At 34.4% G+C, this 115,868-nt stretch overlaps 10 protein-coding genes and 1 pseudogene across 13 annotated transcripts; 9 read left to right on the top strand and 2 right to left on the bottom strand.

Annotated features, from left to right (window-relative positions):
- Positions 1 to 32,789: 32,789 nt before the first annotated feature.
- LOC120191003 (phospho-2-dehydro-3-deoxyheptonate aldolase 1, chloroplastic-like) lies at positions 32,790 to 36,359 on the top strand. Its single transcript, XM_039194009.1, has 5 exons — positions 32,790 to 33,379; positions 33,478 to 33,755; positions 34,232 to 34,508; positions 34,750 to 34,995; positions 35,888 to 36,359. The coding sequence occupies exons 1-5, from the start codon at positions 32,831 to 32,833 to the stop codon at positions 36,149 to 36,151; spliced, it is 1,614 nt and encodes a 537-aa protein (XP_039049940.1). The 5' UTR covers positions 32,790 to 32,830; the 3' UTR covers positions 36,152 to 36,359.
- Positions 36,360 to 37,464: 1,105 nt separating this feature from the next.
- LOC120191002 (F-box protein At1g78280-like) lies at positions 37,465 to 43,901 on the top strand. 4 transcript variants are annotated; one of them, XM_039194004.1, is made up of 16 exons: positions 37,465 to 37,674; positions 37,831 to 37,941; positions 38,063 to 38,118; positions 38,214 to 38,356; positions 38,575 to 38,760; positions 38,879 to 39,078; positions 39,802 to 39,901; positions 39,984 to 40,550; positions 40,720 to 40,842; positions 41,229 to 41,309; positions 41,391 to 41,725; positions 41,840 to 42,100; positions 42,607 to 42,691; positions 42,798 to 43,002; positions 43,413 to 43,584; positions 43,741 to 43,900. In XM_039194004.1, exons 1-16 carry the CDS (start codon positions 37,523 to 37,525, stop codon positions 43,877 to 43,879), a joined length of 2,916 nt encoding a protein of 971 aa, XP_039049935.1. In that variant the 5' UTR covers positions 37,465 to 37,522; the 3' UTR covers positions 43,880 to 43,900. The 4 variants fall into 4 exon arrangements, with proteins under 4 accessions (XP_039049935.1, XP_039049937.1, XP_039049938.1 ...); XM_039194006.1 differs by lacking the exon at positions 40,720 to 40,842 and having other exon boundaries at positions 43,741 to 43,901; XM_039194007.1 differs by lacking the exons at positions 43,413 to 43,584; positions 43,741 to 43,900 and adding an exon at positions 43,263 to 43,364.
- A 997-nt stretch (positions 43,902 to 44,898) lies between these two features.
- LOC120190848 (synaptonemal complex protein 2-like) lies at positions 44,899 to 48,707 on the top strand. Its single transcript, XM_039193887.1, has 11 exons — positions 44,899 to 45,143; positions 45,235 to 45,284; positions 45,502 to 45,709; positions 45,802 to 45,927; positions 46,081 to 46,179; positions 46,826 to 47,502; positions 47,579 to 47,827; positions 47,913 to 48,041; positions 48,121 to 48,189; positions 48,254 to 48,364; positions 48,492 to 48,707. Exons 1-11 carry the CDS (start codon positions 44,987 to 44,989, stop codon positions 48,678 to 48,680), a joined length of 2,064 nt encoding a protein of 687 aa, XP_039049818.1. The 5' UTR covers positions 44,899 to 44,986; the 3' UTR covers positions 48,681 to 48,707.
- Positions 48,655 to 52,794, top strand: LOC120190954 (synaptonemal complex protein 1-like). Its single transcript, XM_039193962.1, has 9 exons — positions 48,655 to 48,803; positions 48,870 to 48,956; positions 49,575 to 49,664; positions 49,806 to 49,913; positions 50,044 to 50,127; positions 50,220 to 50,279; positions 51,243 to 51,249; positions 52,139 to 52,191; positions 52,711 to 52,794. Exons 1-9 carry the CDS (start codon positions 48,729 to 48,731, stop codon positions 52,792 to 52,794), a joined length of 648 nt encoding a protein of 215 aa, XP_039049893.1. The 5' UTR covers positions 48,655 to 48,728.
- Positions 52,795 to 59,666: 6,872 nt separating this feature from the next.
- Positions 59,667 to 61,876, bottom strand: LOC120191075 (annotated as a pseudogene).
- Positions 61,782 to 63,638, bottom strand: LOC120191074 (plant cysteine oxidase 1-like). Its single transcript, XM_039194078.1, has 5 exons — positions 63,492 to 63,638; positions 63,223 to 63,374; positions 62,996 to 63,140; positions 62,664 to 62,867; positions 61,782 to 62,575 (listed from the first exon to the last, which is right to left on the bottom strand). Exons 1-5 carry the CDS (start codon positions 63,631 to 63,633, stop codon positions 62,469 to 62,471), a joined length of 750 nt encoding a protein of 249 aa, XP_039050009.1. The 5' UTR covers positions 63,634 to 63,638; the 3' UTR covers positions 61,782 to 62,468.
- A 14,986-nt stretch (positions 63,639 to 78,624) lies between these two features.
- On the top strand, positions 78,625 to 79,961 carry LOC120191072 (14-3-3-like protein). The gene is made up of 4 exons (XM_039194077.1): positions 78,625 to 79,143; positions 79,230 to 79,352; positions 79,441 to 79,557; positions 79,640 to 79,961. Exons 1-4 carry the CDS (start codon positions 78,652 to 78,654, stop codon positions 79,709 to 79,711), a joined length of 804 nt encoding a protein of 267 aa, XP_039050008.1. The 5' UTR covers positions 78,625 to 78,651; the 3' UTR covers positions 79,712 to 79,961.
- Positions 79,962 to 82,141: 2,180 nt separating this feature from the next.
- On the top strand, positions 82,142 to 83,890 carry LOC120190953 (acetylajmalan esterase-like). Its single transcript, XM_039193960.1, has 5 exons — positions 82,142 to 82,427; positions 82,795 to 83,013; positions 83,104 to 83,252; positions 83,330 to 83,603; positions 83,685 to 83,890. Exons 1-5 carry the CDS (start codon positions 82,160 to 82,162, stop codon positions 83,888 to 83,890), a joined length of 1,116 nt encoding a protein of 371 aa, XP_039049891.1. The 5' UTR covers positions 82,142 to 82,159.
- A 3,063-nt stretch (positions 83,891 to 86,953) lies between these two features.
- LOC120190952 lies at positions 86,954 to 88,616 on the top strand. Its single transcript, XM_039193959.1, has 4 exons — positions 86,954 to 86,958; positions 87,117 to 87,478; positions 87,631 to 87,779; positions 87,867 to 88,616. Exons 1-4 carry the CDS (start codon positions 86,954 to 86,956, stop codon positions 88,614 to 88,616), a joined length of 1,266 nt encoding a protein of 421 aa, XP_039049890.1.
- A 15,338-nt stretch (positions 88,617 to 103,954) lies between these two features.
- Positions 103,955 to 105,344, top strand: LOC120191079 (VQ motif-containing protein 9-like). Its single transcript, XM_039194081.1, has one exon. The coding sequence runs from the start codon at positions 104,095 to 104,097 to the stop codon at positions 105,100 to 105,102; it is 1,008 nt and encodes a 335-aa protein (XP_039050012.1). The 5' UTR covers positions 103,955 to 104,094; the 3' UTR covers positions 105,103 to 105,344.
- Positions 105,345 to 108,305: 2,961 nt separating this feature from the next.
- Positions 108,306 to 111,767, top strand: LOC120190874 (cytochrome c oxidase subunit 6b-1-like). Its single transcript, XM_039193915.1, has 5 exons — positions 108,306 to 108,456; positions 109,464 to 109,772; positions 109,897 to 109,979; positions 110,088 to 110,169; positions 111,484 to 111,767. The coding sequence occupies exons 1-5, from the start codon at positions 108,415 to 108,417 to the stop codon at positions 111,535 to 111,537; spliced, it is 570 nt and encodes a 189-aa protein (XP_039049846.1). The 5' UTR covers positions 108,306 to 108,414; the 3' UTR covers positions 111,538 to 111,767.
- The last annotated feature ends 4,101 nt before the right edge of the window (positions 111,768 to 115,868 follow it).

Raw genomic sequence — 115,868 nt, 5'->3', positions numbered from 1 at the left:
TCATCCATGTTGAAGTTAAATAATCCAATATTTCTCTTTATTTTAGCAGTCACATTTTATTGAGCAATTATAGTTGGGTAAAGCATCATAAGATAGACCGATTAGGTCAAAGAACTGGAGAAAATTAACGTGCTAAACCCAACCTACCGTTTTAATATGTTATTTATAACAATAAAAAATACATCAATTACCCTATTAATAACAATCTATTAGATAAAAATATTACTATTATAATCTTAAAACTGTTTCAATAACTAAATCACCCTTAAAAATCCATACACTTTGAAAACCCTAGAGCTACTCGGTTGATATAAATATTATTGTTTGAAAAAATTATTATCATAGTATTCAACTATATATTAGAATTTGAATAGAATAAATATTTTGGATTCAATAATTTTGTACTATTAAACAATTGCATCAAAAACTTGTAATACACATGCGTGCATATACTTAAGGATAAAGTCAAAGAGAACTCCTACAATATTATTTTTGAAAATTATGAAAACAATTATATGTATGAACAAACAATACTTTATTGAATTGAAAGTAATTTTTGATAGAAAAAAAAAAGATCAACTATTCAAATAAACTTGACGGTAATATTTACTTGGTAAGGAACAAGTATTGCCACGGTTAAGATAATATATAAAAAAGCAAAATTATATTACATTTATGATAAGTGAAAAAATATATTATGTATATAACTATATTTTTAAAATTTATTCAACAATGATTATAGATGAAATAAAAAATTATATATACATCTTATTAAACATGTATTTGGTCGTTAATTACATATTTTTTTAATTATTTTACTTTAATTTAAAGATTATATAACATATGTAAAGATAAAATACTATTATAATAATATTAATTAGTATATAAAAGAAAAAGAATTGGTCACTTCTTAACCGAGTTGATAATGAATTAATCATAATTTAAAGTTTATATTTTAGAAAAGTTATTTAACAGTGAACTGACACGTGTGTTTGGGGGGGGGGATTAGGATCTTAGGATGGGTTGAAATTGCATGACGTGGAGGGTAGGTGAGGCTTACTTTGCTTTCCCCACTCTCAACACCACAAAGTCTTGATAAATTTTCCAACCCACCAACATACTAAAGTAAAAGGCAACGCACACTTTTTGTGAGATTGGTGAGGGGTCTTTTTATAATTATACCATTTTTGACTTCTCAACACTTACCAAAAAATATTATATAGGAGTATTAATTGTACGATAATAACAAACTATTATATTGTTTTATAAAATGTCATCTTTAAGTATTGAACTCAATCAGATATAGAATTTAAGTTATAAAGTTTATTTAATATTTACTCAAAATTAAAGTGTTGATTTTAAATGTATAGTTTCATAAATGAAAGTTTAAAAATTTTAAAAACGAAATATTTAAAAAATGTGAAAATACACCATGAGATATATCTAAATTACTAATAAAATTAAAATTATCAGGTTCATGGAAACATAAATTCTTGTGATTTAGTTTTATTTAAAAAATAATATAATGCTAAGAAAAAATCTAAATTAATAAATTATAAATAGGCTTAATGATAAAAGTATTGCTTACGTTTCTACATATAATCCCTTTATTTTCTATTTTTTAAGAACATTTTATTTTAACGTTTTATATTTTGTCAAAACAAATGATGAAAACTATAAGTTGAGTAACAATCAATCCATATTTTTTAAGAACATTTTATTTTAACGTTCATTTATCGGTTTCGGTTTTTTTTTATAATCGTCTTTTGGATTGGTTTTCAGTTATTTTATTGGATCGAATTGGATCTGATCACATTTATTTGATTTGTAGAAGACTCTGCTTCTTTGGGTAATAAAAATTTAATTTATCAAAAAAAATGATAATAATAATCTTAATCTATTCATTTTTCAATATTTTTAATTGAATATATTTTTATATTTGTTATTAAATGTCGTAAAAATTAATTACTATAAAATTTTAATTTTATTTTCAATGAATTGTAAGTAGATGTTCCAGTTTTTTGTTTGTGAGAAATTAATAAAAAGTATCTCAAATAAAAACGCATAGGTGAGAGGCAAAGGATAATTTTAAGAAAATATTATTCCAATTCAGTGACCCTTCCAAGTTTGAACTTTTAAAAGCTTCGGCTTTGCTTGACAGGTGGTTTGTAAATTGTAACGTATTCATTTATTTTGTAACTATTAAATATTAATTGGTCGGTCCTAGCCTTAGCCGAGTGTGTAATTAGGTTTCTATTAAATTTTATATAGAAATTTAACTGATACGTTATTGGCACGGTTAAAATCTATATAGCATGGGTATGACAACTCATCATATCACGTACTCAATACGTCTCTAAAATAGATACGAGATAGGTACTAAATATATATATATATATATATATAGGCAAAACGTTATGAAGAAATGATGCATTAAGTTAATTAAAAAAAATACGAATATATTTGTTGATGTCAGGGATGGAGTCATAATTAAATATTGGTAAAAGCTAAAATATTAGATTATTTAAGAAAAATATAAAGACTTATTAGGTATTTAAACTCGAAATTCAGTATGAACCAAGCGACCTTATTGATTAAGAGATTGTTGTTATCCTTGAGGTGTCGAGTTCAAGCAAGTATTAGGGGTATGAGCGTTATTTTAGTCTAATTATTATTTAAGTCATTGTAAATTTAAATATGAGACAAATTAGAAGTTTTCTTTTGAGTTTTGAGTTTTTTCTTTTTAATTTAGGATGAATACAAGGTACTATTTGTATAAAGACTTTCAACTATTTCATAATTTTGATTGTCGGATGTCTTTCACGGAAGCTGCTCTCAACCTGGCGTTGGGGGCAGCCTACTACCTTACCTCCTCCTCACCCATTACATATGGGAATAATGTCAGCTAATTTATTTATTTTTACATTAACTAAAATACTATTAAACCAAAATTATATTAAATATATAAATTTTAACAGGGGAAACTCGGTCCCTAGTTGATGCATACCAAGTGAGATAGTGAATTATGATAGTAAATATAATTAAAAATAGGATAAACTACACGGGAGACCACCAAACTATGATCATTAATCGATCTTGTCACCGAACTATTTTTTATCTCAATTCGACCACCAAACTTTTTAATTAATTCAATCAGACTACTCTCCATTAAAAAACAGACTTGCTGACGTGTCCGTTAATAAAACTAGCATAATTATACCTTTGGTCCTTAATATTTACATATTCTATCGATTTAGTCACTATTTTAATTTAATTAAATAAATTTAACTATTGAATTAGAACATGAGACATGTCAATACATGATTGGAAGGTTTTATTTGTGAATTTTAAATTATTTAATTAAATGATTTTTAAACCAATCAGGTGGTGACATGTGTCACCACCAGATTGAAATGGAAAATTGAAGAACAAAGATGTAGTTGGGGAGGATCGAACCTATTAGAAGATTAACCAACGCCCAAACCGTTGGGTCAAAGCTCCCCAATGGTTCTGACTTGCAACAATTTATATTTAACTTCTAAAGGTTTGTTAATGATAAAAAAAATTAAACAAATTATTTGCTTAAATAAATTTCAGTTCGATTAATGGTTAAAGAAAAAATTTTGGTTAATAATTTTCAAATAAATTTCGGATCAATTAACGTTTAAGGAAAAAATAATTTATTTTATTCAGGTAATAATTTTCAAATAAATTTTGATTCGATTAACGGTCAAATAATTTCGGTTCGATTAATGGTTAAAGAAAAAAATCGGTTGATTTGGTTCGTTTAATAATTTTCAAATAAATTTTGGTTCGAATAACGGTTAAAGAAAAATAATTTATTTTAGTCGGTTAATTCGGTTAATAATTTTCAAATAAATTTGGGTTCGATTAACGGTCAAATAATTTCGATTTGATTAATGGTTAAAGAAAAAAATTGGTTAATTTGGTTCGGTTAATAATTTTCAAATAAATTTCGGTTCGATTAACGGTTAAAGAAAAATAATTTATTTTATTCGGTTAATTTGTTTAATAATTTTCAAATAAATTTTGGTTCGATTAACAGTCAAATAATTTTGGTTCGATTAATGGTTAAAGAAAAAAATTTGGTTAATAATTTTTAAATAAATTTCGGTTCGATTAACGGTCAAATAATTTTGGTTCGATTAATGTTAAAGAAAAAAATTCGGTTAATTTGGTTCGGTTAATAATTTTCAAATAAATTTCGGTTTGATTAACAGTCAAATAATTTTGGTTCGATTAGTGTTAAAGAAAAAATTGGTTGATTTGGATCGGTTAATAATTTTCAAACAAATTCCAGTTTGATTAACGGTTAAAGAAAAATAATTTATTTTATTCAGTTAATAATTTTCAAATAAATTTGGGTTCGATTAACGGTCAAATATTTTTGGTTCAATTAATGGTTAAAGAAAAAATTTCGGTTAATAATTTTTAAATAAATTTCGGTTCGATTAACGGTTAAATAATTTCGTTTCGATTAATGTTAAAGAAAAAAAATCAGTTAATTTGGTTCGGTTAATAATTTTCAAATAAATTTCGGTTCAATTAACTATCATATAATTTCGTTTCGATTAATGTTAAAGAAAAAAATCGGTTGATTTGGTTCGGTTAATAATTTTTAAATAAATTTCGGTTCGATTAATGTTTAATTGTTTTTATCATTAACGAACTTTTAGAAGTCAAATACAAATTGTTGCAAGTTAGAACCATTGTGGAGCTTTGGCCCAACGATTTGGGCACTGGTTAATCTTCCCCCCAAAGGTGCAGGTTCGATCCTTCCCAACTGCATCTTTGTTCTTCAATTTTCCATTTCAATCTTTATGTCACCACCTGATTGGATAAAAAAACATTTAATTAAATAATTTAAAGTTCATAAATAAAACCTTCCAATCATGTATTGACACGTGTCATATTCCAATTGGATAGTTAAATTTATTTAATTGGATTAAAATGGTGACTAAACTGATAGAATATGTAAATATTAAGGACCAAATGTATAATTACTCCAATATTAAGGACCAAATGTATAATTATGCTAGTTTTATTAACGGACACATCATCAACTCCGTTTTTTTTAAAACAGAGAGTGTTCTGATTGAATCAATTAAAAATTTTGGTGGTCGAATTGAGATAAAAAATAATTCGATGACAAGATCGATTAATGACCATAGTTTGGTGGTCTCCCGTGTAGTTTACCCTTATTTGATAAAAATTCGAATATTTATAATTTATTCATTTTAATATAGACAAAGAATCATAAGTTGACTAACACCTAATTGAGAATTATTGTGAATTCTAAGAGAATATCTCTATGGAGAAATAGAGAGAGTCCATCTTGATCAAAGATAGGTTATATATTATATCAACAATGGTTAACAGCACAAATGGTCACTGAATTTTTTGAGTTTTTCACTTCGACCAAAATATTATTTATAATTCATGTTATAAAACTAAAATATTAATGAATAAAAATAATGTTTTATAATTTATATTATTTAGTTTGTAACATGAATCATAATAATGTTTAAAATTAATAGAATTTAATTAACATTTAAAATATGTTTTATATTATAATTAATATAAATTTAATAAAAAAATAACATTAATTTCAATGACAGCGTAACATAAGTATTTTTTTTGACTAATCACATTAATTTCTTGTTTTGTGTAGTGGTTAGGTATTGTCCTCTCCTCCTTAAGACCTCAATGTTTGTTCATATTGAGACCATGCATATTTTATTGATTTTTCTTTATTAAGATGATAACGTACATTATAATCTTATTTTTTTTGTATAACAATTAGAAACGGGTTAGCTGGAGGTTTGAAGATCTCGTAGCAACGTGGCAGATAATTCCGAAGGTGGCTCTAAGTAAATAGTAACAGCAACGAGGCTCCTCGGCTCAAAGCAGCCAACCTATCCGCAGCCATATTCTGCTCACGACATATATGTGATACCTTTGTGATCCATTCAAGTTCGAGCAGTTCATGAATTTTAGTGACTAAAGCACTCTCCACAAGCGCATCCGATGAAAAATTGCAAATCTTCATAACTTCGAGATTATCGGTTTCCAGTTCAATATGTCGGATTCCTAGTCTCCAAGCTTGCAACAAGAGATCATGAACACCCCACAGCTCAGCAGTAAGAATGGAACACCTTCCTATACTTCGTGTGAACCCAAAAACCCATTCTCCTTTAGAGTTACGCAGAATACCTCCCGCAGCCGCCATATTATTACACGTTCTGACAGCCCCATTCGAGTTCCCCTTAATCCAACCGGTGGGAGGTCGAGTCCAAGACAGGATGCTTCTAGACATCGATGGACTAGGATTTGCGTTGCTAACATTAGCATTCATAACTTCGTCAACAAAGCTATCACAACGATAAATAAACTCCTCTTTTTCAACGTAATTAGGATCAAAGAGGATACTACATCTCCATTTCCAAATGTTCCAATAGTAAACGGCGAAGTGAATATCCCAATTTACATTCATTTGCGCATACACTTCAGCAGCCCTTAAGTTGCGTTCAATCCAAATTTTGTAAGGGAGAGTCATGAACTCATTAAGCTTATCAGTTTTTATAACCCTTACCCACATATTCCTAGTCATACTACAATGCTGCAAGATATGATCAGCATCCTCCATAACAGCCCCACACAGCTTACAATCCACTAGGCTAGTAAGGTGTCGACGAGATCGTTCAACATTAGTAAGAAGTCTATCATGGAATAATAACCAAAGAAAAACACGGATTCTTTGTGGGACTCCTAGCTTCCAAATCAAATTCCATAGAGAATGTTCACTACTATTGTCGAGGCATGTAATATCATTATAAGCTGACCTTGTAGTAAACTTCCTATTATGTTCCCATCTTCACCCGGGTGTATCAGGACCCAAGTAATCTTGAGGTGGTTGGACAACAGCAATTCTTTGGAGAACATGTTCAGGGAGTAATGAAGAAAGCTTACCCTAATTCCACGTACCTGAAGGGAGAACCATGTCACAAACCGAGGTCGGTCTTGGTGTACCTGCTCCTTTATAAGAAAATACAAGACAATTTTCAGTATCAAGCCAATGATCATACCAAAAATCTGTATCTCTCCCACCCCGTATGTTCCAAGCTATATTGTTATACAGGTCACTCCAAATGTATCTTAGTCCTTTTCCACAATCGGGAGCCATTAGCATGACTTAATGAGATAGGAACAAGTCCCATTTATACTTCTCACGAATAGTACGAACCCATAGTTTCTCCGGATTAGATATTAATTGAAAACCCACCTTTATCAAAAATATATTAATTTATTTAAAAATGATACTAACTTAATTATCATTGACATATAGGCATGTTATGTTAACTGTCGTTAATAATATAACAGTCCAATAATCAAAATGAAAATTTTACTTAATCACTTAATTTTAATGATTTTTTATTTTAATAACATAAGTACAAATACCTTAAAAGTTAAGTGACCATGAATATAGTTTACCCTTGACAGAAAAGGTTAGGTTTACCGGTTGGTTCGGCTCTACTATATGCCACATACAATTGTCATTGCAGTTTAGAAGTAAGTTTTTTTTAATATGGTAAAAAAGAAAGGTTGTTCTCCTCAAATATTTTAGTAATTATATTTAAGGTAAATTATGTGTTTAATACTTAAATTATAATTTTTTATTCATTTTAACATTTTAACTTTCAAAAATTTTAAAAACATACCTAATGTTTAGTTTTTATTTCATTTTAGTTTATTGTCGTTAAAATCTTTAATTGCACTATATTTTTTATGGGTAAATTACATCATTCATCACAAATATATTCTCACACCTATTTTGGTACTAAAATTTAAAAAATTAAAATTAACTACTCAACTTTCAAATTACTCCTATTTTATTCACTCTAATTTATTTTATTAATAATTTTTGTGACATTATTATTATTATTTTATTAATATATAATTAATTTTTTTTGAAAGTTAGAGTGATTAAATTAGGAGTAATTTGGAAGATAATAAATTAAATTAGAAAAATACTTTAGTGACCAAAATAGGAGTGAGAAGATAGTTGAGTGATGAATGAAACAATTTACCCATAAAAATGTGCCACGTGCAAATTACCCATTATGTTTTTAATAGCGATGTACTAAAATGAAATAAAACTAAATGATAGGCATGATTTTGAAAAAAAATTAAAAGTTCAGGTACTAAAACTGATCATAACAGATAATTTAGGTATTAAATGTGTAACTTACCCTTATGTTTATAGGGAATGCATTGTTAATATATTAAGAAAATTCTAAATAAATATTATCTTGTAATTATTTCAAACTATTAATAAAAGGATATTGTAACACCCCAACCTGTATCCGACCCGGATACGAATTTGAGATGTCACATTGCCATTTCAAAACCTTAATTCTTGCAAAATAACAGAATATTTGAACTTATATTAAGAAAATACATTCATATATTGTTGAATTGTATTTGTTATAAAATTTTGAGGCAAAACGTATTTATGAACAGTAAAATACGGTATGAACAGTACCATTAATAGTAATGAACAATGTCATGAACAATGCTACAGTGCATCGATGCATTGCTACAATGCATCGATGCACTAAAATTTCGAAGCAAAATTGTTCTACAGTGCATCGATGCACATAACATGGGTATTGTTTTTCATATTTATCACATATTCATATCGACACATAGTTCACTTACACGTATAACATTTTCATATGATTCATATTCATATGTCACATAGCTTATACCTTGTTCTTATGTCTCCTCGTAGACATATATTCTTTCTCACGTAGTCACATAGATCTGTATCATATAACATATATCACATGTGTTCATATATATATCATGTATCACATATTGTATATTCATGTAAGCATGTAGATCATGTAACCTATAATAGCATACACCCATTTCCATATACTAATGCACACATAAGAATCACATATCAAATAACATTTTAAGAGTCACTTCTTACCATAGTAACTCCATCACTGGCTCATCGCAAGCCAATGTTCGTTCAATACCATAAGTACAATTTAAATTGCACTCACCTTAGCCTTGCTTTGATTCGATCTTAATTCTTTGATTGTTTCGGAACTTGTTTAGGCTCAATATCTACATAAACATAATTTCCGAAACAATTATCAAAAGCCTAAACCTTATAACTTGGTATTAATAACTTAGGCTAATTTAATGAACCAAAATTCCATTTTTCTTTTAGGGGTGTATCGATGCACTATGGGTGCATCGGTACACAAAATAGCTTCGAAACTCCCATGCATCGATGCACCCCTTAATGCATCGATGCACCTTCAAAATTTGTCTTAGTGCATCGGTACACACTCATAGTGCATCAATGCACCTGCCCAGAATAGGCTATTTCATACGAAAATCATCAACACTTCACCCAAATTTTTATATATAAAATCTTTATCATGCTACTAAACTCATTTATAACAACTTTAATTAATTTCTATCATTCCAAAACTTTATAATCTCCCATATTTCATCCAAATTCTAAAGGTTAAAAATCATACCAAATTTTCCATGTTATCCAAACTTAATTCTAACACTTCTAACTTCTTATTCTCATAGATGATAAGTCAAATTCATCCCCCAAATTCATTTAAACCTTCTTATTCAAAATTTCACTTAAAACCCCATTTTATTTAATATGTCATAACTCATTTATCTTTTGATTTTAAGATAACTTAAGCTTAGTTATCATCTAATGATCAAAACTCAACTTAAATTTCAGCTTATAATCAACTTTCCACTTTAATCACTAAATTCTGAAATTTTATAATTTAATCACTAACTCATAGTTTGGGATGTTACAAATCTCCCATTCTTTTAAGAAAATTCGTCCTCGAATTTTCACTGTACCTCTTGATAAGAACATATCTTATAATCTTCTCATGTTACTTCCCTTAATTAATCTTTCTTGTCGTTATTAAAAAAAACTTGCTTTTCAATCTTTTAGCTTTCCAATTTCCTTTTCCCTTTATACATTCATTTACTGTCACTTATCATATAAACAGTAACAAATAATCTCAATTCATTTCTATCTTTTCTCTCTTCTATTCTGCATTTTCCTTTGCCCTTTCTAAAATTCCATATAATATCACTCATCACGTAAACAGTAACATCCAATCCTTACTACTCAATATTATGAATCAATTGATTTCCTTCATCATTCTTTAATTGCTTTACACCATAAACCAAATATTTACTCATTACTTAATTCTTGTCTATATTACAATACACAAAATCTTTTCATATAATCTTATGTACTTGTTCAAGGAATAATCACCCTTTTATAACAAAAAATTATTAACTTAAATCTTCTTCAAACGTGATTAAACGTATACTTTATAGAATCAAACAATCTTTTCACATCACATTGCACACTTTTCATATTTATATATCAGACTTATCATCTACACTTCCATATAACTTTTATCATACATAACCCTTTAATTTTCTTTTCATTTTAATTTCCTTATCCCTTTTCTCTTCCACAAATCAAAATCTTCTTGTAACATATATCATATCTTTTAATTCATGTTCACATACTCTTTTTCTATCACTTATATTCATCTCTAATTACCGATCTTTACCACATCTTTATAACTTTGATAATCATCTTTACTTATAAAGAACCTTATTCTTCACCATCTCTTATACTTGTATTTTTTTCCCTCAAACTCCCTTTAAAACCTGTAAATATTCATCTCTTTGCCTTCATCATATCTATATGATTAAAATACATAACCATATCCAGATCCATATTATACTTGATTAACTCACTTTATCTTTTCTTTCAATCTTATCACTCTATCACCTTTACTCTTACAGCTAGTCAATAGCAACTGTTCAATCTAAGACACAAACCCTAATCAATTAATCATATATATATATATATATTCCAATCAAAATTATCTCCACCATAGTTTACTTAACTTATCAAATCCACATTCATTCTCATACACCATGAATATTTCTTTGTTCACTCTCAACATTTCAACGTCTTCTATCGTATAAAATAATCACCGATGTACCTATTTCTTAAAAAAAAATTTAAAAGAAATATTCACATCAATGAATCTTCCATTATTCCCATTATAACATTTGCTTACCATATTTTAGTTCAACTGCATAGCTACTAATTTATTTCATCAAACTTCTCCACTTTAGAATAGTGGAGATCCTCTAACATTTTTCAATTGCACATTCAATTTCCTGAACACAATCCTTAACCTTTTAATCTAGGTGCAACCCTTATCAGTGTGATCATATACATTTTTTTCAATCGAAATTGTCCTCAACGATATCTTACTCAACTTTTCAAACTCGGACTTTTACTCACACACAGTGTTATTCCTCTGTTTTAAAATCAAACGTTATAACTTCCTTTATCTTATAAAATTTTCACCGACATACTCATTCTCAAACTTTTCTATTACTCTTTATATTCTCTGGAACATTCAAATCCTTATCTCTTTCACTACATCACATTATATAATCAAAATATACATTGTATTCAAATTCACTTTATATTTGGTTATCATAACCTGACAATATCTTATAATTCCAATACATTTCCATCACATAATTTTGTTAGCCATTGCTAACTCTTTCCATCTATAATGCAAATCCCATATCATATCCACACTAGTGCTTATACACAATATTATTTACAATTCTAATATTCCTTTTCACATATCACCTCTTCAATAAATCTTTCGTGCTATCATAATCTTCACTTCATTACTTTAATTCTTTCATTATCTTTTTCCCTTATGCTTTTACATTCCTTTCATATCCTTATAATTTTCATTCTTCATCCTTTTTAACCTTTCTATCAATCCTTAGTTTCCGTCAAACATACAAATCATTTAACTTTAATACATTCACTATCACACTACCTTATTATTCGACTTATTTCTTTCAATCAAAACATAAAACTTTATCAAACTATATATATATATATATATATATATATATATTATATATATTATATATATATATATATATATATATCTATATATATATATATATATATATATATTCCTTCCAGTCAAAATAATTCATTCGCTATTTCCTTCACTTATCAAACCTTCATTCTCACTCGTCAGTAATATAATTCCTTTGGCTCAAATTCAACCATTCAATTTACCTTTGTCTTATAACTGATCACTGATATACATATTCTTAAACCCTTCATTGGTCTTTTAATATTCTCTAATTAACATCAATCTCTTCCACTTTACCTTGCCCATTCTGTAAAGAAACTATTCTTTTTCAGGACGATAAAGTTCTTTTAATACTATAATTTCCAATCCATCTAAAATGATTGGCTTTATTATCTAGCGGAAAATACAACTAATTCATATATGATTTAAGGTTGAAACCCAGAATCTCTATCTTTCTTTGATGGTGCTTAACTTTATGAAGCACTAGTTCTCTTAATCATTTGAGATTTTTGTTCTCCAATCCTTTCATTCTTAGCTCTCTCTAGAGATTTAACACGATTAACCATTTCTTGAAATGAGACAATTTCAAAACCAGTAATACTCTTTTTAATTTAAGGCGCAAGCCTTAAACAACCAATCACATGTATTCTTCTTGTCGTAACCGGTTTTTGTCCGGACACGAAATTATTTATTTGGCGGAAAAATTGATGTGAATAAATGGTTTTGAAAATAATTTGGGAGTCGCCATCAGCCTTTTGGATCAGGTAGGTCGAATACCTAAAAATTATTTTTTTTAAAGAGTTTTAATAAAACATCAAATAAAAAATGAACTGATCTGCGTTTATAACCAAAAATTCGTTCTTTTTAATAATAAAAAGGGATTCGTGGTCGGTTACGTTTAGGGAAGGATTAGCACCCCTACAACGCCCAAAATTGGTACTTTTTAATTAAAATTGTCTCTATTATTAAAATTTTAAAAATTCAAAATATATTTAATTTATAATCCTATTATTTCAAAATTATATAAAAAATATTTATTTATTTAAAAATATCGGAAAAAGACTTCTAGGTACCTTAAGACAGCTCTTTTCTTTGATATTAATAAATATTTTTTTTCATAAAATTAAATAATAATTTTTTATAATATTTAATTTTAAAATACCAGAATAGGGCATCCAGTTGTATTAAGACTGTCATTTTCTTCGATATTGAAAAATAAATATTAAAATAATTTATTTGAAATAAATATTTATTTATTATATATATATTTATGACTACATAATAAAAATATTTAAATATATAAACAAGTAAAATAAAAATAAAAATACAATTAAAGCTATATATTTAAAAGCAATAAAATAAAAAATAAATGACTAAATTATAGTAAAATTAAAATTAAAAACCTAATTCATAATTAATCAAAATTACAGGGATTAAACATGCTATTTCCTTATTTTATTAATTTAGTGACTAAAATAAAACTATATAAAATTCGGATATAAGATTAAAATAAATTAAAAATATAAGTTCGGGATTAAAATATTAATTATTAAAATTAAGGGATTAAATCTGTTATTTATCCTATATATATTATTTTAATATAAAGGACTAAAACAAATAAAATTAAAGTTAAAGAACCGAATTAAAAAGATTATAAATTGATTTAGTGACTAAAATATAAAGTTATAAAACTGATGGACTGCGGATGGGGTTTACCCATAGGTAAAATTACACAGATACCCTCACCAAAACGGCGTCGTTTGATGAGGGTATTTATACCCTTTAAGCCGGCCCTAAGGGCCATTTTTCTCACTTCTCTGGTTTTGCTTCTCTCTCTTTAGAGAGAGAAGCTCTCGTTTTCTCTCGTCGGAAGAGAAGACCGGCCTCCGTTTCCGGCCGATCGCACCGTCGGCCACCGCTCACGGTGGCCGGAACTCCTAAATTACTCTAGAGCATAGATCTCGACCTTCTAAGGCCGAATATGGCCTCCGTTTGTCCTAAAAAGCTCTAGATCGTTATAGATCTAAAATAAATCGAAGGTTTTACCTTCGGTTTTACAATAATTCCGGTGGTTCCAGACGGTTTAAAGGCTTCTACAATGGTAAGATGCTCATTTTCCTCTTCTTTCTGGTTATTGGTTGTTGATTTATTCTCGTATTCTGCTCTCTGTTTGGTTGCTCCGTGGCTGTTGGTCTCTGTTTTGGCTTGCTGTGGTTATCCCTTCCTTTCGTTTTTTTTTTTTTCTGTTTTCCGTCCCCTTGTTTTTTTTGCAGGTTCAGTGGTGGCTTTTATAGCCACCACAGTGTACTCCTCAGACCAGTCCCATGGGTAGCATCTTTGGTGAGTCACCAAGCTATGGCGGTGACTCACCATAGAGCTCTGATTTGGTGAGGCAGCTGGCTTCTGGAAAGCTCGACGAGGCCGGCGTCGTGGAAGTAGCAACGTCGGCAACAACTGGTTGGACCATCTGGAACTGAAGCGTCGGCAAGGCAGCTGGAGGCAGTGGTGGCGCCGCATGGATGTTCTTGAAGCTTGGAGGTGGCGGCCGGGATATAAACCTAGGGTGTGAAACCTAGGGCTTCTGGGATCTGGGCCATTGTGTTTACAGCTGCCCCTCTTTGCTCATTTTTGTGTTAACAAGAATAGAGCAAAGACGAAAAAGACAATAATTTTTTTTCATTTAGCTTATTTTGAGTAATATGGAAATGTTGAAAACATTTTGCCCAGAGGTCTTATGAATGACCCTGAGGGTTTGAAAACATCAAAAAGCTCCCGAAGGCTTTTTGGAAACATCATGCACTGAAGGGCTTACAGATGACCCGAAGGCTTTGAAAACATCAAAAAGTTCCCGAAGGCTTTTTGGAAACATCATGCACTGAAGGGCTTACAGATGACCCGAAGGTTTTGAAAACATCAAAAAGTTCCCGAAGGCTTTTTGGAAACATCATGCACTGAAGGGCTTACAGATGACCCGAAGGCTTTGAAAACATCAAAAAGTTCCCGAAGGCTTTTTGGAAACATCATGCACTGAAGGACTTACAGATGACCCGAAGGTTTTGAAAACATCAAAAAGTTCCCGAAGGCTTTGGAAACATCATGCACTGAAGGGCTTACAGATGACCCGAAGGCTTTGAAAACATCAAAAAGTTCCCGAAGGCTTTTTGGAAACATCATGCAATGAAGGACTTACAGATGACCCGAAGGTTTTGAAAACATCAAAAAGTTCCCGAAGGCTTTTTGGAAACATCATGCACTGAAGGGCTTACAGATGACCCGAAGGTTTTGAAAACATCAAAAAGTTCCCGAAGGCTTTTTGGAAACATCATGCACTGAAGGACTTACAGATGACTCGAAGGTTTTGAAAACATCAAAAAGTTCCCGAAGGCTTTTTGGAAACATCATGCACTGAAGGGCTTACAGATAAGGGAAATAGTTTACTAAATAAGAAACTATGAAAATTATTTTCTTACTTGTCAACAATTTCATTTTTAGAAAAGATTGATTGAGAAACTATGGAAATCGTTTTCTCATTATTTTTCAAAATAACATGTTGATTGGGTAACATGACCTAATCTAAAGATAAGGCTGTTAGAAATAGTTTACTAAGTAAAAAACTAAGAAAATCGTTTTCTTACTTTTCAACAATTTCATTTTAGAAAAGATAAAATGAGAAATTATGAAAATCGTTTTCTCATTCTGTGTTTTGAAATAGCATGTTGATTGGGTAACATGACCTAATCTAAAGATAATGCTCATTTTTGTGGATTGCGTCCATATCTTCTTCAGATGTTTACATGATTCCTGTATTTGTGGTTTTGAATACCTTCTTTATGTAAGGTATTTTTTACCCTGAATCTTCTTGCTCTTCTGAAGATCTGTGAAACTTTTTATTTGAATGTACTCAGATGTATTAATGTAATGCATTGTCTATTGTGTAGATGATATTCTTATGAATGCATGAATGTAGATGCAATCTTCTTTTGACTTCAAAGTGGTGAACTTGGTCTTCCTTCAGTTCATCATTTATTGCCAGGGTTACCTCTGGATATCAGTATCGCAACTTATGCTATCAAGCTTGCATTCATGCAGAATCATCTGATCAACTTATATCTTTGCTGTCTTCTTTGCTTCATGAAAGTCTTAGAAGAATTGTTTCACTTGTGGAACTCTTGTCGTAGTCAAAACTATGACCTTGATGCCCCATTTTGTCTTGGATAAAACCAACTTTCTTTGCTTGGAGTTGTGCAGAAATCCGATAAAGCTTTCATCTTTGAAAAGAGAATCTGTCATCTTTAAAAAGAGAATCTATCATCTTTGAAGAGTGTAGATGTAGATATGTCTGACTCAGCAAGGATTAATTAGGAGAGTAGAGTCTGTTCTGATTTGAATCTTGAAACACATCACAAGGAAGATTTATTCCAAATTTTTTTCATGTCTCCACATATAATCAGATCTCGAATAAGGCAACTTGGACCATATCATGTCGAGATGCTTAACAACAACTTGTCGTTTAACTAGTTTCTTGTGGTTAAAATTTCAGCTCTCCATCTGCGGAAAGAAATCTTCATCATATCTCATCTTATAATCTTGAAGTTGAAAAAGACAAACTTCATCTTGGATCAAAAATGGAAACCATATGATCACAACATTGGTTCAACATCATAATCACTGGGTCGTAAAACATTTGATAACACATTATCATCTCATGTGGCTTCTGCTTGGATGTAAAACATTTGACAACACATTCATTCTTTCTTGTGGTTTCTGCTAAGATTTCTCAATCATTGAAGCTCTTTTCATGGTGTTCAAAGTTTTTGTATGATGTCATAAGACCACTTGAGAACAAAACTCAATGGGGATTCAAGTGTAATGTTGGTATGACCAAAAAGTTGGTCAAATTCACAAGATATGCTAGTGTTGAATTGAATAGGAGACACTAACTGATCTTGATATCATCTCGGGCAAAGACAAATGTGATACTGATCACGCTTTCTTTCATAATGAGAATTGTAGGAAGTAGAAACACATCCGCTATAGGATTCATGTACAGAAAGAGGTTCATGAAATTCTTGCTGCTGGGGATAAAACGCACATGATAAAACCAAAATAGATGAAAACTCAGTTCATCTTGGCTAGCAATGATGATCCCAAATAACAACGGGAATAACAGTAATATAAGTGAGAGTTGAGTCTCCATTTTCAATGTCATCAAGGAAGCAAAAACTGATGTGAAAAACAGCTTCATAATCTCAATAGTATGGTTGAAACTATTTGCTAGGAATCTCAAAGAAATATTTTTAATTATCACCGACACACAGAAGGCCAAATTCAATGCTGAGATCTTAAGGAACTGAACCCTGGATCAAGTAGTCTACCTGGGGATCATCTTTATTCATGCAACCGTAATGTAGTTTATCAAAGAACACACTGTCATGTGACATACGGTTAAGAAGATTAGGTATTTGAAAACATACTTGCTGAGTAAACATTTATTCAACATCATGATCATAATGTAATTGCCTGAGTAGTCTACCTGGGGATCATCTTTATTCATGCAACCGTAATGTAGTTTATCAAAGACACACTGTCATGTGACATACGGTTTAGAAGATTAGGTATTTGAAAAACATACTTGCTGAGTAAACATTTATTCAACATCATGATCATAATGTAATTGCCTGATGAACGAAGCAATTATGTATAGTCAGCTCGACTGTCACTGTTTCACCATTTTCATTCTTCATATCTTTCTGTCTCATTGGAAATATTTGTTCAAGTCAATGATCTTTACACAGGATATTGTGGGCCTTCAGCATGCCTCAACATTGGCTAATACAGGTTCAAAATGCATCAACAGTTCTGATTCTGATTGAAATGGGTTTTCAGCATGCCCCAGCATTTTGCTGATAAATATTCAGAATATTTCAACATTTCTGATTCTGTTTGAAAAGGTTTTTCAGCATGCCCCAATATTTGCTTCTTGTTAATCTGAGTCTTCAAAATATCCCATGTGGATCTGTCTGAAGTGAGCTTTAAAATGCCCCAATATTTGCTGATACAGATGTTAAAAGTGTGCTCAACATTACTTCTTGTTGAGATGAGCCTCCAAGAATGCCCAAATATTCATATTGCTGTGAGCCTTCAAAATGCCCCAATATTCTATTTCTGGTTGAAATGGGCCCTCAAGATGTCCCTCTAGATTTATCTGATTCACTCTCAATCTCTGTTTGACTGGAATGTCATGATCCCCACGAGGTCCAATTTTGACAATGAATTGTTGTAGGTACTTGTAGCTTTATTCGTGCCCCAAATCTATTTATCTTGAATACTCTCATTCTGGTGTCACTAAACAGTAGTGTTTATCAAGTAACTAAAATTCTCTTCATGTTATCACAACTTAAGAAGTATTCAATCTTCTAACAGAAAACGTCTGAGATATATGTCTTCTGAATGAGGTGACCATTTTTGTATCTGGAGGGATTTAGTCAGACAGTGAAGTAAAAATAGCTTGTAATCCGTTCCAGCTGACACAGTGGCTTATCATCTTTCAGTGAAAGCCATCTCTGAAATACTTTTATGTGGGAGAGAAACCAATTTATGCAAACAGTAATCTGATGCAATAACAAGACTACATATACAGTGGTACAAGCTCATCAAAAATCCGCACCCATGCAACATGTTGATTCTGATAACAACTCATCTGATTATGAAGCGATCATTCAGGATGATTTCACAGATATTGATAGTTCTTTCTGATACCGAGGAAATCATGAATTCTGATTCTGATGAGGAGAGTAAACTGTTATACTTGACAAAAATGGGATTTTCATAGGCTGAGGCTTTAAATAACCATGGAGAGATGTGGTTCAGATTCATCAATTGCAGAATTGACAGATTTTATATGTGCTGATCAAATGGCTAAGGTTATTGACGCACTTCTTATGGTAGAAGATAGGAAGCCATTATGCAATGATCCCAATTACAAGCAAAGGCGAAACTTGGGCTATGATTTGTGGAAAAGGAAGAAGCAGAGGAAGCTTGAAAAGAAGCTTCTTAATGAAGATTATCATGCAGTTCATCTTTCAATTCCAATGATCGGTTCTGGGGTTCCTACCGAATCAGATCAGACAACTCAAAGAAAACTTCCAGAAGATGCTATTGGGTCTCCTTATTTCTACCATGAGCAAAATTCATCTTTCAAATCCAATGATTGATTTTGGAGTTCATACCAAATCAGATCAGATAATTCAAAGAACACTTTCAGGAGATGCTATGAGCACATTCATCTTCCAAATTCAATGATTGGTTCTGTGGTTTCATACCAAACCAGATCAGATAACTCAAAGAACACTTCCAGGAGATACTATTGGGTCTTCTTATTTCTATGAGCACATGGCACTTGTTCCAGTTAATGTTTGGACTGGAATATCACAGTACTTATTCGATGTAGAGCCAGAATTTGTAGATTCGAAGCATTTTCATGCTATTACATTAAAAAGGGCTATATTCATAATTCTGCCAATTGAGAACAGATTTTCTCTTATTCTGCTTCCTCCATGTACTGATGCTTTTCCATTGACAAAGAAATGATGGTCTTCCTTCGAGTGTCCAGAAGTATGTTCTTGATGAGTGCATAAAAATGGAATCTGGTATGGATTAGAAGGAATAAAATGGTTCCACTTGAACCTGATGAGGTGGAAATGCTTCTAGGTTTCCCTAAAAACCATACACGAGGAGGAGGATCTGCTAGAGACATGTTCCCCGGTGGTATCCATGTCCTGTCTTTTTTTTCTTCTGAGATCAGTGATGCAGAGGTTGTCTTCTAATGTCTTGGCATATCTTTGAAAACAGATGTGCAAGAACTGAATGATGATCGGTTGGAGCAATTGATGAGTAGATTTGTCGAATTCGACCTTGTTGTCGGTGGCATCCAGCGTAACAACCTTACTTATAAAAGGCCTATAAGGGTAGATTCTGTTCCAATGTCTGTTCTGTGCCCTAAGTCCTCAAATTCAAATTCAGCAATCTTCTGAAGGACATAATGGATGTCATCTTGACAAAGAAAATGATCGTCATAGAAAAAGTAGCAATGATGTATCAAGACTTGAGCCAACACCAGAGTGCAGGTAGTGACTTGTTCATGGCTTTATGATGTAATCTTCTAGAGAACATGAATTGATGGTTGGGGAAAATAATTTGTCTGGTGATTCTTATTGCCCTCAGCATGATAAACGATAATCTTTCTTGATGAGCTGCTAATAATGTCATAGGGGAGTGTCACAAGTTCAATTCTCCAGTCTTTCTGACTTCTCATACCACTTGCTTTCAAAAATGTGAAGTGCTTCATTATTCTGGCCTCGTTCATTCTTTTTCTACAACAGAGGTAGAATAAGCAACAATTGCTTCAAGGACATTCCTCATTTGAGACTGTCCTGTTTGAAAATGTTTTTTTCCTCCTTTGTTTATTGAAGAATGAAAGACTTTTACAAAGTATTGCCCTTTTAGGTTCACAATAGAATCAGATCATAAAACAATGAGTTTATAAATATCAAATAAATCAACTACACTTTTAAATCATTCAAAAATCATAGTCCTATGGCAAGTGTCAAAATTATTGACTGATTTGAGGTGTGGGTGGATTTTGGTAAAGTAGGTTCTTTCAAGTTGGTTCAGTATATCGTTTTGGCTTACACTAACTTGAAGAAATGGTTGTTATGCCCATCTTGTAGAGATGCTTCTTGTTTCCCTATTCTCAGGAACGTCTTTGGGATGTGCGGTGCTTTATTAAGAGCTTAAGATCGTCTCTTATGTCATTGTTGCACCATTTATTATTCGAGCCGCCTTTTTTAGGTTTTCAACTCGAATCCTCCTTTGGTTTCAAAATGTTATTTAAAAATTTACATATTGAACCCCCCTTTTATCATTTTTCATATCATGCATTAAAGATTAAAAAAAACAATTTTTGCAAATAAAAATCAATCTTGGAAGGCGGAATGAATTCTAAAGATATCATCTTTTACTTAGAAATCCATGTATGATTAGAATGGACTTTTCAGGTACGTAACGTAGGCCATGGCTTATGGTTATGAAAGAAATGGATAAAAAGGCCCAAATAAGTGTTTAAGGGTAATCAAACCAAGGATCAATTCATTCTGATGACATCAATCTTGCCTTGCTTAACTTGGATCTGCTTTGTTGGGGATTTTTCCATCATTTGGATCCCTCTATACTGCCAAATTTTGGATTCATTTCCAATTTCTTATATCTTCAGCATTTCTTGCTCTTCTTGTTCGTACTTAATCAACATTGTAACTTGAGGCTCAATAAGTCACCCATCTTGATTCAATTTTCCTTTTTCTTCTTCTCTTTTTTCTCTTCTTTCTTTGTTGGATAAGTATAATACTTAAATTGCTTTGAGCACCTCCTTTTCCATTTGCATTTTGGAGGTTTTCCATTATTCTTGATTGGATTGATCTTCAAGCATTCTTGCCCCCCAATGTAGAGGGTGATCCTTGGTTATGGTTGAATTAGAAGAAACATTATTCAGGCTCAATGGATATATATATATATATATATATTAAAGGATAAATGAAACAATGCCGTTCATCATCTCATACACAAAACCTTTGTAAAAAGAGGTATCCACAGGGGGATGAATATTCAAGATTAACTTTATTTACATGAAAAAAATGTAATTAATGCATGATATATTTCAATCAATCACGTTCCCCTTCTTCTTTGAGTATGCCCTAATCACTCGAAATTATCATCAATGAGTTGGTCCCTGATGCCTCATCTCGTCTCTTCTTGCAATAAAATTCACTAATAGTTGAAAGTTTGGTTCTTTTGAGGTCTTTTGGTTTATGATGGTTTTGTGTTCGAAAAGACAAATGTGTGACTTTTGAAGTCATGTATATGGTGGAATGTAATATCATCAATCAACTATACCCGAAAAGGTAAACATCTGGAGTAGGTGTAAAAACAGGTGGAGACATTTCTTCAGAATCTTTGTAGTGTCAGGATTTGGTTTGAGTAATTGGTATTGGATGGGATATTAAAGATATAATTTTACCACTTGCCAATAGATCTATAACTCTTGAAAAAAATTAAAAGAATATCTAATCTACTTGATACTCAATAATTTCAAGATTAAAATTTGATTCCTTGCTCATAACCATAAAAGCAATACATATTTATTTATTGCACAAAAGGTGGAGGAAGGAAAAAAAACAAGTTCAAACAAGATGCTGAAAGTAGAAAAGTACTACAGTGGTAGATAACACTTCCACTTATTTATTTTATTATGTCTCATTACTCCTATAATGGTATGTAATAGGATCATGGTTCTTTTCTTCATTTGCCCCCCATTTCTTGATCATTTCTTGTGTCAAAACCCCTTTGTCAACAAGTATCTCAATTTCTTTTAACAGTGGCCTACAATTGCCTGTAGAATGCCCCTTTACCCCCAAGTGGAAATTACAAACACTATCTTGATCATAGCTATGAGCAGAAGGATTTGATGTCACTTTAGTTGGTCTTGGTGTGATGTATTGACCTTTAACCAAATGAGGATACAAGTCTGAAATAGAAGTTTGGAATATTTCCAAAGTTTTTCTTGATCGCATGACTTTCTTTGGTCGATCCGAATAGTTACTTGCTCTTTTTCTTTTGTAATTACTAGGACTCTGGATGCAACATTCATTCACATGATCAACTTTTGCTTTTTGATCCATCGGGCTCTTGGATGTGACTTTTGAGTTTTCTTCACTGATTACATTCTCAATTAAATCTCCACTTGTCACAAGATTCTCGAATTTGTTTGTCGAATTTGCATGCATTAACTCGAAGAAAGGCGCTGGAAGGGAATCAGGAAACATACATGATATTTCTTCTTCTAACATGGGAGGTTGAACTTGTGCTGCCACTCCTCTCCATCTTAAGGCATATTCTTGAAATCTTTCATTGGTTTTCTTCTTTACTCTTCGAAGATCCATACGTGTTGGAACTAAGCCTTTAACATACCGATATTGTCCCAAAAATGCATCAGCTAGATCTACCCATCTCTTGATCTGTTCTTGGGTCAACTGATTGTACCAGACTACTGTTGGGCCAACAAGACTGTCATGGAAAGAGTGAATTAATAGATCATCAAAACTCAAATATCCTTCCATTTTTCTACAAAACATTCTCAAATGGATTAAGGGACAACTGGTGCCATCATATTTCTCAAAATCAGGCATTTTGAATTCATGGGGAATAATCAAATATGGAACCAAGCTGAGCTTTCTTGCTTCTAATTCTTTGTGGTGGGCACTAACATCTTTCATCTTTTCCTGTGGCTTCTCTGTCCTCTTGACTCTCTCCTTATATTGTGAATAATTAATGAGGCTATTCTTTGGGTTTGAGTGGGATGCTCCAGGGTATGTTATCTTTCTCGATTCTTCAATCTGATAGCACGATTTCTTTTTAGCAGTTATCTTTTCTTTATCAGATTCCATTCCCTGAATAATTTGATCTGATTCATCTAGTACTGAATCTGACGTTTCTTTCCTTATATCCGAAGGTAACCCTGTCAATTGTTCTGGCCACTGGTCTTGTAGTCCCTTATAAGATTGCTCCATTGTTTTCATGATGATAGTAAAGTAATATGAATGAATGGTCTTGGTTTTTACTGTTACAGAACCTTTCAAGAATTATTTACATGTTTTTATAATTAAAGTACATGACAGTATAAAAATGTGAAAAATGCATAAATGGAAAAATAAAAATGCAAAATGTGCAATTCAAAGATAAAAAATAAAAATACAAAATGAAAATGCACAGATATAAAATGTACATGCATGTATGAAAAGGTGTTACTTAAGAGTGATCATCTTAGAACAGATTTCATCGAACACAAAAGTTTCAGTACATCAAACAAAACTTTTACATGTAGGGGACAACTTTCAGTCCTAACTTCAACAAAACTTTACATATAGGGAATAACTTTCCCATTTTCTTCTCTAAAACCAAGTTAGTTTATCAGCTTATGGGTCATATTGCTTGTCTGGACTGCAGCTTCTTCCATGACGTTCTGGTGTTCTTTCCTCTCCTATGTCAATTCTCGGAGTTGATCATTTTCCCTTGTGAGAGAACATTTGTGTTCAAGAAGTTTTTGGACAGGATCTTCATGTATGTTGCATCTTTTTTTTCAGTTTGGTGACCCCTGCTATCCACTCTTCTGGGGTGTCCCTATGCCAGTATTTGAAAGGCTTGACTGACCTTCTGGAAATCTTTCATGTATGGTTTTCATTTTGGTACTTAATTTATCGTTTTCAATCTTTAAATTATGTATTTGAGCTTCAAACCTCAGCAAATCTTCTTCTCTCTGGGCGCCCCTACTGATACTCTTACCTTTGAATACTTTTGGTATTAATCTAGCAGGACCTTTGGTTATCAAACTAGGTCGATCATCTACCATAAATTGTAAGGTTCCATGATCCAAAAGACTTTGGACTCGACGTTTGAAGGCAAGACAATTCTCGATGGTATGTCCTTGAGCTCCGGCATGATATTCACAATGGACGTTGATGTCATACCAATTTGGATACGGAGTTGGAACGGTTTTATAATATGGATCACTTCTCGTGCTTCAAGTAGCTTTCATACAACTCTTTATATGATATGGGGGATAGTATCAAGATGAACCACCTTTGTCTTGGATTGAACCTGAGTTTTAGACATCGGGAGCAGACCAAACTTTGATAGTTCTGATTACATGATTTCTCTCTTCTCTGGGAGCTTGTACGGTCGTCACCATTTCTTTGGTATCTCCAGACGATTTGTGAATCGAATGATGACTGTCTGTAATTTCTCAAATTGGTTAAGAATCGAAGTCCCTTGCGTATCTGAAACTGCAGAGTTAGGTTTATTGAGCTCTATCTCTTTCTGTGCGGAATCTTTTCCTTTGGCCACACAGATATTCTATCCATCATCTTGGTCATCTGCTCTCTTATTTCTCGATCTCCTTTGTTCTTCAATGGTCATACGATCTTTGGGTGCATAGCTTGCTTCTATCCTCAGAGTTTTCTCAGGATGTTTTCTTTGGCCGCATCATATTTTGTTTGATCATAAAACTTTTGTCCATTATATTTTCTTTCCAATATGATGAACAGTCTTTCAAGTAAACACCTTTTGGTTATGCTATGATCATGCAATGCAAACAAAAGACATGAGAAAAAATAAATAGTTAGTACCAACTAATGAAAAAAACTATCTATCAGGTATAAATCTTAACCTCATGCTTTCTAGTTCCATGCTTGTTCGGAAAATTTAACCTAACTGCATGATTTCTAGTTCGCATGCATTTATTCAGGGAGAAAAAATAATAATAAATTAAATAAATTAAAGCTAGAGCTTATTCTCCTTTGTGTACACCTATGAACAGAGGTTCAGTACTGTCTTAGATTAGATGAATTTCTAGGGTTTATATATGCAGAGTTTCAGTTCTAGGAGTAAAGGTACTCGAATTGTCCTTGTGATGCCCCCTTGGGCGTCAACCATCAATCCTAATCCATTACAGATTTAAACGGATCGAGTTCAATTCGAGGGGACATTTCTCTATACCTGACACGAAGAATAAATTCTCACGAAGACATAGAGCATATGAACCCCGAAAGTTACTTGCTAGTCTGACACGGAGAATAAATTCTCACGAAGACGCGCTTTCACTCCACTTAAAAGGGACAAACTCAATATAGAGCTTTATGTATGCAATGCAAGTGTTGTGTGAGGAGAAATATTCAAACCTCTAACAGATAAATAAAATAATTAATACCTGAATAAAAAAACAATATTAATATAAAAAATAAATAATAAAAATTTGAAAGAAAATAATTAAAAATTAAATAAATGAATTTTTAATTTCTAATTAATAGAGACAATTTTTATATTGATTTTAAAGTTTGACGGTCCCCAGAGAGTCGCCAAGCTGTCGTAACGGTTTTTGTCCGGGCACGAAATTATTTATTGGCGGAAAATTGATGTGAATAATGGTTTTGAAAATAATTGGGAGCCATCGGCCTTTTGGATAGGTAGGTCGAATACCTAAAAATTATTTTTTTTAAAGAGTTTTAATAAAACATCAAAAAAAAATGAACTGATCTGCGTTATAACCAAAAATTCGTTCTTTTAATAATAAAAAGGGATTCGTGGTCGGTTACGTTTAGGGAAGGATTAGCACCCCTACAACGCCCAAAATTGGTACTTTTTAATTATAAATTGTCTCTATTAAAATTTTAAAAATTCAAAATATATTTAATTTATAATCCTATTATTTCAAATTATATAAAAAATATTTATTTATTTAAAAATATCGGAAAAGGACTTCTAGGTACCTTAAGACAGCTCTTTCTTTGATAATAATAATATTTTTTTCATAAAATTAAATAATAATTTTTTATAATATTTAATTTTAAAATACCAGAATAGGACATCCAGTTGTATTAAGACTGTCCTTTTCTTCGATATTGAAAAATAAATATTAAAATAATTTATTTGAAATAAATATTTATTTATTATATATATATTTATGACTACATAATAAAAATATTTAAATATATAAACAAGTAAAATAAAAATAAAAATACAATTAAAGCTATATATTTAAAAGCAATAAAATAAAAAATAAATGACTAAATTATAGTAAAATTAAAATTAAAAACCTAATTCATAATTAATCAAAATTACAGGGATTAAACATGCTATTTCCTTATTTTATTAATTTAGTGACTAAAATAAAACTATATAAAATTCGGATATAAGATTAAAATAAATTAAAAATATAAGTTCGGGATTAAAATATTAATTATTAAAATTAAGGGATTAAATCTGTTATCTATCCTATATATATTATTTTAATATAAAGGACTAAAACAAATAAAATTAAAGTTAAAGAACCGAATTAAAAAGATTATAAATTGATTTAGTGACTAAAATATAAAGTTATAAAACTGATGGACTACGGATGGGGTTTACCCATAGGTGAAATTACACAGATACCCTCACCAAAACGGCGTCGTTTTGATGAGGGTATTTATACCCATTTAAGCCGGCCCTAAGGGCCATTTTTCTCACTTCTCTGGTTTTGCTTCTCTCTCTTTAGAGAGAGAAGCTCTCGTTTTCTCTCGCCGGAAGAGAAGACCGGCCTCCGTTTCCGGCGCCGATCGCCACCGCCGGCCACCGCTCACGGTGGCCGGAACTCCTAAATTACTCTAGAGCATAGATCTCGACCTTCTAAGGCCGAATATGGCCTCCGTTTGTCCTAAAAAGCTCTAGATCGTTATAGATCTAAAATAAATCGAAGGTTTTACCTTCGGTTTTACAATAATTCTGGTGGTTCCAGACGGTTTAAAGGCTTCTACAATGGTAAGATGCTCCTTTTCCTCTTCTTTCTGGTTATTGGTTGTTGATTTATTCTCGTATTCTGCTCTCTGTTTGGTTGCTCCGTGGCTGTTGGTCTCTGTTTTGGCTTGCTGTGGTTATCCCTTCCTTTCGTTTTTTTTTCTTTCTGTTTTCCGTCCCTTGTTTTTTTTTGCAGGTTCAGTGGTGGCTTTTATAGCCACCACAGTGTACTCCTCAGACCGGTCCCATGGGTAGCATCTTTGGTGAGTCACCAAGCTATGGCGGTGACTCACCATAGAGCTCTGATTTGGTGAGGCAGCTGGCTTCTGGAAAGCTCGACGAGGCCGGCGTCGTGGAAGCAGCAGCGTCGGCAACAACTGGTTGGACCATCTGGAACTGAAGCGTCGGCAAGGCAGCTGGAGGCAGTGGTGGCGCCGCATGGATGTTCTTGAAGCTTGGAGGTGGCGGCCGGGATATAAACCTAGGGTTGTGAAACCCTAGGGCTTCTGGGATCTGGGCCATTGTGTTTGGTTACTGTTGGGCCAGAGTTGTAATCAGGCCCCGATCTTGGGCCTTTGTATATATATATATATATATATTTATTTAATAATAATAATATATAATAATAATAATAATAAAAATAGTAAGAAAGAAAAAAAATTAGTGTTTACACTTCTTAATCGAAATCAACTCAACAACAAATCTGCTTAACTTATTAAACTTATGCTCATACACATGCATGTGTAATTCCCTTGCTTTAAGCTCATATATTCTAACTTCATTCGTCTTATAAACTGGTCATCGATTTACTTATTCTTGAACTGTTCTATAAACCATAACCACGTCACTTGATCTTTTAACGTTCTTATGGTGACATTTATCCACCATACTCTAACTTGCCCACGTAGTAACGAAACTACTCAATTTAACTTCTTCAATTTGAGAAATGAAAATCTTCTAACATTATCTTCCTATCATTTAATCAAATGTCTATAACAGTAGAATATTTCTCAAATTCACCCTTAAACTTGGGTGTTCTTAACTCTTTCCTATATATTCATTCTATGAATTATAGAAGTATAAAATTGAAAACACATCATAATATCATTCATCATGAAACATTCTCTAATCTTATACAGGCACTCCCTGAGGTTTTCGCTATTCTCCCTGCCTGGCCAGGGCAGATGAATGCTATTACCTTCAGGTTATCGCCTTGTGCTTCACTTTGGAAACTCTTATGATCATACATCTAATATAACATAACACTTTAACTCTATTATCAAAACAATATACTTCTTACACTATCAGATCAGAAAATTTTACACTTTGTATTGGCAGTATACTTTTTAAAACACTTTTGACTTCGTTTTAGCCTAGATTCGACTAAATCGTAGCTCTGATACCATTAAATGTAACACCCCAACCCGTATCCGACCCGGATACGAGTCTGAGATGTCATATTGTCGTTTAAAAACCTTTATCTTGCAAAATAACATAACATTTGAACTTATATTAAGAAAATACATTCATATATTGTTGAATTGTATTTGTTATAAAATTTTGAGGCAAAAATGTATTTATGAACAGTAAAATACGGTATGAACAGTAATGAACAGTGCTACAATGCATCGATGCTACAGTATTGCTACAGTGATTTTCGTAAAATATATATAAAACTCGTAAAAATTTAACTGTTCATTACTATGCATTTACATTTATACATTTAAAACATTCCAAAATTCAATCAGAGCGTATCCAATAAAAATCCTTTTTATTACATTCCAACTAAAATTCTATTTAACAAAATACATGTAATTCGATATATATTTCTGATCTGATCTGATCTTTGGTAAGGAGAACTGACTTGTCTTATTCCTCTTTACTTCTCTTTTCGCTTTCCAAACCTACGTGTGAAACAATCACACGCTAAGTCATAGACTTAGTGAGGTATATAAAACATATAATAAAACCATAAAATATTTCATATAATTAAATTTATTCATATACCTAACTGATCATTTCCATCCTTAACTCATTCCATTATCATTTATATCTCTTAGTCATTCTTAATTAAACCATACACATATTATTTCACAAAGAATCACACATAGCATCCTATAATCGTTGCAATCCATTTTCATAACATATCACTATCACATATGTCCTGAAGGACCACTCCTTAAGAACCATATACATAATACAATGAACTAAATAAGTATACCGAAGTATCACATACATGTTCCACATAATTATATATATGTCCCGAAGGACCACGTAGAATTGTCCCGAAGGACCGCGTAGACCCTCGACTCTTGGCATGCCAACTATACCTCTAGATCTCATGACACATAACATGGGCATTATTTTTCATATTTATCACATATTCATATCGGCACATAGTTCACTTACACGTAGAACATTTTCATATGATTCATATTCATATGTCACATAGCTTATACATTGTTCTTATGTCTTCTCATAGACATATATTCTTTCTCACGTAGTCACATAAATTCGTATCATATAACATATATCACATGTGTTCATATATACATCATAAATCACATATTGCATATTCATGTAAGCATGTAGATCATGTAACCTATAATAACATACACCCATTTCCATATACTAATGCACACATAAGAATCACATATCAAACAACATTTTAAAAGTCACTTCTTACCATAGTAACTCCATCACTGGCTCATCGCACGCCAATGTTCGTTCAATACCATAAGTACAATTTAAATTGCACTCACCTTAGCCTTGCTTTGATTCAATCCTAATTCTTTGATTATTTCGGAACTTGTTTAGGCTCAATATCTACATAAACATAATTTCTGAAACAATTATCAAAAGCCTAAACCTTATAACTTGGTATTACTAACTTAGGCTAATTTAATGAACCAAAATTCCATTTTTCCTTTAGGGGTGTATTGATGCACTATGGGTGCATCGGTACACAAAATAGCTTCGAAACTTCCATGCATCGATGCACCCCTTAATGCATCGATGCACCTTCAAATTTTGTCTTAGTGCATCGGTAAACACTCATAGTGCATCTATGCACCTGCCCAGAATAGGCTATTTCATACAAAAATCATCAACACTTCACCCAAATTTTTATCTATAAAATCCTTATCATGCTACTAAACTCATCTATAACAACTTTAATTAATTTCTATCATTTCAACACTTTATAATCTCTCATATTTCATCCAAATTCTAAAGGTTAAGAATCATACCAAATTTTTCATGTTATCCAAACTTAATTCTAACGCTTCTAACTTCTTATTCTCATAGATGACAAGTCAAATTCATCCTCCAAATTCATTTAAGCATTCTTATTCAAAATTTCACTTAAAAACCTATTTTTTTTAATCTGTCATAACTCCTTTATCTTTTGATTTTAAGATAACTTAAGCTTTCATTAAGCTTAGTTATCATCTAATGATCAAAACCCAACTTAAATTTCAGCTATTAATCAACAAAATAGAAAACTCACCTTTGCCTTGGAGCCTTCATGGGAGGAAGAAGATGAAGAAGGAAGAAGAGTTTGTAGATAACTCTTCCCCACCCCACGTGAATCATTCATATAAATAGAAAAAAATATCTTTCTTACCAAATGACCTTTTTACCCTTTAATTCCTTTGATAATTACTAATAACTTTTAGAAAATATCTCCGCATAAATCATTGAACTTTTCAACTTTTCCACTTTAATCACCAAATTCTGAAATTTTATAATTTAATCACTAACTCATAGTTTGGGATGTTACAAATATGATCCTATTACATAATGTAAAACTCTTTTAGTTTTACACATATTTAGGACTGTTGGATGAGTGAAAATAGATGAATAAGATTAATAATAGGAAATGAGAAAATATTTATTGGAAAAAAAAATTAATTTCAGCTATCTATTTTATCTCATCCAACTATCTTAAATCTGTGTAAACTAAAAGAATTATACATTAATAGGATTTTATTTTTTAATAATTTAAAATAATTATAAGAAAAATATATATAATTTTAAGGTTAAGTATAAAAAATATCCTTATATTTTCTTAACGATTTTAGATTAAGGATAAGGTTAAATTTCAAAAAACTTGACATCACATGCTCAAAATCTATTATTAATAAAAAATACCATATATATATATATATAATTTTAAATCCACCTTGATGCTAGTTTATATTTTATCATATATATATATATATATATAATTTTAAATCCACCTTGATGCTAGTTTATATTTTATCATATATGGTTTGTTTATAAAGTTGAATTATAAATTCGTCCATATGGTATTTTTGATGTTTGAACTCGATACCTTAAAAAATAATTTGAAATTCACAACTCGAACATGGGAATTTTCGTAACGTGAATTTCATTCTCGTAATGTTAATTTCGTAAATCGAATTCACCAATTTCGCAACTCAATTACCGATATAGATAAACACGGTAGAAAAAATCCGGTCAAAAATATGAATTCGTCGATTTGAAAACTGAGTTGCGAATTTGGAAAATTCGTGTTGCGAAATATAAAATCTCTCATCTTAAAGAAAAAAATCATTTCGACAGTTCGTTTGTTTGGTTAAAATTAAACGAACGAACGGACATGAACATACCCTCGTTCGTGTTTGTTCAATTCATTTACAGGCGTATGTTTAGCTGAGTGATTCATACGTGGACTTAGCAACTGGATGTCCCAGGTTGAAAACCAATCCAGTGCATTTTATGTCCTTTAATTTTTTCTTTAAGATGCGAAATTTTTCGCAACACGAATTTGCCAAATTCGTAACTCAGTTTTTAAATTGTCGAATTCGAATTTTTTACTGGATTTTTTCTACCGTTTTTACCTATATCGGTAATTGAGTTACGAAATTGGCGAATTCGATTTGCGAAATTCGCGTTGCGAATAGTTGTGTTTACCTATATCGGTAATTAGCGTTGCGAAAATTTTCATATTCGAGTTGCGAATTTGGAAATTCTGTTACGAAATAGGAGTTCACGTTGCGAATTTATTGGTTATTTTTACAAATCCAAAAAAATTAATTAAAATCGTATATTATAAGACATTTTCATTCATTGAAATTATTTTATCTTTTAAATAGGTTCGTTACGGTTGCAATAGGTAAGTTTGGGTTAGGCCACCTAATGAGAACATTCCCAAATTGCCCTGGAGTAAAATTCCGAAAGCACCCCCATTTGCCAACTACCAGCAAAGCCACGTCTCTACCAGACACAGCCTTACGCCAGCATTTGTTTATTACATTGTTGTCCGAAACACGAAACAGAATGCACAAACCTCGAAAGCAATTGCTTTTTGGTCGCCCGCCCCCGCCCCCCTCACTTATAAAAACCCTCCTTTTAACTTCATCGCTGTATATTCAGCTACCTACCTCTATCACCAGCAAACAAAAGAAATGGCTCTCACCAACTCCTCCATTCTTCCCACCAACTCCATCCTTCAATCTCAGCCGTCAAAGCCTTTCTCCAAGACTAAGCCATTGTCTCTCATTCGGATCTCCGCCGTCCATTCTTCCGACTCCCCTAAAAACCCCATCGTCTCCGACAAATCTGTCAAGCAGCCTGCTACCGCTCCACTCGCCGCCGCCAAATCTGCTTCCGCGCCTGCCCCTGCTCCACCGCAGAATGCGGTTCCCGGGAAATGGACCGTGGACAGCTGGAAGTCCAGGAAGGCTTTGCAGCTTCCGGAATATCCGGATCAGGCGGAGTTTGAGTCGGTTCTGAAGACTATCGATGCTTTCCCTCCGATTGTATTTGCTGGAGAGGCTCGGAGTCTCGAGGAAAAGCTCGGGGAAGCCGCCATGGGAAATGCTTTTCTGTTACAAGGCGGAGATTGCGCTGAGAGTTTCAAAGAGTTCAACGCCAATAACATTCGTGATACTTTCCGGATCCTTCTTCAGATGGGTGCCGTTTTGATGTTCGGTGGTCAAATGCCCGTTATCAAGGTCAAAACTAAAAAAAAAAAAAATTACCTCACAATTCAACATTTATCCCCATTGTTTTTGCTTCAGAGTCGGCTTATATTTCTGTTTTTGTTAGATAGGTAGGGAGAATGGCAGGGCAATTTGCAAAGCCGAGATCGGAGTCATTCGAGGAAAGGGATGGAGTGAAGCTGCCGAGTTACAGAGGAGATAATGTAAACGGGGATGCTTTTGATGAAAAGTCAAGGATTCCTGATCCCCAGAGAATGATTCGAGCTTATTGTCAATCAGCAGCTACTTTGAATCTTTTGAGAGCTTTTGCCACGGGAGGTTATGCTGCCATGCAAAGGGTTACTCAATGGAATTTGGACTTCACGGAACACAGTGAGCAAGGAGATAGGTAAAATATTTCGATCCCGGTTCAATTGACTTTACCTTTTTTCTATTTTGGGTGTGATATTTTCTTTGATCCAGTATTCAATTTCCACTTGTTTTTGTCATGATCTGTAACTTGAACCACAGTTTGAATATGAACATCCGTTTTGTTGAGTAAATTTATTTTTTAATTTATATGGATGTGGCGTCGAGTATTACTCGTTAGATTTCCAAGGTATCCTTATGTTGTTTTTTTATTGTTCAATTCAGAATCCACTAGATTTTTACCGTTTGCTTTCTGCCCCTGTTTTGGCATGTGCATAAATGATAGATTCTAAACTTTGTAACTCTGACACGGAAATCACGTGGATTTTCTTCTTAAATTTAGTTTTTTTGCTCGTTATTCTGTTTTGGGCTGTTTTCTTTTATATTATTGTTGCTCTTCTTTTTTTAGAAGGTTAAAGTTTTCAAATCTATTTACCCTTTTCTGATTCGAGGTAGGTACCGAGAACTTGCAAGTCGTGTGGATGAGGCCCTTGGATTTATGGCTGCAGCTGGACTTACAGTTGACCATCCTCTCATGACAACAACTGATTTCTGGACTTCCCATGAGTGCTTGCTCTTGCCATATGAACAGTCGCTTACTCGTCTTGATTCTACATCTGGCCGTTACTATGACTGTTCTGCTCATTTCCTATGGGTTGGGGAACGTACAAGACAGTTGGATGGTGCTCATGTTGAGTTTTTGAGAGGAGTTGCTAATCCCCTTGGAATTAAGGTAATTATGTCTAAGTCTAATGTTTTCAAATACTCGAGTTGCATAACTTGTCTAAGAACGAAACATGCGTTGAATTATGTATCTTATAAGACTCAATTGGTAATTAATTGAAATACTTGTAATGCAAGCCCTATTTTGACAAGTGTGCAGTTTTTATGCTCATTCCTTTTTTCGGATAAATATTTTTTTATTTTAAATCGGTGAGAGTGAGATGACTAACAGGTAGGGTATTTTGCTGCAGGTGAGCGATAAGATGGATCCAAATGAGCTAGTGAAGCTGATTGAGATTTTGAACCCTCAAAACAAACCTGGAAGGATTACAGTGATCACAAGAATGGGTGCTGAAAACATGAGAGTGAAGCTTCCTCATCTAATCAGGGCAGTGCGCCTTGCTGGGCAAATCGTCAATTGGGTCAGTGATCCTATGCACGGAAACACCATCAAGGCTCCTTGTGGTCTCAAAACTCGCCCCTTCGATTCCATAAGGGTATGTTAATCATTACTTAACCTCTTGAACTAATATTACTGATAATTCATTGGTGGCATTGTGTGATTCACTTACACATTTGAATTAGGGTCCCCATAAATTAGCTAGTCCAACTAATCCTTTCTCATTATAATATGAAATTACTTACAAGATGGTGCAGTTATATCCTTATTCACAAAATTGGAAGGTTCATGTTAATTGGGGACCATAACTTGTATAGACATTGTTTGCCACTATGACAGACTAACTTCTGATGCTAGAAAAAGATGGACCGTAATTTGTTTGCATCTTGTCATAGAGTAAATGCGGAATGGTTATTAGTAAGTGCTTTATTTTAAATACAATTAACGAAAGTATGGAGATAAACTTGATTTTAGCATTGAAGTCAAACATATTGGCATTGATGGGTTAATGGAATTTGCTCAACTCAGGCAATAAACTTGATTTTAAAATTGATGGCTCACTCATTATGGCGTTCATGATGTAAAGAAATCAAATCAATCATTTTGGGTGGTTGCATTGTGTATCTTCAAATAAAAAATCATTGCATTTTTCCTGGAGGAGAGTTTTGAAGTCAAATATATTATGGTGGGGACGTGGGGTAGGTGAGAAAGAGACTAATTCTTAAAGTTGCTTGGACCAAAATATAAAACGAGATTAGTTAAGCATGATTAAAATAATTTTAGGTAAGACTTTGTTTTCAGATTGGTTGGTGGTCATATTTCCCTATCTCATGATTTGATTCAAAACACATTTTGCAATATAAAATCTCTTTATACCTCTCTTGATGATCCTCAATTTAGGTTGACAGCACTTTGAATGATGTTTCGTTCCTACTTCTATATGGCTGCCAATTATTAGCTGGCTCTTAATTGACATCCATTCTTAACAGGCTGAAGTGAGAGCTTTCTTCGATGTGCACGAGCAAGAGGGAAGCCATCCCGGAGGTGTTCATCTTGAGATGACAGGCCAAAATGTGACAGAATGCATTGGGGGATCCCGGACCGTTACATTTGATGACTTGAGTTCATGCTACCAAACCCACTGTGACCCTCGGTTGAATGCCTCTCAATCACTTGAACTTGCCTTCATTATTGCAGAGCGCCTTAGAAAGAGGAGGATCAACTCACAGCAACCACTGATCGCAGGGATGTAAAGTTGCGGTCAAGGATATAGCCACCAGGCTTACCTAGATGTTTTTCAGTTTGAGATTCTTTAGTTATGTCCTGTATTGTATGCGTATAGTGGACAAAGAAGGTTGAGATTTGAGAGGGAATGAAAAAAGGTTAAGCTATGACTGAATTCTAAATATTAAGAATGTTGTCTTATACAGATACAGGGAAGGCGAGAGCTGATGTTTTCAAGTGAAAGAATAAAGGGGAAAATGTTTGCGTTTCATTTATTAATGTTTTTACCATCAATATTTATGGGTTTTTTTTGTTGATGAAATAATAAAAAGTCGCGCTCTACGTCGGGCTTCATTTTAATGAGTTTAAGTAATATAAAACACGTCACGCTAAACGAAGCCTTTTTTTCATTAATATTTTGTTTTAGCCAAACTTATTAAATTAAAGTAAAGAAAAATGTTAGAAAACTTTGTTTTAGGGGTTGCTCTTTTTTTTCATATTTTTTTGTTATTTTTTTTCATTTTTGTGAACGACAACGAAATCAATCTTGATATTAATTATCGACCTTTGATATTCATTAATTTTTTTCTTTGCTTTATCACAATATATCTTTATTTTTTATTATTTTTTATTCTTAATAATTATGTTATTTTGACATGTCTTATTTTACCTTAATGACATATTTTTCTATATCTTTATAATATATTTTCAGTTGTTTAGTTGTGGTTTTAGTTTTATTTTTTTAGGGTTAGATTTAATATTGTCACGATTAAAAATATGTCACTTATTTGTTATCATGATGATATTTCCTATTTTGGACTATCAGATTGAATTTGGATATGAAATTTGCGTTTGTGGATAGTATTTTCACATCACTCGATTCTGATTTGCGATTTGGTGATTGTCTCTCAATAGCTTTATTCCCTTTCGTGATTCGTTAGCTGAAACTGTAGATCTTTCGTATTTATCTCTTGTTAGATCTTATTTGGTTAAGTTTTTTAACATTTTCCTGATCTCAATTTGCTAGTTTTCTTGTAATAGAAAAATATTTTTTTTTAGTTTACTGTTGTGATTATAAATTTTTATTTTAATTTAGATAATTTCTATTTTTAATAAAATCAACAGTTCCTATAAAAAAATGTTAGAAAATTAATGAAAAGAAATAAGAGAAAAGAGGAAAAGGTAAATGCACGTGGGCATACGCTGAGGAGCAACGGCAAAAGCGCGCGAAAGAAATAAGTTGGCTACGTGGCAGCAGTTCCTGCGTTCTTTAAAGCAAAAATGTCTCAAGGACGACACTACTAAACCAGTTCTTCGCTTGAACCTTCCTTATTTCCTACTACTATTTCCTGTTTGCTGCTACTTTGCCTCGATCGATCCCCCATTCTCTCCGTTGTTCAATGGAAATGCCTCATCAATCGAATATTTCCCCGACCAAAGACCGGCGATCCGACTCCCTCGGCGATTTCAAATATCTCCCCGACGAAGTCATTTGCTCCATCTTAGATCATCTCACTCCTCCAGACCTCGCTCGTCTCGCTTGTGTTAGCAGGTCCTTTCTTTTTTTTTTCTTTTTTCTTTTAGTTTTGTTTTTTCTCTCTCTCTCTCTGTTCGTCTTTACTTTTCCAATTATTATTTTCTCAATTTGAATATCATCTCTTTTGATTGAAATTTCTTATTTATTTCTTTTGGTGTTTGGATCTGTTAGTTTTATGTATATATTCTGCAATGAAGAGCCGCTTTGGATGAGTGCTTGTCTCAAGAAAGTCAGTGTTCAAATTCAATACAAAGGCTCCTGGAAAAAGACAACACTGCATTTGTATTGCTTCTTGCAACTGAGATATAAATTTCTGATTTCCCTTTGACTCAATTTTTAGCATCTTATCTAATTTTGTGGGGATTTCATTAATTTTTATTTTATTTTTTATTTTGCAATTCAGAGAGAATTTGCCCAATGACTATATAGAAGTTTGTAGAAAACCATTGCAGTTTGATGGTATATAGCTTCATGCTTTTGTTTTACCGGAAACGAATGCTTCTCTATTTTGGAAATTATAGTATTGATTAGACTAATCTTTTTCTTTTGGGTAGGTTTTAGCTCTTCATTCTTATACAGAAGATTATATAGGTGCCATACTACATTAGACGAGTTTTCTTTTGACGATAGAAATGTTGAAAGAATAGAAAACATATCTGCGGAACAATTTCATCACGAATATGATGGAATTAAACCGGTATGATATATATTTTTATAATTTTATGTTTGTTCTTAATTACATCAAGTTGTACTCACTACTTCAAATGACTGTAACGGTTTTAGACTTTCACTGCATATTTAAATTTCATGAATTAGAAAAATTCAGTTGCACCATATCTGCATATATTTCGCTCTTCATCAACTACTGTAATAGCATGCTTTTTTGCATGGGGTTCTTGCTGAATGACATTTCAGGTCTTGCTTAATGGATTGGCTGATACTTGGCCTGCAAGGAGTGCTTGGACAATCGACCAGCTTGTGCCCAAATATGGAGATATAACATTCAAGATTTCTTCCTCTTTAAAAATGAAATTCAAGGATTACGTATCTTACATGAAACAACAACATGATGAGGATCCTCTTTATATTTTTGATGACAAGGTGAGCCTATGGTAGTCATAAACTTCATACATTTTCCCCCTCAAGTGCTGGATTATAGTTAATCAGATAATGACCTTTTTGGATAGCTTTGGAAGTGCTTTGATCCTTTGCCTTGCAGTTTGGAGAATCTGCACCTGGCTTGTTGAAAGATTACACTGTGCCCCAAATATTTCAAGAAGACTTCTTTGATGTTTTAGAGAAAGATAGAAGACCACCATTCCGATGGCTTGTTATTGGGCCAGCGAGGTCTGGTGCTTCTTGGCATGTTGATCCAGCGCTTACCAGTGCCTGGAATACTCTTCTTTGTGGTCGTAAAAGGTATTTTGATAAATTACCTCCGTATTTATAAAATGCTTTCATGTTGATGATTTTCGATTTTACACGATGCAACTCAATCAAGCTCAACGTAGTACACATCTGTTCATTGAACTCATATGTGAATATCCTTTGGCAGATTTATTGAATGTCGTATTTTATCAGTTTGACCTTATACCGTTGCACAAAATAGGGGTGAGCAAAGAAATCAAATAAACCGAAAACCAAATTGAACCATAGTATTTAGACCCTTAATGATTCACAAGTTTAAAAACTGTGATTACCCGAACTGAATTCTATTTTTATTTAATTTTTATTTTTATCATATAAAAAGTATTTTATATCTCAAATACTAAAAACAACTTAAAATATCATATAATAATTATTAAGTATTTTTATTTACTTTAAAAATTATTTCTTTTTGAAATATTTATGAAACAAAAATTTGAAACTATTATAAAAAATCATAAAATAAAGCCATTTGATCGAGATAGAGTAAAATAAACAAAAACTAAATTAATATGAAAAAACTGAGCCGAATTGAACTAAAACAAACAGTTCAAAATATCCAAAAAACTTGACCAAACCAAATCACCCTCTCACCCGTGGCACAAACTGGTTGACAATTTATTTTTGGTTGCATAGGATAGTCTGTTTTGTTCCTACACTGTAGTTGAAGAGCTGACATCCAGGATCAGGATGTCATGTGTTAATATTTTTGGACAGATGGGCACTGTATCCCCCAGGAACAGTTCCATTGGGTGTTACAGTGAACGTAGATGACGATGATGGTGATATTAGCATCGATACTCCATCGTCATTGCAGGTATATAGTTCTAATATCCCAGTTCTTGTGTTTTATCTCCTAGTTCTTCACATTTTATAGATCCTTATTTGCTTGTGTACAGTGGTGGCTTGACTTCTATCCACTTCTGGCAAATGAAAACAAGCCAATTGAGTGTACCCAACTGCCTGGGGAAACTATTTTTGTTCCCAGCGGATGGTGGCACTGTGTCCTGAATCTGGAAACAACCATTGCAGTGACACAAAATTTTGTGAATTCTAGAAACTTCGAATTTGTATGTCTAGATATGGCTCCAGGTTACTGTCATAGAGGAGTTTGCCGTGCTGGTTTGCTTGCTCTTGATGAAGGCAGTTTAGAGATCATCGAGAAGAACACGGCCAATGAAAACGACAATTTTAAGTACTCAGACCTGACAAAGAATGAGAAAGATGTCAGAATTTTAAGATCTCAAGAGAGTGAAAATGGAAAAGAAACTTCCAATGGAAGCTATAATTTATGGGAACACGATTTTTCTTATGATATAAACTACTTGGCCATGTTCCGGAATAGTGAGCTGGACCACTTTAGTTCTCCATGGAACTTGGACAATTCCATAGGGCCGCGAGAGTTGAGGGAATGGCTGTCCAAGCTTTGGCTTGGAAATCCAGGCATGAGAGAGATGATTTGGAAGGTACGTCACATTTCTTACAGAAGGAGTATCTTCTTCCAATCAGGCCAGTCTATTTTCATCTTCTCTTTCCCTTTCCATGGATGAGTTGACTAAGCGAAAGTACAAAAATTGTTGAAAAGTTCTTTTGTTTCTAACTTAATATTATTGACTTTTTTGCTAATTGTCTTAGGGAGCGTGTCTTGCACTAAATGCAGATAAATGGTTGGATTGTGCGAGGAAAATCTGCTTCTTTCACAATTTGCCTTTTCCCAATGAGAATGCAAAGCTTCCTGTTGGAACGGGCAGCAATCCTGTAAGTTTATTTCTTTCACGAGTGGAAAGCTAGGGGAACTGCATGTGAGAAATCACTTCAAGGATATTCCAGAATTTGTCATTTCCTTGTAGAGAGGCTTGTTTCTCACTAGTGTCACAATAACCATACTCTACTGGGCACATTAACTTTTGACATAAATGCTTAGAGCTTGATAAGGAGTAGTAGGGAATGGTGGCATTCAAACAACGGTCTTCTGTAACATGTGATCTGACTGTTGTTTACTTAGCATGTTGATATGAGTTTTGTTGCTAAAGGATCTAAGCTTTATGTCATCTGTTGATGACCAAACAGATTTATAAACTCAATCGTGTTATCAACAGAGAATCATTGTATTCCAACTGACTGTTCAAGTTATTCTGCAACAGGTCTATGTAATGGATGAATATGTGATAAAAATCTTTGCTGAAGGAGGGCTGTCATCTTCAATATTTGATTTAGGCACTGAGGTAGCCATATATGTTTATTTATTTTCTACACCTCATGGCCATGAGTGTTTTACATTAAGTTTTACGTTTCTTTCTTTGCAGCTTGAATTCTACAGCGCTCTTTCTGAAGTTAACTCTCCTCTGAAAAATCACATTCCTAATGTATTGGCTAGTGGGATTCTGCACTTGGAAAATGGATCTTACAAAATTGATTCTTGGGATGGTAAAACAGTTCCGAGTGTGATTAGAAACTGTGATTTGATTCCAGAGAAGCTTACAGGTGATGCTTTTCCTTTTGGTGTTCGGAGCAAGAAACTGTTTGAATACAAAAAAGATGTGTCGCCAGAATATGAACCAGACAATTCAGAAGAATCCACTATTATTTTTCTGCCTTACCTTATAACAAAGCGTTGCAAAGGAAAGATATTTGCTAAACTGTAAGACCTTACTTTTCAATTTCTTATTTTTTTAATGAACCTTTACTTCAAGAACCGAAGATGTCAAAACTAGATTGGTGCAATTGTTAATCTTCCATTAAATTTCTATTGCAGAAGAGATGTACTGCCATGGGAAGATGTGCTTAACTTAGCTTCCTTTTTAGGAGAGCAGCTACGAAACCTTCATATGTTGCCCTATCCTTCCTTCAGTAATTCAGCTCTTTCAGAGTTTGAACAAAATAGGAGGTTTTCCTTTGCTAATGGCATGGACATGGAGTTTATTTCCAACGAATCTTATATTCCAGTTGAATGGAAAATCTTTGTGAGAACTCTAATTTACAAGAAGAAGAATGCTTCCAGCCAATTGAGTGATCGGTATACTATCTAATTCGTTAATGGTGATCCTTGATTAACCTTTACAATCACCAGTTTGACAGAAATGTTCTTATTTTTGCAACCAATCATCTTGTGTTTGTTACTTTTTGTCCGTCCAAACTTGGTGTCTGTGTTTTTTCCTCAAAACATTGCTTGCTCCAGGATTCTTGAGAATGACACCAACCACACAGAAATTGACCTGTGCTTCTATCATTACTGTGGGAATCATTTATGCCACCTAGAAATTAGCCTTTGGTCTTTATTTTCCTTTTTGGAGTGGTTGAGCTACTCTTGTTCTTGTATCCGTGCATCCGTATCAATACATCTCAAACTGCTAGATTGTAATGCTGTTATTTCTATCGTCATTCACCGGGGGTGTTAGTGTATTACTTGATCAGCATATAACATTTTCTTAGATAAAGTATTTTCTTAGCCCTTTTACTGTATTTACTTTATCATAACGTTTGGTTATACAATGCCTCTGAAACTCTACACTAAATTTATAGAGGAGGTCCGATTCCTAAAACACTTATAGAGAAAGTTGACGCATACCTTCCAGATGATTTTATGAAGCTGCTTTCCATTTATGAGGTTTGTTGTAGCTTTCTATCCTTTATCTTATTACCTCGTTTTCCTCTTAATCATATGGGGCTGAATTTCTTGTACAATTATACCTAATGCCATTGATTATTGATAGGAAAATGGCAAGAAAAAAGTCGGTAAGCCTTGGTCCTGGATACACAAAGATATTATGGATGACAATATTTATATGGAATGTAAATCTTGCTCAAATGGAATTCCTACACCGAAAAATAATGGTTCAGCGAATGGGCATAGTAATGGTGGGGAAGTAAAATCCTGGCGCCCTAGTTACATCCTTGATTTCAGCAATCTTTGTGTAGGTGAGTGCACTTCTTTAGTTCGACTTTCGGCTTTGCTATGATTAGAGCTATATTTTCATTAATAAATCATTCACCCCTTCTTCCTGCTTTGCTTTAGACATGAGGGTTTACTGATGCTAACAGAAACTAAACTGCACCTTCCAAAAAAATTGGATTGTGTAAATATAATGAACATGTAGTGAGAATGTGAGATAAATGCAAATGAAATCTTCAAGAACTATATGATATTTGCTTATACCTATTAAATATTTAAACTACAGAACTTATCAACATTCTGGTTCTAAGCAAAGCAACTTTTTCCCATGATTTAGAACAAAATGAAGTCGATATCCCCCCCCTTAATTTGTGTCATTTCTCATGAAAGAAATAAAGTACACAAACAGTGAACGGTGAGTAATTGGATATTTCAGGTGATTCTATTTATGACTTGATACCCTTGCATTTAGATGTCTTTAGAGGGAATTCCACTCTGCTTAAGCAGTTTCTGAAAAGCTATAAACTTCCTTTGATGATAAAAAAACCAAAGCAAGGATCAATGGACGGTGGCGATGATAAGTTTGGACGACTTTCGTACCATGCCATGTAAGCAATTATCGTTACTTTATTTCCCTTGATATATGTTGTGTTTTTCAAATGCCATATCCACGTTTTGCCAGTTTTTTTTTTTGGGGGGGGGGACAAGTTCAGCATAAGGCCATTAAGAGCTGCAAAACTTATATGGGATATTTGGATGTACAGGTGCTTCTGTATATTGCATGATGAGAATGTATTGGCTACTCTATTTAAAGTATGGAAGGAACTTAGAACAGCAGAGTCGTGGGAAGAAGTTGAGCTAAAAGTTTGGGGAGAATTGAATGATTATGAAGGCTTTCCCTGATGCATATAATTGAGTTCACATAAGAGCACACTAATGATTGCTTACTGCGTTTGATCCATTACTTAGATTATTTGATCCTCTTTGGTTTCCCTTTTTAATATTGATATTTGTCGATACCTTCTGCAGAAGTTGGAGTTATAAGAAGCAGGAAAATAATCCATGTTTTTGTTTTCACATTTTCTTACATTATAATTTATACTCCAGTTTTTGAATAGTTTGTTTTACATTCACAGAATGAGAATTATTCTCCTTTTGGGAAAAAAATAATTGTTTAATTACAATACTGATTTCAGAATTTGTATATTTTGTGGTAACTAATGGACTTTCTACTGTAATTAAGCAATCGTTTTTTATGAACTTTCGGATACCTCAATAATACTGTAACTACAGTATTAAATTATACAAGTTCGTATGAGATAATTGTATGTATAATTTAAAATTTTATATAAATCTAAATTTATAATAATTAAATATAATAACATTCGAAAATAATAGTTGAAATCATATATGTAACTAGCGGGATAATGAAGTTTATTTTTATATTATTTAATACGAGTTTTATGGGATAATAAAGTTTATTTTTATATTATTTAATACGAGTCTCTTTTTATGCAAATAATAGGTGAAACAATATATGTAAATAATTGTTTTTGTTTATAATTTTTTTAACTATGCAGATGTAGTTGTTCGAATTTAAAATTTCATGAGAGAACAATATTCATTTTAATTACTGAGGTCATTCAATGGGTTCGAAATTACAATTATAGAATTATTAGATTAAGCTAATCGTTTTTATAATAAAAATATCTAATATCTAATATAGTTCTTAGTGAGTTTATATAGTAACATTGATACACTATTGAAGAGTAATACAGGTTGCTAGCAGACGCTGCATAGCGTTGCAATAGGATCGGGCACATGCAATTAAACTGCCGCGTTAACCGACTTACCCCGTCCTTTAAAATACCAGCTCTCCTTCGCGCCTAATCCATTTTTCAAATATTCTCTCTCAGAACACATTCGGATTTTCAGAGGGAGAGCTGTCGAAAGAGATTGAAGCGAAATTTCCTGAGTTTTGTTGGCATATTTGACCTTCGATCTTTGATCATGCAGAGACTAGGGTTTCCAAGCGTAAAAAACTTTGATCAATTCAAATCCTTATCACGATCCGGCTCTGGAGCCGCGAAAACCTTCCAATTCTCTTCGCGCCCGTCTTCTGATTCAAGTTCTCTGGGAAGTTTCGCAAATTTGAAACTTACTGCAGGTTTTAATAAAAAAATTGCTCTAGTTATGTAAGTTATCGAACGATCCGAACATTTTTTTTATAATTCTTGGCGTGTTTTGTTTGCTTCTAGAGAAACTTGTTAAAGAGCAAGCTTCTGTGAAGACCGATCTCGAACTGGCGGTATTCTCTCTCTCTACTTCGGACTTCTTCTTCCTCCTCCTCTTTGATGTTCATTCAGCTTCGTGCAAAACATGCAGATTCAAGAGTTCTTTTACTCTTTACTGTTCTTGATTTTGTTTGTTCTTCAATCATATAATATGGTTTAGTCTCACGAGATAATGAAGATCTATTATTTTCATTTTTAGTGCTATTTTACCAATCATTTCAACAACTGCAGAATTGCAAGCTGAAGAAATCAATGGACCATATCCGGATATTGGAGGAAAAGTTACAGAATGCTTTCAACGAGAATGCTAAGCTCAAAGTAAAGCAAAAGGAAGATGAGAAGCTCTGGAAAGGTCTGGAGTCCAAATTCTCTTCAACTAAGACTCTTTGTGATCAACTCACAGAAACATTACATCATTTAGCCAATCAAGTTCAGAATGGTAGGTGTTTTATACATATGCAATTCAATGTCCCTTTTATTTATGAAATACCATGTATTGTTTTAAGTATTTTTATTTATGTTCTTAAATAGCTGAGAAAGATGAGGAATTTTTCGAAGTCAAAGTGGCTGAAGGTTCAAAAGCGATAGACTCACTGAATGAGCAATTGGATGACCTTTCATTGAAGTTAAGTTCTGCTGAGGAAACTATCAGAAACAGTGAGTTACTTTTATTTTCTTCGCGCAAAATCACCATTCTTCATTCGTGATGATTGTTGATATATTTTTTTTAATAAGAACAAGAGCAGAGCATATTGCATTATGTGATTTATCATTCTTCAATGTGTTGGACATTTGATATTTCCAATGCAGGTGGAAAGAAAATAGAAGAACTCAAATTTGAGAAAGAGGAAAATGATAGGTTTTACAGGGATGAACAGCGCAAAACTGAGAACCTCATTGAGGAAAAAGGTGAGCACATTAGTTGGCTGAGTTGGTATAGAGGCTTTCTCTGAAAGAGTACTAAGTGATTGCATTAGTTATTAGATAATTTCACATGAATATATAGCTTCGATTCTAGATTAATGTCTTGGAAGATGTTTGAAGTTTCTTCATGAATACATAACTTACATGCCTCATATTTCAATCTTTCCTGCGTTACACAAATAAGTTACTTGAATCAATCTAGGGGCAGATTCTACCTAAAACATTAAGATAGAAAAGGTTAATAATTGGTAATTTTATTTTAATAATGATAATCATGCTCTAATTATCATTAAGGCTCTTGTGAAATTGAGCCTAGTACTTATCATATCAGTCTTGCTAATGATCCTGATTGGCAAGATAACAAAACCATTGAATAAGTTTCTTACCAATTTGACCTTAGGATGCTTGGTACTCCCATATTTTAAGGCTAGTACTCCCATGTTTAGAGGAAAAAACAAAGACATTTCAATTTTAAATAGGTCAATTTCTAACATATCCCTTAGGATAGGGGACCTTTTGATTGAAGAAAACATTACTGGAGCATGTTGATTGTTTTTTAGGTGCAACTTTTAGCCATGAAACATAGTGTTTGATTCATTAAAAGCATCCTCGTGTAATCTTTTGCATGCAGATGCTCTAATAAAGAAATTTGAAGCAACCGTAATTTCAAATAAGCAGGCTGCTGAGATTTTGAACTCTAAAATGGGAGAAGTTCAGCTTGAGCTGAGATTAAAAGAGGATAAGATAAAATGTTTGCTAACCACCCAGGAGAATTTGGAGAAAGAGAACAGTGATCTTCTGTTGAGCAATAATGAATATGCTAAAAAGCTATCAGTATTGCTCCTGGAGATAAAACATCTTGAAAGTTTTGTTGCTTTGTTGTCTGCACAGTTGGTTGAGCTGGATGTACAAAATATGACTTTTAATAACAAGTTTGATACACTAAACTCTCTCTACGACACTTGCTTTAAGTTAGTCCAACAGGAGAGAGATCTTGCAGCTGAGAATGCCCAAAAGAAGTATGAGCAACTCCATGATAAATTCTTGTGCATAACATCGGAAAGGGATGCATTAGAATTGGTTAACCAGCAGTTAAACAGTAAGATCATTGAACTTCAGAAAGCCCAAGAGTCTGCTATGGCACAGCTTTCAGAAGAATGCCATTTAGCTGAAAAGAGAATCCAGAAGTTGGAGTCTGAAGCAGAAAATCTAGTATCAAAGAAGATTGAAACAGAAAAGTTGATTTCAGAACTGGAGGAGAAGATTGACAGACTATCCGAAAGTTCAAGATCATCCGAGAATAAAATGGTTTAAATATGTATTCAAATTTTATCTATTTGAGCTATCCTTATTGCTAACATAAGCCAATTTTCTTGTCCTGCAGCAAGATCTAATGCTGAAAATTTCAGCTTTGGAAATGGAGAATAAAGATAATACAGAGAAAATGCAAGCAGAGATACATGGAAAAATAGAAGAAATTGATAACTTGGGAAAGGAACTGGAGAAACATGAGGCACAGGAAGTTTATTTGGAGACACAAGTTAGTCAGCTGCGGATCATGGTAGAGGAAAAAGAACAGCTTATCCTGCAATATAAAGAAAGGGAAAAGAAGCTGGAAGATCAAATTTCTGAGGTTTAGAAAACAGTAATAGAATATGTACATTTGAAACTCTTATGCAGACTTTGAAATAAACTTAAGATTCTGAATGTTTTTGCAGAATCAGGCAATTCTGGAAACAGCTGAAAGTAAACTTGTGGAAGCTAGGAAGCAGTATGATGTGATGCTAGAAAGTAAGCAGCTAGAGTTATCTAGACACTTGAAAGAGATATCTCAGAGAAATGATCAGGTATCATTTTTTTCCCTTCAATGTGAGGTGAATCCTTTAAGATTGCAATCACATTAATAATTTTGAGGACATTGCTCAGGCTATTAATGACATGAGGAGGAAATATGACATGGAGAAGCAGGAGATTGTCAAACTAGAAAAAGAGAAGGTTAGCTTATGATTTTTATGTGTTGCTAGATGCAGAAAATAGTGGTTCTCACTTAATCTTTCAGGTTGACAAAGTTGTTGGAGAAATGGAACAGAAATGCGACCAGAAGGTTGTAGAGTGCAAAGAAGAATTAAGGCTGCAGTTGTTGACCATTCAAGAGGAAAATGCTACCGTAGTATGGCTCTAGAAACTGATGCAAACTTAAGATCAAGTTGTTTGTTATCTCTTTATGCATGTAGGATGCATTAGTCACTTCTATGATACTGCAGGCTGTAAATCCTAATGTCTTTCTTGTTTTGTAGATCACTCGTCTTCAGCAGGAGCATGATAGAAAGGAACAGAATCTCAAAGCTGATCACCATGAGGAGCTAAAACGTTCCCAACTTCAGGTAGAAGAGGAACTGAGAAAGGTATCTACACTGTTAAGCTTTAAGTTTGAATTATTCATATTAGTATCAAATGTATTTAATTTGGTAATACTAATAGTTTAATAATTGGTCTAGAAAACAACATCTCTTAGGAATGAGCATGAAGTTCAGATGAAAGCATTAAGATGTCAATTTGAAGATGAGTGCAAAAAGCTTCAGGAGGAGTTAAGTCTCCAGAAGACCAAAGTACGTATTTCCTTCTTTTATTTAAATGTCATAATATTTTCTCTGATCTATGTTAATGTGTTGTAGGAAGACAGACAGAGAGCTCTATTACAACTGCAGTGGAAGGTCATGAGTGACAAGCCACAAGAGGAACAAGAAGTGAATTCGAGAAGGGTTTGTTTCTTTGATATATTGCTCCCTTTCATTCTCTTCCTGTGCAAACTGTCACATTAACCTTTTCATATTTTCCAAATGAGCGGTACTGACCTCCACTGTTCAATGTGTATAGCTAGGCTCCGCAATGATCACTTATACCGAAATATTTCATTATATAGTGTTTGTCTTATAAAGACAATTTCCAATTTTTGATATTTACTGGATTTAAATTCATCGTGTATTGAGCAAGGTTGGAACTATTTCTTTGCATGATTGATCGAATCTATGCTTTTGGAAAGGGAAGCAAAAGCAGATGGAGGGTAGTAATGAAGCATCATAGAGTAGGTGGTCATGTATGTCACCAAATACCACTGTGGCAGTGAGGACCATACCTTAGAGTTTATGCTGAAATATTTATTTCTACAAAGGCAACATACACTAAAACACTCACAAAAACATGCATATTTGGCAGACAGATCTATTTCTTGTTTTAAGTTATTTGGGGTCAGAAACATTATTTTGTATGATTTGTCCTGGAGTGGGATTCAGATGTGGAATCTTTCGTTAAGCATTATTAAAATGTCAAGTGGCATTTTACAATTATCTAAAAGCCATCAATTTGATGGATCTTTGCAGGATTATTCCATTCCTTCAGTTAAGAAGAATGGTTCTGGTTTTGAGAAAAGAACTCAACATGCTCTTGTAAGGCCAGAGGAAGAAGAAAAGGTAACAGAGAGCAAAAAAATAATTTTGACTCCCTGACTAAATTTTAATAATAATTATGTCACAGTGATTGCTTTCTGTATTGTCTACTGAAATTGCCATATTATATAAGGCACCTTAAATGTGTTTTTATATTGTTTACAGCAATCACCATTCGCAGGTGTAACACAAACACCAGTGTCAAAATTGTTGAAGAAAGTAGAAAATACCAACACAGGAAGTGTAATGAGCATTCCTAAGCATCATAAGAAGGTAAAATAATTCTGTTGGCCCTTCTTTTTCCCCATTTGCGGTTAGGTTGGGAAAAAAAGGATAAATATTTGGTTAGCGGGTCCTGACACATCCTCAAAACCTCCTTCATCTTACCTTATGGCATTGGCAGGTAACCCACCATGAATATGAAGTTGAAACTTCCAATGGAAGAACAATCACAAAACGAAGAAAAAGAAGTACAGTCTTATTTGAGGTATGTACCTAACACCATTTTAAGTCCATGAAAAGTTTGTATACACTTACACACAATCGATGCTGAACTTCCTTGTCTGATGTTTACATCAGGATCCAAGGAAAAAGAAGGTTCGGACACCAAAAACTAATAATGCTGGAAGTTTTGTTCAGGTATTCAAATTCTAAAGACTTATATTTTAGCAGGAGAAAAAAGAAAAACCAAAACTAGCTACGTCATTTGGGGATTAACAGTTAAATTTTCATTCTTTAATACCTTCCCCTTCACAGTTCTGACATCTAACAATGACATCGCCAAATTAACTGAACATATGAGTTGAGATTTTTGTTCTTGTTTGATTTATACGTATGGTCATGCTCATATGTCTAGCTTCTTAGTGGATGCCGTTAGAAACAGTAGAGGAAACAAATTCCAGTATGTTATTAATAGAGTATTGCCTGCAACTAATAATTCCGTCCTTTAGAAAAATGCTGAAGCCCAAATATTTTAGGATCGTTTCTTGAGCATTTAAATCACAGTGTTATTTTTTTTCCCAACATTAGAGAAACTCATTATTAATACATTCATCATGAAGGGAACTAAGGGAAGTCAACCGTTTGCTACAAATATCGGTGATTTGTTTTCAGAAGGTTCTCTAAATCCGTATGCAGATGACCCATATGCATTTGATTAAAGGTACTGTTATTTATCTATTCTAGAATTGAAGTTCTAGACAAGATGCTTCTGTTTGGTTTTTTATTTTTTTCTATTTTCTTTGGAATAGCAGAAACTAGCTACCTTTGCCCGCCATTGGGCAATTGAATTGGGGGAATATTTGACTTAAATTACTATTATCTACACTCAACCATTTTGTACCACCTAAAATGGTCCAACGGAATTGATTTTTGGTTCTTGATCATTCTTCCTAATTAAGAATTTGAAGTTCGACATGGCAGGCTTGATTGTATGAGTGCCCCGTCATTCTGAGTTGGTTTAGCATCAAATTATTCAAAAGAGATGAATTCAAAACTGTCATTAGATATTCTAAAGCAGCGCATCTTTTGAGTTTCCTACCAAACCGTGGTTTCATCTAGACTTGACTGTAATTTTATCTTGACATTGATGCTTATTTGCAGGATGGATGTATTTGATGTTGACACCTGAAAACAGCCTTAAATTTTCCCCCTGTTTCAAAGAGCCTTTTTTCGCTTGTTTCACTGATGGGCTGTAGGGATGAATTCAATCATTCTTTCTGCTTGCAAGAGACATGTGATGGTCTGATTTTGTGAAAATATAGTTGAGACCCTTTATCTGCTACATTCCGGCATGTAAACAATGTTAGATAAAAGACTTGTTAGGGTGTTTAGAAAGAAACTTACTTGGAAATTGTGTGCAGTGTGTTCAGACTGAAGTCGTGATGAAATCAGGCGATGGGCTGATAGATATATGGTTTTTTGCTTATCTGAAGCTTGCTCACTCTGAACTAACAATTACATATTCCTCTTTTTCTTTTTCTTTTTCCTGGAATGCAAATTTGAGATATCATAGTTCACTTGATTGGGCGTATGGATTTAAAAATTTGAGCATGCAATTTGTTTACCAGATTGAAAAGCCTAAGCTAGGAGTATTAAACTGGCGGGGATAGGTGTGGTTACTTTGTTTACTATACCTTTGTGGTACCTATTGCTAATATTCATTCTAACCAAAAGAAAAGAAAAGAAAAAGGGACAAACTTTTTCAAATTCCTCTTCTGTAGCCCCTCCCATTTTATGTATCGACTTGTTCTGTATGGGATCTATAACTCCCCTTCAGCATTCATGCCGTTTATCTGACTTAAACCTATGTTATATGGGTTTTGTGTCTTTCTTTAAAGTAATCATGTCCGATTCATATCTGGAGAGAAGCAGGAGGATATAACCTTTGGAGTATATGAAGGAACTTTAAAATATTAAGTATATTAGTGTCGAACATATATATTTATATCCAAGCTATAATAGTTTCATTTCTGGTTCTTTGGTGCAACTGTTTTCAGATCAATTAGCAAAGCAAGTCAGAGACTCAGAATACACTGGGGTATCTGGTCAGGTGTTTCTTTTAATCCTTAACAGCATGTTTGAAGAATTTAACTTTTTCACGAATTCCATGTAATATGATTTAGTATTATGCAATCACTACAAAGCAACATAATATCAGTTAGCCTTTCATGGTGAACAGAAGTTTATAGATAGCGTTCTTTGTTTTTGTTTGCCTTAGCAAGATAGTATCAGCTACACTGAAATATTGTAGTAAAGTAAATATAAACAGAGAACGATAGAGAGGCTGAGGAATAAAGAAGCAATTCATTAATTCTTCCCTGAATATTCAGATTACAAGTGTTGGGATATATACAAGTTAACAAATATTTGAAAACAATTTGTTCCTTGAGAAAGATCATAACTATTTTGTGACATTGTCCAATCACTCTACGTGACATTGGTACACTCCACCTCTCCTAGGAAACTCTTCTCAAACTTTAGCTTATATTGCTATTTCTTAAGCTCATGTTCATATTATTGTAGATGAATAAGGTTCTAGTTTTGCTGTCTGTCTGTTTGAATTTTGTAGCACCATGTCACAATGGAAGGAGAGTTAGGGCTGGAAGGATTTGATTTGGGGAAATATCGAAGAAGGAAATTGGGGAGGCAGTAGCAGGAATTGGGGAAAGAGAGAAGGGAATTAGGGATCAAAGGGGATTAGGGATTTCAATGATATCTGGAGTGGGAGAGACTGAAGTAGAGAAGGAAATGGGTTATACGGTAATGGGTCTGGGTTAAAAGAGTAAGTGGGCTTTAGTTACTTAGACCCAACTAAGTAGATCAGTGGGTTTATTTGTTTGGGTTTGGGGTTATATGAATCCAAAATGGATGGATAGAAGGATGAAGGGGTGAGTCAGCATTTTAGGCAGTTATTTTGTTAGACAGCTGTGGTATTTGTTTATATATAATTGTACCAAAATCTTTTAAGGGTATCTAATGAACGAGAGCACGTTTTCTGTACCTATTTCTTCTATTTCTGAAATCCCTAGAAAATTCTTCTAAAATTCTATCCTAAAACGTAACAATTGGTAATCAGAGTTGAGTTTTAGTGATCCAAAATCAAGTTTTCAAGTTGGGAAAGACGAGAAAAATGAAAAAAACTGGAATCACAGAAGTACCAGAACAATCAGCAGTGGAGGTTAAGGAGGAGACTTTACCTTCTTGGTGGGCTGGGCAGAAAGAAGAGTTGGAAGGGAGGATACAAACATTAGAAGAAGGAATGACTGAGAACAGAGGGTATTTGCAGAGGATCCTACAGCTGGTCAATCAAGCAGCTAAGGAGAAAGATTCACCTCAGTCAGTGAAGAATCAAGCAACAGCAGTTGAGAAACAGGAAAAAAATGGAGGTAAACAACCATGTTTGATTACGGTTCTTAGTGAGCATGAGAAATATACTTTTCAACCTAATGAACCAGGGATATTAGCTTCTAAACCTGTGGGGTTTGCTGATCATCAAACTGTTAATTCGAGGTTGCAACAAGAAAATCGGATGGGTAGATCTAGTGAGATTAAGGGGGAGATGAACATGTGGACATTAGAAGCTATTTTAAGAATTCTTTTGGGAACACAAGTTTTGTACTACCCAGACCAAAATTGGAGCTACCAATGTTTGATGGTAACAATCCTAGGGGTTGGATTAGGAAATGTCAAAAAAAAATTACTTTGTTTGGAATATTAGAGGAGCAGAAACTGAAAATAGCTGCTATGTATTTAGTGGGGAGGGCTGAAACCTGGTTTGATGGTTATATTATGCAGAAGTATAAAGTGACATGGCATGAATTTGAAGATGACTTGCGTCATAGATTCTGTGATAGAAATTATTATGATATTATTGAAGAATTTAATAAATTGATGCAGAAGGGTAGTGTGGAGGAGTATCAAGAAAAGTTTGAAGAATTGAGGCCTTACTTGTTGCAACAGAACATGCATTTGGGGGAGAATTATTTTGTGTCCAGTTTTATTAGTGGCCTCAAGGAGGAATTAAAACATAAAGTGAAAGTGCTGGAGCCTAAGAACTTATCTGAAGCTTACAGGCAAGCTAAATTATATGAGTTGGCCAATGAGATTGAAGGGAAGAAGTACAAATCTCCTAGTAATTTTTTTTCTTACACTCCTACCAATAGTCAACAGAGCAGTGACAATAAGAATTTTTTGCCTAAGTCTGTTCCTCCTACTACAAATACAAAACAGAGTTTGATGGACTATAGAAGGGCTAACAATTTGTGTTTTAAATGTGGGGAAAAGTTTGCTCTTGGGCATCAGTGCAAAATCAAACAATTAAATTGTATGGAGGAAGAAGAGGAGTCTGTTGAAAAAGAAGTAACAGAAGAAGAGTCTGGTGAATTGGAAGACCCAGAAAAGGAAGCTTTGGAGATTTCTATTAATTCTATTACTGGTAATGTGGGGCATACAACCTTAAGAATACAAGGTTATATCAGAGGCAAACCCATTAATGTATTAATTGACAGTAGCAGCACTCATAGTTTTGTGACTCCTAAGTGGGCTAAGGAAGGGATGGAGTTAGTACAAACTCAACCATTAGTCATCATAGTAGCTAATGGTGAGAAACTGTTCAGCACTGCTAAGAGTAATAAAGTGAGTTAGAAGATGCAAGGATATGAATTCCAACATGATTTCAGAGTGTTGTCTTTGGGAGGTAGTGATATGGTTTTAGGAGTAGATTGGATGGATGAGTTCAGTCCCATAGTAATGGATTTTAAAGCCAAGACTATTAGTTTTGAGAAGGAGGGGGAAAATGTTACTATTAGAGGCACTAAAAAATTACCTCTAATCAGACCAATTACAGGGGAAAAGTTTCAGAAGTTAGCTGTTAAAGATGTTGAGTTGAGTGGGGAAGTTTATTTGTTAAATGCAGAAGTGGTAGAAAGCACAACTCCTCCAATACTTCAAGATCTTTTGCAAGAATTCCAAGAAGTATTTGAGGAACCAAAAGGAATGCCTCCTAGAAGGAAACATGATCATGCCATTGTTCTTAAACAATAGACAAAACCAGTCAACCTTAGACCCTACAGATTTGCTCATCATCACAAGGCTGAAGTGGAGAAACTAATTGCTGAAATGTTGTCTTCTTCTTTTATTCAAGTAAGTAAAAGTCCTTTTGCTTCCCCATGCTTGCTTATTAAAAAGAAGGATGAAACATGGAGATTTTGTGGACTATAGGCAACTTAATTATACTACAATTAAGAATAAGTTCCCTATTCCTATAGTGGAGGATTTATTAGATGAACTGAATGGAGCTACTTTCTTTTCAAAAATTGATTTGAGGTATGGTTACTGGCAAATTAGAATCAAAGATGAGGATGTTCACAAAACTGCTTTTAGGACTCACCAAGGGCATTATGAGTTTAAAGTAATGTCATTTGGCCTTACTAATGCTCTAGCTACTTTTCAGGCTTTGATGAATGATTTGTTTGGAGTATATTTAAGAAAATTTGTTCTGGTGTTTTTTGATGATATACTGGTTTACAGTCCTAGCTTGGTAGATCATAAACATCATCTCAAGATAGTTTTAGACATTCTGTTGAAGAACAAGTTATATGCCAAAATGAGTAAATGTTTTTTTGGACAACAACAAGTAGAATACTTGGGACACTTAATTTCAATTAATGGGGTAGCAATTGATCCTGCTAAAATTAAGGCTATGCAACAGTGGCCTTTGTCTAAGAATTTGAAGGCTTTGAGAGGATTCTTAGGTTTAACAGGATATTATAGAAATTTTATTAAAGGGTATAGTGAGTTGAGTAAGCCCTTAACAAATATGTTGAAAAATGAAGGATTTTATTGGTCTGTAGAGGCCAGAACAGCTTTTGAAGAATTAAAAGGGGTAATGTGTTCAGCTCCAGTTTTGGCTTTACCTAATTTTGAGCAGAAATTTTTTCTGGAAACTGATGCTAGTTCCAGAGGAATTGGGGCTGTTTTATCTCAAGCAGGGAGGCCTATATCTTACTTAAGTAAGGCTTTGAGGCCAAAACATGTAGACCTTTCTATTTATGAAAAGAAATACTTGGCCATTTTAATGACAGTATCTCATTGGAGACATTATTTGGAGAGTGGTTCATTTGTAATTAAGACAGACCATGAGCCTCTAAAACACTTATTAGAGCAAAAATTAACTACCACTATCTAGAAGAAAGGTCTTACTAAGTTACTTGGCTTGGATTATACAATTCAGTATAGAAAAGGCAAAACAAATAAGGTGGCAGATGCACTTTCTAGACAACAAATGAATTCTGGTGAGTTTTTGCAAATGGGAGTTACTGTTATAGTTCCTACTTGGGTGCAGGATATTGAACAGAGTTATGAAGGTGATCTATTAGATCATGAGAAAATTCTTATTTTACTCATTCAACCTGATAAGATTGAAGATTGGAAGAGAATTAAAGGAGTTTTATACTTTAAGGACAGAATTTATGTGGGCAACAAAGGTGATCTAAGACAGAAAGTTATTGTGGCTTCACATGATTCACCACAAGGGGGTCATTCAGGCATTCAAGCTACTTACCAGAGGATTAAGGCTTTTTTTTGGCCAAAGATGAAGCTTATGATTCAGGAACATATACAGTAATGTGAGGTATGTCAGAGAACTAAGATTGAACACATTTCCAAGCCAGGGCTACTAAAATCTATTTTAGTTCCAAATAATGCTTGGGAAGTTATAACTATAGACTTTATTGAAGGGTTGCCACATTCAACAAAGTACAACTATATTTTGGTAGTGATTGACAAGTTTACTAAGTATGCTCATTTTATGCCTTTGTCACATCCCTACACAGTGGTGCAAGTTGCTAAAGTCTATTTGGATCAAGTTTATAAGCTTCATGGTCCTCCTAAGATAGCTATTTCTGATAGAGACAAGACTTTTACTAGTCTATTCTGGCAAGAGCTACTTAAGCAATTAGGGACAACTACACTTTTTAGTACTGCCTATCATCCTGAGACAGATGGCCAAAGTGAAAGACTCAACCAATGTTTAGAGCAGTATCTTAGATGTATGTGTTTTTTAAAACCATCTTGGTCAAAATGGTTAGCTCAAGTAGAGTGGTGGTATAATACTAATTACCACTCTTCTATAAAAATGACCCCATTCGAAGCCTTATATGGCTATAAGGCTCCTATTCTGAGTTGGTCAGGGGATGCTAGAGTGGATGCAGTACAAAATTTAATGTAAGATAGAGAGCACTTCAATGCATTACTACGTGAACAACTGCTTAAAGCCAGTAATAGAATGAAACAGATTGTGGATAAGCATTGTACATAAAGGGATTTTCAGGTAGGAGAGGAAGTTTACCTGAAGCTTCAGCCGTATAGACAAACCTCACTTGCTTTACGAAGAAACTTAAAGCTCGCTGCTCGATATTTTGGTCCCTACAAAATACAGAAGAAAATTGGTCAGATTGCATATCAACTGGAATTGCCACCAGATTCCAAATTACATCTCGTGTTTCATATTAGCTTATTGAAGAAGAAAATAGGAAAGCGGGGACTTATCTTGCTGAATCCTCCAGAAACGTCTTCAGACGATCATTTGAAAATCTACCCAACAACTGTGTTGAACCGCCGAGTGGTGAAACGACAGAACCAGAACATTCCTCAAATATTGATCCAGTGGACAAACATGGGGCCGAATGATGCAACATGGGAAGATGCTTCAGTCTTCAAACCCAGTTTCCCGATTTTGATCCTTGGGGACAAGGATCGTTTGATGGAGGGGGTATTGTCATGATGGAAGGAGAGTTAGGGTTGGAAGGATTTGATTTGGGGAAATATCGAAGAAGGAAATCGGGGAGGCAGCAACAGGAATTGGGGAAAGAGAGAAGGGAATTAGGGATCGAAGGGGATTAGGGATTTCAATGATATCTGGAGTGGGAGAGACTGAAGTAGAGAAGGAAATGGGTTATATGGTAATGGGTCTGGGTTAAGAGAGTAAGTGGGTTTTAGTTACTTAGACCCAACTAAGTAGATCAGTGGGTTTATTTGTTTGGGTTTGGGGTTATATGAATCCAAAACGGATGGATAGAAGGATGAAGGGGTGAGTCAGCATTTTAGGCAGTTATTTTGTTAGACAGCTGTGGTACTTGTTTATATATAATTGTACCAAAATCTTTTAAGGGTATCTAATGAATGAGAGCATGTTTTCTGTACCTATTTCTTCTATTTCTAAAATCCGTAGAAAATTCTTCTAAAATTCTATCCTAAAACGTAACACACCATCACTGAAATCTTCGTTTGAGGGTTTATTGAAGCTTTTTCACTCTGAAAGCTTGGGTTGGTCTCCCATACAGGGATGTACCAAGGGGTCGGCGAGGGAGGTCGTTCTCCTGAAAATTTCAAATTCTCATAAAATTTAGTTATTTTCATTGTGTTTTCTGTTGATTATCTATTTTCTCCATCTTAAAATTTTATAAGTTCGCTCCCCTATAATAAATCATGCGTCCGTCCTTACTTCCATCACCTCTATGCTTTATAATATATGCCAGTCTTAATTCATAATCCCTTCTTGGTGGGTACAAGGGGCTATTTTCTTATTTTATACGAAAACTGTAGCATTACAACATTTCTGATGCAGTTGAATATTGCCAGTGCGAGACATTCTGGTTGGCATTTATAACTAGAGTTAAAACACTTTTTAGCTACATCTCGCACATAAATTTAATTCTACACCACTACAACTGTTCACTCAATGAAGCCAATAAATGCTGCTGAACAGTTGTAAGTTATGTTAATTGCACTATAATTTCTGATTAATATCCTTAACCACATTCATGTTTCTCCTCTGTAAACATTGAAAACATTTGACTGATTTTTTAAGAAAAAGGCCCTAGCTTTTGTTGTGTCATCTGGACGATCAGAATACTATATGTATTTGTACATAAGAATACATATAGTATGCAAGAATAAAAATTTAGTTTTATTAGTAAATTAATATACCGAAAACGAAATTGAGAATAAAAACGTTGAAGTTATGCATTGTAATGTTTAAAAAAAAAGTAATTGAGTTCACAAAAGTAAAAAGTGGATTTCATATCGGTGGATTGCTTATTTCCTAAGTTAAAAGGAACATTTGAATGCTTAAAAAGATACAACCATGGTTGAAAGATGGAACCTTCATGGTGAGCGAAGGCGGCACCTAGGAATGGACTGAAGGGATGATGGGGGCAGTCATCTCTCATGAAAATTTCAAATTAGTATATATTTTAGATATTTTCTTTGTATTTTTAATTGATAATATGTTTTCGCCCTCTAGAATTTTATAAGTTTACTAAAATTTTAGAAGTTGTCTGCGTAGCCTAAGATCCTAGGTCCGTCCCTAGCGGCACCCAAGTCAGTTCAGTGCCTTCCTTCTCCTTAACAGAGATATTAAAATGATTTACTTTTTTCCTTTTCAAAGTAGGTAAAGCATGCGTATGAAAAATGAAGTAATTGGAGAAGGGGTCTATTGATGTGTATATATGTATGTATTTTAGTTCACACCGGGCACACAAAATCACCACTTGTCTACATCTTCAAAATTTGCATCTAAATCATCATCATCAAGCTCCATGCTTCCGGCCATGGAAAGTCCCCCAACCCTGGGGACCTCAGTGGTTTTCATGGCCTCCTGTATTATACACTCTACTTCTTCCAAGCTCTGTGAAGGGTCGTTCACATCGTAGCTCTCTCAGCTCCACTCTTCCTTTAGCTCCATTGCCAAGTTCATTAAGAACCAAGGGTGGCTTTTGATCTCTGGTATACTTATTCTCTGCACCAACAAGTGATAAGAGAGAATGTAAACAATTCAAGCAAAGATTGGATGATTTGCAGAAATTGTATTAAACCACACCTTTTCAGGATTTGCCACAAATATCCGAGACAAAAGATGTTTGCAATCTATAGAAACTCGAATATAATCCAGAATCGAGTAGTGGACACAGTATTCTCTGCCATCACCAATAATCTGTAAGTGAAGCCTCAAACAAATTGCAGTTAAATAAGTTCAAATTATGTTTAACTTTGAAGTAACACTCACTCCGATTGTCTTTCTAAAGTTTTTTGGATCAGCAGGATCTTCAAAAGGATATGACCCAACTAGCATGACATATAAGATCACACCACATGACCAAACATCTGCAATCTATAGTTACGGAAGATTAGATGTAGATCCTGTCTGAATATGCATCAGATACGGTTGTTCGACAGTGGTACTTCGAGCAGAATGAAGAATCGGTGTAAAATTTTACCTTCCCATCATATTCTTTCTTAGATAGAACCTCGGGTGCAATGTATGTTGGTGTTCCGACAGTAGATTTTGGTTGTGAATGAAACACAGATGACTGCAAAAATTGTAGGATAGTTAGCAACTAGTAAATTCAATGTTGTTATTGCAAACTTGATGATTGGTTAATGTTGAATACCTTTGAGTATCCAAAATCGCAGATTTTGACACGTGGTGCGGTGCTGCCATCCAGGAGAGTGTTTTCAAGCTTAAGATCTCTGTGACATTTGCTGCAATCCAAAATTTACATCTTTAACAATAGCAGCAAAAGGTTACTTGAGATTTAGGGGAAAAAAGAAAGAAAATGAGCTAAAAAGGCCAGAATTTAATACCATTGAATGACAGTAACTGACTCCTGATATCAATTGCTGAAAGAAAAATCTTGCCTGTTGGAACTCAACATGGAAAAGATGAGGTAAGTTATTCCAATAGAAAATTCATATGCATGAGAAACTACGTTGTTCGAATTCAAATTAGAGCATCCGATACAACATGTAATGAATATGGACCCAAATATTCCAAGAAACATGAAATGTTATCCATTTTTATTTTACCTCATCCTCACCAAATCTACTAGCATTGCAAATGCGCTCAAAGAGTTCTCCCCCGGCAGCATACTCCATGACTATGGCTAGATGAGTTGGTGTAAGAAGAACCTGCAAGGACCAACAGCCAACAATTTGCATAGTTGATCATTTAAAAGTAACATGAAAGTAAAAATCATTTGCATTTTTCATCCTCCCATTTTCCTGTTTCAAGGGACAGTAATTTGCTTTACAACACTGACAATGAAGCTTGATTTTTCATTTTGGCACTTGATTCAAACATCAGGGTTTAGGCTGGAACAATTAATGACATAACTGTCAACTACATAGATATTGTTGTCTCTCTTCATTCTATGAATTTTTTTCATTGGTTCTCCATTGATGGGAAGAGAAGGGTGGTAAATAAAAAAAAAGATCAGAGTGTTGACTAAAGCTCAGCTCGACAGGATACAAGATAACGAACACTGACAATAAAGGAACAAGGAATATAGAACCAACCTCTTTGAATCAAACAATATTGGGATGCTTCAATGGTCTATGGTTCATGATTTCCCTTTGTACATGTTCATCTATATGCAACAAAAACAGGGGAAAAAACATAAACCCTTTAATCAACACATCCATCCATGAATGACATCTCTGACTAAGGATCCAAACAAAAAACATGAAAAAGAAGAAGATGAGGACATCAGAAAGATTCAAGAGGTAATAAAAGGATATGAAGATAACCTTCTTCCCTCTCTCAATGAACTTCACAGCAAAGAGCTCTTTTGTCCATTTATCTCTGACTAGTTTAGCCACTTCAAAGTTCCCTGACCCTATATCTTTCACAACTTCATAACGTTCCATGGTTTTGAATCTCTATCAATGAGGAGCTCCCACTTCAATCTTTTTTATTTCTCATAAGAACTGCATCCAAAACTTGAAGCTCCGTTTCTACAGGCTCCAAGTTGTGACTTAAAAGTAACAACTATCATCGTCATCGTCATAAAAAGCTGTACAAGGTTAAACCCTGGAAGCCTGATGTGTTTGACTGCAGCTATAGTTGACATAGCAATGAATGGAGGAGATTCGATTTAATTGTTACATAATGAAACCGAAGGTGAAAGTTGGCGCAAACTGTTGTGTTTGACGGTGCGGGAGGGAACAAAAATTCCTCCCCCCATCAAAGAAGAAAAATACCAATAATATACGCTAATTATGCTTTTATTAGGTTTAATCAATAATTGAGTGATTCTTTTTTATAAGTTAAATGCCACGATTCTTTCATTCAAAAAAAATGCCACGATTCTCGAATATTGTGGGCTGCTCGCATTCCCACCAATATTCCAACAGTCATTTTAGGCACTTGAAAACGTGGGTTTTCCAACCATATTGTGTGTATATATCTATATATATATTTATATACTCCCTTTACAACACTATATACAAAACACTGATTCTTTGGGCAAGGAATTATTGTAGTTCCAATTAGCAAAGATCATCTGCAACATCAAGTGGAGGACCAAGGTACGGCGCCCCCTTAACAACTAATTCATATTGCAGTTTTAGTTCCCTTTCCTCCAGCCAAGCATAACCTGGGCATTAAATTGAAATATTGAAGCATAAATTTGGATGAGTTTGATGATTACAGATATGGTAAAACTTGAATTTTTGATGATTTACCTGGAAGTGAAGGGATGGGGAAGTCTGAGTAGTACGTTGAAGGCCTGCCGAAGTCGTCAGAGTACGGCGGAGATAACACATCCAAGATAGCACAAGGGGTCAAGGCGGTGAATGAGTGGATGTTTCCACCACTCCTCGGAAACAACACCGTTGGTTCACAAGGTGCATTGAAGATGCCGTCTATCGCAGTGGCCGCAACTCCATCTGCAACTCTCGCCATTGCAACACATGTTTAAGCTAATATACTTGATGATTTTCATATCATTTTCTTTGTTAACTTCAATCCAAGCATGATTGACGACGTAGACATGTATGCGGATTAAAACCCTTACTTGCTCTGGGGCTAAAATTCTCCGCACGAACCCAATCGTAGGCTCTGACGTAAACCGAACCGTAAAGAAGCTTGCTTAGAACTGTCATACCAGGGTGATCGTGGAGTGGGAAAACGCTGCCGGCCGGCAAGCAAAAAATCCCCATCTGCACAAACAACAAACTTGATTTAATCACACATGAAATATATGAATATGAAATGAAAAAATAAATGAACAAACATACTTACTGAAACCTTGTCGCATTCATGGATGTGAATGTAAGTTATTTCAGAAATACCTAGCCCAGAAATCAACCCATTGCTGATCATGGTCTGGCTTGAACTTGGAGATCCATCCAAGCTAAATTCATCTATTCCAACGTCAACAGCTTCGAATAAATCTGCGTTTTTTTATAAAAAAAGATAAACGAAATTCACCCTTTAACTAGTATTTTCCCCCCTAGAAAACAAACCTAAAACATATACAAAAATGAGAAAATTAAGGGAGTAACCAGTACTTAAGATAGTTTTTAGCCATTGAATCTGTTGGAAAGTTGGAAGCTCTTTCTGGGAAAATACATAATGACAGGCATCATATAACATTTGAATTCTGCTTTTCTCCATTGTAGAGTCCATGTGGAAACTTGTCCCCCTTCTCATCTATCAGGAATATATGTTAAGAACGTTAGGCTAAACCTGGGGGCATATTTTGACTTTTTTAAATCATACAATGGGCTTTCTTTCTTCTCGTTGGAACTTTTCAAGAAGCAATCGATTTGTACACACAATATTTTGGCCCCATGGTTATAAAATAAAGGATATACAGTTAACAGTTTACCAGGGATGATTGTTTTTGCTAATTTTTAATTAACACGTTCACTTTACGAATACTTTAGTTCAGTGTGGTAGTACTGAATTCTTTTTTTAATATGGAAGAAGAGGGCTATTATTTTAGTATTAGGGCTTTCCTCCTGTTTCAGCATGGAAAACAAAAATCATGATGTGCTGCCTGCTACTAATGAGAACAATCCACATGTTATCTGCTTTTTATTTTCTATTTGTGTACATTTTCTCCTTGTTTGTGGGCTGCGGCCCCTGTTTGTGCTCAGATGGAAGTGTGCTGCTACCATGTTCTCTTAGTATTTATCAATGAATACTTTCTTTTTCTTTTAACATAATTATTAGTATCCGATTTATAGATCAATTAATCAGGATTAGATATTCCAGAAGATAGAACAATCTGTAAACACTTATTTTTCGTCCGAATTTTGGTTTTTATTTATTTATTTTTATTATAGTAATATAGTATAATTTTTGAAAGTGTTTTTGAAAAAATATAATATATAGTTTTCAAAAAATATTTTTTTGAAATATATATTATATAATTTTTTGAAACGTTTTTGAAAACTTATGTACAATATATAAGTTTTAAAAACATTTTGAAAATTATATAGTATATAATTTTGAAATCATTCTGAAAATATAATATATAGTTTTTAAAAAACATTTTTTAAAAATTTATATAATATATAGTTTAAAAAAACATTTTGGAAAACTTATATAACATTTTTAAAATCATTTTTGAAAACTATATAATATATAGTTTTGAAAACGTTTTTAAATAAAATATATAGTTTAAAAAAAAAATTTGAAACATATATTAAATAATCTATATTATTATTATTATTTATTTTATTTTATTTTATTTCATTTCATTTTATTAATCTAATTTAATTTCATTCATTATTTTTGTCAGGGTCCAAACGGGGTCCAAATAACAGTCCAAATAACGGGCCTGAACTAGCCTAATATCAATATAAGGTTCAGGGTCTAGGAAACCCTAGTCATACATGTCACAGGCGACGCAAATCAGGGGAGCCGTGCAGTCAAGCACGCAACGGTCAAACGTTCCGACAGAGATTCTCGGGACTGACCCATCCCGGGATGGTCGGCTAACCACAAACGTTAGGCTCGAAAGGTACGGGAACGACCCCGTCATCACCGGAAACAACCCTGTTGGGGGCTATATAAATACCAACAGAGATATCATCAGGGGGGGAGGACCCCATCAACCAACAACAGAACTCACATACGACCAACAAACGAAGCCAAGAGTGAACCACACTAAACCGAGAGTATCATCGAGTGAAACAGAGAACCAGGTCATCAACGAGCCAACCTCATAAGAAAACCAAACCACTATAATCGAGCCACAGAAAACAAGAACAATAAAAAGCATCGAAGCAAAACCGAACCACAATAGCCAACAAAAAACCCAAATCGAAACATAAACCCAAAGGCCGAAGCCCCACAGCAAAGCAAAGTAAAAAAATCAAAGCAAAAACAGCAACACGGTCACCGGAAAAGTCAAAGGTCGCCGACGAGGAAGGTAAAAAGACCGAACCTTTCGGGCCAGATCTATTGCGTTCGGGGTAGTTTTAGGCGACTTAGGATTTGATTTTGCGTTTAGGGTGATGAGGAGGGTACTCAGTGAGGTTTTGGGGTTATCTGGCCACCGACGATGGCGACCGGAGCGATTTCCAGTGGAGGCTGGCATGGCTGGGTTCCCACTCGAGAGAAGGGTCGTTTTTTAGAGTGGGAGAGCTGGGAGAGATGTTGTTTGAGGAATGGTGAGAAATAAAGAAGAAAGGGTCTCTTGGCCCATTTAAATACTAGGGGCCTCTGTGCAATTAGGGGATTTTTGAATTCGTTCCGTCGTCCCTCGTACTTTGATTCGCTTTGCAATTCGGTCACCAGTTGTAATTTGGCCACTGGATTTTCAACGGTTTCAATTTGGTCCCCATTTATATTTTACATTTTTTGTAATTTGATCCCTAAATTCTTATTTTATTTTTTTTATTTTTTATTATCATGCTTTTTTATTATTATTAGTATTTTTTTTACCTCGTATTGTTTTCATTTTTACTTTTAAACCAATTTTTTAATACTTCTTTAGTTTTATTTATTTAATTTTAATTTTATTATTTTATTTCTTTGGTATACATATTTTTATTATTATTTTTCCTTCAGTTTATTTTTTTAGTACCATTATTTTTATATATATTTTTCTCTATCTAACATTTTTTCCTTTTTCAGTAATAATCTCAATTAATCAAAGGTAAGTAATGTGGTTCGAACCGAAATTTTAAATTTCAATTTTAAATTTTAATTTTCGCAATTAAGTCAACTGACAAATTAATTGGTACCGAAAGGGCGATTCAAGGGTGCTCATTCTTCCTTGACCATAACCGACTCCCGAACCCGACACGTTTCTGGTACAACGCAGATCAGGTAAGATAGTGTCTGGCCCACCTAAATTCATTTTAAAGTGGTCGGCGGCGACTCCAATTCATTTAATCCAAGTCGAAGCCCAATTTCAGACCCAACCGAAAGACGGTTCCGACAGCTTGGCGACTCCACTGGGGACAGATAAGTGAGTCAGGCCGAAATTAATTTTCGGTTGTCTTTTTATGCGGAAATGTTAAATTTTAATTTTAATTTATTTATTCGATTCCAATTATTTATCTTTGATTATTTTTTTCAAATAAATAGTTGTACTGACGTTTTTTAATGACTTCAGATTTTTTTCAAAATTGTCATCTCTAAGCTCTAAACCCGTGCTCCGAACCCGTCTTAAGTGGGGGTGAAAGCGACGCATTCGTGTGAATTTATTCACCGTGCGGGCATAAGGGAATGTGTCCTCTCGAGTTTAACTTAGACCACACAAGCCTGTGATGGGCTTAGGACTAAGGGTCTGGTAAGCCCAAGGGGGCACCGGCAAGGAGAACTCGAGTACCTTTTTAGAACCTAAATCGGGAGAATACAAGGAATTAGAGCCTACCCCAATACCTCATTCCAAACCCTAGGCTGCTTTGTTTCCTGCTTTATTTTCTGTTCAAAGCATGCGAACAAGACAAATATGCGGCTAGGATTTGTTTGAAATTAGCATGCGGGTTAGAAATCATGTCTGGGTAGGAATATTAAGCATGTTCGGGTAGATTATCATGTGGGGTAAGATTTTTTCATTTTTTTATTTTTTATTTTGATTTACCTCACTAACCCCTTTTATTTTTTATTCTATTTCGTTTTGTTTTCATCATTCGCATCATTTAAAACGAGGTGTTAATCCACCAAAAATGTGTTTGTTAAGCATGAATAATCTGCATTAATGGACAAAGGGATTATAATACAAAGAGATAAAAAGCTCAGAAGCCCAACCGTGGTCAAAGAACACTTGGAGGCAAAAGTTGCAGGGGCAAGACGAGGAAAATGTTACCGACCCGGAGAGTCTTTTCGAAAACTGCGAGAACAAGATGGCAAAACCCTAGCTGAGTTGGAGATCATTATGGATAAATTCTAGAAACAAGTCGATAAACTTTGGGTGGAGGGCTCCGATGGCACTTTCGTTTGGAACAAGCTCGACATAGAGTGAAAGCCGGAGATGCAGTCATTCGAGACCTTTTTGGGGCAAGCAGGTCGTCACCTGCACAAGTTTAGCCAAATGAACCAGAATGGTTCGACGGGATATTCAACCGGGGAGAAAGGCGGAAGACGAATCAACTTGTCAGAAGCTGTGCGGGATCTATACCATCAAAAAGTTTTATGTCTCTTCAGACGTAACAATTTTTTCACCAATAAGGGTTATTCAGAATAACAGTCACATTTTTGGATCAATGCCTCGGACATTTCATGCATCATGCATTTAGACATTTTGCATTTTCTTTGCATTCACATTAACTAACATATACATGTCTCATCAAAAGGAACAAATACTGGATACACCGCCTCAAGCATCAGACACACCCCATCCGCATAACTCCCATTTGAAGAAGAAGATGATGGAAGCCAAAATTACACAAATCGAGGAGAATATGTTGAAACTACAGGAAGAGCTAGAAGACAAGATAAACCAGAACAGTCAAAATACTCTGAAAACAATCATGAAGAACCAAGAGTCTTTGGTCGATCAGATCGTTGCCAAGTTAGTTAGCTTAAAACATACCAGTGCGCCTGGGGCAGGTTCACCGGAAGGGGTAACTATACAACCTACCCCACAAGTGGTTATCTCACCTGAAATCTTACCAGAACTTCGAGGGGACTCATCTGCTGTAAAAGCGAAACCCTCGTCCTATGTATTTAACCCTAAGAATAATCCTGGTTATTACCATGTACTGGATTGGACGAAAAGGACAAAACAAGCAAGATGGAGGAAAAATCAAACAATTGGAGGACCAAATGAAGGTAGTCAAAGGAGACCATGACTACCATGAAATCGATGTCGCATAACTCAGTCTAGTCCCGGACTTGGTTCTTCCTCCGAAATTTAAGTCCCCGGAGTTCGAGAAGTTTGACGGGAACAGTTGTCCATCCGCTCACATCATCATGTTCTGCCGAAAGATGACAGGATATGGAGGAAACGACCAACTCCTGATCCACTGCTTCCAGGAGAGTCTGTCGGGCTCAGCCATTCGGTGGTACAACTAGTTGAGCCGATCAAATATCAAGACCTGGAAGGACCTGACCAAGTCATTTCTGGAACAATACAAGCATGTCAATGACATAAAACCAGATCGAGTTATGCTACAAAGCATGGAAAAGAAGCATAACGAGAGTTTCGGGCAATACGCACAAAAATGGAGAGATTTGGTTGTACAAGTGCATCCACCTTTGGACGAAAAGGAAACCCGAAAACTTTTCGTATAGACCCTGAAGACTCCATACTTCGGGCACCTGGTTGCGATCACATCATGAAGCTTTTCAGACTTGGTTATGACCGGAGAAATGGTCGAGTCGGCCAGAAAGATTAAGGATGGGGAGGCCAGTAGGGAACCTCCTGGGCGATAGCGGGATTGAGAGATTAACAACATCAACCATGCCAGTAAAGGCGTTACGATCTCCAAACCGAAATCAACTGCAGCTGTACCGTCAGGTACTTCTAAACAAGATTCCAGAGAACCCAAGAAGAAAATGAAACATTTCGACCCTATTCCGATGACATACAAGAAACTCTATCAGCAACTTCTTGACACCCACGTAGTGTCACCATATCCGGTGGAACCTATGAAGCCCCCATACCCCAAGTGGTATGATGAGAATGCACATTGTGAATATCACGGCGGTGTCACAGGGCACACAATTGAGAACTGTTACGCATTCAAGAGAGTCGTACAGAAGATGCGTAACCAAAACTGGATCGACTTTAACAACTTGGGGGCATCCAAGTGAGGAAGATCATTTCATCATTTGAGGCATTCTGTTTGAACTTGTTTTTTTCTACTTTTTCAAGTTTTTGTAAGAACATTTGAATAAATTTATGTTACTTTAATGATGACAAGCAATGAATCACATTTGCAAACTTGCAATTCTTTGAATATAATTTGAATTATGAAACTCTGTGAATGGTTCAAAGTTACGGATCTTTGACAAAGTAACATGTTTTAAAACAAGGACCTTGACCTTTCCCAAAATATACCCTCAAACACCGTACCCTGCTCTTACAATTAACCAATACAACCTTTTCCTTTCATAAGGTGCGGGCAACATGGGGCATCATTTGCATATGACAATTACTATGTTTTTTATTTAAGACGTTCAATGACGATGATGATCTTTACAAATGAAAGAGTCGAGTAGGTGAATTTAGTTTAGGTCAGTTGCTTGAAAATTGAACTCTAAAGATAAAATTTTTGACTTTCAACAAACTCCTAGGCTATAACATGTTCTTCTTGACAATCTTAAGAAATTAAATCCATAAAGTTGAGCTACTCCACTAAGGCAATTGGTTATAGAGGAAACTTAAAAGCCCTGGCCTTATGAGTAGATTACATTCAAACCATGACATTGCTCGGACACTTGGCAATTCGGTGTTTACTCCACTGCTCTTGTCAGGCTGAAGACTCTGTGATGAGATGAACCCTTCAGTTAACTTGATAAGAGTGATTATAATATTAAGTTGTCCCTCTAAAGCAATTGGTTAAATGCCCCGGCTTTATGGATTCAGCTAGCCAGATAACGAAAAGTTAAATCAAATTTATCTAAGCAAGAAATTTTCGGTAATGATAGACTAAGGGAGTTAAGGAACACCTGTTATAGTCAAATTCACACGAGCACTCAAGAATTTCATTTTTTAGACTGATATTTTTTACACTGCCTTTATTAGAGGAGTTTACAAAACTTGAAGATTTCAGAGGACCAAAATAGAAGGTCCAGTAATTGATCAGGCTAGTTGCGTCATTTTGTCTGCGCCCAATTAAAATGCCAAAGCATATTGCGATATTTAAAAAAATGACATTTTGAGTTACCAAAACCTTAGAAAGGAGGCCAACCTAAAGCCAAATCATCCATTTGAACATTTGTCAAAGAGTTGTAACTCTGAAAGCGTTAAAAGAGCTATTGATTCCTTTGATATTCTTTGGACTCACGTTTATAATTTGATTCAATTGCGAACAATATTTTACAGAATTTTTATCTTTACCCCTCCTAAAACAAGAAAAATGAGGAAGACATTTTCAAACAGGACAGTCTCAAATATGAAAGGTCTGTAAAGCCAAATATCGAGAAGCAAATGGGGCACGATCGATTCCATAGACCAGATTGGCAGACAAAGCACGAGACTCCAATCCAACAGATAGAACATAACTCATTCATGTTGCATGCATCTTAGGCATACTTAAGAGCATCACATTTATTATTTTTTCGTATACATGATTTTTACAGCTTTTAGAGTCAAGTTTCGACTTCAAGGTGAAGGATACTCGATTTAAAAGCACCTTTAAGGATTGACGGTGGTTGCTTAACTCAACAGTCAGAAGCTACACCTCAACCAATTTCGGATGAGTTCGAGAACCAGTGCAGAACAAATCTAGTTCAGCTCAACTCAACAATGAGCAACATGTTTCTAGCTAACGTCTTCAAGCCAGATTTCAATTCCACAACGGAAGATATTCGACTGTCAAAATTTATCAGTTGGCTTTCCGTAAAAGGGGAGTCATTCAAAGATCGTCTCATTTGGTTTAGACTCGCTCAAAGGAACCTCCTGAAGAACTATGTCCAGCTTAGACCTGTGAAGGGAAGCCATTTTTTTAAAAAGGACATCATTTGCACCATAGCTCAAGGCCAGAAGGGCTATCTGCCACCAAGACCTTCGAGTTCGACTACGCTCAGCTCCAAGGCATATCATTTGCAGCATAACCTAAGTCGAGAAGGGTTATCTGCCAACCAAAGACCTTCGAGTTCGACTACGCTCAGCTCCAAGGTACATCATTTGCAGCATAGCTTAAGTCGAGAAGGGATATCTGCCAAAGACCCTCGAGTTCGATTACACTCAGCTTCGAGGGTACATCATTTACAGCATAACCTAAGTCGAGAAAGGTTATCTGCCAACCAAATACCTTCGAGTTCGACTACGCTCAGCTCCAAGGCACATCATTTGCAACATACCTTAAGTCGAGAAGGGCTATCTACCAAAGACCCCCGAGTTTGATTACACTCAGCTTCGAGGGTACATCATTTACAGCATAACTCAAGGCTAGAAGGGTTATCTGCCACCAAAGACCTTTGAGTTCGACTACGTTTAGCTCCAAGGCGCATCGTTTGCAGCATAGCTTAAGTCGAGAAGGGCTATCTGCCAAAGACCCCCGAGTTCGATTACACTCAGCTTCGAGGGTACATCATTTACAGCATAACTCAAGGCTAGAAGGGTTATATGTCACCAAAAGACCTTCGAGTTTGACTACGCTCAGCTACAAGGCGTATCATTTGCAGCATAGCTTAAGTCGAGAAAGGCTATCTGCCAAAGACCCTCAAGTTCGATTACACTCAGCTTCGAGGGCATATCATTTACAGCATAACTCAAGACTAAAAGGGTTATCTGTTACTAAAAAACCTTCGAGTTTGACTACGCTCAGCTCCAAGGCACATCATTTGCAATATAGCTTAAGTTGAGAAGGACTATCTGCCAACCGAAAACCTCCGAGTTCAATTACATTCAGCCCAGAGGCAAACCAAATTTACAGCATAGCTCAAGGCAAGAAGGGCTATATGTCAATAAAATTGTCGCGTTCGGTTCCATTCAGCTCGATGACACCTCAATCACACTACAGTTCGGTTATAATCGAGGTTTTTAAGTCGAGAAGAAGACCTGGGTTAACCATGCCTTAGTGACAATAAGCCATTTTTCCGATAGCATATCTTAGGATGAGAAAAGCTATCTGTCAGCGAAGATCTTTCTAGTTCGGTTTCATTCAGCTCAAGGGCCTGTCAACCACACAGTGGAGATAAAAAATTATTTTCTAGTCAGATTTTAAACCAAGGTCTTTAAACCGAGAAGAAGACCGAAGGGCAATGAGAAGTCGCATCCTGATTCAAATCCCAAACTGCGGCTTCAATTATATATCATTTCGAGATGGACTCAACTTCGCGACGAATGAGCCATTCGTAACCCCATTCGACATGGAGTTATTCTATTCAATCTTCAACTCCACCGGACGAAAATTTGTGTCTTTTTGTCTTTGTCCTATTTTTCGTTCCACGAAAAAGGACAAAGAGGGGCAGCTGTAAACACTCATTTTCGTTCGAATTTGGGTTTTTATTTATTTATTTTTATTATAGTAATATAGTATAATTTTTGAAAGTGTTTTTGGAAAAATATAATATATAGTTTTCAAAATATATTTTTTTGAAATATATATTATATAATTTTTTGAAACGTTTTTGAAAACTTATGTACAATATATAAGTTTTAAAAACATTTTGAAAATTATATAGTATATAGTTTTGAAATCATTTTGAAAATATAATATATAGTTTTTAAAAAACATTTTTTTTTAAATTTTATATAATATATAGTTTAAAAAAACATTTTGGAAAACTTATATAACATTTTTAAAATCGTTTTTGAAACTATGTAATATATAGTTTTGAAAACATTTTTAAATAAAATATATAGTTTAAAAAATATTTTTTGAAACATATATTATATAATCTATATTATTATTATTATTATTAATATTTATTTTATTTTATTTTATTTCATTTCATTTTATTAATCTAATTTAATTTCATTCATTATTTTTGTCAGGGTTCAAATGGGGTCCAAATAACAGTCCAAATAACGGGTCTGAATTAGCCTAATAGTAAGATACGATTCAGGGTCTAGAAAACCCTAGTCATACATGTCACATGCGACGCAAGTCATGGGAGCCGTGCAGTCAAGCACGCAACGGTCAGACGTTCCGACCGAGATTCCCGGGACTGACCCATCCCGGGATGGTCGGCTAACCACGAACGTTAGGCCCAAAAGGTACGGGAACGACCCCGTCATCACCGGAAATAACCCTGTTGGGGGGCTATATAAATACCAACAGAGATATCATCAGGGAGACCCCATCAGCCAACAACAGAACTCACATACGACCAACAAACGAAGCCAAGAGTGAACCACAGCAAACCGAGAGTATCATCGAGTGAAACAGAGAACCAGGTCATCAACGAGCCAACCTCATAAGCAAACCAAACCACCATAATCGAGCCACAGAAAACAAGAACAATAAAAAGCATCAAAGCAAAACCGAACCACAATAGCCAATAAAAAACCCAAATTGAAACATAAACCCAAAGGTCGAAACCCCATAGCAAAGCAAAGTAAAAAAATCAAAGCAAAAACAGCAACACGATCACCGAAAAAGTCAAGGGTCGCCGGCGAGGAAGGTAAAAAGACCGAACCTTTCGGGCCAGATCTACTGCGTTTGGGGTAGTTTTAGGCGACTTAGGCTTTGATTTTGTGTTTAGGGTGACGAGGAGGGTACTCAGTGAGGTTTTGGGGTTGTCCGACCACCGACGATGGCGATCGGATTGATTTCTAGTGGAGGCTGGCACGGCTGGGTTCCCACCCGAGAGAAGGGTCGTTTTTTAGAGTGGGAGAGTTGGGAGAGATGTTGTCTGATGAATAGTGAGAAATGAAGAAGAAAGGGTCTCTTGGCCCATTTAAATATCAGGGGCCTCTGTGCAATTAGGGGATTTTTGAATTCGTTTCGCCGTCCCTCGTACTTTGATTCGCTTTGCAATTCGGTCACCAGTTGTAATTTGGCCACTGGATTTTCAACGGTTTCAATTTGGTCCCCATTTATATTTTACATTTTTTGCAATTTGACCCCTAAATTCTTATTTTATTTTATTTATTTTTTATTATCATGCTTTTTAATTATTATTAGTGTTTTTTTTTACCTCGTATTGTTTTCATTTTTACTTTTAAACCAATTTTTTAATACTTCTTTAGTTTTATTTATTTAATTTTAATTTTATTATTTTATTTATTTGTTATACATATTTTTATTATTATTTTTCCTTCAGTTTATTTTTTTAGTACCATTATTTTTATATATTTTTCTCTGTCTAATATTTTTTCTTTTTTCAGTAATAATCTCAATTAATCAAAGGTAAGTAATGTGGTTCAAACCGATTTTTTAAATTTCAATTTTAAATTTTAATTTTCGCAATTAAGACAACCGACAAATTAATTGGTACCGAAAGGGCGGTTCAAGGGTGCTCATCCTTCCTTGACTGTAACCGACTCCCGAACCCGACACGTTTCTGGTACAACGCATATCAGGTAAGATGGTGTCTGACCAACCTAAATTCGTTTTAAAGTGGTCGGTGGCGACTCCAATTCATTTAATCCAAGTTGAAGCCCAATTTCATGTCCAACTGAAAGACGGTTCCGACACAATCCTCTCAACCTAATATACTACATTTGCAGACTTCAACATTTGAATCAATGGCCTTACTTAAAAAAATTTAATGTTTGATCTTATTAGACCAACTAATCATTGGTAATGAAAACTTTCTTTTGATAAAAAAATATGAAGCGCTCTAGGGTTTGGATTGTGTATCTTATTTGCAACCTCTTTTATAGACTCAAACAGATTAACATCATCCCAGAGATGGCACTGTTGCTATGCCTTGGGTTTGGTTTTAAACTATTTTATTTGTTTCCTGTTTACTCAAATCCGTAGTTTTTTTCCTTCTTTTATGTTAAAAGTTAATCCGGATATATTTCTACATTTCAACAGTTTCAATTCAGCATCCTATTGTTCACGTGAAAGGAGAAAAACGTAAAAAAGTTGAATTTATAAAAAAATAATTAATAAATTATTACAAGTAGAATAATAAATAATTTATATATAAATTACAAAATTTAGTTATAAAAAATGGCATTATAGCCGGTTATCTTAATCTCTCCCAGTTCCCCCCACCGAAAACTCTGTTCTTCTGTCTCTAAATTTTAATTAGTACGCACGTGTCAAGTTAGAATGGGCGAAACTCTATTAAAGTATAAATATAATTATAATTTTTTAACAATTTTTATTTATGGGGAGAGAAGAGAAATTGCACCTAAAATAAATATTAAATTATAATCTAAAGAAAAAAAATGTGTTCACTAAAAAATTTTAATAACTTATTTTATAAATGATTGACTAAACACAATTAATTTGTAGCCCCGCCCGACACAGTCATTTAAAATTCTAATTTAAATCCTTCAAAATTACAAGTCCACCCTAAGAGCACCTCCAACGCTGTAAGAATGTGGCGCATATCTCCACTTTAAAGTGGTCTAGTGTTGCGTCAAATTCATCTCCACTTTGAAGAGAAATGAAACAACACGCTATGTAGCAATGCTATAAAAAAGTTTTTTTTAATGTTTTTTTAGTTTTTAGTTTTTATTTTATTTTGTTATATTAAATATAATATAATATATTTAAGTAGATTAAATTGTAAGATAGATAAAAAATACATTAAAATTAGATGAATAAACATACTAATTTTACTCTACGAAATGCACTAATTGAATATTTGTTGAATGAATATTCTAATTCGAAGAATTAAAATAAATAATTATACGACTTATGTTTTTCGCATTATTATTATTATTAATTATAATTTTCTTATTTATTTATATTTTTACAATGTTATTTATAAATATTTTATTAATACTTTTTATCTTGATATTTTTTTAAAAATATATATGTTTTATTTTATTATTGAAAAATTAATATTATAATAATTAAATATTATGAATAAAGTAGAGTTGATAGTAATATGGAGATAATGCTAAAGAATTATTGTTTCATAAATAGAGATAAAGATATTGTATAGTAAAGATGAGGATTGAAGACTGCTCAAAGCAAAAGAAAAGGTCACATCATTAGTTATATATGTAAAAGCTTTTGGTGGGCTTGAATTTCCAGACTGGGATATGAACAGGTTGGGACTGGTGTTTTGTCAAGTTCTGTAAACAAACGAACTAAAAGTAAATTGAATGTGATTCCATAACTATTACATTCAATTGATAAAATATTTTTAAACCCTAAAATAATAACTATACGATGGGAGAAATTATTAACAACTAAAACAAAGTTTTAAGTAGAGGTGGGTATACGGGCTACCCGTCCGTTTAGCCCACGGGTTTTGACGGTGCGGGCTTAAACGGTGCGGGTTAAAAAGTCCGCATTCATAAACGGTTTTGAATTTTAAGGCCCGCGGCCGTCCATTTAACCCGCGGGCTAAACGGGCTTACCCGCGGCCCGTTTAATAAAAATAATTTTAAATACTTTAAATACAATAAAAAATAATGTTTTAACTTACTACACCTTTAAAAATGATCGAGCAACTTGAAAAGGAAGGTAGCACTGTCAAAAATAATAAATAATATTTAAATTTTATTTTAAATAGCCGGAAATGATTATAAAATAATATTTTTTTTAAATTTTTTAATCATTAATATATATATATATATAATGATATAATTACTTAAACTCAAATTAAAAAAATAATATTCACTTATATCACCAAATTGAAAAACAAATAAAACAATAACCACATTATACTTTTATAAAATACAATTATTCAAGGCTATAATATGAATACACAGAAGTGTCTGAAAGTAGAAATTCAAACTTAAAAATTTAACAAAGTCAAACATTATACAAATCTAACAAGAAAGTTGTCAAGTGTTTCTAATAATTGTATTTTATGGATACTTTAGAGAAATACTAAAACATAATATGAAAATATAAAATAAAATACTTACAGTATAAGAGCAAATTTGAAAGATACAATTATACTAAAATTGATAAAATATAAGTATTAATTTGTTAAAATATATTTATTTTGTAAAAGTCTTTAAAAGTTGAAAAGTATATTTTCAATTTTTTATTTTACTTTTCTTTCTTATTTTTAATCCAAATATTACGTGTCATGTGATATATTATTAGAATATCACGTGACTTTTTATAATTAAAGAACAAAATGGATAACATACTTCATGAAAAAAAATAAAGGTCATAATTAAATAAAAAAAACTTTAAATACCAAAATGATAATGATGTATATTTAAATGAAAAAAATATCAAGCAACGGTAAAATTATGACAAACACCCTAATAAATTTAAGAACTACAATAATTATAAGTAACATCATATTTATAAGTAATTTATTTTCTTTTTTTTTATAAAATTCTTTAAGTTTATTTTTTCTAAAATTTTATAAATTTTAAATTAAGCGGGCTTTAACGGGTTTAACGGGTAGCCCGCGGTTATACCCATTAAACCAGCGGGTTTAACGGTCCGGGTTAAAAAGCTCGCAATTTAAACGGTCTTCAATTTTTGAGACCCGAAGCCCGCACGGGTCGCAGGTTAAACGGGTAGCCCGCGGACCTTAACCCATATACCCAGCTCTAGTTTTAAGGCTTTTAGCTCCGGTAACCAGTGAAGGTGTCGCTCCTAAATCAAAGATGTTTAAAGCTTTGATATGTATTATTAGAGGGGAAATGGTGATTAGGGACAAAAATAATATTAACTTTTAATCGTAGAAATTATGATGACGTGATTAAATTCTTTTAATCAAATTAAGATTTGTTTACTTTTATATTTAAAAACTAAAATTAAGAAAATGATATTACTTATAATACATTTAGAAAACTAAAATGAAATGTATATTAATTATCAAAATCATTTTATTAAATAAGGTCAGAGATTTGAATCTTAGTATTTGCAAATGAAGTCATCTGAGTTGAAAAAGTCATCATCGCTCTACAATACCCGATCTGGATTAATCGATAAAAAAATCATATACAAGTTATTAATTCTAAAAGAAAAATTAATTTCTTTAAAAATGTTAAAATCGTGACCATATACCACAAGACTACCTCCTTTAACCTCAATTTATACTGTGAAAGCGTCATTGGTTAATTCATAATCGTAAAATAAAGCTAAAACCACTGTTAAATATTTTTTTGTTTGAGAATAATGTAGGTATTACAGTTAGTATAGTTGTGATAAACTATATTTGAATCTAACTGGCCGAGAGGGATACAGAGCAATCCAAAACTTAATTACGGAAAAGCCCACCAATCATTTTAAAAATTACCTCCCAAACAAACAAAGTGAGAGTAGCTTTTCCAGAAGCCCCGTGTTTTCCAGCAAGGCTTTTAAAATACCCTCTGCTTTTGCCTCCTAAATCCAACGGTTCATATTTGATCCTCCTCCCTCAACGCAATCATCGCATATGCCATCAAAAACTTCCTCCAATTCTCGCGTCTTATCATTTTCAAAACCTACCCCTTTCTCTTTAGTCTTTACTCTTACCGGCTTTGCCTTTTGCCTCTCTCTCTCTCCCTCGACAATGGCCGCCGCCGCTACTACTTCTCCCCGCGAGAAAAATGTCTATATGGCAAAACTCGCAGAGCAAGCCGAACGCTACGACGAAATGGTCGAGTTCATGGAGAAAGTCTCTGCTTCCGCCGACAAGGAGGAACTCACCGTCGAGGAACGAAACCTCCTCTCCGTCGCTTATAAGAACGTCATCGGCGCTCGCCGTGCTTCCTGGCGCATCATCTCCTCCATCGAGCAGAAAGAGGAGAGCCGTGGTAACGATGATCACGTCACTACGATCCGTGATTATCGGGCCAAGATCGAGTCCGAGCTTACTTCCATCTGTAACGGGATCTTGAAGCTCCTTGATACGGGGCTTATCCCCTCGGCTTCTTCTGGAGATTCCAAGGTCTTTTATCTTAAGATGAAGGGAGACTATCATAGGTATTTGGCTGAGTTCAAGACTGGAGCCGAACGCAAGGAAGCTGCTGAGAGCACCCTCACTGCCTACAAATCTGCTCAGGTGTTCAAAACAATGCCTCGTTTTCTTTAAAAGTCTAATTGGATGGTTTTGTTTCTTTATTGGTTAACATTTTCTCTGTTCGTTAGGACATTGCCAACGCCGAGTTGGCTCCTACTCACCCGATTCGACTCGGGCTGGCACTCAATTTCTCTGTTTTCTACTATGAGATTCTCAATTCTCCCGACCGCGCTTGCAATCTCGCGAAACAGGTTGATTACCAATTTCTTCTTATTATTATCGGAAATTTTCATAAATCTAAACTTGGGGACGTGATTGTTCTTTTCACTTTATGGCCAGGCATTTGATGAAGCAATAGCTGAGTTGGATACTCTAGGAGAGGAGTCGTATAAAGACAGCACCCTCATCATGCAACTCCTCCGTGACAATCTCACTCTGTGGACCTCCGATATGCAGGTACATGGATATCAACTTCTAAAATTAAAATCCTTTTACCCCTCTAACAAAATGCATACTAATTTTGCCATAAATTAATTAGGATGACGAAGCCGATGATACCAAAGAAGCACCGAAGCGAGAGGAAGGACAGCAAGAAAACGCTCAGCAGTAGTGAGACTTTGCTGGGCTCTTTCTCTCTGTTATAGTTTACCGATTTAGGTTTCAATTCAGAATGAAACTTCTACCCGTTTGATGTGATTTTATAGAAGAAGATTTGCCGCTCCCCTCCCTTATTTTAGGCAATTCTTGTCTATGTTTAAGTGTACTCGGTATATATTTTCTCTCTCATTTTCCTTTTAAATTTTATCACCTTCTAAAATCATTCGTTTACCCGTTTGTTGTTTAGTCTATGCTCTCTACTATCTCTGCTCTGGTTCTACTACTAGTGTTTCTGCTCATTTACTATAGCTCTTGCCATTTTTCGTTATTAAAAAAAGTGATTCAATCGATACAATCTTTGTCTGCAATAGTAAGGGCTGATTCAATCGATTGGGTGCTTCTTTTCATGAAAGCTGTTTGCCATTTTTCGTTAATAAAAAAAGTGATTTATTTTTCTAATTGAAATAATCATGGTGGGTGACATACTTAATGCAATATTAAGGTTATTTCGAGTAAAATGATTTCTTTTTCTAGGGTTTTTCTAATTGATAATTTTATGTTTTGAATTAATTAAAATATATTTGAAGTCATTTAATTATTTGTTGGGTAATAAATATATTATATTTAAAAAAATATAATATAATTATTTAATTTAATTATTATTATAAACAAACTATTAGTTATTAAATTTAGATGAAATAGTGATATAATTTGATATAATAATAATTATAGCTTTTTTAAATTAGTATATTTTATTAATTTACTTTTAATTTAAAAATAATTTAGTAAATTGGGCTTTTATATTTAATTTTTTATTTAATTTAATATATTTCCTCTCAATTTATTTGTTTTTAAAGGAAATTATTTGTTATTTTCTCATAAATGTTAATTTTTTTGTATAATAATAATTTTACAATAACTGTTTTTACATATAAAAAATAACAACTTATTTTTAGGACTAAAAATACAATTATTCATATGTTAATTTGATCCGACGAATTTGATTCTTTTAACAATATTACAAGAAAAATATATTGATAAAAAATTAAATATATAAAATTATTTTAAATTAAATTAAATTTAATAATAGTATGAAAATCTTAAATGTTAAAAATGTTATTATATTATATTAAATAATTATTTTAATTTGAACTGTCAATAGTATATCTATAATTATAATTTAATAGAAATATTTACTTATTATTATTTACAATCAGATTTGAATTCAATATCTATAATAATTACTTTTTTTTAGTCTTAAGCAGTCTATTGGTTTAAATACGACTTGGTCTTTGAAGTAATTATATTTTGTGCGTAGACAACTATTTCAAGTCATGAATGTGTAGAGTTAGCACAAATCATAAAATGGGGTGTCAAATACTAATACTTGTCTAAAGGTGACATTAAGTTACTGAAAAGCACCAAATCATAGGACAGCAGGCGGTGCTATGAACTGTAACTTTCTTCACCGCACCAGACAGCACATTAATTAAGAATGGGGGAAGGTGGGTGGTACGATTGGGCTACTTTTTGAGAGCCCTACTGGACCCAATCATGTCACCAATTATGGCCAACTTCTAGCATTTATGATTTCAGCCCACAAACAAAAAAGCATTTGAAAGTTATTAATTTTATTATTATTATTATTAATCTGAGATAAATATAAAATAATATATGTTTAAAAGTAATTTTTAATAATTCGATATTAAACGTTTATATCTCTTATATTTTCAATACTTAAATTTAAAATTTTAAAGAATAACAATAGTTATTTTATCACTAAAATTACTTGGTTCATGTTATTAACATTATTTTTTTATTTGGGGCTACATATATAACCCTTCAATCTATCCCCCATAAAAATAGAATTATTATTTTGATTTTAATATTTTCAAAAAAGAATGTTAATATTTATTGAAATTTTCAAAATTTGAACTATATTTATTATTTAAAATTATATTTCTTCGTGTTTGTTCTTTAATATAAAAAAATATTTGTACAATAAAAATTAAATGAGTAGTTCATAAATATAATTCAATGAATTTAAAAATAACTAAAATTATGTTTATACAAAGTAATCAAACTATTAATAATACATTTCTTATTTATATAACATAATATTGATTTTATAAATAAAATAGACACACACGATAACAATAAACTAGTTTTTTGTAATTGTTGCGTATATTTCATGTTAAATAAATTTTAAATGATTTATTAAATAAATTAAGATAAATATAAATAGAATTATCCATGAATATAAAATGAATAGATTAAATTAATCATGAATGGTGAACTAATCAATAAATAAGATTTAAACTTTTATTATACTTATCTATTTAAAGTTTACTTTTTCGCCCTATATAAAAATATCGTATCAGTTGTCTCAGGCAGTTCTAAGTCATAGCTATTAGCCGAATATTTTCTTTACAGCTAAATCGTTTCTCTCTTGAAAATTAGAATGGCTTCCGGTCTTCGTTCTCAAGTTGCCGTCCTCTTTTGCTCCCTCTTTCTTCTTCTTCTTCGTCGTTCACCGCAATGCAATGCAGGTATTCTTAAGACTTGCAGGTTTGATGCCATATATCAGCTCGGGGATTCAACATCGGACACTGGAAATCTGATCCGAGAGGACCCTTTTTCTCCTTGCGCTACCCTTCCTTACGGTGAAACCTTATTCAAGAATGCAACCGGCAGATGCTCCAATGGCTTACTTATCATCGATTTTCTTGGTAATCTGTTTTCTTCATCTCTTTCGTCATCAAAAACCAAGCTTTTCGAGTGTATAGTGTATAGATTTTTTATTTATTTTTGGATGAACCGTTTGAAATAAGATAGAAGAATAAACAGCGCGACCAACTGACAGAATTATTTGCAAAAGTTAGTTTCCAGCTCAATGAGATTGAACCTTTAAAAAAGAGAGTTTAACTTTGAAAAAGTGACTGAAAAGGCCATGATATTAAGGCATTAATTAAGTCACAATCCAACCACCTTAATCGTGTTTGTGTATAATCATACATGTCTCTACCTTTTCAGGAGTTTTCCATGTTATGTTTAGTTATATACGTAATAAACTTAATTTACTTGTCATTTTGACAGCTTTATCTGCTGGAATCCCATTCCTACAGCCCTACTTGAACAGTGAAGCACTATTTACACGCGGCCGTGGGGTGAATTTCGCAGTTGCCGGCTCCACCGCGTTACCTGTGGAAATTCTAGCCGAAAAAGGAGTTGTTGCCCCAGTTACCAACAGTTCCCTTAGCAGGCAGCTTGACTGGATGTTCACCCATTTTAGTGGCATATGCCGCGACGATGAAGGTTAATTAGCATCCCCTTTCACAATTCCCTCAATATTTTGCATATACTGTGAACTAACAATATATGGTGTTTGATGTTTTTGTCTGATAGATTGTTCCGAGAAACTTAAAACGGCTCTGTTCATTGTTGGGGAGATCGGAGGCAATGATTACAGCTACGCCTTGTTTCAAGGCAAATCCTTCGACGAAGTCAGATCCATGGCCCCTTCCGTTGTTCAAGCCATAAAGGATGCTGTAACAGTAAGTTCTGTTGGTTCGTATAATCATTTCAACTGCAACACTAAACAAATCAATCACCTTGTTCTTGACTGTCACAGAGAGTCGTTGGTTACGGTGCTACTCGAGTGATTATTCCCGGAAGCTTCCCGATCGGCTGTTTGCCGATCTACCTCACGAGATTCCGATCCAACGCTTCTGATGCTTACGACAATTTTCATTGTCTCAAGGACTTGAACGGCTTGTCAATCCATCACAATGACCATCTCAAACAAGCTATAAAAGAAATGAGAAAAGAAGTTCCTCATGTGATCATAGTATATGCCGACTATTACAATGCATACATGAAGCTCCTGAACAGAGCCACGTTTCTTGGTAAGTTTATTTACATTCATAGAATTTAGAAATTGTTTTTGATTTATTAATATTATGGGTATTTGTTGTAAATATGCATAGGTTTTGACCCTGATTCAACAGACAAGGCTTGTTGTGGTTGCAACTTGGAGTTGAACAAAATGTGTGGAGCAGCAGACGTTGCACTGTGCCCAAATCCGGACCGCTATATAAGTTGGGATGGAATTCATTTGACACAAAAAGCTTACAAGTTTATAACAGGTTGGTTCCTTCATCACATCTATCCACACCTTCGATGTAGCGTTTGAGTTACATGTCTTTATTTATTTTTTTGCCTTTGTTGTTCATGTATAGGCATACCACCTTTCACCGATTTTTAATTTTTTTATTTTGAATAATCTAAATTGATTACAAGGGAATACTTGTTCCGAATTTTCTTAATTAATTGATAATGTGCATATCGTGTAGATGTAAATACTCAAATAAGATATTCTTTTCTAAGACTAAGACTACTTGAAGGGTCCAATATTTTTTTTTAATTTATAAAAATGCATCTAATGTCTTTAGACGAATTTCTGAAATATCCTTATATTATTTTTCAAAAATGAGAGATTGGATTGGATCCAAAACGTTTGAGGAATATTAGTGAAAGATTGGGTTGGATCCAGAAACGTTTTAAGGTTTATATATAGTATGTTCCAAATAATTATCAAGATGATGTAACCATCAGGTTGATCATTCTATTTTTCAAAATTATCAAATAATATTTTATTATCATTTTAATATTTTAAAAAATGATTCAATTTGGCTCATGAATTTTCCTTTTATAAATTATTTTATTTCATTATATTTTTTTTTATAAAAAACATGTGATATTTTAGAATGATTCATCTACAATGTCTAGCGACAGTTAATATAAATTAAAATCAAAAATCAAAAAAACATACTAAAAAATACTTTAAATACCATACTAGTAATAAAATATATTTTTATAATTAAATATTATTTAACATTTTTAAAGTACTCTTGATACTTTTATTATACCAAACGTAAGGCTAATATTTTGATATGAATTATTTCAAATAAAAAAATGATTTAAGGTAACAACTTCAATTTTAAAAGATTTAAGTGAAAGATTGTACCTAATTGTTTTAATTTTCATGCTTCCCCTTAATTATAGGAATAGTAACACGTGATTTGGTTAAACTCACATTATTATAAGTATGATTATATAACTTATATTTGAGTCTTACAATGGAGATATATATACATATCAAAAATAATTTATTAATATATTAAAAAGTAATAGATAAATAATAATAGAATGAATATCAAAACGATTTCATTAAAATTTAATTTTTTAAATATAACTATAAATTTAAATATATTTAAAATTTATTTTTTAATAATCAATAAATATTTTATAAACATATATTAAAGCGTGTTATATATTAACAAAAAACATTATTTTTATTCTAATTGACGGTAAGTCTTGAGCTCAATTCAAACAATATTTTCCTTTTATAAAAAGAATACTAATAACATAAATTAAAAAGTACGAAGCCAAAACAAATGGATAAACGCATTTGTGGTTGCGAGTGTCCGTAGATCATTACTCGTATTACAAAATCCAAATAAATAAAGTGGGGGAGAGGGAATGAGGGATGAGCGAAAGTGGTCAAAGATCCAAAGGTCAAGTCAGCACACATGACATATGAGTCTTTTTAAATACCTTAATACATTTCCTTTATTTTAAAAAATATTAATCTCATCCTACAAACGGACAAAACACTTGTCTCTTCGTCGATAAGGCAAAGGCTTTTCATTTTCATTTCCATCTCACCGATTTATATGGAAATTTTATGCATTCGTTTTAAATGGAAGATTATGTCATGTTAACATAAATTAATTTTAATTAAATTATATCATATAATTATATTTATATATATACAAAAAAAAATTAATCATCCAAAATTATTTTTACAAAGTTTATTGATTTAATCATTAATGAAATATTAAATTATTTTTTGAGAATTTTATTATCACATGTAATGTAGGATGAATAATTAACTTTTTTTGGGAGGTGCACGTTAACGGTTTTCTCTGGGTGCACGTTAGCAGGACTAACGAAATCTGAGTTCTCTGGTGCGTTATTGACGGGTTTCTCTTGATTTCCGATCGGTTTTTCTCGCCTTGGTGTTTTTCTAGCTCTTTGCTTAGGATGAATGCTGGTTTGATGGATTGGAGGAAGCTCTTTGGGAGCACTGTTGAGCAGTCCTTGGAGTTTTTCCCCAAATTGTCCGAGAAATGTCTCCGGTTCCTTCGGTTCATCCACCTTCGGAGGTTCTTGAGGTGGGTATCTCGGAGTGGAAATTGTCTTTGGTAGGACAATTTCTTGGGCTAGCTCCTCCGTTAGCCTCTGTGAAGCGTATTGTGGAAAATTTGTAGAATGAGGGTCTTACGGGTTCGGGTGTACATGTCAGTTTTGCAGGTAGAAATTTGTTTGTTTTCTCATTCTGCTCTGAATTTGCTCGTGATTGGGTTTTAGATAACATGCCATGGCATATTCAGAATAAGTCTTTGATTTTGAGGAAGTGGGAACCTAGTATGAAGCGTTTAGAGTTTGATCTTTCTCATATTCCTATATGGGTTCAGCTTTACAATATTCCTTTGGAGCTTTACTCGCGTACTGGATTAAGTTATATTGCCAGTGCGTTGGGTGTGCCTTTGTCTATGGACTCTATGACTGCGTCCAAGATAAGATTATAGTATGCAAAAGTTTACATTGAAATTGGAGTGAGAGATACGATCCCAAAATTTGTAGATGTTATGTTGCAAGATGGACTTGTTGTGTCGATCAGGGTTGTGGTTCCCTGGTTACCCGCTTATTGTCTGAGATGTAATGTTTTTGGGCATAGTGAGAAGGTTTGTCCTGAGGTGCACATGTCTCAACCTACTGTGATTCAGGTCTGGAGGAAGAAAGGGGATGTAAATTGTCCTGCAACTGCAGCTATTGATAGTGTAGAGGTATTGAAAGTAGCTAATGAACCTACTGGAAAAAGGTTTGAGAGTTGTGGGAAGGACAAGTATTCTGAAATTCCTGTTGTTGGTGGAATTGAGGCTTTGCAGGAACCTTGTCAACCTGCTGGAGAAGGATTGGAGAATTGGGAGAATTCTCAGGTGGATGAGTTGGTTGTGGACTTGGTTAATGAAGATAAGGTTGCTAGTAAGGGGTCTGCTAAGCCTACTGCAGTGGATTTTCCTCATTTGCAAGCTTTCTCTCAGAAAAAGAAGACCAAGAATAAAGCTAAAAAGCAATTTGCTAGCTCTTCTAACTGTTTTGAGGTTTTGATGGCAGCTACTGGTTTAGAATGAGGTAAGAAGCCCTGTGTGGCTTCCATGGGTGTTGCTACTCTCTTAAATGAAATAAAACATAAAAAGAAAGACCTCGTAAATAAGTTAGTGGGTACTGTTGTTGGAGCTGTTTGGGGGAGGCTAATCCTGCTCAATGATTATATATTTTTGGAATATTAGGGGATTTAATAACCCCCTGAAGCAAAAGCAAGTTTTTGCAAGACTAGGCAAGCTTAATGTAGACATTATCTGCCTTATGGAAACTCGAGTGAGGACTATTAATGTGTGCAAGCTGGTTGAATGTTATTCTTTGGACTGGGATTGTTTTACAAATCATGAATGTTCTGACAATGGTAGGCTGTGGATTTTCTGGAGGAAAGATCTTACCTTCTCAGTCTTGAAAGTCTTTGACCAGTCTTTGTCTTTTGTTGGTGAGATTGGTGGCCATAGATGTGTCATAACTGTAGTCTATGGCAGCAACAGTGGTTCTGATAGACTGCACCTCTGGAGGCAGTTGGAAGATGTGAAAAGCTTGGTGGGGGGTCCTCATGGCTAATAGGAGATGACTTTAACACTTTCATTAATGTTGAAGAAAGCTCAGACTTTGAAAGGCTTGGGCCTTATGACACCGCTGAAATGGAGGCTTGTAGGAGTTGTTTATCATCCTTGGGGTTTTTTGATCATTCCTATGTAGGTCCCCTCTACACATGGTCTAATAAACAAGAAGAGAGTTTTTTGGCACGCAAGTTGGATCGAGTCCTTATTAACTCTCGGTGGCTTGAAGATTTCCTAAATTCTTTTGTTGAGTTTATAATACAGGGGGTCTCTGATCATTGCCCTACTGTGATTTCCTTTTTCAAGGAAAACCAGGCTGACTAGCCCAAACCTTTCAAGTTTTTTAATTGTTGGGCTAATCATGGGGATTTCAAGAGTGTTGTTAAAGAGTCTTGGAATCTAGAAGTGTCTGGCTCCCCTATGTTCTACCTTTTTGCTAAGCTGAAAAGGCTCAAGTTGAGACTTAGGGAGTTCAACAAAAGCCATTTTGATGATATTTCAAGCAGGGTAAAGGCCAAAAGAGCCCAGATTGAGCAGATGCAGCTTGCAAATCTTTCACAAGCTGGTTGTCATTTAGAAGAGGGGAAGATTATTTTTAATGAACTTCAAGAGGTTGAGCTGGTTGAAGCTTCTTTCTATAAGCAAAAAGCCAAAGTCCATTGGTTGAAAGAGGGAGACAGAAATACAAAATTTTTTTACTCTACTGTAATGAGGAAAAGAAAGAGAAACATTGTTAGATTACTCTATATTGAGGATGGTTCTCGGTTGGACTCATTTGATGATATGTCTGCTGAGATGTTGAGATTTTACACTGACTTTCTTGGTTTTGAAGATGCTGGGGTTAAAAGTTGTGGTGTTGATCTTCTCAAAGGTTTGTTGGGGTATGAGCTTCCTTGTGATGATGCTGTTTTATTAGTCAATGAGGTCTCTAATGAAGAAATTAAAGCTTCTATGTTCAGGCAACGTAATGAAATGAGCCCTGGGTCAGATGGATATACATCATATTTTTTTAAGATGGCTTGGGATATTGTGTATGAAGATTTCCTGGCTGCTATTAGAGATTTTTTTTCAGTCTGGAACTCTGCTTCCTGCTTTCAATTCTACAATAATTGCCTTGGTGCCTAAGACTCTAAATATTGGTATGGCTAAGGACTTTCGCCCTATATCTTGTTGCTCGGTTGTCTATAAAACCATCACTGGTATCATTGTTAATCGGTTAACTAGTTACTTCTCAGACATGATTTTTCCAAATCAGTATGCTTTTATTAAAGGGCGCATTATAGTAGATAACACACTCTTAGCTCAAGAGATTGTTAGGGGCTACTCCCGCATATCACTTTCCCTTAGGTGCACTCTTAAAATTGACTTAAGGAAGGCATTTGATTATGTATCTTGGGACTTCTTAATGAATGTTCTTGCTTTCTTAGGGATTTCAAAAAGATTTAGGGATTGGATTATTGTATGTGTCACTGGTGCAAGATATTCTATGGCATTTAATGGTAGTTTAGTGGGGTTTTTTAAAGGGAAGAGGGGAATTAGATAGGGTGACCCACTGTCCCCTTATCTCTTTGTACTTATTATGAATATGTTGTCCTACTTGTTAAATGTTGCTGCCAAGGAAGGGCTAACTCGGTTTCATCCTAAATGTAAGTGCGTTCTTCTCATTCATCTTAGCTTTGCTGATGATTTGTTAATTTTTTGCCATGGTACTGAGGGTTCTTGTAACACCCCCAACCCGTATACCAACCCGGATACGAGTCAGAGATATTACATTGACTTTTAAAACACAACTCATTACAAATAATAGTAAAATACTTGAACTTATATTACGAAAAATACAATAATATACATATGGTACTATAAGTTTACCAAAATATTCAGAGCATACACAACTTAACTTCTTAATTACATACCAACATCCATTTTCATAACAAAATGACCTACTGATTAAGTTGCTTCTAATCTGATAGTTGCAGGAGTAATGTTGTCCAGCTGCTTAACCTCGATCGTCTACTTTATCGGATCCTACGTGTGAAACACTCACTCGCTAAGTCATCGACTTAGTGAGGCAATAATATAATAATAATATCAAAAAACATAAAGTAATTGCCAAAATGAGATGGGTTGCAATAATAAGATGTATGCAAATAATGCAATAACCAAAATCATGTTTCTTACACATATACTTATCAAATTCACCTTCATAAGTTCGCCTTAGTAAGTTCATTAGCCCATGGTACCATACAGAGAACCTAAGATATGTGAGTATTGTGAGGTTGTGCACTATGTTGTCACCACAGCTCATATAATTGCACCTAAGTGCCACGTAGAATTGCACTGGAGTGCCGCGTAGAATTGCACCGTAGTGCCATATAATAATGTCCATAAGGACCACATATCATTCCTTAAGAATCATATACATATACCAAGGATCAAGTATGTGTCTCACTAGACCTCACACATGTTCCAAAGAATACATATATGTCCCGAAGAACCACATATCATTCCTTAAGAATCATATACATATACCAAGGATCAAGTATATGTCTCACCAGACCTCACACATGTTCCAAAGAATACATATATGTCCCGAAGGACCACATAGACCCTCTACCCTTGGCATGCCAACTATACCTATAGTTCTCATTTACATAACATGGGCTTTCACAATTTATCTAACTCATATCACGTAGACATATTATTTCCATACCTTTATCATATAACTCATATAACTTTTCTTTCATATTCATGTCCCATAATGCATATGGTATGGATTCAGGTCATATATCATCATATGAACTACAATCATGTATCAAAATATTGAATCTAGACTTATCACAAGTCTAGAACTGAATAAAATACATATTCATGCTATGCATATGCACTCACCTAGATTTCTTTGTCTTTCCCTCGATTGATCCTACTTGTCGATGGTTCCGGAACTCGATTAGGCTCAATATCTACATAAGCATAATTTTCAAGATGATTATCAGATGCATAGGTCTTGAAATTAACCTCTAATGGCCTACTAATTTAAGGGATTAATAGTTTAGTCTTTATTCTTTCTTTCTTTTTTTCATTATGGGGGAATCGGTTCCCCCCCTGGGGTATCGATTCCCCTCTAGCATTCTGGAAATTCATATTCGTTGAGGGGGTATCGATTCCCCTTGAATGGGTACCGATTCCCCTAGCCTAGAAATCCTATTTTGAGCTCGAAAATCATCTCATTTCAGCTCAAACATTCATATTTCACTCCCTTTAATACTCTTAACTTTCATACACTTACTTAAACTAATTATTATCCATCCAATACCTCTAAAACTAAAAAAATTAATCCTCCATATAGAATTTAAGAATCTTACTCAAATTCCAACTTGTTCTAATTTTAATTCTATCACCTCATACTTCTTAATTAGCTTGATGACAAGTCAAATCCAGCTTCTAATTCTTATTATGACCTTTAATCTAAGATTTCATTCAATGGCTCCCAACCTTTAATCTCCCTTAACTTACAATTCTTTGAGTTCTAGGATCCTTGTTTCTCTCCATCATATTTCCTAAATCTTCATTAACCAAACCGATGCTTAACTCATAAGAATTAATCTAAAAGAAGACAACTCACCTTTGCTTGCAAGCTTCACAGTTGGAGAAGAAGAAGAAGAAGAGAAATGTCTGGAACCTTGTTTATCTCAAATGCTTTCCACGTGATTTATAAAATCACCTTAAGGAATATTTAATTATTAATCTTACTAAAATACTCTTTTGCCCTCTTAATTTTTCCTTATTTATAATTCAATCCTACACCAAATAACTCAAATAGGTCATTTAACTCTTTCATCATTTTACTTAAATCACCAAATGCTCCCATGTTGCTTCCTCTACTTTGTGATTCTTCCATAAAACTTTAACCAATGGAATAGTCTTGTTCCTCAATTGCTTAACCTCATGAGCTAAAATTTGAATCGGTTCTTCCTCATAAGTCATATCCGGTTGTAGCTCGATCTCTTCTGGGTTTACGATATGGGAGGGATCCGATCGATATCTTCGAATCATTGAGACATGGAATACATTGTGAATATTTTCCATTTCTGGTGGTAAAGTCAATTGGTATGCTACGGGTCCCACCCTTTTTACAATCTCATATGGTCCAATAAACCGGGGACTTAACTTTCCTTTCCGACCAAACCTCAACACATTCTTCCATGGAGATACCTTTAAAAACACTTTATCCCCAACTTCAAATTCAATCTCCTTTCTTTTAAGATCAGAATAAGACTTTTGCCGATCAGAGGTCACTTTGAGGTTATGCTGAATTTCTCGAATTTTCTGTTCTACATCTTGAATTAAATCCGGACCAAGAACACTTCGATCTTTGAGTTCATACCAATTTAATGGAGTACCACATTTTCTTCCATATAATGCTTCATATGGGGCCATCTTTATACTAGACTGATAACTATTATTGTAAGCGAACTCTGCCAGCGGTAAATACTTTTCCCATGACCCTTTGAATTCCATTACGCATGCTCTCAACAAATCTTCCAATATCTGAATAGTTCTTTCTGATTGCCCATCAGTCTGAGGATGAAAAGCCGTACTAAAATTTAAACGAGTCCCCAACACTCCATGCAAAGATTTCCATAATCTAGAAGTGAATCGAGGGTCTCGATCAGAGACTATGGAAACAGGCACTCCATGCAATCTAATAACTTCTCTAATATACAGCTCTGCATACTTTTCCATAGAGAAATCCGTTCTAACCGGAAGGAAATGCGTTGACTTAGTTAATCGATCAATAATTACCCATATTGATTCTCTTTTGTTCGGAGTCAATGGTAACCCCGAAACAAAATCTATCATAACATTTTCCCATTTCCATTGAGGAATGAAAAGCGGTTGCAATAATCCTGATGGAACTTGATGCTCGGCTTTGACTTGTTGACATATCAAACACTTAGACACAAATTCGGTGATGCTTCGTTTCATCCCTGACCACCAAAATCGATCCTTCAAATCCATATACATCTTGGTTCCACCCGGGTGCATCGTTAACGGACTGCAATGAGCCTCTGTTAATATTGCTTTCTTCAAATCGTCATTGTTGGGTATTACAATTCTTCCTTTATAATATAGATTTCCATCTGACTTAATCTCAAGGTCTTTAATCTCTTTGTTCTTTACTTGTTCAATTCTTTTCAAACACATTTCATCTTTGCTTTGCAATTCTCCTATTTGTTCCAACCATGCTGGTTTAAGGGTTAATTCTGCACAAAGACCACCGTCTCCCATTAAAGATAATCTTGCATCCATAACTCGTAAAGCTGCAAACGTCTTTCTACTCAAAGCATCTGCTACCACATTAGCTTTTCCGGGATGATAGTCAATTATCACATCATAATCCTTTAAGAACTCTATCCATCTACGTTGCCTCAAATTCAACTCTTTTTGAGTCATCAGGTACTTCAGGCTCTTATGATCCGTATATAAGTAACAACGCTCCCCATAAAGATAATGACGCCAAATCCTAAGAGCGAATACTACAACAGCCATATCTAAATCATGAGTGAAGTAATTCTTTTCATATGGTTCCAACTGTCTCGATGCATACGCTACCACCTTTCCTTCTTGCATTAATACACACCCCAACCCGTTATGGGATGCGTCACTGTATACTACAAAATTCTTGCCAGATTCCGGTTGAACCAATATCGGAGTTTCCGTCAGAATTCTCTTTAAAGCTTAGAAACTTCCTTGACATTCAGAAGTCCAAACAAATGGTATGTTCTTTCTCATTAACTTTGTTAAAGGCAGCACAATCATCGAAAAATTCTTAACGAATCTTCGATAGTAACCGGCAAGTCCAAGAAAACTTCGAACTTCAGACACATTCTAAGGAACTTCTCAATCCATTATAGCTTTAACCTTCTGAGGGTCTACTCTAATCCCAACTGCCGAGATCACATGCCCCAAGAAAATTACTTCGTTTAGCCAAAATTCACATTTGGACAATTTCGCATAGAGATTTTTATCCCTGAGAATTTGCAAAACTAGCCTCAGATGTGCGCTGTGCTCTTCAATGGACTTCGAGTAAACCATTATGTCATCAATAAAGACAACAACAAACTGGTCCAGATAGGGCTAAAAAATCATGTTCATGAGATCCATGAAAGCATCTGGTGCATTCGTTACTCCGAATGGCATTACGATGAATTCATAATGACCATATCTCGTTCTGAAAGCCGTCTTCAGAATATCTTTCTCCTGGATCTTCAATTGATGATAACCCGAACGTAGATCGATCTTCGAAAATACCGAAGCTCCTTTTAGTTGATCAAACAAGTCATCAATGCGCGAAAGGGGATACTTGTTCTTGATTGTCACCTTATTAAGCTGTCGATAATCAATACAGAGACGTATTGATCAATCATTCTTCTTAACAAATAACACCGGAGCTCCCAAAGGTGACACACTTGGTCGAATAAATCCTTTACAACTCTTTGCAATTGATTCTTTAACTCTTGCAATTCTTTCAGAGCTATCCGATAAGGTGCAATTGCAATTGGAGCGGTTCCTGGCATTACTTCAATTTGAAATTCTACCTCTCTATCTGGAGGTAATCCTGGCAACTCAGCCGGGAAAACTTCAGGGAATTCTTGAACTATTGGAATCTCCTTTAGCCCTTTCTCTATAGCTCTTAAATCTATCACATTTACAAGAAATCCTTGACATCCCTGTAGCAATAGCTTCTTAGCTGATATTACTGACATTACATTTGCTAAGGGATTAAACTTTTCACTGCTCACACTTATCTCTGTTCCTTCTGGACTTTTCAGGGTTACCTTTTTCAATCTACAATTAATATCTCCATAGTAACGGAACAACCAATCCATTCCCAGAATCACTTCAAACTCGTCAAAGGGTAATTCCATCAGATTAGCAGGGAATTCAATTCCCTGAACCTTTATGGGACACCCCTTACAGACTTTATTCACCCGGGCACTATGGCCTAACGGAGTTGTTACTATAATCTCATTACTCGTAGCTTCTAAGGGAATCCTCAACTCCTTTACTAAGTTACTTGTAATATAAGAATAATTAGAACCCGGATCAATCAGTACCAATACTAATTTATCATACAACTGAAAAGTACCTGCTATAATATCAGGGTCATCACGGTCTTCACTTGTCTTTAGATTGTACACCCGTACGGTTGATCGAACTTCAGGTTGAGCAGAGAATTCAGACGGGTTCCTTCCTCTGCCTCTTCCTCGTCCTCTTTGTGAGGAAGAACCAACTCTTTCAGATGGTGCATGCTCACCAACAATCAATGGACAATCTCGGATAAAATGTCCGGCATCTCCGCATCGAAAACAAGTCCCAGCAGCCATCCGACAAGCCCCAGAATGGTTTTTCCCACAGTACTGACACTGTCTCACTTGACTCGGAGTAGATCTCCCAGCACCAGATCCCAATGACTGCGTCTGTCTAGGTCTTGCCTGACTTGCTCCCCTAGCATACGATGCAACTGATTCTGATCTAGCTTGTGATCGAAATCCTGAGTCTCTTCCCCTTTTTGATGGTACTGAGCTAGAAGAAGCACCCGTTCTCTTTGATGTTTGAACTCTAAAATCCCCAAATCTCTCATTCTGAGCTCTTTCAAGAGCCTTGGCGCGATTGATCACCTCTTGGAACGAGGACAAATTCAACACTATCAGCATCTCTTTCAATCTAGGGCGTAAGCCCTCCACGAACCATTCGCAAGCCTCTTTTTCAGTAGGCACAAGCTCGGATGCAAACCTACTCAGCTTGTTGAACTCACATTCATACTCATATACAAAGCGGTTCATTTGTTTCAAATTTAAAAACTCCTGCTTCATCTGCCGAATGAACTGTTCTCCTATGTACTTGTTTTTGAATTCATCTAAGAACAAAGACCAAGTCAACTGGTCACTAGGCATCATTATGGTGACATTCGTCCACCATATCCTCGCATGACCCCTCAATAAAGATACAACTCCATCTAACTTCTCCACTTCAGAACAGTGGAGACAATCTAACATGATTTTCAAATCATTCAACCAAAGATCCGCTGACACTGGACCTTCCTCAGCTTCTCCCTTAAATTCAGGAGCTCCTAAGCCTCTCAACTCTTTTGCTACATTTATTCTTTGAGTTAGTGGAGCAGAAGGTTGAAGACGCGTCAGAATAGCGTCTAACGTTCTGAAGAACGTATCTTGATCTTGCACAGACACTCCTTGAGATGCCTGTTCTTCACCTTGCTTGGCCAGGGCAGGTGAATTACTGCTTTCAGCATGCCTATCTTATCCCGCTTCACTTCGGGAGCTATTATGTCCGGACATCTAAGAAGAACAAACACATTGTTCTATTAGCAAAACAACATACTCATACTATACCAGATCAGAAGTTCTCACTATTTGTTGGCATGTATTCCATTTAAAGACTCTATAGACTCTGGTTTATGCCTAGAATCGGCTAAACCATAGCTCTGATACCATTAAATGTAACACCCCCAACCCGTATACCAACCCGGATACGAGTCAGAGATATTACATTGACTTTTAAAACACAACTCATTACAAATAATAGTAAAATACTTGAACTTATATTACGAAAAATACAATAATATACATATGGTACTATAAGTTTACCAAAATATTCAGAGCATACACAACTTAACTTTTTAATTACATGCCAACATCCATTTTCATAACAAAATGACCTACTGATTAAGTTGCTTCTGATCTGATAGTTGCAGGAGTAATGTTGTCCAGTTGCTTAACCTCGATCGTCTACTTTATCGGATCCTACGTGTGAAACACTCACACGCTAAGTCATCGACTTAGTGAGGCAATAATATAATAATAATATCAATAAACATAAAGTAATTGCCAAAATGAGATGGGTTGCAATAATAAGATGTATGCAAACAATGCAATAACCAAAATCATGTTTCTTACACATATACTTATCAAATTCACCTTCATAAGTTCGCCTTAGTAAGTTCATTAGCCCATGGTACCATACAGAGAACCTAAGGTATGTGAGTATTGTGAGGTTGTGCACTATACTGTTACCACAGCTCATATAATTGCACCTAAGTGCCACGTAGAATTGCACCGGAGTGCCGCGTAGAATTGCACCGTAGTGCCATATAATAATGTCCATAAGGACCACATATCATTCCTTAAGAATCATATACATATACCAAGGATCAAGTATGTGTCTCACCAGACCTCACACATGTTCCAAAGAATACATATATGTCCCGAAGGACCACATATCATTCCTTAAGAATCATATACATATATCAAGGATCAAGTATGTGTCTCACCAGACCTCACACATGTTCCAAAGAATACATATATGTCCCGAATGACCACATAGACCCTCTACCCTTGGCATGCCAACTATACCTATAGTTCTCATTTACATAACATGGGCTTTCACAATTTATCTAACTCATATCACGTAGACATATTATTTCCATACCTTTATCTTATAACTCATATAACTTTTCTTTCATATTCATGTCCCATAATGCATATGGTATGGATTCAGGTCATATATCATCATATGAACTACAATCATGTATCAAAATATTGAATCTAGACTTATCACAAGTCTAGAACTGAATAAAATACATATTCATGCTATGCATATGCACTCACCTAGATTTCTTTGTCTTTCTCTCGATTAATCCTACTTGTCGATGGTTCCGGAACTCGATTAGGCTCAATATCTACATAAGCATAATTTTCAAGATGATTATCAGATGCCTAAGTCTTGAAATTAACCTCTAATAGCCTACCAATTTAAGGGATTAATAGTTTAGTCTTTCTTCTTTTTTTTCATTATGGGGGAATCGGTTCCCCCCTGGGGTATCGATTCCCCTCTAGCATTATGGAAATTCATATTCGTTGAGGGGGTATCGATTCCCCTTGAATGGGTACCGATTCCCCTAGCCTAGAAATCCTATTTTGAGCTCGAAAATCATCTCATTTCAGCTCAAACATTCATATTTCACTCCCTTTAATACTCTTAACTTTCATACACTTACTTAAACTAATTATTATCCATCCAATACCTCTAAAACTAAAAAAATTAATCCTCCATATAGAATTTAAGAATCTTACTCAAATTCCAACTTGTTCTAATTTTAATTCTATCACCTCATACTTCTTAATTAGCTTGATGACAAGTCAAATCCAGCTTCTAATTCTTATTATGACCTTTAATCTAAGATTTCATTCAATGGCTCCCAACCTTTAATCTTCCTTAACTTACAATTCTTTGAGTTCTAGGATCCTTATTTCTCTCCATCATATTTCCTAAATCTTCATTAACCAAACCGATGCTTAACTCATAAGAATTAATCTAAAAGAAGACAACTCACCTTTGCTTGCAAGCTTCACAGTTGGAGAAGAAGAAGAATAAGAGAAATGTCTGGAACCTTGTTTATCTCAAATGCTTTCCACGTGATTTATAAAATCACCTTAAGGAATATTTAATTATTAATCTTACTAAAATACTCTTTTGCCCTCTTAATTTTTCCTTCTTTATAATTCAATCCTACACCAAATAACTCAAATAGGTCATTGAATTTTTCCATCATTTTACTTAAATCACCAAATGCTGAAACTTTACAAATTAATCACTAACCCGACATGGAGGATGTTACAGTTCTATTTTGGGTGTTATTGGTGTTCTTGAGGTCTTTTATGAGATGTCTGGGCTACAATTAAATGCTGGAAAATCTGAGTTGTTTTCTTGTGGTGTGCATGAGGATGTTTTGAGAAGAGTGCAGGCTATTACTGGTTTTAAATTGGGCAAGTTTCTTGTTAGGTACCTTGGTGTGCCATTAGTTACCAAGAAGCTTACTGCTAAAAAATGTCTCCCTTTGGTTGATAAGATTAGAAGTAAGCTGGCTTTGTGGTCTTAGCTGAGGTTGAGTTATGGTGACATACTGCAACTTATCCAATATGTTTTATTATGTATTTCCAATTACTGGTGCAAGCAGTTGGTATTGCCCAGTGAAGTCATAGGCAGGTTGAGCAACTCTGTATGCGGTTCTTTTGGAAGGGGGATGATACTTCTGCCAAGGGGGCAAGATTCAACTGGAAGAAAATGTGTTGGTTGAAGTTTGAAGGTGGTTTGGGTCTAAAAAGTCTGGGCTGCTGGAACAAGGTTTGCTATTTTTTGCTGATCAGAAATATCCTTGCAAATATTGGGTCTCTCTGGGTGGCCTGGGTTAATGAATATGCCCTGAAGGGGGTTACTTTTTGGGAGGTTGGTTATAAGTGTAACATCCTCAATACCGGGTTAGTGACTAAATTGTAAAATTTCAAAATTTGGTGATAAAAGTAGAATAGTTGAATAGTTCAATTATTTATGTGGAGATTTCCTAAAAGTTATTAGTAATTATTAAAGGAATTAAAGGATAAAATGGTCATTTGACTTAGAAATGAATAAGATAATGATATATATGGGGATAAGGTTGAAGAGATTTCTCCCTTCTTCATTATTCATCTTCTTCTCTTCTCCATCGTGCCCAAGCTAGAGCAAATGTGAGTTTTTTATTTTTGTTGATTATTTGTTAATTTTAAGAGTGGGTTTTGATCATTAGATGATAACTAAGCTTAAGGAAACCTTAAGTTATCTTAAAATCAAAAGATGAATAAGTTATGAAAGATTAAAGAAAATGGGTTTTTAAGTGAATTCTTGGAAAAAAGTTGATAAGTTGAATTTGAAACTAAATTTGACTTGTCATAGGTGTGAATAAGAAGTTATAAGTGTTAAATCAAAGTTTGGATAACATGGAAAATTTGGTATGATTCTTAGCCTTAAGAATTTGGATGAAATATGGAAGATTATAAGGTGTTGGAATGATAGGAACTGGTTAAAGTTGTTATAGATGAATTTAGTAGCATGATAAGGATTTTATACATGAAAATTTGGGTGAAGTATTGATGAATTTCGGGTGGAAATAGTCTATTCTGGGCAGGTGCATCAATGTATTATGAGTGTGTACCGATGCACTAAGACAATTTTTGAATGTGCATCGATGCATTAAGGGGTGCATCGATGCATAGAGATTTTGAAGCTATTTTGTGTACCGATACACCCATAGTGCATCGATACACTCCTAAAGGAAAAGTTGAAATTTGGTTTATTAAATTAACCTGAGTTATTAACATCAAGTTATAAGGTTTAGGCTTCTGATAATGATCTTGAAAATTATGTTTATGTAGATGTTGAGCCTAAACAAGTTCTGGAACAATCAAAGAATTAGGATCGATTCAAAACAAGGCTAAGGTGAGTGCATATGCATAGCATGATTATAGTAGTATATTCAGTTATAGACTTGTGATAAGTCTAGATTTAATACTTTAATATATGATTCATTTCATATTATGAAACATGATATGGGTTCATACCATATACATTATGTGACATGAATATGCAGGAAAAGTTATATGAGCTATGTGATAAAGGTATGAAAATGATATGTCTATGAAATATAATAGGTGATTCTTATGTGTGTGAATATGTTTGATATGATTACATGATCATAAGATGTAAACCATGTGATAAGTGATATGTGACTATATAAAATTATGAGAAAGTGATTAAGTACTTAAGAGATATAAGCAATGAGATAGGTGATATGTGAATCACATGGAAATGATTTATGTATAAGGTTATATGTTATTCTATGTGCTATGTGATGTATATATGAACATATGTGAATAAGATATGATATATGTATATGAACAAAGGAGAAATGAAATAAGCTATATGAAACAATCTACGTGATTCCATGTATGTGATATGATATGAGATATATGATTACACATACATGTGGTATGTGACAGAAGAGAAAGAACAAGTGATATGAAATGTATAAATGATAATTCCCATGTTATGTGATATGAGAGCTAGTGGTATAGTTGGCATGCCAAGAGTCGAGGGTTTACCTATGTTCTACGAAACATATGGACATAATTACTTATGTCTTTCGGGACATATGGACATTATACCTATGTTCTAAGGAACATATGGACAATTTACCTGGACAGTTGCCGAGGTTCTTATGACCTCTGGATAGGTTCTTCGGGACATTTATGTGAGCTGTGGTGACAGCATAATAGTACACAACCTCAATGTACTCACATACCTTAAGTTCTCAAAAGTATACATGGGCTAATACATGAGCTTTAAAGAGATAATGACAAATACACTATATGTGATATATATGTTTGATAATATGAAATAGGTTATAGAAATTACATGATGATATGTTGCTCCTTAGTGTAGTGATATATGTGTTATATGATGTGTATATGGTAAGTAAAAGAGATTAATGATAGTATTTGCAGATGTATGCATTTTGTTTATATGAAATGTTATATGGTTATATTATATGTTTTATATGCCTCACTAAGTCAACGACTTAGCGTGTGATTGTTTTACACGTAGGTTCCGAGAAGAGGAAGATTGATAAAAGTTATGCAAGACATGTCGGTTCTCATTTCCAAAGATCATATCAGAAAAGAAATGTATACTATGTATTTTGTAATAATGATAGTGGTTGGCATGTAAGTAATGGTTTAAATCAGATATGTTCTAATCAGTTTGTAAAATCATATGATAGAGTTTTACAATGTTTTAAATGTGTATATGTAAATGGGAATTTTATACGAATGAAAACTTGGATTTGTATGAATTTATACGTATTTTGCCGAAGTTACTGTAGCATTGCATCGATACACAATTGATATTCGAAATTTTTTACTGTTCATATCGTATTTTACTGTTCATAAATACGTTTTTGCCTCAAAATTTTATAACAAACACAATTCAATAATATATGATCGTATTTTTTTAAAATGAGTTCAAATGTTTTGATATTTTGCAAGAATAAAGGTTTTGAAATGTCAATGTGACATCTCGGACTCGTATCCGGGTCGGGTACGGGTTGGGGTATTACAATAAGCCTCAGCTCAGCTGGATCTTGAGGAAGCTGCTTAAACTTAGAATAGAGGCTGCTAGCTTATTTGACTGCGTAGTTGACTGGAATTTGGTTAAAAGCTATTGGGTGTGGGAGAAGTTGAGAGACAAGAAGGAGAAGATCAGTTGGGAACACTTAATATGGTTCCCTCTCCATATCCCTAGAATGTCTATTGTCGCTTGGATGGTTTTTTTTTAACAGGCTGCCAACTAAAGATATGCTTATTCATATGGGGATTGAGTTAGATGGGTGATGTGAGCTCTGTAGTGATGGGGTAGAAAATAGGGATCATATGTTTAATGACTGTATTTTTGTTGTTGGTCTCTGGAGTAAAATCATGCAGACTTGCAGAATTCCCCATAGGGTGCTGTGTTGGAATGATACCTTGGCCTGGGCTGCTACCAACTTTAAGGGGAAATCCTTGCTAGTCTGCATTCTGAAGCTAGCTTGGATTAGTATTCTGTACTTTGTCTGGGAAGAGCGTAATCTTAGACACTTTAAAGGTTATTCTCGGGTGCTTGATGAGGTCTTTGAGGTTATCAAACGGGCAGTCAATGTTAAGTTGCATGGCTGTAGCATTAACAAAGCTGATTGGGTTAATTCACAACTTTGCCTTGACTGGAACATCGGCTAGCTTGTTGTTTGCTTCTGTTCTACTGGTCATGCGCCTGCAGACATGCGTGAAGTCCCTATGAGGTGGCTGTTCATGGGACGTTTCTTTATCTTATTTTGTAGTTTATTGTTTGCTTCTCTTTTAGTTGTCTTTCTTGAGTTGCTTTGTTTGACTGCTTGTAGGGAGTTATTGTTTATTTTGTTGTTGGCGGGTTGCTTTCTGCAGTTGTCTCTGGTATTTGCTCTTTCTTTAGGTAATAAAAATTAAATTATCCAAATGTAGTTATGTGTCGGGATTTAAATGAAACAACGTATGCTAATATGATATAATCAATAAATTACTCGCAAACGACCATGTATTGCAAAATGGTATACTATGTTATTTTTCATTACGAACATGAGATTAAATATCTAAATGACTTTATTTTGTTATAAGTATATTCGAATAAAATTTTAAAATCATTGTTAATTATATGAAGCATCGTGTTCGTACTTTTACATTTACATTTACATTTACATTTACATTTACATTTACATTTACATTTACATTTACATTTACATTTACATTTACATTTACATTTACATTTCAATGTATTTTAAGATAATATTACATGTAAATATCTAAAAGACTTCAAACCCCCTAAATCTAAAAGAGAGAGAGAGCTTAGTGTTTGGTTAGTGGTATATTCCGGGACTTGAAGAGCAGCAGCGTCCTTTAATATCCATATAAAAAACAGAGAGAAAGGTAAGGTAAGAGTATGGAGTCTCTCAAAAAGTGTAGATGCATCATCATTTTGTTTCGCAGATTCTTGTCTCCTTTTCTCTTCCACTTGCTTACCTATTTCTATGCAAATTATAAGTTGGGCTAACGGCCATTGGACTTCTGCTTTTGTGTTTTTTCTTTTGACTTGAATAGTTTCATTTCTCAGAATTTACACCATCAATCAACTTCATTTGATTAACGTCCCCGTTATACACCATCCTCTTACCCTTTCACTTGATAAGTTGAGCACACACTCAGTGGAATGTGAATCAAACCCATTTTCTCATCTCTTTATTTATTGATCCCATGGAAAACAAGGGGTGTGTTCATATTCTGAATTTGAAGATTAAGGACAGAGGAAGTAGAAGGAAAAGCTTTTTGCAGCCTAGTTTTGGCGTACAAAGACATGGATTGAAAGTTGGTGTCCGTTTCACATTGAAGATCTTTAACGGAGCTTGGCTTTGACCAGATTCCTTCCGTAACTCCAGAAATCCCCACATTAATCACACAATTCAGGAATGGAAACACCTTTCCACCCAATCAAATTCATTAACTGTTTCCCTTTTTGGCCTCCAATTTAAGTAATTCTATTAATTATAACCCCCCTAAAAATAAGTGAGTGGAATATGGAAATGAGACCGCCATGTTGCAGCTCGGTTGGTGAGTCATTACTAGGTTTAAAACTCTGTCACCAGGAACACGACAAGAAACAAACATTGTTGAAGCCCCGCAAACACTCTTCAGCATCAGATAAGAATAAAAGAGAGAGGTATTCGTGGCTTCTTTTACGGGTGGGTCATGTTTCTTCAAATTTTGCCTCGAAAACCTGAAAATTAAAAGGAAATTAAAGAGAGATTAGACAGCGGCACAAAGGCAAAGACCAAAGACAGAGACATATTCGTTCTTTTCCTACTTTTCTCTCTCTTTCCCTGTTCAAATGCTTGGCAATAAAAGTCTTTTACTACCATCATCCTTTTTTTTAATATTTTAGTCCCATTAATGAAAATGAAAACCACCTTAACTCTATCTCCTTCTTTGGGTTTATCCTTTGCTCCTCGACCCCTTTTTGTTTAGTCTGCCATAAGGAGGAAGATTTGCCTACCTAGAAACAAAACTAGATCATTACAGATCTGTATACTGATACTGAAAGCTTGTTTTAGTGGCGGAGAAAGCTTGGGTCTTTTTTATTTTGTTTTCAAATGGATAAAAGCTGCCACTCTTTTGGTGTTTCTACTACCAGCACCACCGCCGGTAGCAGCGGTAGCTCGAACGTTAACAATATTGGCAATCGAGATCATTACCTTAAACATCTCAACAAGCTTTCTCACAAGATCTCCAAACCCTCCACCAACGCTCCTCCTATCATCAAAAAGGCTTCCTTTGACAACACCCAAGCGGTGCCACCACAGCAGCAACCTCAATCCTCCGACCTTCAGCCGCAGAATCCGAACCAAAGCGGTCTCCAGGCTCAACAACACCAGCCACCGGTTTACAACATCAACAAGAACGACTTCAGGGATGTCGTACAGAAGCTCACCGGTTCACCGGCTCACGAGCGGTTCTCTGCTCCTCCTCCAATCCACCAACCAAAGCCACAAAGCTCTCGACTGCAGAGGATCCGACCTCCTCCATTGGCACACGTTAGCAATCGTCCTGCGCCTCCAATGATTAATTGCGCCGTCCCCAACATGAACCCTCTCGGTTGCTCTCAGCCTACTCTTCCTATCAGCGGTCCCCTTGGTAGTAGCTTCGTTCAACGGCCGCCGGCTGGGGCGCCTCTTTCGCCGCTTCCTCCATTTCCGGCTGTGCATGCGGCTGCCGAATCGCCGGTCTCCGCCTATCTGCGATACTTCCAAAGCTCCGTGTCCTCCGCTGTTGATACCATTCCAAAGCAATTCTCGGGATTCCCACCATTGGCCCCACTCATCTCACCCCGTTGGAACAACTTAACCGCTGCACAACAGCAACCGCCGCCGCCGCCTCAGCAGCCACATCGTCAACAACAACAACCGCCACAGGTATCATCAACGGGGATAAATCAGTCACAGCTACCGTCATCATCACTACCATTCGGGTTCCTGAATTCTCCACGGTCACCATATCCGTTACTTTCCCCAAGTTTGCTATTTTCTCCAAATTCGGGTCAATTAGGATTCCCGCTGTCACCAACGGTGCCAGTGCCAAGCCCAAAAGGGGGAGGCCTTTGATAAATTTTAAGTTCAGGTAAGCCTTCAAAGATGGAAAAATTGTGGCTTTAGGGATTTTTTGTGCATGGTTAGGTTGGTGGGGAATTTTATTCAATTACCAGTGGTCGGATGAAGAAAGAAAATTTTCTCGCCCTGGTCAGAATTTAAGAACTTTTTCCTTTTCATTTACAAAGTTCAAATGATGTTCTTTTGATTTTGTTAAAATATTGGGTTAAGAACAAGGTTAAAAATTAGGTATTTGTTAAACATTTTAGTTATATGAATTACTTTTATCTGTAAGGTTTGTTCTTGCTATATCTGTGCTGTTTATGATTTTATCTGTTAATCTTAGTTTAGCCATTTATGGATATAAAAGTGTCCCTTTTTTGGCCAAAATATATAACACGCAAGGTAAGCTGTTGTTTCTGTGTTTAGTTGTCAGACATGGAATTGTCATAGATTTCAAGTTGGTTTGATTAGATTTTTTTACTGAATTTTAAGGATTTTACAATTGCACATGATCCATCATATGAAATCCTGCATGTTATGTTAAGTGGTTTATTTGATCACAACTAGGTTTTTATTTGATGACATGACATCTATCCGGTCTGGTCTTCTTAGGACGTATAGTAAAACTTAGAAACATTGTCATAAAACAACTAATAAGATCTGTAGCAGGAGTTTGGTGTTGTAACCCAAGTTTTTGCTATGCTCATAATACAAGTGAACAGAGTAGATCATAGTGTCATACCGCTGCCGAAAAATTACATTGTGTATAATAATCTAAAATCTGTGTTATTTTCATTTGACCAGTTACTCCTGGAGCAGTAATTGACCTGTTCCATACTGACAATATTGTATCTGAATGTAATTCAGTTGGCTTATATAATGCGTCCATTAGAGCTAGGTTTTTTAGGAAATGAATATTCCATTGTTGAGGAAGTTGTAGGGGAGGAATTAGTACTGGTTTGATTGGCCTCGAGTCATAAGAATCTTCAACACGAGTTTGGATTCTTTTGCCCTTGTATTGAAAGTTGCATGTGATTTTTGGGGTTAGATGTGGTAAATAGCGATGATTCCATGAATTAATAATGGATGGCTGTACTGTTGGTAATTTTCTCTGACCCAAAGTTTGACTCAAATCATAACACTGCTTCACATGTATTTTAGAGGATAGCGATTGACATGTATTATACCTTCCCCCACGACCTTCTGCACCACGCATTTAGTCTCTGAGTTTAACAAAATGAGAGGTGAAAGAGCCTCCTCTGTAACAGCTTTGACCGTATATGATTCGGAGAGGGAAGCTAAGGTGGGTAGAATTGTCTGTCCAGTCCAGTTGGTAGAGCACAAGGCTTTTAACCTTGAGGTTGTGGGATCGAGTCATACGGTGGGCAATTCATAATTCAAAGGTCTCCCACGAAAATTACTCTCAACCTGGTGTTGGGGGCAGCTTACTATCATACCTCCCCTTATCTCATTACATATGAGAATAAGGGACATCTAATTTGATTTGGAGCATTCGGTTTCCCGTGAGCCGGAAGATTTTTCTCTTGCTACTGTGGGTTGCATTACCGACCTTTCAGAACCATGGGGTCGGCTCTGGTTTTAACAAGGCAAGCGCCTTGGTATACTATATAACTCTTTGACGGTTGATGGTATGCATTTCGATCGTTTCGAATGGTGGAATCGCAGTGGGAATCGATAGACAACGGCTTCAATGATAGTTGAATAAAAACAATAAGAAACGTAAAAGGAAAATTGCGGCTTCAATGATAGTTGAATAAAAACAATAAGAAACGTAAAAGGAAAATTGCAAAGTGATTGGTTTTGGTAGCTTAAGCAAATCCTCTCGATGGGATCCATGTAAAACTAAATGCCGTGGTCTATTTGTTTTAAAATTTCGATATATTAGATAAATTTTCACCGTCTTCATGTGTATTGAAAGCAAACCAAATATATGCAATGGATTATAATATTTATATTGTGTGATTTTGCTTTATTCTACATTATATTTTTGGTTTTTTAATATTTTTAATTTTATTTAAGTTTGCTGGTTCGACTTCTAAATAAATCCATGTCTTTTAAATAAGTTTCAATTTTGAGTTTTACTGATGAAAAAATAGAATTGAAAAAATCTTGTTTAAGAATCAGTTTGATTTAATCAATTTATCTAATTGTATCATTTTTAAAATTATAAATTAAAATATTATTCCTATCTAATTATTTATGAAAACAATGTTTTTATTTAACTCTTGAAAAGAAACATTTGATCGGACATTTTTTATAAAACATGACATTCGAATTCTGAAAAACAAAATTGATTGAATTCATTTTTGCATGAAAAAAAATACAATTGATGTAATACGTCTTTACTACATGCACAATAATCTGACACTGTCGAGGATCAAAATAGAAAAAGAAAAATAAATTAAATATATTTTGTCTAGAAAAATAACACGTGTAATACATGTCATAGACATAAGTTATTGTGAACACGTAGGTCAGACAACAACAACACCACGCGTATGTAAATATATTCTTAAATCACTCGACCTAATCAATGTGAGATTTGATACTATAAATTTCATATTGATTGGGTATTAATTATTTTTCAAGTGCTTAAATACTATCTAATATTGTATATTTATTAAGTGATTAAAAATAAAATGTACACATCCATATTGTCATCGTCGTCTGATTTGTATTTATATCAATACATGTCTGATATATGTTCTGCACATTTATTCATTTTAAATAATATTTTTATAGATTTTTTAATTTAGCATTTTGATACACTCTTTCGACATCTATAAGTAAAGATATGTCCTACTAAACACATTTTCTGTTTATAATCTTTAGATGACATTAATATTAAAATAATATATATAAATAAATTGATTATATTAATTGAGATGCGAAATATAAATATATTTGTTATTCATGTTATCGATAAAGATTATAAGAATTTAGTTTTAACTTTTTTTAATGTTAGAAAGAGAAAGAGAAAGAGCGGAACTTTGTAGGCTAACAAGTTAGAAATGTCGGCCCATGATATAGGAGCCAGAAGCCCAACATCTGAGTCGGTCGAAAGAGAAATCGGTCCGGTTCTAGTAATTTCCTTCATGCCTACTAAAACTTCCTACCGACAGGACACCTTTCTGGAATCCATCGTGAGCTCTATTTATTTATTTCTAAAATTTTACTGCTGCAGTAAAATGCTGAAATCCTAACCTACCTGCGAATCTCTGTCTTGCCTTATTATCTAGTATTGGCTACCCCGAAACTAGAACTCCCATCTGAAAGAACAGCCGATCTCTTCCTCTTCCGGCAATGGCGGATGTTCAAACTGGAAACCCCCCTTCCCTTTCTGAGGTACCGTGTTTGCTCTCTCTGATTTAATTTTTGTAGAAAATATATATTTTTAGTTGTTTATTTTTAATCCTTGTGACTATTGCGAATTTCGATCTCTATTGCTTTTCTTTTTCCTGCAACTGTTGGGACTGCTGCTGGATCTTCAATTTGGTTTTTAGATTTCCCTTTAATTGGATTGAACTGAAATGGATCTGACTGAACACTGCTACTGGAATTAGAATCATTTCATTGATAAAGCATTTCAGCTTTTTATGAAATTTTTGAGACGGTGGTTTTGATTAAACTTTGATTCTCTATGCCCTGTTATCGAATGTAATTGACGTCCGATTTTCTTGAACATCATGAGCGTGATCAACTTCGTTTTTCTTTTTGGCTAGTTTTTGACTAAATAAACCCAATGAAGTTTATTCTATGTTTTTTCCTCTTAAGATTCTACCAATTTTTGCTTCTCAAATGTGCTGGTTTGTTGAGGAGCTTCATACATGGTGTTCATTGAAATTTAGCATTTTGAGTCAAAGTTTATTGGATCTTTTACTAGTTATGGTCCGTAAGCAAGCAATAATGCTTCGACCAACTGGAATTTCTGACCAAAAGTTTAGGTAGCTCAAGCACCCGAAGAGGATGTTATAGTTTTCAATGGTTTGCGGTTATATCGATTCACATGGTAGCACAGCATCGTCAATGTTACATTTTGGAACTACATGCAAATTCATTTATGAGAATGTTGTGTGAACAATAAGTTTCTTAATTGTTTTAGAGTAATTAACTAGTGTTTCTATTATCTCTTTCAAGCCTGTAGTGTTTACATTTAAATTTAGCTAGGATGCAGCATTGTTTCCAAGTTCTTGTATTGATAACTTAAATGAAATTATCATGCTTGTAAAACCTTTTGTGTAGTTGAGATGATACTAAGTTCTCTGATTCTGTGTTTGTGCATGTATGGCGGGGGTAGTTATTTGACCTAATTATGTGTGGAACTTATTTATCTGGAATGTTTGGACATGTAGCAATATGCACTGGAGGAGAAAGAAGATAAATCATCGGATGTGGCACCAACACCAGTGGAAGCAAAAGAGGCTGAAAATCCAGTAAATGCTGCCTCTGGCTCTGGGGATGATGTACCAGAGAAATTGGAGGAGACTCCTGCTCCAGTTGAGGGAAGCACTGAGGCTTCTCCTCCTGCTGCTGAAGAAAGCACTGAAGCTAATCCTGCAGCTTGGGAAAGTGGTGAAGGTGCTGCAGCTGATGCTGAGGAAAGTAGTGAACCTGCTGCAGAGGAAAACTCTGGTGATGCTGAGGAAACCCCAGAGATAAAAGTTGGCCCGCTGAACATCTTTATTACGAAATAATTATCTTCTGTTTCCAGTTCTTTATGTGTATTAGAAACTCACTTTTTACATGTATATTGCTTCACTAACATAGTGTGGTGGTGCTATCCAGCTTGAGACTGCCCCGGCAGATTTTCGCTTCCCAACTACAAACCAAACAAGGCATTGCTTCACACGATATATTGAGTACCATCGGTAAGTTAAACTATGCTTATTACTTATTTTGTATCTTATAAAAGGAGAAAGGTTTTGTTTTTTCTAGTAATCCTTCTTGGCATGTCTTTATCTTCTTGTCTTATACAGTTGTGTAGCTGCAAAAGGAGAAGGAGCCCCAGAGTGTGATAAGTTTGCCAAGTATTATCGTGCACTGTGTCCTGGAGAATGGGTGTGTATTTTCTCCTAAGAACCATAGTACACTTCTCTTCATCATAATCAATTGCATAACTGCTTTAACTGTTATTGCATGGTTTCTTCTGTTGCCCTTATTACTTGCATAAATCAAGAAATGCTTTATGAATGCCATCTTTTTTTATAGAGGTTGCTAAGTTGGCTAAAATGTGAATATTAGTTACAGATGATCTGATGTTGGACTGTCAAACGCAAGTTGGGTGAATTAGTTCGATTACTTTTACAATGTGAAAATTAAAAAGCTACCACGATCAATGATCTCCAAGTTCGACTTTATTTAAACCAAAAATAGACCAAACTTGCATATTGTAGTAATTGGTGGGTTTCTCCATGCATCCACAATTTCCTAGATTTCAAATTTTAGGCGACATGGGAAAAGAGAAGTATGCTCTTTCATGGCTTCAATTAGTCTAAAAATATGGCCAATTTTTTAACTTGTTTTTGAACTAAATATTAAGGTTGATGTTTTTGAACTAAATATTAAGGTTGACTTTGGGTACTAAAATTAATAAACTAGAGAAAACTAAATCAACTGTTCCAGTATTAGAAGTACTAGGGTTTAACTGACTCATCTACTCAAGCTACGTGTGAGCTACCTGTGCTCCATTTGGTGAATGCTTGAGTTTGACATTTTGACTTCTTCAGTATCTAGCCGTGCTCAAACATTTCAGCTACTTGAGTAACGAGACAAGCTAAGTTCAAGTATTTTAATACCTGGTTGCAGTGTCTCATGTGCATAGTCAAGCCCTTTTTTAATATATTATGATATATTTATATCTATTTAAGTCAAGCTCGAGCTGCTGAGTAAATTATGACCTGAGCCCTATTATGGAATCGATCTTCATGCAAGTTTAAGTTGTGCAGCTTGAACTTTGAGCCTCAAGTTCTTTAATCTGGCCAAACTTGACTCTGGCATTAGATCAACTCGATTCTGCTAAATTACAAAGTAGGTCCATAGGATCTCTGATTGTCCATTGAAAACTGGTCCAGAGATTTTTGTTTGAACCTAACACAGGAGATTGTGATTGTGCAAGACTCAGTAATGAAATATTCGCTTCGCTTCTGCCAATTTATTTTTTTGGAAAATGTATTTTATAGCATGGGGAAAAGAGATTATGATATGATTAATCCATTCTTCTATCCCTTGTTTAAACTATTTGAACGAGTATAATATGCTCTAGATTCTAAGGTTTGTATAAGTATATTCTGTCTTCATATGTGCAATGTTGATTTATTGGTTTATTTACCATTTGTGGACTATTTAACAACTACTCTTTTCTTTGTTCCTCAGATAGACCGATGGAACGAGCAAAGGGAGAATGGTACTTTTCCAGGTCCTCTGTAGATGGTATCCAATGGCTATAAGAAAAACCTTGTTGTGGCTTTTCTTTTGTAGTATCAACTGCTCACCACAGATGGATTTCTTAGTTGAAGACACAAAATTTTCTAGAAATATCCCCATCTAAAAAGGATACGAGTTAATAAGAAAATTTGGCATGTATCCTAGCTAGACTAGGTCAACGGATGATGCCATTGTGTTGCTCATAAAAGGAATTTACCGCCGACGTTCTCCCATGCAGGAATCCTGTTCTATTCCAAATTTTTTTACTGGTGCAGCTATCATCAGTTTCAGGTTATTGCGGTAAAAGCATACTAATATAAAGAAATTGAACTGGGATTGTGATGACTGAGATTTCTTCTATCCTCTTCACTGCTTTGGCTCTGGTTCTATAACTTGTTCCCTGTGTCCTTGGTTTGATCACACCAACGTTTCAGCCTTAGACCTTGGCCAAAACTTATATAACGATGTCAATCTGACAATACAGAAGGATTGTATTAGCTACAATAATCTGGAAAACTTAAGCAGCATATAATTGAACAATTATTGGTTCTTTAAATTTAATTTTCCCAAAGAAAAGAAAAAGGAAATATTATAATTATCTCCCTAGAGCGAGTATTCAAGGTACTGGTTATTCGAGAGGTGGAACTTTGGTTTATATAATAATAACTGTGTCGTAACCGTCTTTCGGTTGGGCCACGGAATTGGGTTTCGACTTGAAAAATGTGATTGGAGTCGCCACCGATTATTTATTTAAAAAAAATAGGTTAATCGGATACCTTATATCTTATCTGATCTGCGTCTTACCAAAGATATGTCGGATTCGGGAGTCGGTTACGGTCAAGGAAGGATTAGCACCCTTGAACCGCCCTTTCGGTATTACGTAATTTCCAGTTGTTTTTAATTAAGAAAATCGAAAGTTAAAATTTAAAGGTAACATATGATCCAAAATTACTTACCTCCGATCAATTTGAAAGAGTACCCTTAAAAAGTCGAGAAACGCGTTAAAGGAAAAAGGAAATAAGAGTAAATGAAATAAAGAAAATAGAAGGGAAAAAATAAAAAAAATGATGAAAAACTAAAAGAGGAATAAAAATATATAATTATTAAGTACAAAATAATAATAATGATAATAAGTAGTAAAATAAAAAAAACACAATCACACCAAAAGAAAGTAAAAAAAAGAAAGTCAAGGTTTGGTGAAGTATAACTGTCGGGAAGAAAAAAGACGATAAGGGGTAGGACCGTAGTTAATAAATGAGTGTGATGTATCCCTATAATATAGTAAGAATGAATAAACAAAAAATATTATGATATATATATATATAATAAAAAATAACGAAAAAAAATAATTTAATAAAGTAAAAAATAATAATGTAATATAATATAATATAAATACATGAAAACAAAAAAATAAAGAAGTATAAAATATAAAAATATAATTAAATGTATATATATGCATATGTTTAAAAAAAAGTAAAAATAAAATAAAAAATATAATAAAAAATATACATATAATGATAATAATAGTAGCAAAAAGACGTTAATAGTAAAATAATAATAAATATAATAGTTATATATATATAATAACTTTAAAAATATTAAAATAATATTAGAATAAAAATAATTAATATATATATATACTTAATAATACGAATTATAAAAAATAAAATATGAAAATAATACATAAGTGACCGTTCATCGGCGGCAAACCTCGAAAAAAAATTGATTTTTAAAAGCCTTTTCTTCCCTCGTTTTAAATATTCTAGTATTTTTCCAAAACGGTCTCGGGGTTGTGTAGATCTAAAAGTTTCGAACGACAACCCCTTTTCCTCGGCCAAAACTGTTTTTTTCAAGCACAAAGACGAATAACAACACATGCAAGTGAAGAAAAGAATGCGAAAGGTAAAAGCTTTCACCTTTTATTGCTCCTGAATTGTTTACAATAGCTTCAAAACAATCTATTTGCTCGTATTTTTTTTCTAGTAATTTCGTATGCCAATCGTGTGTTACAATAGTGAGCTACAATGGCTATTTATAGTGCTTGTGGATCCTATCTTTAGGAATTTAAATCTTAGTAGAACTCTATCATATTTTTAGGAGTTTGAATCCTAGCAAAATGTTATCCTATTTTTAGGAGTTTGAATCCTAAAATTCTATCCTATTTTTAGGAGTTTGAATCCTAGTAGGACGAAAAATGTGTGTTGACAGCTGCCCCTCTTTGCCCATAGTCGTGTAACGGGGATAGGGCAAAGATTAAAAGACACATTTTTCGTTCAGTGGAGTTGAAAATTAACTTTGATGTTTCAATAACTCCCTCTCGAATTGAGTTACGGATGACTCCTCCATCGTGAAGTCGAGTTCATCTTGAAATGATATGAAATTAAAGCCATAGTTCAGAATTTGAATCAGCACGTGGCTTCCCGTTACCCTTCGGTCTTCTTCTCGGTTTAAAGACCTTGGATCGGAATCGAACTCAGAAATCTTCATTGACAGATAGCTTTTTCTTGACTTAAGCTATGCTGTTTGAAAATGGTTGCTTGTCACTAAGGCACGGCTAACCCAGGTCCTCTTCTCGACTTGAAAACCTCGACTGCAACCGGAAAGTAGTGCGATTGATGTGTCATCGAGCTGAATGGAGTTGAACTCGACAATTTTGATGGCAGATAATCCTTCTTTGAGTTGGATATCCTTCGTCGTGAAGTTGAAATCCAAGTAGGTAGCATTGTTCCAAGTCCAATATCCTCCGTCGTGAAGTTGAAATTGACTCTGGAACCGGGAAATTGTTTGTTGACAACCAGCCGTCCCTTCGTTGTGAAGTTGAACTTGTGTTGTCTCGAGTCCAATATCCTTCGTTGTGAAGTTGAAATTGAATCTGAATGAAATTTTGTTGACAAGCAGCGGTCCCTTCGTCGTGAAGTTGAACTTGCGTTGTCTGGAGTCCAATATCCTTCGTTGTGAAGTTGAAATTGGCTCTGAGATTGGGAAGTTGTTGTTGACAAGCAGCGGTCCCTTCGTCGTGAAGTTGAACTTGCATTGTCTGGAGTCCAATATCCTTCGTTGTGAAGTTGAAATTGGCTCTGAGATTGGGAAGTTGTTGTTGACAAGCAGCGGTCCCTTCGTCGTGAAGTTGAACTTGCGTTGTCTGAAGTCCAATATCCTTCGTTGTGAAGTTGAAATTGGCTCTGAAATTGAGAAGTTGTTGTTGACAAGCAGCGGTCCCTTCATCGTGAAGTTGAACTTGCGTTGTCTGGAGTCCAATATCCTTCGTTGTGAAGTTGAAATTGGCTCTGAAATTGAGAAGTTGTTTGTTGACAACCAGCCGTCCCTTCGTTGTGAAGTTGAACTTGTGTTGTCTCGAGTGCCACGATATCCTCCGTCGTGGAGTTGAAATCGCGGATGGCCCCTTCGCTGTGAAGTTGAGCCTTGACTTGAATATCCTTCGTCGTGAAGTTGAAATCCAAGTATTGTATATTGCGGGTGGACACAATTCCCTTCGCCGTGAAGTTGAAACCGTGGAGACCCCTTTATTGTGAAGTTTGGCTTCGAGCTAGATATCCTTCGTCGTGAAGTTGAAATCCACTCTCGAGCAAATTGTGTCGCTTTGAGTTCAATATCCTTCGCCGCGAAGTTGAAATTGACTCTAGCTAAAACCTGAAAAAGTTATGCATATATGTGATGCTATGGATGCAATGCTCTTAGGTGTGCCTAAAATGCATATGCAACATATGTTATCTTGGGGCTCTTGAGAGACATCTCGATCACCAGTTGCCTGTCTGGAATCTTGATTCTTGAATCTTCAAATTTTGATCCCTGATCTTGAATTCTTCAAATGTTCAAATCTGATGTGCACATTCTATTTTTGATTTGAGAAATGCTTCTCGACCATCTCAAGTATGTGCCTGAGCTGAGTGTAACGGTTCAGATGATGCTTCAAAAGAAGTTGTCTTGAAAGAGATAGAATTCGTTTCAAGGGAAACGATCTCAAAGATATCTGTTGTTTCATGAGAAACGGTCTCAAGGGAAACAAAATTATGTTTTAAGGGAAATAAATTTGAAGATTTTGTGTTTCAAGAGTAACTGTCTCAAGGGAGAAAAAATTTGTTTTAGGGGAAATAAATTCAAAGGTTTTGTTTCAAGGGAAACTGTCTCAAGATAGACGAAAATTGTTTCAAGAGAAACTGTCTTAAGAGAGACAAAACTTAGTTCCAAGGGAAACTATCTCAAGAGAGACGAAATTTATTTCAAGGGAAATGTTTTCAATGTTTATGTTTCAAGAGAAACTGTCTCAAGAGAGACAAATCTTGTTTTAAGAAAAACAATCATGAGTGAAATAA

This window comes from Hibiscus syriacus, unplaced genomic scaffold (assembly GCF_006381635.1).
Source record: "Hibiscus syriacus cultivar Baekdansim isolate YM2019G1 unplaced genomic scaffold, ASM638163v2 tig00116964_pilon, whole genome shotgun sequence".
Lineage (NCBI taxonomy): Eukaryota > Viridiplantae > Streptophyta > Magnoliopsida > Malvales > Malvaceae > Hibiscus > Hibiscus syriacus.
The sequence above is the reverse complement of the archived record's forward strand: the minus strand, read 5'-3'. Positions and strand labels throughout refer to the sequence as shown.

Bases quoted from the DNA above. Each gene is read 5' to 3' on its own strand.
- LOC120190952 (XM_039193959.1), top strand. The intron at 87,479-87,630 runs GTCCTCATGGCT...ATTCCTATGTAG, and splicing joins TGTGAAAAGCTTGGTGGGGG to GTCCCCTCTACACATGGTCT. The intron at 87,780-87,866 runs GTGATTTCCTTT...GGGGATTTCAAG, and splicing joins TCTCTGATCATTGCCCTACT to AGTGTTGTTAAAGAGTCTTG.
- LOC120190874 (XM_039193915.1), top strand. From the start codon at position 108,415: ATGGCGGATGTTCAAACTGGAAACCCCCCTTCCCTTTCTGAG. The intron at 108,457-109,463 runs GTACCGTGTTTG...TTGGACATGTAG, and splicing joins ACCCCCCTTCCCTTTCTGAG to CAATATGCACTGGAGGAGAA. The intron at 109,773-109,896 runs GTTGGCCCGCTG...GGTGCTATCCAG, and splicing joins AGGAAACCCCAGAGATAAAA to CTTGAGACTGCCCCGGCAGA.
- LOC120191079 (XM_039194081.1), top strand. From the start codon at position 104,095: ATGGATAAAAGCTGCCACTCTTTTGGTGTTTCTACTACCAGCACCACC.
- LOC120191074 (XM_039194078.1), bottom strand. From the start codon at position 63,633: ATGAGAAGGGGGACAAGTTTCCACATGGACTCTACAATGGAGAAAAGC. The intron at 62,868-62,995 runs GTAAGGGTTTTA...CGAGAGTTGCAG, and splicing joins GAATTTTAGCCCCAGAGCAA to ATGGAGTTGCGGCCACTGCG. The intron at 62,576-62,663 runs GTAAATCATCAA...TTTAATGCCCAG, and splicing joins CCCCATCCCTTCACTTCCAG to GTTATGCTTGGCTGGAGGAA.
- LOC120190953 (XM_039193960.1), top strand. From the start codon at position 82,160: ATGGCTTCCGGTCTTCGTTCTCAAGTTGCCGTCCTCTTTTGCTCCCTC. The intron at 83,014-83,103 runs GTTAATTAGCAT...TTTGTCTGATAG, and splicing joins CATATGCCGCGACGATGAAG to ATTGTTCCGAGAAACTTAAA. The intron at 83,253-83,329 runs GTAAGTTCTGTT...TGACTGTCACAG, and splicing joins CCATAAAGGATGCTGTAACA to AGAGTCGTTGGTTACGGTGC.
- LOC120190954 (XM_039193962.1), top strand. From the start codon at position 48,729: ATGAAAGCATTAAGATGTCAATTTGAAGATGAGTGCAAAAAGCTTCAG. The intron at 50,128-50,219 runs GTATGTACCTAA...TGTTTACATCAG, and splicing joins GAAGTACAGTCTTATTTGAG to GATCCAAGGAAAAAGAAGGT. The intron at 52,192-52,710 runs GTGTTTCTTTTA...TGAATTTTGTAG, and splicing joins ACACTGGGGTATCTGGTCAG to CACCATGTCACAATGGAAGG.
- LOC120191002 (XM_039194004.1), top strand. From the start codon at position 37,523: ATGGAAATGCCTCATCAATCGAATATTTCCCCGACCAAAGACCGGCGA. The intron at 39,079-39,801 runs GTATTTTGATAA...ATTTTTGGACAG, and splicing joins CTTCTTTGTGGTCGTAAAAG to ATGGGCACTGTATCCCCCAG. The intron at 41,310-41,390 runs GTAGCCATATAT...CTTTCTTTGCAG, and splicing joins TATTTGATTTAGGCACTGAG to CTTGAATTCTACAGCGCTCT.
- LOC120190848 (XM_039193887.1), top strand. From the start codon at position 44,987: ATGCAGAGACTAGGGTTTCCAAGCGTAAAAAACTTTGATCAATTCAAA. The intron at 45,710-45,801 runs GTAGGTGTTTTA...GTTCTTAAATAG, and splicing joins AGCCAATCAAGTTCAGAATG to CTGAGAAAGATGAGGAATTT. The intron at 47,503-47,578 runs GTTTAAATATGT...CTTGTCCTGCAG, and splicing joins GATCATCCGAGAATAAAATG to CAAGATCTAATGCTGAAAAT.
- LOC120191072 (XM_039194077.1), top strand. From the start codon at position 78,652: ATGGCCGCCGCCGCTACTACTTCTCCCCGCGAGAAAAATGTCTATATG. The intron at 79,353-79,440 runs GTTGATTACCAA...CTTTATGGCCAG, and splicing joins CTTGCAATCTCGCGAAACAG to GCATTTGATGAAGCAATAGC. The intron at 79,558-79,639 runs GTACATGGATAT...TAAATTAATTAG, and splicing joins TGTGGACCTCCGATATGCAG to GATGACGAAGCCGATGATAC.
- LOC120191003 (XM_039194009.1), top strand. From the start codon at position 32,831: ATGGCTCTCACCAACTCCTCCATTCTTCCCACCAACTCCATCCTTCAA. The intron at 34,509-34,749 runs GTAATTATGTCT...ATTTTGCTGCAG, and splicing joins CTAATCCCCTTGGAATTAAG to GTGAGCGATAAGATGGATCC. The intron at 34,996-35,887 runs GTATGTTAATCA...CATTCTTAACAG, and splicing joins GCCCCTTCGATTCCATAAGG to GCTGAAGTGAGAGCTTTCTT.